Source organism: Acomys russatus, chromosome 8 (genome assembly GCF_903995435.1).
Source record: "Acomys russatus chromosome 8, mAcoRus1.1, whole genome shotgun sequence".
NCBI classification, from domain to species: domain Eukaryota; kingdom Metazoa; phylum Chordata; class Mammalia; order Rodentia; family Muridae; genus Acomys; species Acomys russatus.
In genome coordinates, this window is record NC_067144.1 from 56,740,528 (window position 1) to 56,884,706 (window position 144,179).

General features: G+C 39.1%; 1 protein-coding gene and 1 pseudogene across 1 annotated transcript; one reads left to right on the plus strand and one right to left on the minus strand.

Annotated features, from left to right (window-relative positions):
- Window positions 1-3,480: 3,480 nt before the first annotated feature.
- LOC127193142 (S-adenosylmethionine decarboxylase proenzyme-like) lies at window positions 3,481-4,277 on the minus strand (annotated as a pseudogene).
- A 5,449-nt stretch (window positions 4,278-9,726) lies between these two features.
- Window positions 9,727-118,599, plus strand: Usp25 (ubiquitin specific peptidase 25). The gene is made up of 26 exons (XM_051150149.1): window positions 9,727-10,132; window positions 33,332-33,409; window positions 36,708-36,852; window positions 48,436-48,559; window positions 50,650-50,812; window positions 56,559-56,645; window positions 61,306-61,443; window positions 64,648-64,724; window positions 71,672-71,745; window positions 75,489-75,637; window positions 78,142-78,269; window positions 78,570-78,665; window positions 79,639-79,800; window positions 80,375-80,601; window positions 83,695-83,765; window positions 84,881-85,109; window positions 86,562-86,762; window positions 96,111-96,250; window positions 101,092-101,205; window positions 103,112-103,207; window positions 110,463-110,641; window positions 111,997-112,075; window positions 112,939-113,018; window positions 115,538-115,661; window positions 116,606-116,801; window positions 117,115-118,599. Exons 1-26 carry the CDS (start codon window positions 10,088-10,090, stop codon window positions 117,285-117,287), a joined length of 3,375 nt encoding a protein of 1,124 aa, XP_051006106.1. The 5' UTR covers window positions 9,727-10,087; the 3' UTR covers window positions 117,288-118,599.
- Window positions 118,600-144,179: the final 25,580 nt, after the last annotated feature.

A 144,179-nucleotide genomic window follows, 5' to 3' on the forward strand; every position in this document is an offset into this window, starting at 1 on the left:
TTATTCTAAATGCGAAGCTGAATGGCATTTTTAACTAGTATATAAGGCTTTTATTTCTGCATGGTTGTAGTATTTTCTCTGATTTCTATGACCTTAACATATATTTTAATCTTATGCTATTTACATACAAGTTTTATGCCTTTTCCTTTTACCCAAGGGTCTGCCCAAGAAATAGCCACCCAAGAATTTCTAGGCAAGGTCATTTGGACATGATCTGACTTACTAAACTATTACTGGAATTTCAATAGCACAATTCCTTCTTCGACTGCCAAGTTTTTCAACTGACCTCACGTAACCCTGCGGCTTCTTCTGCCTTCCTGGAATTGGAGTAGTCTGTACCAGCTGACTAGTTTGACTTTCTGCCCATCTACAGCTTTTTAATCGACTGAAAGGAGGTGAAAAAACAAAACAAAACAAAACAATGTCCTACTGACACCTTTCTGGGCTTCAAACTAAACTGACAAAAGAGAGATCAACAAGAGGAACCATATTTAATGAGATATTTGGGAAAGACGGTCCCAACAGTCAGGAGCACAGTCATCTAGTGTGTCTGGTTTAAGCTGAACCAGATGCAAGCTGCTTGTGGAGCACTTAGCGCCAGGATAGGGTAAGGACTTTGGTGGTGAGGTGTGGCCGTAGAATTTATGACAGGATCAGAGAAAGGCATGCAGGATGAAAGAAAGTTGTCTTAAGCCAAACATGGTGCTTTCTTCTTCTTCTTATGAACTAGACAATGAATCAAACTTTTATTTAAGCTTACATTGTGCCAGAGAAATACATTTCAACTGATTAAAAGTCTAGCACAATGAAAGAGAAATTATGGCACTAAAACTGTTTAATATACCATTTGATTTCTAGGCTTTGTTTCACAAAAATCTATGCTAGTTTCAACATTAGAATTCTTAATTCTGTAAGATGGAGGATCAGACCTCAAGCCAGAATCTACTAGGTTATAAAATGCATTTTATAGTGGGGGACGAGGTCCTCTTCTGTCACAGACCTGGGGGGGGGGCGCGGATAGGCTGAAAGAGGGAAGGAAAGGGAATGGGAAGATACATGTGGGGGGACAAAATTGAGATGTAGTCTAAAGAAATTAGTTAAATTAAAAAAAAAAATTTAAAAAGAGCAACAACAGCAAGAAACCAAACCAACCAAACAAACAAACAAGCAAATGCAGTTTAAGCCGGGCGTGGTGGCGCACGCCTTTAATACTAGCACTTGGGAGGCAGAGGTAGGTAGATCCCTATGAGTTGAGGCCAGCCTTGTCTACACAAGTGCGTCCAGGATAGCCAGGATTGTTACACAGAGAAACCCTGTCTCAAAAAACAAAATCCAAAACCAAACCAAACCAAACCAAACCAAAGCAAAACAAAACAAAACAAAACAAAACAAAAATCCCAAAATACAGCTTAAATATGCACTGGCCCTCCAAATAGCAATTCAAAACATTGGGTGCTGTGCTCATTACAGAATCGGACGGATAACACTGACTGAAAGCTTCCCCCAATGACGTAGTCCATCAACAGCATGCATCAAGTAAAAATCTAGACGGGATTCCCTCCACTTGACTTCAAGCCAAGTAGATTCTGTATGCTTAGAAATGCTAAAAAGGTGTTTCGTTATAAATACAGAAGGAACAAAACATCACTGCCCCAGTCCAGAAACTACCAAGAAAATAGAACAAGGGCAATAAATACAAAATTAGTCCATTTTCTTTCTCAGCTGTTTAAGTCCCACAGTATTTGCAAATGCCACTAACCTGCCGACTCCTGAAGGCCCACACTTCTAGTGCCACTAACTGTTTTCAAAACATTGTGCTGTTTTATCTCTTTACACATTCACTCTAGCTGAGTAGCCTGGGTAGCCCTCACTCTGGTTAGCCATTCGTTTGGTCATGTGACCGCCATGGTGACCGGAAGACCATGCAGAAGCAGGTGAAGTCAGAACAGTCACATGCATGACAAGAAACCAGAAAGCAAAAACTACAGCGTTTAAGTCACAGATGGAAACACTGGACTCTCCTTTACATTAACATGTCCTTTGGGAGAGATTGGGGGCAAAGGTGGTTAAAGGTAAAAGTCAAGTGCACTTACCAACGTCAGAACATTTAGGATTACAGTTCTGCTTTGATTTAGTGAACATCCTCCTATCACTACTCAGTAAGTTGGTGAAGGTATCATAGGCACTCCATTAAAGCTAATTAAAGTGCATTGCCTAGTCTATTGTTTCCATGGGGGTCCCCTCACCCACCCGACACAGTTTCTCTGTGTATCCTTGGCTGTCCTGGAACTCTGTCTGTAGACCATGCTGGCCTTGAACTCATAGAGATCCACCTGCCTCTGCCTCCAAGTACTGGCATTAAAGGCTCTCACCACCATGCCCAGTAACGGTTTTTCCTTAATGGATTCTCCCATTAGTCACACCCGGAGAATCAATTCTTTTCATTTGATACATTCAGCTTTGTCATTTATCTTTCACAGAAGTTCATGACAATAAGGAGGACACACTTTTTATGACTTAGAAAATAATTAAGCCAGGGACTATCTCTAAGTCTCCCCCCTGGGGTTCGAGATTCTTATATAACCCCACAGTGACAAGGCATGGTGGTACATGCCTTTAATCCCAGCACTCTGGAGGCAGAGGCAGGGGGATCTCTGTGAGTTCAAGCCCAGCCTGGTCTATAAAGAGAGTCCAGGACATGCAGGACTACAAGGGAATTCCTGTCTTGAAAAACAAAAACAAAAACCAAAAGGCCACAGTGTAGCAGTGTATTGCTGTATCAGGGTTGGGGAGTTGAGAGAAGAGGGGAGGACAGTGTGGTGAGAGGAGAGACCAATCAGAGGACTTTAAATGCAGGAACAACTATTAAAACAGCACAACACCAAACAAGTAACCGGAATGATTTTCTTACAAGGACTCAGTTTGTGGAAGAATGCCATTGTATTAAACACCTGTATGAAGTAAAACTGGTTTTGAGTAACATTAGTAGAAAATATTTTCTAGAAAGAGGAGGTAACTGGATGTAAAAACTCTGGTAGCGATAGAACAGTCTCAGATGGTTTGCTGAGGCCAGCATCTAATGAGGACGAAAGCCTTGTCTGTGGGGGATTTTCGAGGATGCCTGTAGAAATATTACACTGGGCATAAACCAGATTGAATCATTTTCACAAGTGTCATAAAGATTCGTACTGTCAAAGTTCTTTTCTGCGTTCACTTCAATTCCATAGAAAGAGGCGTAGAACACCTAAACACAGAAGACAGCATTCACACAAGATACCCAATTCCTTAATATGATAATGCATATATTTCAAAATGATTCCACCATCATTACACTTATGGCTTTCTGCACCTTCACAGTAGTGGTCATGGAAAACATCTCCCCTCCTCCTGCCCCCCTCCCCCACCCAGAATCAACATCTACAAAGCAGCCACCACCTCCTATGTGTCTTCACTTTTTGTGTGTTTTCTTTTTCATTTTTCTTAACTCTGCTGCTGTTGCTGTTTCTTAGCAAAACTGGTAAAAGCAAAATTGTAATTGTTGAACATAGTGGTGTAACAATCAGTACATTTAAAACCTTCTGGGGTGAAGAGCGCACCGCAGGACGTTTAGAACTGACTAAAGAACAAGTTGGTCATGATTTTGTTCCATTCTTGGAGTAGCCACAAGGCTTGAGTAGTGTGGCGTCAATAACAGATCCTGGTATCAGGTCACGAATTCCACTCTCCCAAGGGACATCCTTTGCAGTAATACCATCTTTCATGGAGAACTGGTTCATAACTGCTGGGTCAAGCTCACGCATCAGAATTTCCAGGGTTTGATCACATTGATTGATGACGTGGCTCTCTGTCCGGCTCCATTTGGAAAAATTGCATTAAGAAACTCTATTTCTTCCTGGAAATTCCAATGGTGAAATACCCTTGGTGATAAGGCGTCATGAAATTCTTAGGAGAATAAAATAAGCTTTGAATTGAGCCAATCCCACTGTAATCCCTAGCAAGCTTCAATAGTGGAAACAGTGCTTGCAATAAGAGGGTGGTTGGTAACCCGTGTCTTCAAAATAAACTGTCTCTTGGAGACAAACATGGTACCCTCACCGAGTACATAAGCTTCCTGCTTGTCAGTCTTTTTCACATGTATGATTGAACATTGCGCATCCTTCAAAAGGGCATCCCACTCAGGTCTTGTGATGATGCGAAGGTTCCCAGTTCTCCTGTCTGCAGAACCAGACCTTGAACATTTTCTTTGTCCCTTTGAAAAATAAATGTGTGCCTTTCATCACTGTAAGACTAGAGAAGAAACAATTACCACAGAAACCAACTAAATTCAGTCTGTCCTCCCTTTGCCACTGCAGATGGTCCAGCTGTGTTACTGAAGTTCAGGTTCCTTTAGTTAGTTAGTTAGTTTGTTTAACTTTTAAAAAATGACAAATAAAAATTTCCCAGGTATTTTTGTGAGCAAAAGTTAAACACGAGTCTGTTGGAAATAGATGCAGATACAGTTCCGTCTCATGTAGCTCTCTCTGTTTTCTCGTTTGAGAGAGTTGAATAAGCTCTAGCCAATGTCCCTGGCCATACTGTGTAAGCAAGCAAGCAAGCATGGTGGTTATAACTTCAGCACTTAAACATGTAACACCAATACTTCAAAAGACAGGGCAGGATGATTTCCAAGGATTCCAGGTCAGACTAGGCTAGGCCACATTGTGCATTCAAGGCCAGTCTTGGCTATAGTAACATCCTGCTTTAAAGTCAAAACCACCAACGCCACCACCAACGATAAATATATAACATGTTGTTTAGTTGTTCATATAACCTTTTTGACTATCACAGGGACAATTGCTTGATCAATTGATTCCCAGTTGGTTGTACTATTTTGGGAGTTTATGGAGCCTGCTTTTTTGATCACTCCTCCCTCAAGGGGCTGCCTCGCCAGGCCACAGGGGGAGAGGGATGAGTCTTGGTTGAACTTGATGAGCTGGGATGGGTGTATGGGAGGGGGACTCTCTTTTTCTTAGGAATAGGAGAGGGGAAGGGGGAAGAGGGGAAGAGGGTGGAGCTGGTAGAAGAGCAGGGATGGGGCTTGGGAGGGATGTAGAGTGAATAAATACATTAATAATAATAATAATAATAATAATAATAATAATAATAATAATAATAAAATTGAGCCAAATGTGGTGGTGCTCACCTGTAATCCCAGCACACTTGGGAGGCAGAGGCAGGTGGATCTGAGGCCAGCCTGGTCTACAAAGCCAGGGCAGCCAGGGCTATATAGAAAAACCACACAGACACACAGACACACAGACACACACACACACACACACACACACACACACACAAAGAAAAGACACAAAGCAAAACAACAAAAAACCAGAATCACTGTGCTGGGCACAGTGACACAGGCCTATAATCTCAGCACTTGGAGAGGCAGAGGCAGGTGGATCTCTGTGATTTCGAGGTCAACCTGGTCTAAAAAAGTGTGTCCAGGACAGCCAAAACTACACAGAGAAGCCCTGTCTCAGAAAACAAACAAGCCGGGCGTGGTGGTGCACGCCTTTAATCCCAGTACTTGGGAGGCAGAGGCAGGCAGATTGCTGTGAGTTTGAGGCCAGCCTGGTCTATAAAGACAGTCCAGGAAAGCCAAGGTGACACAGAGAAAGCCTGTCTCAAAAAACCAAAAAAGAAAAACAAACAAAATCTCAATTTGTGGCCATTTTTAAAAAAATAATTTACTCACATTATATCCTAGTTGTTATCCTCTTGCTCTTATCTTCCTATTTGCATCCTCCCTCCTTCTATTGCCCTATTCCCCTCCCCTAGACCTCTGACTGAAAGGGACTTCCTCCCCCACCATATGACCACAGCCAATCAGGTCTCATCCAGATAACCTGTTTCTGCTTCTTCTGTGTGGCCCGTCCGCTAAGGAGAAGTGATTAAATCAGGGGCTCCAGAGTTCATGTCAGACGCAGTCCCTGCTTTCCCCACAAGTGTGGGGGAATGTGCTGTCCACATGTAAACATGGGGTCTAGGTTTACTGCATGCATTGTCCTTGATTGGTGCAACAGTTTGTGCAGACCCACTTGGGTCCAGATCCGCAGGCCTTGATGGTCTTCTTGTGGGGCTCCTGAACCCCCTGGGTCCTTCTATCCCCCTATTCTTTCATACCAGTCTCAGCAGCACCTGGAGTCCAGCAGCAAGTTCCAGCATCTGTCCTGATTCACCACCATCTGACTCCAGCCTATCATGTCTCCTGTTGTGTTTTGTTATGCAAAATCTAGTAATAGTAACCTATTACCAAGGGATGTACCAATTGCTAGCTAGAGATATTAACAGTGACATGATTTGTCATGTAGACCGATATGGCTAGGACCACAAAACTACCCATAAATAAGCTCCCCAGTGGCTCATTTGATTTAACAACCATAGTGCCTGTGTTAGACAGACACCTCTCTTACATATCCTCATCTATGAGTATTCTACCTCCTAAGGTAGATTTGAGACTTTTACCCTTAAAACTTCAAATTTACATTACAAACAGAGCTCTTCTTTCTTAGGAATGTCTTACAAATCTCATTGCCAACATAATATGGTCTCAGTGTCCAGAAATAGATCTCAAGCCTTGTCTTAAAACAAGAGAAATGTATAGTTAAGATTAGAAGAACAAGCCGGGCGTGGTGGCGCACGCCTTTAATTCCAATACTCAGGAGGCAGAGGCAGGTGTGTGAGCTTGAGGCCATCCTGGTCTACAAAGCGAGTATAGGACAGCCAAGGCTACACAGAGAGACGCTGCCTTGAAAAACCAACAACCAACCAACCAAACAAACAAAAAATAGAACAATTTCTAGTTCACCCATCTGCAAGCAAAATATAACGAAATAACAAACATTGTTAAAAATATTGTTCTTTTCTCAATAGAAAAAGTAAATTAGGGGTTTGTCCTTAGCTTATTTTGTGCTCACATAATAGAGCACCTGAGACTGGTGAATTATTATATTCCAAATAGAATGTGTTGGCTTATAGTCCCAGAGTCTAAGTACTCCAAGATGGAAGGCTCATCCTACACCTACCAAGGACCTTCTCTCTATGGTTGTTCAGACAGAGTTACTCTGTGTAGCCTTGGCTGTTCTGGACGCACTTTGTAGAGCAGGCTGGCCTTGAACTCACAGCGATCCGCCTGCCTCTGCCTCCCGTTGTGCTGGGATTACAGCCATGTGCTACTGTGTCTAGCTCCAAGGACCTTCTTGATGTATCATCCCAGGACAGAAACTGTGTGTGTGTGTGTGTGTGTGTGTGTGTGTGTGTGTGTGTGTGACAGAAAGAGGAATCTTCTTTCATAAAAATTATTCTTATAATAATTCAGTCTTCTAGTAACATTATTAATTCTCGATAGAACTTTTATGTCTTATTTACCTATCATTAGACCCCACTTTTCAATACTATTGTCGTGGACATTAAATTTGTAAGACTTTGGTGAGAAATTTTCAAACTATAGCCCAAACAAAGACTACATTTTTATTTCACTGTCTGCCCTATCTTTTCACCCAAATATCAATAATGCAGAGTAATGCAGTAGTGTAGGAGTTCTTATGTAATGTTCTGTGAACACACAGTTCCACCTACCATGCCTAGTAAAACAGATGTGTAAAGAGCAAAACTGATAGGTACACAAATTTTGAAAATGAGTCAGTTCTTCAAAATGGATTTTTGTACTGATTTATCTTAACTCACAAATTACTATTCTCCATTTGTTCCAATTGCAAGCTTTCTAAAATGAAACACTTCTAAGTTAAACTAAAAATAGTTACCTCAACATCATATACTTGGACATTTGACAGTGTGCTAAAAAAAATTGATGGCTGAGTAAGAAACTTGTGGAAATGAGCTGAAAATGCATGCTCCACGTAGACCGTCATACTTTTGTTTATCTATTAGGCACTAGGGACTAAAAAAAAGAAGACTAAAGAATAGGATTTTGAGGGTCATTGTAGTGCCAAACTAATGAAATTAAAGTTTAATATTGGCAATTAAAAAACCATTATAATAGTTCTTTAACATTAACATTAACTGTTTTTATAATGATGGTCCTGAATATCAAAGATGCTTCTCTCGGCTCTCTCACTACTGAGATACGTCGCCAATCTCAGGCAACATCTATAATTTCAAATGGAAGAACCCGACTTTCTAAAACTGTCAGTTCTCTGGAGAATCACGAAGCCCTTCTTTGAATGAGGAGTTACGAAACTGTGATCTCTCATCTGGGGAAAAGTGGCTCTGAGGTCCATTCTCACAGAGATCCCTGCGCTTGGGGTCTCAGTGTTCTCAGAAACAATGTTTGCTTTGTAATTCTTGCTTTATCCTTAAAAATTCTTTGCTTCTAATCATTTGACAACATTTATTTTCTAACAAGGATGTAGCACCATTAAAGATGAAAAAATAAATAATTTGTCAAACTAACATGGCAAATACAAGGAGTCAAGAAAAAAATCACAAAAGGTGGTTGAAGACATCCGAAAGACTGATTAAATATGATTATAAAGTACAAAGACTTATTGCAAGGTTTTTGGGAGTTACAATGATTCTGTAAAATAGAGTGTTTAATGAATTCTTTGCCAAGCTTGCTTTCCTTGCCATGGATTAAATTATTCCCTGATTTGTATGTGCATTGGATTATTGTATTTGTGACCATGCACTCATTAATCTACCCTTCCCTGGGCTGCACACTTACTCTGTCCCCAGCTTAGTTGGTGCAATCGAAAATGTTTTTATTTCTGGCTTTTTTTCTCATTGCTAGGCTTTTTGTTGTTGTTTCTGTTTTGATTTGTTTTGTTTTTCGAGACCGAGTTTCTCTGTGTAGCCTTGGCTGTCCTGGATTCTCTTTGTAGACAAGCCTGGACTCTAACTCACAGTGATCCACCTGCCTCTGCCTCCTTGAGTGCTGGGATTAAAGATGTGTGCCACCACACCAGGTGCTGTTAGGCTTTTCTTACAGTTAGTTTGTAGTAGACTATTACACACATGGTCATAAATCGTTAATTTGGCAACAGAGATATTAGAATTATGCATCATCAGGGCAGTGATACTTTCATAATGTGGTCTCTCTTATGTCTGTTCATTTATATTCTTTTCAGTAAATAAACGTTAAATCCCTAGAGTCTAGAAGTGACTGGAACACATTCCAGTGCATGAAGTAGACATAGACTGTCAATACTGATGTATTTAACAATTAGTCAAGGAAAGTACAATCCAGAGGACTTCCAACAGCTCTCTGCTCATTTGACTTTTGTTCCTCCACCAGGTTCCTTGCTTGTGAAATTCCTAGAAAGGCACGTGCTACATAGGAAGTAGTTGGAGTTCTGGACCCTGCCGGGTTTGGGGACCTTATAGGGAGGGAAGGACACCGTTTTGTTTGGAGACTTTGAATAAGCGGGCCATCCCGTAGAGCAGCCTAAGGCTCTAGTCTCAGATTGGGGCGTCAGAACGTGAGAGTTTAGCAGGAACCCCGAGGCCAGCACACAGTAACCTGCAGGACAGGCAGTTCTGGCGGCCTTTCCATCGCGGGGGGAGGGGCTTAGAGGGTGGGTGGGGCAGCCCAGGGGGCGGGGCAACAGCAGAGCCCCGTCCGCTGCCGCCGCGGGTCACAAAGTAGGGTTAGGACGGGTGGGGCGGGGCCGGCGGGCGGAGCGGGGGCGGTGACGGCGGCGGGGGCGGAGCGGGAGGCGGAGTCGCGGAGGCTGGAGGACAGCGCCATTCCGGCTGGCCGCTCCCTCCGTCCGCCTGCCACCTTCTCCCGGAGCCGTCAGGCGAAGCCCAGTGCGAACGCGTGACGCGGCCCGGCTTGCTCGCGCTTTCCGTCGCCTGCGCTCCATGGGCCGAGGCACTGTGGACAAGCGGTGCTGAATAGTGGGTGCGGAGAACCTGAGGCGGCGGCGGTGGCGCTCTCCGGCGGCAGCGTCTCGCAGCCTGCCCCCGGGGCCCGCGTTTGCCCGCCGCCATCGCCTTCGCGCCTGGCTGGTTGGGGTGCCATCCTCCAGTGCTGTCCGCGCCGCTGCCCCGAGCCCGGCCGAGCGCTACAGGCGGGGCCATCGCGGGGGCCATGACCGTGGAACAGAATGTGCTGCAGCAGAGCGCGGCGCAGAAGGTGAGGCGCGGGCTTGGTCGCCGCTCCTCGACGGGGCCGCGTGGCCCTCCCGCCCGGCCCGGCCCGGCCACCCCGGTGTGTCGCGCTCGGTCCCGCGGGGCTCCGTGAGGAGCGGGGTGTGTAGTGAGAGGCTTTCGGTTCACTCCGTTCTGCTGATTGCTCTCCTGTAACCGACAGCGCGGGGTTCCCAGAGTGACCCCCCACATTCCTGCGGTGCCTTGCCGGGCTTTGTAATTAAACTTTCTTCTCCTTCGCTTCCTTCTCCAGTTCCCTATCTTCCTCAAGAATGTCACTTGTCACCCCTTTTGGATAGTTTCTCTTTCGGAGGTGGTGTTATTTCAGGCCTGCTGTTCTGCGGGGGGCGGGGGTGGGGTGGGGTGGACGACAAAAATCCCTCCTCAAACGAATTACCTGTCTTCCGGGGCAGGTACATCGACCCAGGGTGAACTCTAGGCAATCCGAGGGTTAGATTGGTTATTTTTTCTTTTTCTCCTGAATATAAAAACTATATCTCATGAAAGGAGACCTTTATGGCTGTATTAAAATATTTTGTCCCCTAAGTTTGACCTTGCTTTCTCGTTCCTTCACCCTTTACTCTTGAATCAGTCTCACTTAGGGAGAGCTTTACATCTTGCTCTTAGAAAAGCACCTTGCTATTCTAGATTTTAAAGAATCTTAAAAGCTCCATCATAGCTTGCTCCATGCCCGGAAATATAGTTGGTCATGACTTGTTTTGTCTACCCTTCCCCCCCCCCCCCCCCTTATTGGTGTGAAAAGCGTTTTGAGCACAAGGGAAACATTGGCTTAGTCGTATTCTAATTGTGGGGCAATTAGGTTTACAGTGAACAGCCAAAGCCTTGTTTGGCTCCTCTGTATGAGCAATGAGTGCCACACCCTGTTGTAGTTTTGAAACACCATGCTTGCAGTCTACCTGTGTTTGTCTTTATAGTAAGGCTTGTTGTACTAAAATAGACCAATACGGGCAAACAGCGGGTTAACTTTTTCGCCCTGAGAATAGTTTTAGAATTTTATATTACGTGAGATAACTAAAGATGCGGGAGCATTTCAGAAGGCAATGATAGTGCATTCTTGTTTTAGGCATTTTTGTTAAAGGTGTTTTTGAAGCCGGTTTTAGTTGATGTTGCTTGTGCATTGAGAAGATTATGGCAGACTCTAATGAATTTGTGGCAAAAGAGTTTAAGGCTGATAATGGAGAAAACGGTGTGCCTCCTAATTCCGTATATTGTATATTGAACACTGTAATCTTCAGGTTGATGTTGAGTTTGTGGTGGAGTTATTAGTGGAAGGTCCTGTGCTCTTAGGAATACTAAGCGATAGACTCCACACTTTGTTGGCACTTGATTTGCGTTTTAAAACTTTGTTATTTCAAAGTCGGTAATGTTATTGGTTTTTTTTTTTTCTTCTCTTAAACTGGAAAATGGCGAGGAATTTATTTAGTTTGCGGGTTTTGTAGTTGTTTTGACTTAACTGCTTCTTTGCGCAGAAATAACTACCCCGATGGATGGCTCAGCGCTCTGTAAAAAACTGTAGAATCAAGAATCAAATTACTGAAAGTGATCTTGGTTATCCAGTCCAATACTCTTGTTTAATGAGCCTCCTCTCCCCAAAGAGAATACTCTCTAGTTCAGAATATTCATGTTATGATGCTGTGTTTAGCATGTGTTAAGTATGTTCGATCACTTCGTTGACATTAGGGAATGTATTTAGAGCAACATCGTGCGTTTTTGTACATCTACCATATTTACTTTTAATGCTGTTGTGGATTGAACCCAGGGCCTCATGCAGGCTAGGGAAGAAATCTACCAACTGAACTACATCTGTAGTTTCTTAAATGTGTTTCTTTCCCTTGTTAGTATGCTGTTTCAGCCAGGTATGGTGGCACAAGCCTTTAATCCCAGTACTAGGGAGGCAGAGGCAGGCAGATCGCTGTGAGTTCTTGGCCAGCCTGGTTTGCAAAGCGAGTCCAGGACAGCCAAAGCTAAAACAGAGAAACACTGTCTGGACAAAACCAAAAACCAAACAAGCCAAGCCAAACCAAACCAAACCAAAAAACCTCCCCAAGCCAAAAACAAAACAAATAAAGGAAAAAAAAAAAAAAAAAAAAAAAAAAAAAAAAAAAAAAAAAAAAAAGCCCAAACCGCTGTTACTTTGTTACTAGTATTAGATCCAGTTCAAGTAATAGGTTTACAAATGTTTGAAACAATCTAATTCAAAGTTTTAAAGTTATGCTAGAAACTAGGAAGTGTATTTCCCCCTAAGAAGTAGGAAGTGAGCTCTATGCTTAAGAAGAAACAAAAGTGAAACTGTTTTCACTTAGAAGCTTCTTCATAGGCTGTAAGGAAAAGGAGCCGGTATCTGGAGCATGCTGCTGTGTAGTCAGAATTTTACCTGGTTTACTCTTCCCTAAAGAGCGTGTACGTCTTGTCGACAAATTTTACATAAAATGGCTATTATTGTAGTTGTTGGAATGATTTTCTATATTTTCAAGACCCCCCCCCCTTTATTGTAAAGAGCGGTAAGATTGCAATTTTTAAAAAGTAATATCACACAAAACCAGTATTTTGTACACCTACTAAGTAAGTTGTGACAACGTAATATGAAGAGAAAAGGGACTGTGTCTTCCCTTCCTGTAGTCTCTGCTGAATTGCTAAAGTTAGCCCAAGCCAGGGAGTTAGGCAATGTGGGAAAACTGCAGAGAGAGCAGATTTTCTTAGGTTGAGATGTTACAGGTGAGGATTTGGCAGGACACAGAGTACAGCTAAACCTGGGGTTATTTTGTTCTTGGAGCTGTGTCTTCTTCCTTTGTGCTTGATATTTACCTAGGTGGAGCATCTTTATATCTTAGAAGGAATTTGATACATAAATTCATGTTTCAAATTCAGGTTCTTTAGGGAGGGATTGGGGACTTCTTCCCAGGAAACAAGGCGAGCATCCCGGTGAGTGAGTTACCTGTACTTTACCTGTATGGTTGTACAGCAGGGCTTGGAATTGTTCTTGCCACTTAATAGGACTCAGGAAATATTTGACAAATTTGTGAGTGACTGATTGTTAGAAGGAAAGCAAGTGCCGTGAATACTTAGATTCCTAAGTAAAAACTGAAGTTCAATTGAGAGACAACGAAAGACTGAAAAAGCATCCAAGCTAGGAAACTAATCTGTAGAAGGAAAAAGACAGGATGTGGCTTAGATCTAATTCCCCCTTCTGTGACCTCGGGCAACTCATTAAATGCCTCTAAGTCTTCTTGGAAAGCTTGAAACTTTGTGTAGACATGAGAAACTTCTTGAGATCTGAGTGTTTAGTGGAGCTAAGCAAGCAATTATTTTAAATGTAATGTGAGGCTACACAGAGGTATAGCTATCCTCTTCAATGTAAAAGATCAAGAAAACAGATTATTCAAAAGGCACTGTTGTTCGTTTACTCCGCATAAAAGAGCAGTCAGAAAAATTGTAATTTTAATTAATAAGGTAAATGTTAATTATCTAGATATGCTCATCACTGAGAAAGCTGGGACCGAAATATGAGAGAGGAGGAGGGGAAGGAAAGAAGATGTTTACAGATATCTATAATGGTTACCACTCATATTTTCTAAACCCAGCAAACCACAATTCAAAACCAATAAAGCAGCTCACCAAAAATATCATCTTGGGCGCTGGAAAGCTAGGTCAGTCTGTAAAAATGTTTGCTACCCAGACATGAGAACCCGTGTTCGACTTTCAGCATCCATGTAGAAGCCAGGCACAGGGGCACCTGTTTGTAACCCAGCACTGGGGAGAGACGAGATGGATCCCTGAGGCTCACTGGCTGCCTCCAGCCACAAGAGTCTCCAAGTCTAGGGTAGAAAGAGATTAAAGGACACATTCACCGCTGCTACTGGCTTTTATCACTACGAGGGCGTGTAGGTGCACGCTATGTGTGTTTGCATGCAGGCACATGTCCTGGCAAGCATTTGAAGGTCAGAGGACAACTTTGAAGTCAGCTTTCTCCATTCACTTTTGCAAGGGGGTTCTGGGAATCCGATTCAGGGCCCCTGGCTTGTTTGGACTTGTTTAGCCGTCTAGCTGGCCCATTGCTTGTTTGATCGTAGTTCAAACAGCTCTTAGGTCTTGGGGCAAAACTGATAGGCATTCAGCAAAAACTGCATTTTGAGTTCTTTATTTCCCCAGCCTAGGAATTTGCTATGGGGACATGTCTGTCTTGTGATGTGGGGCAGCATAGTGAACTGTACCTCACAGTCTGTCACTCAAAAGAAAGTGAGCTGGACTTCACGGAGTGCCTTTTGGATACAAGAATAAGTTATCCGAGATGTTCAGCACTAAGACACACTAAGTAAGTATTAGACTGGGTGCTTTTTTTTTTTTCTGATTGAGGGGCAGAATTAGGTGTTTTGAGCATGCTAAGCTATGATTTGGGGTTGGTCAGTTTTGGCTAGTCTTGGTTTTCACATGGAACCATAGATTTTTTTTTTCCTTTGTTGTGAAAAATCTCCTCCTTTTGCCATCGAAATGTTTTTGAGCTTCAGATGTCTTCCGTATTTCCATATATATTTAAATATTACTTTTCGTAGAGTTACTGGTTTTACTTTGACACAGAGCGGCAATAAAAACATGTTTCCTAATTGAAATAGTAAAAATGTTAAAGATGTTGTTAAAACTAAGTATCACGCATAGACCCGTTTGTAAAATGAAGTCTCACAATCCATTTCATTTCTTAAAAGACCTTCTGATATAAAAGGCCCATTGCTGAAACCTAGGAACCGTTTTCGTTGTCATGCCTCAAGTCAAACATTCGATTTATCTCTTTAATAATTAATTGTCCCTACACTCTAGAAATCCTTATAATGCATATTTTATTATCGGTGTATAAAGTATTTTCATAGTGGATATGTTGCCATATGTGTGCACTCTCAGGACCAGTCTAGGTTATGTAGTGAAAACCTCACTTAAACAATGCCATCAAGTGTTGGAGAGATGGCTCAGCGGTTAAGAACATCGGTTGTTCTTCCAGAGAACCAGAGTTCAATTCCCAGCGCCCACACGGCGGCAGCTCCCAACTATCTGTAACCCCTCTTCCACGGGATCCAATCTTTCACAAATACAGGCAAAATACCAGTGTACATAAAATAAAAATAAATAAACAAGTTGCTTTTAAAATATGCTATCAAAAACAAACAAAAAGCATTTTATGTAGTTTAGTTGGTGGAGAAGTTGGGAAAGAACCAGGCGCAGTGGGACACACCTATAATCCCAACCCCCGGGGAAGCAGAGGCAGTCGGGTCTCTGTGAATTTGAGGCCAGCGTGGTCTCCAAAGAGAGTCCAGGACAGCCACGGCTACACAGAGAAATGATGTCTTGAAAAATAAAAAAAGAAACAAAACGTTTGGAAAGAAGTTGGAGGAAGAATGGTAGTTGTAGCCGAATTGTGGAGAGATATATTAGCCAAGGATATTTGTTATTTTGTTATAGTCATTGTTATAGCTGAGGACAAAGAAGAAGGCTCCTCATTTGAACTGCGAGCCCGCACTGCATCTGTTGTTGCTGTTTTTTTTTTTTTTTTTTCGTTTTGTTTCGTTTTTGGTTTTGTTGTTTTGTTTTGTGTTGGTATTCAGTGGGAAAGGATTGGGTATGTGAAAGGCATTTAGGCGTCAGGGAGGAGTCGGTTTCAGAACTGAGAACTAAGTTTCCATTAAAGCAGGAAGGGTATGTGTAGGGAAGGACCAAGGAAGACTTGATGCTTTTTTAACACCAATGGGGGCGGCGATTACACAATGGAGTGTGTAAATCATAGTGTATATTTCTGTGCCGGCGTACAAGCAGAACCAAACACCTTATTCCCTTAGGGCGGTGCTGTAAAATCCAGTTTGGGCTGGAGCTCTCTGAGCTTTCCACACCCTCTACTGGAAGCTTCTAAGCCAGTCCAGGCGATCTCAGCATGAGGTCCCTCAGGGCTTTCTCGGAAACCCTAAGAAAGTGGAACAGTGGAGCTCTGAGCTCCTGGGAGGATGAACAGTAAGTTAGGAACAGCCTTAAGGCTCCTGCCTTTGGGAGGGAGCTGCAGCTCAGCCGGGTTTGCTTGGAGTCAGCAGACATTCCGCACCACGTGGACTCTGAACTAAAGTTCCGGGTTGCAAGTGAGTGGAGGAGCATCAGCTTCAGGCTAGTGAGAGCATTGCGGAACTAGAGCTGAGTCTGTGCCTTTGGTGGCTGCCCATAGCGGGAGGACAGCAGTGAACCTCAGCTCCTGGAGAGCTGTTGCTGGCCAGGTGAAAACAGCGTACCCCATGGCCAACAGTCTGTTGTGAGATGGGGAGAGCACTCGGGGGTTACCCACCAAGAAGCTCTCTCTGGTCACATGGTCCTGCGCTATGGGTGTGGCTGTAGAACGACCGGGGGGGGGGGGGGGCATTGGCTAGTTGGAACTTACCATTAGTTTATGGCGTGCTTCCTTTAGGGCTGGCTTGGGCAAACCTCATGCTCTCCAGATCTGGAGGGAGGCTGGATGCTTTCTGGGTGCTGTGACTTGTACTGTTTCCTTGACTCGGAGTAGATAGACGTCTGTAAGGTTTTTTTTTTTTTTTTTTTTTTTTTTTTTTGAGACAGGGTTTCTCTGTGTGGCCTTGGCTGTCCTGGACTCATTCTGTAGACCATGCTGGCCTCGAATTTACAGCGATCCACCTGCCTCTGCCTCCTGATGGCTGGGATTAAAGGCGTGCCCCACCACTGCCCAGCTGAGGTCTGTAAGCCTTAGATCCAAAGATGGCATTGATGAACTAGAACCTTTCCCACTTCTTTTATTGTCACCCACTTAAAAAAAAAAATCTTTACTTCCTAGGCACTTTCTCTTTGCATATTTCTTTTTACATGTATCTTAATTCAATGGGCGCACTCGCGCCTGTTTTGATGCACACGTGCCATACATACATGAGAAGGCCCGAGGACAATTTGTAGGCGTGGTCCTCTCTTCTTACTAGTGATGTGGGGAGTGAACTTAAGTTTTATCAAGCTTAGCGACAAGCATCTGTGCCTGCTGAGCCATCTTGTTGGCCCTGTCTGCCAAATTGTTAACTGGGTTATTTACCTTCTTGATTTTGGGTTACAGGAATTCTTTAAATATTGCCCACATTTTCATATATGTGATCAAATTTTTAATATTCTTACCCATTTCTTTGAAATAAAAATATCTAAATATTGATGTTCTATTCTTTTGATTTGTCCTTTTAATTACATTAAATTCTCCCCCAGTTTCCTTCACTCAAGTTTTATTTTAGCTTTGATGTTTAACTATAATCCATTTAAATTTCTTTGTATGTGTGCTCTGTGGTATAAGAAGGTTCATATATGTATTAATTATTATAAAATTTGTATAATTAACATATGCTACAAACAGAAAGGATTTCAAGATTCACATCATAATGATATGTACTTGTTGGAGCATCCTTTCCCTCCATTTATTGATTGATTTATTTAATCAGTTTACAATCTGATCCCAGCCACCTCCCTACTCTCCTCCAGTCCCACCCTCACAGCCTCCCATCCCATTCCCCTATCTCCTTCTCAGAGTAAGGGAGGCCCCAAAGGGTATGAACCTGCTCTGGCACCTCAAGTCATAGCAGTACTAAGTGCATCCTCTCCCAGTGAGTTGGAGACAGCCCCTACTACCATCGCTAGGGGACTCACATGATGATCACGCTGTGTATCTGCTACATATGTGTAGGGTGTCTAGGTCCAGTCTATGCATTCTCTTGGGTTGGTGATTCACTCTCTGGGAGCCCCCATGGGCCCAGGTTAGTTGACTGTAGGTCTGGTGGCGTCCTTGACCTCTGTAGATCCCTTTATCCTTCCTCCCACTCTTCCATAGAGCTCCCTGAGCCCTGGGCATTGTTTGGCTGTGGGTCTCTGCATGTGCAGTTATGCTAGGCTCCTGTCTGCAAGCATTGACATTCACAGAGACAAGGATTGGCTCTCCCCCATGGAGTGGATCTCAAGTTGGACTTGTCATTGGTTTGCTGTTCCCTTGATCGATCGCTGCACTTTTTTTTTTTTTTTTTTTTTTTTTGTAAAGGTGATCGTTAATATTTGAGTTAAGGCAGTAATTTCTTTAGAAAAAATTGACCGTGCATGAGTGAGTTTGTTTTTCACCTTTATCCTTACTCTATATAGTGTCAGAAATACCATCTTTTAAGAAGGTATTTTGAAATAGGCTGGGGAAGTTCTACAGTATTCTTTTTGCTTAAATAATGTTTTTGCCATTCTCGGTGTTTTTGCATTTTCATGTCAAATTCTAATGTTCTTTGTACAGTTGGACCAAAAGCAAGGTAGGAGTTTTGAGTAGGATTATGTTGATTATAGAGCTCAATTCTGAGTGCATAGACTCTTTTAATCCAACAGCATGCTCCATTTTCCCATTAATTTAGATTTTAATTTCTTAATAGCATATGGTCTATCGATCTTGGCATATCGCTTTTTAGACTTAACTTTTTTGATACTCTTCTAGATGGCATTTCTTATTTAGGTTTGCATTTTAATTGTTTTTTTTTTTTGGCAGATAGATTATCATTGATTTTTTTTGCATAACCTATATCCAATGACCTTGCTAAATGATCTCATTAGTTCTAATAAGTTTCTTACTTTATAACTTTCCTGTACCTCCTTTGTTTTATTCTCTCTCTCCCTCCCTCCCTCCATCCCTCCCTCTTGCTCTCACTCTCCCTCTTCTCTCTCTCTCTCTCTCTCTCTCTCTCTCTCTCTCTTCTATTTTTTTCTTGCTGTTGTTTTATTGCACTCTTTGGAGACTCCTGAAAAAAATATTGACTTGGAGTTCTTGCATTGCCCCTCATTAAATATGGGGAACGTTTTTTCTTGTACTAAATGTGATCTTTGCTGCAGTTCTTTTGAAAGGAGGTAGATTTTGCAAGGCTAAAAACATTTTCTTTAATTCCTAGACTGTGGATATTTTGGTAAAACTTTGTCTGTGGTCATACTTTTTCATTTCTCGACATGCCACAGCTTAACCATACCACCATGACTGAACTGTTTGCTTATCTTTTCCAGTGTTTGTAGAGCTTTCTGATTGCTTTTTGTGAAATTCCCATCTCTCCTTTGTTTGTTGCATTTCATTCTGATTTGAAGAGGGTTTTTTTGTTTGTTTGTTTTTTGTTTTTGTTTTTTGTAGTCCAGCTTCTACTTGTGCTAGTTTTCTGTTGTTATAACAAAATAATACCAAGCAAGTTAAAAGGAGAAACATTTACCCCGCCCCTGTAGCCCTTGGTTGGTTGCTCCTGTTGCTTTTGGGCTTGTGTATATCATGGTGGAGTGACTGTCTGAGGCAGCTACTCACATTAGGGTGGCCAGGAAAGAAGGCAAAGAGAGTGGGAGGAGTCAGATCCTTTTTCCTGGGCATCTCAGTCTCCTTCCATGAGCCTGTCTCCCCCCCCCCTTCTCTCTCTCTCCCTCTCCCCACAGTGTGGCTGGCCTAGAACCCTCAAAGATATGCTTGCCTCTGCCTCCCAAGTGCTGGGTTTATAAGCATGTGCCAGGATGCCCCAGCACGGACACTTCCCATTAGCATCCTGAGTCTTTTATTTCTCCTTGTAGTGAACATTCAGAAATTAAAGTTTCTATTTGGCTGTTGTTTTACTCCCTATGAATTACCAAGGAAGAAAATAACAAAATGGCTTAGTTCTTGGATAGGAATTCTGTGAGCCTGCAAAGTGTGTGTGTTTAAAATATTCTTAGAAGCTGTGCAATATGGAAAATGTAGCATTGATAAAACATACCTGTTCTCTGTGTTTACATTTCTTTTTGTTTCCTACTTTGTCATTTCCTTCTTTGAGAGACTGTATATTTTATAGTCCATATTCATCATTGCTACCAAGTTTGTATATTCAAAATAAACTTAATGCTGTCTTCTCATCAGTTCTGAATTTGCATTGGCTGCCCATTTCTCTGCATAAATATACAGTGACCAGTCAGCATCATATCTATACTTTCATATAGTCCTTATTTGTTTTATGCAAAGTGAGAAATAAATAACACTAGAAGCTTGTAGTCTGTGGTGTTGGGAGTCCATACTGCACGTGTGCGATGAGAAACTAAGGGCTCGGGGAGGATCAAAGGAAGAATAGACAATACGTCGGGTTGAAGTCGAATGTTAAAGATACATAGAGAGGTTTCAGCTATTAACGAGAAGTTTTTCATTTTAAAAGAGCAAGGACAAAGGAACATGAAATTACCTGGTGTTTCCCGTTCACTACAAGTAGCAGAATAACAAACAAACAAATGTTTGGACCTTTCCCTTGGTTTCTGGCACAGAAGCCCTGGGAACTCTTGGAATTGCCTTCCCCCCTCCCCCCTTCCCTCTCCCCTCCCCTTAGGAGATGACTCATGGTGTTTGGTGGAAAGTCTGGATAGCTTCAGGATGGGAGCTGCTTCCCAGAAAACTAACCAGTATCACTAGAGCGATGGGGCATTTGATAAATCACTGCAGCCTCCAGCGAAGGGACAGGAGTATGCAGCTGCATTCAGCCAGATCACCTGTTCCTTAGTTAAAACTCATCCTGTGCATGTTTTTAATAAGTGCCGAGGAAGCACTATAAGAGAGTACTTAACATATAGAGTTAAACCTTGCCTTCTTAGATTATTCCCCCCTAGACATTTATTCTCATAACATTAAATTTTATCTTCCTAATTTTTTGAGATTTATTTTCTTAGAAACCCTAACAATATATTGTTAGAATAAAAAATTAAGGACTATTTTCTAGCTCAGGTCCAACCAGGACATAAAGAAAGCACCAAGATTAGCATAAGGAAGATTTAATATAATTGACCAAGAACAGATGCTTGACTTTATTTTATTTTATTCACATTACATCCCAATTCCGAAGAAAAGGGGATACCGTCTTCAACAAGTGGTGCTTATCTAACTTGATGTCTATATGTAGAAAAATGCAAATAGACCCCTATTTATCACCCTGCACAAAACTCAAGTCCAAGTGGATCAACATAAAACCAGACACACTAAATCTGTGAGAAGAAAAAATAAGCCCTGCTTTGTAGACCAAGTTGGCTTCGAACTCACAGAGATCCACCTCCTTCTGCCTCCCTGAGTGGTGGGACTACAGGTGTGCGCCACTCCTCTGACTGGCTGAGGGTTGACTCCTAAGAGACAACCTTAGGAAGAGTTAGGACATGGGAGACAGGCCTCACGGAATGGTCGTATAACGCCATCTGGTCAGGAGCAGGACACTTGCCTGGTTTAGAGTAAGCTGAAGATCAGCATGGGCAGCTTAGTGAGCTCCCCATCTCAAACATTGACACCAAGGGGCTGCAGAGACAACTCACTACTTAAGATACCTGCTGCCAGCCGGGCATGGTGGCGCACGCCTTTAATCCCAGCACTTGGGAGGCAGAGGCGGGCGGATCGCTGTGAGTTCGAGGCCAGCCTGGTCTACAAAGTGAGTCCAGGATGGCCAAGGCTACACAGAGAAACCCTGTCTCGAAAAACCAAAATAAATAAATAAATAAATAAATAAAGATACCTGCTGCCCTCCACAGGACCTGGCCTCCATTCTCAACAACCCCATGGCAGCTCAGAATTTCAGTTCCAGGGCATTCAGCACCTTTTTCTGTCCTATGTAGTATCAAATACATGCATGCAGACAAAATACTGATGCATGTAAAACAAATGATTATAAATAAAAAAATTTAAAACTATCTGAAGATGTAATTTAGTGGTAGAACACTTGTCTGCTATGTGTCAGGCCCTGGATTCAGTTCCTAGTATAGCTTGCACACCGCCCCCACACATAAAACAAAACAAAAGGACGTTGGAAGAGTGGAAAAGTCCTTTTTGTAGGAACCTCAAGCATTTCAGATTTCCTTTGTGCAGGAGAGGTTGTGATAACAGCTCACTGGGTAGGGGAGACATATGCTGAGTCCCTTCTGGGGCATTCCCAGGCAAAGATATTTCTGGTCCATACAGTATCCATTTTATACTTAATAGGGCAGAAAGCTGGATTTGCTTTAAGGGATTGTTTGGTGACACTGTAACTGTGAAGAATTGTGAGGCACTTCAGCTTGTAAATTCTCTTTCGAACCCTGGATTGGTCCGTGTTCATTGCAGCTTGACAGCATTCTACAGCCACCTAGGAAGAGAGTCTCAGCGAGGAGCTGTCTGCATCACGTTGACCTGTGGGTGTGTCTCTGGGGGAAACATCTTGATTACTTTGGCATGGGAAAGACCCACACACTGTGGGTGACACTACTCCCTGGGTTTGGGACTTGGTGTGTGTATGAGTGGACACAGTGAGCCAGGTGGAAGCAATGCGTGCATCCATCTGCCCTCTCTGCTTTTCACTGCAGTGATGACCACCTACCTGCCTCAGGTGCCTGCTGGTTTAACTTGCCCACTGCTTTTGAACAGGGTGTTTTCCCCCAAGCAACAGGAAACAAAGCTACGACAAGGGTGTTTCATTAAAAATTGTATTATTGTTTTTGTGTGCCCATGTGTGTGAGGGCCAGAAGATTAATGCAGAGTCATCAGTTTCTACTGAATTTTCTGAGGCAGGTCCCATACCTGGATTCGCAGTTCTGTGGTTGCTCTAGGCTACCCCAGAGATCCTCCTGACTTCACCTTTCCAGTACTTAGGTTTTAGGCCCAGAACTGAAGACATATTTAGTGGTAGTACACTCGGCTGTAAGGTCTTGGGTTCAATCATAGTAACCCTGTCTCCCATTGCCCCCCACAAAAAACGTTTTTGCGTGGTTACTGGATACCCAAGCTCAAGTCTTTAGGCTTAGTTGGAAAGGTTAGGCCCCGAGCCATATCCTCAGGTCCTAAAGCATGTTTATTTCATTAGTATAAAGGGCATTAATTAATTAATTAATTATGAAAATGTAATATAGATAGAGAAATGAGATGGGTGCTAGTGGCTCATGCCTTTAATCCCAGCACTGGGAAGGTAGAGGCAGGCAGCTCTCCAGTTCAAGGCCATACTGGTCTACTGAGCCACGAATTCCAGGACAACCAGGGCTACACAGAGAAACCCTGTCTCAAAAAAACCAAAAAACCCAAACAAATAACAAACAGACACAAAAAGAAATTAGAGATGCCTAGCATTTTAAATGGATAAGAGAAGTATATTTGTATCAAGAACAAGCTAAACGGTTATTTTACTTAAACCACGGATATGGAAGTGGAAATATATGACTTGATTCTCCAAATTTTGTTTACCTCCATGTTTTCTAGAATGTAGGTACTCTAAACTCAGAGCATGTTCTAAAAGGCGTTGCCAGTTTGGTTTTTTTTGAGCTGTTATGTATGATGTTCCCATAGAAACCATGTTTGTTCGTGTAGAGTTCTGATTTGGCCCCAAAATGTGCTTTGTTTTTAAAGGAACTTCGGTTGTAGTGCTGTGTAATCACATTCTCTGGGAGAACTGCGTTGACAGTTTCTACCTATAACTATTTTATCTGCTGTTTAATAGGGGTGGAGAATTCAGGAAATGCTGTGGGCATGTTGCTGAAAGGACTGAGGGACTGGGTGACAGGTGTGGATAAGAATTCTTGGGTGAGAAGGATGGAAACTTATATTTGTATAGGACTAGGTGTCCTTCTTACTCTTGGCTAGTGACTTCCTATAGATCAAGTCATCTGTTTTCTTGTTTGTTTCCCCCTGAGTTACACAACTGCTATCTTAACATTGTTTTTGGGTTTTTATTTTTTAAGCACTATCTATCATATATTTTTTTTTAAAGCAAGAGAGTGAAATGCAGAGCTGCTGGTATTTCTAAGGTTAAATAACATGGTAAAAGACAGCCAAGTCGGCTGTCCGATTTCTGTGTAGAGGCCGAAGTGTTGCAAAGCCCCAAACAGAAATGCTTCACTTGGTGGTTGCAGGAAATATGTCATTGCCTGAACCACTCTGCAGATCACTCTGGGGATTATTTCTTAAAGTGAATAAAATGATCGCCAGACCAGAAGAATGGCAGACAAAATCAGTTTAGTTAATAAATTACCTAAACCTTGCTTGGTTTGAAAGCACGTGGAAAAAAAAATCTACCTTGCAAATGGCCGTATTAAAGAAAGATTTATTTTAAGGATAAGATAAATAAGCTGTGGATGTGCAGCCCAGGGTCTTCTTGTTTTACCTCTATGGTCTCCACCGCCTGTAATTTGGAATGAGTTAATTTATTTTTATTAAATATATGCTTTGAAAAGTTTTCTCTGCCTCAGCTTAGCCTTTTAGCACTTTGAGCATGATTGGCAGTACCTATGTCATAGAGTGAAATGAATGCAGTTCTAGAGAGAGCAGAGGATGGTGGTGAGAGCTCTCTTACCATGTGAGCTTGGTACCTGGGTTCTGGAATCTGTGAGTTAGAAAATTTGCTCAGTATTTCCGTAGTCCCTCTTTCCTGTGGAGGAGTTCAAGCCCTGAGACCGTGATTTCCTCTTTGCAAACCTGCTATATTAATCCTAAATAATATTCTTATTTAATTTAAATAAATAAATATGTTATAAATTGAAGAAAATAAATTTAATTAACCTGTGCTAATATTAACCCTTCCATATTAACATTAGTTAACACTGATTGAGCCCCTGTGTGCCGCACACTGCTAGGCACCACGAGCACAGTAACGGTCTAAAGAACCCTTCCCTTACTTGGCCTTATTAACTGGTGATTCACTTTTCTATGTTATATTAGAATTTATGCAAACCCAAAGAAAAATTGTAACTTACATAGATGGCAAGTGTACAAAAATCTTCGCATGAGAAAAGAGAATAACACTCTGTAGACTCCTGATGACAGGGGAGAGGGAAAGAGAGCGTGCAGGATAAGGCTGGAGATCACAAACCACTCGCATTTTAAAGGGGAGCTAAAAGCTGGGAAGAGGACTCACACACACACATTCCCTGGTGAAATCATAGAATATTTTATTTGAAGGGAAATAAAGCTTCAGGAAATGAGGATGTTCCTTCCTTTTTTTGCTTCCTATATGGCCAATGAGAGAAAGGTTTGAACTTAAAACACGAAGGTGTAGTGTGCAGAAAGTGGCGTGCCAACTGGGTGCTTCTGTAGATTTGACAGAATGCAGGCCCCTCCCACCTACCCTTCCTTTGGCTTTCTACAAATTAACCAGAGTCCACACTGCTGTCAGCTCTTGTCCCCTCTTCTGCCTCCTTTCCCTACTCTCTTCTTTCCCCTCTTTATTTTTCTTTCCTTCTTTTTTTCTTCTTTTTCCCCTCTTTAAAAAAAAAAAAAAACATTTCAGGGACTAAACATGAGCCTTTATTTAAGTGGCAGGAAGCAGGAGGAGTGGGTGGCACCAATCCCAAGGCTGCCATTGCTTCATGAGCTTGTTTGTACAAGACGGTGATGGACGAACTTGCCCAGATAGTGGCCTATCGTCTTTGGCTTGATTTCTACCTGGCTGTGTGTACAGGCTCACCACACTGCTTACCATCTCTGGCAGGAGGATCATGTACTTGAGGGGGTGGTCTTTACTACTTCAGGCTTTCACATGGGATGCTGCTCCTTCTGTGCCTTTCTCAGGTGCTTGAGTAGAGTGCTGCTTCCACCACGGGCTTTACTTCAGGCGCCATCTCTGCCTTTTGCGATATAACTGCATCATTTGCTCATAGGACAGGTCCAGTAGCTGGTCCCCTCCATGCTGTGGTTGGTGACTTTTGTAAAAGGTCTGTTTCCTCTGCTCCACTTCAGCCCTCTTGCCTGCAGCTCAGAAAAGAAAGTCAGTCGACCTCCCTCCCCACCCCGCCCCACCCCACCCTGCCCCACCCTGCCTTGCCTTGACTCCCTTTCCCTCCCTTTTCCTCCCTCCTTCCCTCCCTCCTTTCTTATTTGAGACAGGCTCTCCTTAATCCTGATGCAGCCCTTGCTGGCCTTCAGCCTGAAATTCTCCCACCTTAGCCTGCAGAGTGCTAGGACCACAAACCTGTGTGGTCCTAACCATCTTTAGTCATATGATACCTTTTTCATTCTCACGGAATTATTAAAAATCTTTTCTTTTATTTAAGCCACCTTTGACAGCTTTAAGTAATCATTCATGCTGCCTAGCCATCTTCAGTCATATGGCACTTTTTTTAGTCTCACAGAATAATTCACAGTCTTTGCTTTTATTTAAGCCACCCTTGAGAGCTTTAAGTAAGCCTTGGAGGGTTCTGGGGAAGTCCCCCTTGCCTGACAGAGGCCACGTTCCACATTTGAAGTTCTTTCAGTGAAGTAGTACTTATCATGAGAGACACATTATGGGAGTTTGCTGTTATCAAGAAGATGCAGTCTACATTTGAAGAGGAAATAGATCCATAGTTCCTCACCCGACAGGAGTAGTAAGAGAAGAAATAATCCTTTGGTGATAGGTAGTTTAGAGAGGCCTGCCACTTAGGGCCTAGGCCAGCCTTTGAGGTTTGAGTCTTTTATTTTTAGAAAATCTGAAGACTTTTTTCTAGAGGACATTTCAAATTTTGCTGCCCTCAGCTACTTTTGAAGGGACAGAGATCTTTGAGTTCCTTTTATTTATTTATTGACCCAATGGCTGACTTAAGAGTCGCTTAACTGTTAGTCTGTGGTTTTTTTCCTACATGGTAGTCAGTGTTGCTTTTCCACCCTTATCATTATCTGAGTATTTTGTGTTAGCACAACTGGGGTTTTGCACAGAGTTTTACTTTTTCCCATCATTGTTAATGACTGAGTCGAGAGAATCTGGAAAAGACAGGAGCTGTGGAACTTCAAAGCTGTTTTTATTCCCGTTACTGCATGTGCTAAGCTCTTGAAGACATCTCAGGGAGCGTCAGTGAGAATAACTTCTTGGGAACAGAGCACATGCTAAGATCATGAAGTGGAAACATTTAGAAAACAGTATTTTGTATAACAAGGGCACAATAAACAATTTATTCCCCCCCCCTACTCTTGCTGCTGGCGATCCCCAGTTTTGCATTCTAGGCAGTTATACTGATGTTCAGTATGGTGTCTTTAAGTTACCAAGTCTGGGCCTGGGGACTGGGCTGGTAGACTCTAAGTCCAGAGGGCTAGGGCTTATAGAACTAGGCTTTAGAACCAGAGACTTTTTACTTTAAACATGCAGATTGGAGTCTTGCAGTTCTAGTTTAACCACTGATGACGTCCAAATTTGAGCACCAGCTGCTTCTTTTTCAGCCCCAGAGAATGGAAAGACCAGCCACCAGAAGACAGGGTAGTGTGGTAGCTCCTGGTTGGGCTGTGCACAGTGGGACCTCAGTTCCTGAGTTACAGCGCGGAGGCCTCTTGTGTTGGGACGTTTGGATCCTGGCTGAGAGCAGCATTACAGCTCTCAGGCTTAGGGTGTTGGGATTTTGGCTCCTAAGGCTTCCGTCTCCTTGGAAGCCCTCCAGTGAGTAGAGCCTTCACTGCAGTTTGTCTTTGGCTCTTTTGCTCACTTACTTTCTTTCTTTCTTTTTTTTTTTTTCTTTTTAACACATTTTTATTGAAAAATAAAATAAGTCACATTACATCTCATTTTCTATCCCATCCCATGCATCCTCCCATTCCTCCCTCCCGCCCACTTTCATCCCAATCCCCCTTCCCTATGACTGTGACTGAGAGGGACCGTCTCCCCCTGAATATGGTGCTAGGGTATCAGGTCTCTTCTTGGTAGTCTGCTATCCTTTCTCCGAGTGCCATTGGGCCTCCCCAACAAAGGGACATGGCCAAATATGGGGCACCAGAGATCCTGTGAAAGTCAGTCCCTAGTCTCCATTTAACTGTGGAGAATGTTCTGTCCCTTGGCTAGATCTGGGTAGGGGTTTGATCTATCTGGTGCTATCTCAGAAAACTGAGAATGTGCACCTCACTTACTTTCTTTCCCCGGCTGCTTTCTGGAGCTGTGCACCTGACCTGTGACTGCTGCCACCTTGTGTTAGCAGTTTGGCTTACTTGACAAAGAAAAAGATAAAAACTGTTATGAAGGCTCTTGCCGGCCGAGAAGCCTTGTTCAGTGGTCTCAAGTCTGGTAGCACCAGAGACGGACTCACCCAAAAAGTGATCCACACAGGCCATGTGTAGCGAGGTGTTCCCACCACTCACGATACTGTTCTCCATGCGAGTGAAAGGTGAATGCTCCTGTTAATCAGGCCTTCTGTTTATGGTCCCTTTCTGGTTGGAGGGAAAATGGCTGCAGGGTCAGCCAGAGTCATCAGGCTGGTTTTTCTGAGAGTGCTGCTTTCTGAGGCTGGTGTAAGATTGGACTGATCCGTAACTGGAGCAGGTCTGCAGCAGTGGCTGTATTGGTCCCTGCAGCTGTTGAAATGTCATCAGAATAATTGTAAAATGTGTAGAAAAGCTAAGCTCTGGTGAGTTCATCTATCTGGTTGCCAGGAACGAGAGCTTCTTGGCTGATGCTTCTTGAGGTTTCTAACCATAGGGAGGCTCCTGCTATTCTGGTCTACTGTCCCTGGTTTTATTCATTGAAAGAGCATCAGATGGCTATTTATGATATAGACCTAAGTAAAGCTCAACACAGAGCTAGAAATCCTCACTTCCTTGTCTTTCAAGTGCTGCATCTTGCAGTTTTAGAAGGATGTCAGTGTGCAGTGAAAATAACGAGGAGGAGGTTGTGTGCATTGGCATCTTTGCTTACTGATTTCTGTGGCCTTCACAAACCACTGAATCTGTTGAATTCTGTTTGCTCTTTGGCCCAGGAATGGGAACACCACGTAGTACCTGCCGTGATTCTCTCGAAAGCACCTAAGAAATCCATACAAAGAGGCCCTTGGACCTCAGTAATGGCTGCAGGAGTAGGGGCTTGGGGTGGATCTACTTTGCATGTGAACTTGCTATGGAAGGAGAGGTCTGTGTACAGTGTGCTTCGTGGGAGTGAGACTGTGTCAAGCCACAGGTGTGATAAGTGGGAGGTGTCTTAGTCACTTTTCTTGCTGTGTCAATAAAATATAGAGAAGGAAGACATTTATTTTGGCTTACAGCTTTCAGAGGTACAGTTCGTCCTGCAGAGGAGGGATGGTAGCAGGAGTAGCAGTTGACTTGTCACATCCGGTCCACAGTCAGAAAGCAGAGAAACCATTGTGCCTCAGCCTCCTTTTTCTTTTTCAAATTCCAACTAGGACCGCAGCCCATGGAATGGTGCTGTGCCTTGAGGGTGAGTCTTTCCAGTTCAATTAACTGAATCTGGTAAATCTCTCACACACATCCCAGATTTTGTTTCCATGGTGATTCTAAGTCCAGTCAGGCTGATGGAAAAGATTAACTGTCACAGGAAGGTGCAAACCTTAGCAGACAAACTGGGATCATAATTCCAACAGCAACGTCAGCTATAGAGACACAGGCACAGGAGATGAGAGCATGGCTTGTGGGTCTAAGCGGAGGGCAACTCTGTCAGTCAGGTTGCTTCTCTGGGAATGTTCTCTGTTGCTCAGCGCATTCCATCTCTCCTAACTTTTTGTCAATTTAGCTAAGAAAATTGTCCCTAGCTTTTCTCCCACCTACCTCCCCTTTCCTCGTTTGCTACCACCTTGTTCCCTCTCTTCATTTTCAGTCCAAATTTGTGAAAACATAAATGATAGAAGAATAGGGCTTTTTTTGGGTAATGTATCAGACTGACTGTTCATTAAAAAAAAATGAAGCACTGAACATACATGGCAGAATTCTAAAGGCTCTGCTTCCCTCCACGCATTTCCCAGTGAACTCTGTATTAGCCAACTATTTCCGTAAAAATCACCTTAGTATTCAGCTGCTCACCAAGATATTGTCATCTGCTCACTGATGTACTGGTCAGCCGAGTGGTTCTTTTGAACCTCTGCTTCATTTTGGGGGGAAATTTGTGGAGCTATATCAGTTCCAACCATGTAAGTCCACCCTGTTTCTGCTTGCCTGCTACTGTTGATTGTGCTGTTGATGAGTGTCTATCTTCGCTGCCACAGGGAAATAGGTCTTTAGAGAAGGGCGCAGAGTCTGCGATAATGTGTTTGGGTGTTATTTGGTATGCTCCCGTGCTAGCCCAGTTATTTTATAGCCATGCATTCATCGTTGAGATACAAGGTTGTGTGCTTTATTCATACTGCTTCTGGGTTCACTTTGCATAAAATCATGGGAGGCACACTGGTCTAGGAACCGGTCTTTGGTGGAATGCTGATCTTCATATTATTCCATGCATATTGGCTCATCTTGTTACCATTAACGTTTCACAACGGCTTTCTTGGTTCAAGGATGTTTGGATTCCTTATCTTATTCCATGATTGTGAAGAATAGCCATGAATATTTCTACAAATAACTAATTTTCTTGGATTATTCAGTATTTTTTTTCTGACTGAATAATTTGCCATTCTGAAAACTAATGTAAATAAAAGTTGAGGTTGCAGGCGCAGGACCTTGCAAATAGGCCTGTGACATTTTCTTAGCATGCTTTGTTCACTAAACTGTTATATTACAGAAAATTTTCTGTGTGCTATTTTCATATAGCCTTAATTTATAATCTTGGCTATTGATTCCACTAGCAGTTTTAATGCTGTTTTTCTCAGTACAAATCAATAGAAGAGTTGATAGGTTTAAAGAGAATATGTTTTTTTTTTTTTATTTCAACCTGTTGATTGTCAGTTTGATTCTTTCATTGAGCTGTTGGGGTTTTCTTTGCCCTTTACATACTTTCCTTTTGTATTTTAATATTTATTATATTATTAGATAATTTTATCATCTTAGTTTCTTAATACAATTTTTATGGAAATAAATTTTTTAGGTCACATGGGGATCTTCTCTTGCCTAACCAGTGTCCGTCTGTCCTAATGCTTCTTCTTTTTGTTGCTTTTTCTCTTTTCTTTAAAAGAGTTAATGCATCTTTAATTTCACTTTTCAAATGGCTTTTGCCTACCGGAAAATTATTTTTCCAACTTTTATTAAGTTGAGTGCTTGAAATCATATCCTGCACTGTGAGACCTTTAACAGAAGAAGTCTTAAAGAAGTTTTTAAAGAAGGCAGGCTCTTTGTCCTTGGTTGGGTTTTCTAGAGCTTTTATGGGATGTTGGATGTGGGGACAATAATGGAAAGAACTTTTGTGGCTGCTTTTTTAAAAAATTTAACCATTGTTTTGGGCGTCTTATACTTTGTCACTTAAACATTTCAGGTGTATTTTCTATGGAAAAAGATGTTTCCCTACTATAACGCACTCAGGAATGTGACATTAATAAAGTGTCATCCATTGAGCAGATTCCATTGCTTCTTGTGTCAACTCCACTGACGCTCTGCAGGGCATGCAGCAGTGTTGGCCATCTGCAGGGCATGCAGCAGTGTCGGCCATCTGCAGGGCATGCAGCAGTGTTGGCCATCTGCAGGGCATGCAGCAGTGTCAGCCATCTGCAGGGCATGCAGCAGTGTCGGCCATCTGCAGGGCATGCAGCAGTGTCGGCCATCTGCAGGGCATGCAGCAGTGTCAGCCATCTGCAGGGCATGCAGCAGTGTCGGCCATCTGCAGAGCATGCAGCAGTGTCGGCCATCTGCAGAGCATGCAGCAGTGTCGGCCATTTGCCAAGCATGCAGCAGTATTAGCCATCTACAGGGCATGCAGCAGTGTTGGCCATCTGCAGGGCATGCAGCAGTGTTGGCCATCTGCAGGGCATGCAGCAGTGTCGGCCATCTGCAGGGCATGCAGCAGTGTCGGCCATCTGCAGGGCATGCAGCAGCGTCGGCCATTTGCAGGGCATGCTGTAGTGTCGGCCATCTGCAGGGCATGCAGTATTGTTAGCCAGCCTCCATTGTTGCATTGTGTGGCAGTACTTGTGGATTTTCCTTCTGGCAGAGATTCAGTCTTTGTCTTTGATAATATAGATTTTTTTTCGTTTTGTTCAAGACAAGGTTTCTCTGTGTCATCCTGGGGTTATCCTGAAACTCAGAGGTCCTCCTACCTCTGCCTCCCAAGTTATGGGACTAAAGGCATACACCACCACCATGCTGGGTGAGAAAGGCATCTTAACAACTAACAGAACAATTCTTTTCCTCTGTATTCCTTGTTTGAGGTGTTTGGTCACTCATCATAATGGGATGTAGGTTTTGAAGCTGTTGTCATCCTGTCATAGGTTGCAGTGTGTCAGAATGAAATACAGTCAATATGAACGTTGATTTCTTTGTTAACGTGGGGAGTATCAGGTTTCCCTCTACTGAGCTACTTTTTCTCTTTATACTTTGCAATTTGAAACTTTTTAAACACTCCTCTTCTCCACAAGTTTTCACCTAGTAGGTTAGGCATCCTCAAAGATTCCCGTCTAAATCACTACTGAGTAAAGGATAAACCATTTTGAAGTAATAATTCAAATAATGTAGGAGGCCTACATTATTTTAGGGGGTAAGCTTGTTTTCTGTCTTATATTTTTTTATACTTTATTTCATAGTGCTATTCTACAACTTGAGGGAACCATGTTTTAAGTAATAACCTAAAAACCATGTACAGGGATTTTTCATATAAGATTATTGAAAGCTTTGGTAGTTGCGTCCTGGTGTTCTGCTTAGTTTAGGGATTCCGTAGAAGAGTAGACTGTGGAGGGAAGGGAAGGAAATGGATCAAAGCAGTCCACCTGAGGACCTTTCTGACAGATATTTTTCTTTCTATTCACTGGCTCCTTGGAACTTAGATGTATCTACTGGCTTATTACATAGCCTGTAAAGTGCACATCTCCTGACTGGATGGACCAGAATTATTTCCAGACTTAAGCCACGGACAAATGGTTCTGTTTCTTGCTGAGACATCATCTGACGGGATGAAAACTGATAACTCAGCAAGGCTGCTTGGGAAACAACGTAGAATTTGAGGTGTAGAGATATGAAAGTACAGGCACGGTGGCACTCAATCTTTAATCCCAGCACTGCAGAGGTAGAAACAGGTAGACGTCTGTGAGTTCAAGCCAGACAGATCCATATGAGTTTTAAGTTAGCCAATGCTATATAGTAATACTCTGTCATAAAAAAAAAAAAAAAAAAAAAGACTGGGAGAAATATGAGAGTAGTGTAAGGGCTCGCCCTCCCATGTGTGATGTGTGGGGTCTTTCTTTGTTCCAAATGAGTGTCACCTTTATTCTGTATCTTTCAAGCTCTACATTTGTTTCTCTTCCTTTTTTCTCTGTAAAATAAAATAGCCTTAAAATATTTCCATTGTTCCTAATGTAATAATTATGATTTTTTTCTGCCCTCTAGCACCAGCAGACATTTTTGAATCAGCTGAGAGAAATAACTGGCATTAATGATGCCGAGATACTGCAGCAAGCCCTGAAGGTATGGCCTTTTCTTATAGCTTACATTTGTGGCATATTTTTGTCTCTGTTGTGTACTGTATAAGAAAGCTGAGCCTCTTAGTTAAACCACATAGTATTAGTAGAGATAGCGGAAATCAATATGGTGTAAAGTGAGAGTCTCCTTTCATGTGCTGCAGTTCTAAACAGGTAAATTTCATATCATCTTGGAGTGATGTGTAACCTTTCTATATCAGATACTATTTTTGAAGAATAGTAGGGCTCAGTCCCAGTGTTAATGAATTTTGTTATTTGGCCATGTTTTAATATATGAATGGGGCTCAGTGTTGGCATCAGCGTAAGACGTGAAAGAGGAACACGTAGAGTCCAAAGCTTTTCCTTATGGGAATAAGAAATATGCACTCCTTTCAGTTACCACGTTGATCATGATAACTTCATTCAGGTAATCATTCCTCCAGGATATTCAACCTCAGATTGCAGTAGCATGTGTAGTAAAGCCAATGTGTCATTTTGGTCTGTTCCCTACGGAGGTGCTAGACGAGTCAGATCCCATGGAGAGTTCACAGTGAAAATGATTAAGCGAGTGAAGTATATGCTTGAATTAGACCTGTATTTTGAATTCATTTGTGTGTTGTTTTTCTTTCATCGCTGTAGTCACACGTATAGCCCCAAACCTTTGTAACTTAACCAATGCAAAAGAAGTTAAAATGGTCCCTGATTCTGAGCCAGAGGGTCTTTAATTTCTAGAGTTTGTTTGTTTGATGGGTGTAACAAAAATCGTCAATGATCGCGATAACCAGTGCTTACTGAGTGCCAGGCAGTGTGGACCAGGCAACTTTTACTTCTTAATGTGGGTTAGTTAATTTAATCTTGTATTTGCAAGAGATAAGTACCCCCATTCCCCCCTTTGAAGGTGAGGAAACTGGGATGTTAAAAAACCCATCCCAGGTCACACACACCATGCGTGCAAGAGCTGGAATGGAAGCTGCAGCAGCCGTTGGCAGGCGCCTGGATAAGGCCATGGCTGCTGCTTTGTTGGGAGCTTTGCGTTCTCATATTTGCCAGGAGGACACTGATGAAACGTCGTTGTTGAGGGTACCAATCCAGAGCTGTACAAGTTGCCACTAGAAGAAGCGCAAGGGCAGCGCCTCACGTGTTAGGAGTTTGACATTTAGATGATTGCCAGTCTTCCTTCCATTCTGTGACTAACCCACTCCAAGTCTATTTTCAGAAAACATCTTCCCCAGGAGCTCACAAAGGATGAGACTGTAGCCCATCACTTTGCTATTGTAGATTTGGAGGAAACCTCTTCCCTTTTTCAAATTTGAGAAATATAGATCAAATCAAGTCTTGTCCATATTCCTTAGTATGAGTCCAGGAAGCTTTGGGAACCAGAGTCACGGACATTATTGTCTGTATTTGAAAATACTGTTAAGTTACTTTTCTTTCTCCTGTGGCCAAATGCTAACAAAAGCAACTTAGGAGGGCTGGAGTGACAGCTGAGCGGTAGAGCTGTGGAGCACTGGCTGCTCTTGCGCTGGAGCGGCAGCTCAGAGGTGACGCACTGGCTGTTCTCCCAGAGGGCCGGATTTTGGTTCTCAGCACTCACATCAGTTGGCTTGCAGTCATTTGTAGCTCCAGCTCTTGCGGCTCACATTCCCCTCTGCATGCATTGCTCCTGTTACGTGTGCATAAACACACACACACACACACACACACACACACACAGACACACAGACACGCACACTTATTTCCAGACAGCCAATTAGAGGAGGAAGGGTTTGTTCTGGCTCACAGTGCAAGAGGACTGTCTCACAGCAGGGAAGTCATGGTGGCAGGAGCTTGCGGGTCCAGACTCACAGGAAGCAGAGTTGGCGACAGTGGGCCTGAGTGCTATCTGTGTAAGTCCTTCACCATCCAGAGGTTCCTTAGTTCACCGAGCTGCACTCCCTAGAAAGTCACCCAATTCCCACACAAATGCTACCATCAGCTGGGAACTTTTATCCAAACACAGGAGCCCATGAAGAGCATTTTATATCCGAACCATAGCAAGAATCTGTACTTAGCCATACAACGTAAACAACCACCACGTTGTGAAACTCCTGCTGTGTCTGTGTTTTCATTATATGGTGCAGGGCATTCAAAACACTTACCGCATGTCTTGACACATAGCAAGTGCTTTCTCAGTGTCAGCTGTCACTACCGCACTTCACGTTTATGAGTAACGTACTTATCTAACAGTGGCCTGTTGTAAACTTGTGTCTTGATGAGTCACTTAAGAGTCTCGTAGTGGGTGTAAAGGAAGCTGACTTTAAAGCAGTCTTGTCGCCTTCCCTTAACTACCTGCTAGAGTGAGATCTGAGGCAGGTTTCGGATTTTTCATTCTTTTGGTTGTTGATACTTTTGCAATTATCTTGATGCCTGTATCATGCCTTGCTTTTAATAGATTAGCAATGATATAAGACTCTGTTGCTATAGTTTTATTTTTAATGCATAGTCAGCGCAGGCTTTTTCAAGTGAATATTATATGGTGTCCAAAATGCTCTACCTGCTTCCTGCTTAACCCTTCAGGCGTCTTTCACTCTGGCTTCTGATACAGAGCTGACTTGAATATTGTCTGAGTTTATTGTGTTCTCTCAGTTAGCTGCTCTGAGCTACTATTACATATGCCTTATCATTGGCCTCTTAGGGAATTGAAAGATAAAGCTGAGCAAGTCCTCTGCCTTCTGTTACTTCTAAGTAAACATTCGCATATTTTGGTCAGGTGCGTTTTTGATGTGTACTGGTGTGTGTGTGTGTGTGTGTGTGTGTGTGTGTGTGTAGAGTTGTCATCTCATGGCAGTGAATATAGTATTTTTGCCTAGTTCTCATGCCTCTCCATATTATCACACACCAGTACCTCCCATGTCCTAAGAATTCTTGACATTTTGTTTGTTCTGAGGTGTACATCCAATACCCATGTTAGAGGAGCTATATTTTAAATATTCACTTTTTATTCTTACAACAAAATGCAAAGGAAAAAAATCTAGATTACTCATTTGTTTACAATTAGAAGTTTATGATTGATTGGACAGAAAGTAATAGAAAACTATGAAAATGGAGAATTGATTAAAGCATTTGTATTAGATGTTTTGATAATGAATATCAAATAATGAATATAGTTTTAAGAAATGAATTAGAGTTGATAGGTAGTAAAAATTTTACTATTCCTTATCAAAATGATTTTGGCTATAAAATATAGTGAAAAAATTGCATACATTTTGTTTGATTGCATGCCATTACTCCAAAACCACTGGATGTTTCTTTCTTGATGTTTGAAGGATAGTAATGGAAACTTGGAATTAGCAGTGGCCTTCCTCACTGCAAAGAATGCCAAGACCCCGCCTCAGGAGGAGACGTCCTACTATCAGACAGCGCTTCCAGGCAACGAGAGGTACATCAGTGTGGGAAGCCAAGCAGATGCAAGTAAGTTCTCCTTAATGTTTTATACACGATTAAGGTTTTTCTTGGTAATGTATCAGCTTTACTCATTAAGCAGAGGTGAAGCGTGAGATCAAAAATGAATGGATATAAATATGCACTAGACACTTACTTATCTTCTAGACAGTCTTATTTAAGTTAGAGATCCTTTTATGATCATATAGAATTCATGCCTTTGGAATATAAAACAACTGTGGGGATCATATACCCAAAAAGTGTAGAATTTTAAGTAGGCAGTCATTTGTGTATTCCAACTTTCAGGAGATGCTGAATATTGCACTGAGGTACAAGCTTATAAGTTTAGTATATTATAAAACTTTCCTCCCTCACTCCACATTGAAAATATTTAAGGAGAAGCTTATTATCATTTAATCAAAATAAAGAGACACACTAAAAACTTGGGAGAGATGTGGGAGATGCCATACCCTCTCAGTTGCGTCTGATGACAATCATGAGAGCCCTACACTTTCCCTTGGACACTCAAGTCAAGATATGTGAGAGACTTTGCCCAAGGCCGTGGCTTACACTTATCTTGTGAGTATTTTCATGAAGCGCTCAAGGGCCTTTCAGTCTATGCTACTCTCTCCAGTAACCTTACCATGGTCTGTTAACTGACATAAGAGAATTGCGAAAGTGTGTGCCAGGCCATGGTTTTAGTCTTCGGCTCCCCCAAATACAAAAACAGAATACATAAAATGTAAGCCTTCATTTTATGTGTTAGAGATTGAGACAGGAGATCACTAAGGTGTTTGAGGAGCATTTCCGGTTTCATCCCAAGGCTGTGACAATTATGAGAGAAGCAGAGAGAGTCCACTTCCCTTCCGCTTTCCATGTCGGTAGCAGGTGATGGGAGGAGTGCTGCATGCACGAGGCCAACCCCCTTGCTTATGTCAAATTCAGGGTAAACTGAGGCTTTGCCTCAAATTCATCTCTAGTCTCAGTTTCTCCTGTTTTCTCACCTTACTTTACACTGGCAAGAATACAGAATGAGTTGAAGTTCCCAGCACTGCGTGCCACTTACTCCTCCAGCGTTTGCACTGGCTGTTCTTTCAGTCACAAACTGTCTCTAATCTTTCCCTTTCCAGTCTGTTATTTTGATCTTAAGAGTTAGCTCAGCAGCTGTTTGTTGGAGAACGTTTTCCCTGTCCTCTTGCGTGGAAGAAGTGTTTCCCAGCATCCAGGGTGTGCTTCTAAGCACTGTCATTTGGAAATCATTTGGTTGAACACAGATGCTAGTACATTTTGCATAGAAAAACAATCTTTTTTAAAGACTAACGAAAAAGAATAAAATTGAGAAACTTGTTGATGTTGGAAGAAGCTGGGAGAAAGGGAAAGGGCCTAATTACAGGCAGAGTGTGTGTAGGGGAACAGCATCCAGGTCGATGGTGGAGAAAGGAACAAATTACATAGTTTTTTAAAAAAGAAAAAGAAATGGAAGGAAAAAAAACCATGTAGTTTCGAATGAAGGCAATAGTTAAAAAGGGCAAACTGGCAAATAGTCTCGTTTCCTGCTCTGGTTGGAGACGATTTTCGAAGGTCACTAGCAAGCCCTTGCTGTTAATGATACATTCATGACATGAAGATCAATGGCCGGAGGAAAAACTGGACTTGCGAGACTGTCCTAATGGAAGGCTGACTTGCTGTACAAAAGGACAAAATGCTACTTAAGCCAAGTGACGGCACCAGTCCAGGACTTTTGGTAAGGACCAGTGAAAATGCTGTGGGACACCCAATAACAACTTGAGTAGGTTTCAGCAGAGAGAGTACAGAAGGCAGATGTCTTGTGATAACTAAACCCCTCCCCCCCCCCGTATATCTATAGCTCTAGAAAAATGTGTGTAACTTTACTTTTACTTGGAGTGAACAGTAGATAATCGAAGTTCTGCATGTACCTCAGCTGATTGTCATTGTTAGTGCCTTGTTTGTGCTGTGGTTTTGTGATAGAGTGAGTGTATTGTGTTAAACTGGAGGCTCACTAGGGTGGTGCGTCCATCATGTAGACTAGTGATTATTGAGCTATAGCCCTGTTGAAATTTAATGGGGTGGTGCTTGTACAGTGTCCCTGTAGGTCACACTGGAGTATCATCACTCTTAGCAGCAATACTTGTATTCTGTTTTGTAAAGTTAGTGGAAGCACAGCTGTTGTTAGGACATAGTCTTGATTCAGTAAGCTTCGTGAGATTGTGAGCTGAGTAAGCAAAGAGACACACAGGAGATTATTGACTGCAGTTATGGCTGAGAAATGAAGGGTTTGTGCATTTCTATTTTCAGTTTTTATGGAGTGTAAGTAAGCTTGGGCACAGAAGGAATGATGTGAGATCCTTGGTACAAATGAGTGTTTAAGTGCAGACTTGCTCACAATACTGAGTGCTGAAGCAATAACAGCAGGGGTCTCAGAGTGAGGGATTTCTCAAGGGGCTGATGGGGATGGAAGTGTTTCACTTTCCAGTGCTTTCTTAATTTTACTTGAAGCACATTGGTGTTTGAAACTCTACTATCATTTGTTTCAAGTATGGCAACATTTTATTTTTAGTAAATCACTACTTTTCTTTTTCTTCTCCCTCAGCCAAGGCTTGAGGGTAAATGAAGTTACGTTCCCAGCCTGTCCCCTGCTGGCCTCTGTGCTGGCAATACTCTTTATTCTGTACTGGAAAAGTCATATGCTAAGTACACATGATACTGCCTTGATTGATGTAGGCTGGCATATAACTGTCTGTACCCAAAGCCTCTCTTAGGGAAGAAGCCACGATGGTTTCTGAAAGTTCCCTTGGCACTGCGGCTGAATCTTTAATCATGCATCTTCTGACAATCAAAGGCAATGGGAAATTACATCTCCTGATTTGAAGAGCATTTATATTTGGGCCCTTTCCTGTAATATTGAAGAATTAATTATCCTCACAATACTTTTAATATTAGTGAAGAATTGGTTACCTTTTCAATACTTTTAAAAGAGCAGAACCATTTCATCCTTCTAATTTCATGTTTTAGTTTTCAGAGGAAACCTTACAATTTCAAGGAAATTTGCACTCTCAACTTCAGAGCTACTGTACTGGGTAACCTTTGGTAACATTTGCTGTTATAATTTAACACTGTGCCATATTTTGAGAAGAGGCTTAAATTATTTGCAATATAATTAGCAGAAGTTCTAGACCTTTTCATAGCTTACATAATCCTGACCCATCTTAGATAGCACATTTTCAAAACAATGCCTCCTACTCCTAGCTTCAGTTCGGAATACAACTATATGAGATCGTGCAGTAATATCCTTTGCTGCAGAATATGCTTCACACATATGGAGGCCCGAGTTTGAATTTCCCAAATCCACATGCAAAGCTTCTGTGTAATTCCGGGGCTCTTGGGGGCAGGACAATGCGTCCACCAGCTCTTACTGGCTTCCAGCCTAGAGCTAAGGTTAGTGATAGACCCTATCTCAGGGAATATTATGGGATGTAATTGGTCAGGATACCTGACATATGCCTCTGGCCTTCTGCACACACGTCAGCCCCCACCACATGCACAACTAAATTGGACTAGCTTACAGTGCATGGTATCGGCTATCCTAAGTGTACTTAAGAGTCAAAGGGACATTATGATTTTTTTGGGTCTTGGCACACATTTTCTTAGCCATGACTATACAAAGGGTTTGGCCCAGTATTAAATTTAATAGTAATATTTTTATACCACGACTATTAAATTGTTTTAAACTTTTTTAAAACAGGACAAAAACAGTATATGTCCTCCAGAGCAAGATGCACTGCAGTTGAGCACTCAAAATATGGATCAAAACATAAGAGGGATTTGGGTAGGTAATCATAATGTAGAAAGTAATATGGCATTACTAATCTTTAGAGAAACTGGTATTGCACACTGAAAGGAGTACTAACTAAGTAGTATACTCCTCAAACATTTGAATTGCAGTAGGTGCCCTCCATCCATACAACCTGCATTGCATTCAAAATGAGGGAAAGCACTAGGTTCCTCCTAGAATCAGGAAACTGTTGATTGCTTGGCCAGGGTGATCTGTATACTACTTCTGTTCTCACCGCTAAGGATTTTATCAATGGAATCTTACCTTTTTCCATTCCTCACAGTATTAAAACAAAAACAAACAAACAAACAAAAAAACCTTATGTAGGAAAAAAATCAATTCAGAGGAAGTTACAACTCTGTCTAGAACTTTCTATTGCATCAAACTATTTTGGCCCTTCGCTAGCTGCCAAATTCGAGCTTAGAGCGAGATGAGGATGGTGTGAGGATGTGTAGCTGATTAGAAGCACGAAGGTGGCCTGGGGAACGACCTGGATAATTTTCCAAATTTATTTCATTCTTTTTCAAGTGGGGCTTATATTTCCGAGGCTGCCCTGAAAGTCTCCCTCTGCTTCTCCGCTGAAACGCTCCTTAGTTGTAAGAGAATGGCAGCCGTGAGCTATCACTGTCCGGTAGTTGTTGCCTAACGTGGAATATTAGCTTTAGTTTTTCACCATCCAAGTTGAAAGGCACAGAAAATTAGTTTTTGAATGACTCCCCAAATCCTTTCCCTTTTCTTCCTTACAGATGCTACCATTATGAATTTAGTAGCTGTTATTAAAATCACATGTATATTTGGAACAGCTAAGGCTGTCCAGTATAGTTGTCAGTAATAAAATTTAAATTTTAAAAATGTTGAAATATACAATATCTCATAATAGTGTAGGAAGACTTGTTCATACAGCACAGTCTTAGAGACTGAGCTCAGCAGTCAGAATAGTGGGACCGTTACATGAAAGCTAGTGAGTCAGAGTGGGGAAGAATTGGAGAGTGGAGAAAGCACGTTACATACATATGTCTATTTATATCAAAGTATTTTTAAAATTTATCTCCTCTGTTCTCTTTGTAGAAAATGGGAACATATACATTGTTATTATTGTTACTACATTTACCCCACTTTAAAAGTTGTTTCATATTTGGGTATGAAATTTCTTTCTTTATTTCTTTTTTTTTTTTTTGTACATAAATACTGAGTTTTCAGTACTTTTAGGGACGTTTATAAGCCATGGAGAGAAACGGTCTCTGTTTTCTTACGGAGCATAGTGAAGAATAGTAATGCCCATTCTCAGAGGCTCACAAAGAACACACGAGCTGAGCCAAGATGGTGGCATGGGTGCGGTCGTGCTTGGGAACAGGAATTGCTATTTTAGGTTCTGTCCTCAGAGAATGCTTTTCGGGTGAAGTCACATTTAAACAGATACCTGAGGGAAGGGAGGAAGGGAGTCCCAGGGCTGTGTGAGAGGAATGAATCCCAGGCCCAGCCTGAGGCGGGATTGCATGTGGCTCCTGAGATGAGCATCGAGGCCGGAAGCTGCTGAGGCTGGACTGGGGAGGTTCCGCGGGGCTCGCCGACGATCTGTGTTCTCATGGGCCATCCTTCCTTAGAGTGTCCCCATCCTCCGGGTGCCTAGGTTGGCTTTCTCCTAAAACAAGCCGGCGCAGTGTGTGGTTCTGGTTTGCATCCCAACTTGTTCCTTCAACTCTCCTCACGCTCATTTTTTCGTCTTCCCTCTCAGAACTGGGGCTTAATCCCAGGGCTTTAGCACGTGTGAGGCAAGACCTTTAACACTGAGTGAATCACCCCGGTCTCCTCACATTCCCGTTCAATATTTCATCTCTCAATTCCCCGCACCGAGTTCTTCCTGCTCCCGCCTTATGTCTAGGTGACAAATATAAAGTCCATTTATTAAGCAAAACACAGCATTCCCCTGGACTTAGCTTCATGTAGACAGTGAGATAATGAAAACTTTATTTCACCTTTTCAAAATAAAATATTTACACTGTCATTCAACTAGATTTCGGGATAAATGACACAAGTGCAAACAAACTCGTGGTTTAAAATGTATTTTTATGATGAGAATTATAAACCATGCAAACATTCAAAGTGTGTGTAAAATCCGATAGGGTGTACGTATTTGGGAGTTAGAGAAATATATAATTCGTGGAAATTCCTTGAAGAACAAACATATCATGTGCTGTGTTTCTGACATTAGGAAATTACTTTAATTTGGGAGATCTTAAAAATGTGGGTAGCTGCTCCAGTGGTCGTGTGCTTTACTGAAGTTGTACCCAGCTAGCAGGTCTAAGTGCCTTTGAGTTGTCCTCACAGCGATACAGTTAGCAATGGAGTTTGCAGTATTTTTCCAAAATCTTACCATGGCACCGATATGAACATTGAACGTACTGGTATTTGGATGGGATTTTTACAGAGGCTATTTTGATTTTAGATTTACTCCTGCCAGTTACCAATTGTTTCTAGCCAAATTAATTCTTAGCTCTTTTTTTTCTAAACGTACAGAAAATGCTAGTTTTTCATTATACAACTGATAGCTCCACCTGTTTAATGTATTTGTTGTCCTACTAACCCCTGAAAAGGAAATTCAGTGAGCTACAAGGCTGGATTTCTCAGGCAGTTTTTCAGTATATGCCAGAATTGCAAAGAAGGAGGCTTCGATGCCAGTGAAGGAATAGGTTTGTAGGCAAGAGTAAAGGCAAGCAGACAAAAAGAGTAAATAAGCTTTTTTCCCTCCGGCTTCTTTATATAGGTGTGGCTCAAATTAAAGGTGAATCTTCCCACCTCAAAAGATCTAGATAATAGTGGGCCTTCCCACATCAAATGACTTAATTAAGAAGAAAAAAAATCCTCACAGGTGTCCCCAGCCACTTTAGTTTTAATTAAATCCACATGGGATCAAATTGACAACCAAGAATGGCCATCAAACGGAAAACCAACTATGCATGAATTACAAAAAAAAGTCACATTTAACCACTATTAAAATTACGTCTTCCTTACTAATACCTTAAGTAAAATAATACTTGAAATCTGAGTGGGTCACAAAGTTCTTTTTTCATGATGGCCACACTGTTCTAAGTACATGGGAGAAGAAAAACAGCTTTATGGAGTAATGGGAACACTACGAACAAAACTGTAATTATGGTGGCTTTACAAATGAGACCTTTTCCTTTACTGGAAGAAAATGTTTCAGTCAAGGGCCGATAGTATCTGATCTCAGCTAACCTTTTCCATCATTAAATTGTACTGTTGCCCAACACCGGGAGAGGCAGGCTCCAATTCCCATCTGGCTTACAGTTGTTCCTCTCTGTCCAACTCCTGGAGGATTAGAGACGTGCAGAGAGACAAAGGGGCAGAAACCACTGGATGTGGTTATTCTAGCCACAGGTAGCTGTAGCCTTTTATCCCAGTGGAAGAAGCAAGCATCTTTTGTCTGAATGCTGCCGGGGCAAGGCAGATGATACGTCTGTGTGTCTAGACAGGAATCAGAAAGCAGGAAGTAGTGGGTTGGGCCCCAGAGGGGAGGAGTCCGTCCAGCCCAACCTGCTGCTTTGTTGCCGTGTTCTGGCCTCTTCACCGAGATGGCTGGCATGTAGGGCCTGTGGCAATATTTCCTGACATTCGTCTGGTGATCATGCTTTTTTTTTTTTTTTTTTTTTTTTGTCAACTCAGTTGTAAAAATCAATTACAAATATCCCAATCCCATCTACCCAAAAGTATTGTAGAACAAGTGTGTATTTAATAACATGGCACACTTTTGATCTCAGAACTCCTGTAAACTCACAGACTTATGGTGGACTCCAAGTGCCTTTGTTGATATAAAATATTTTCTGTGTTAGAACTTAAAATTCAGAGAAGCTTACAAAATTAATAAAATAGCAACCTATTTGGTTTATATAAACATTTTGCATAAAGCATGTTTCTAAAACTAATTAGCAAAAAGGTACATGTTCTACTCTGCTGCAAATGTCTCACATCTATGGTATTGTAAAGAGCTGGGGTCTTAATCTGTGTTGCTGGGGTTGCATCTGTTGGAGTAAGTTGCCTTGCTTCTGTTATGTGAAAAACATCTGGCTTTATGCAGATGTTCATTTAGAAAAGGGAGGAGTGTTTTAACTGCCTATTCAAATAATGACTGTTCTGTTTACTGTACCCAAGTTCAGTGGTTCTCAGTTTGATACCGGTGAGTTGCAGTGTGATCCTAGTCACACACTCTCAGTGTTTATTATCAATTGCCTTCCAGATAGTGGTGTCAGATATTAAAATCTCCCAGTATCTTGCTGTTTGAACAGATCTGTTACCCATACATGATTCTGTCATACTGTGTGGATAATTGTAGTTCCATCTATATTATGAATGAATACTGTGCCAAAATATCAAATCTGTTAGTAGCTTATGAACTAGCTTTCAGAAAAGCCTTTAGATTATGAGGAACTATCAGGATCATAGTAACTGAAGCATATTTTTTCAAAAGTTTGAGCTTGGATGAAGTTATCTATCAGTCATTAACAACAGTTACTCTGCAGTGCATGGTAAGTGAAATTTGGGTATTCATGCTTTGTACTATGTCATTTGTTCTTTTAACTAAAAATGGTATTCTATGAAAATACTAATTTTGCGACTCTAGCACTGGCAGGCATTTTACAGCATGCTTTACCATACAAACTTTGTACATTTTAATTGGTCATTGACAATTTAAAAGCCTCATCAATCCAGATTCAATGTTTAGTAAAATTATTATTTTTTGATCAAAGTTATACTTCTTCAGGGGAACTGAATTTCTTAGAAAGTTGATTGTGTTTATTTCTGAGTAATAGAAGGGATTGCATCTTGGTACCAGTGCCGTGCTCTCTGCTGAGATGTGCTGTCTTTGCTCCCATGGTTCTGCATCAGCAGGGCAAATATCAGGAGCAGCCGATGGAGCACATGTCCATAGCACCGTGATTAGCGCCGTTCCCTACAGGAGGTCCCACTGCGTCTTGAAAGAGTCTGTAGGGTTGAACGGACCACACTTGAAGAACTGATTGTGGGGGAAAACAACCCCATAGGATTTAAGAATGAAAGTCAGACTTGGAGCCTGTATACCCTTCTCTACCCTGTTACACTGTTAAATTTCTCAGCCCTGTGGGATAGGTCAAACTATGCCATCCTTGCTAATTGTTGTTACCTGAATTCCCGTTCATTGGTCATGAAAGAGTATAAGTATAATTAATTACTCTAAACAGGCTTCTAGTCAGTCATGAAACATCAAACATGCTAGGTACTTTCATAGAATAAATTTAATTTATATTAATTTAAAAGTGTATATGTTGGTTTTTTGAGACAGGGTTTCTCTGGATAGTCTCACCTGTCCTGGACTGACTTTGTAGAGCAGGCTGACCTTGAACTCACAGCAATCTGCCTGCCTCTGCCTCCGGAGTGCTGAGATTAAAGGAGTGCACCACCACGCCCAGCTTTATATAGAAGGAATTTAATCCAAGGTGTTAAATGATTAAAAAAAAAAAATTGCAGGAAATTGAGGGAAGAAGTGTTGAGTTCAGTTGCCTGCAGTGACCACCAATCACTTGTAATCCCTCTCCCACAGAAAGAAGATAGGTTGAAAGCCCGTTCTGATCAAGAATGTACTGCTTTCCATAGTGTTGGCTTAGTGGATAGAATGCTAGCTAAGTAACCTCCACTTGGCTCCGCCCGGATACTGGAATGCAAGAGGGTGTCGGCTTTGCTCTCTGAATGACCTTCTTGCAGCCAGACACTGGACACTAGATGATACATAGAGCATAGATACATAGATGTCCACTGAGGATGCTGGGAAAAACGGACGCAGTAGGAGCACAGCTACGCCTCTGACTGCCTTCAAAGGCTCCTGCTAGTGATGGTATTGATGCGACCTTAAGTTTACTCATAATCTTCTGTGCAAGTGAATACGGAAGATAGGTTTGTTTGTTTGTTTTGTGAGGGAAATATTATAAAGTATCAGAGACTATAATCCAAGCACTAACTGATCCTGTTTCTAGAGCTTTTGTGAGATTTTTCAAGTTTATTTCCTCTCAATCATTGTCCAGGGTCTAGCCATTTTAATTACTAAGATGGCTCTTGGTTTGTGATGCATTTCATACCAGCTAATGTCAGCCTCTTCTCCATTACTGAATCTGGACTGGGTAGGTCTACCCTCTTATAGCTCTACCTTTCTTATAGTTCTGCCTCCTTATAGCTCTACCTTCTTATAGCTCCAGCCTCCTTATAGATCCAACCCTCCTTATATTCCTGCCCTCCGTATAGCTCTCCTCTCCTTATAGCTCTGCCCTTCTTATAGCTTTACCCTCATATAGCTCTACCCTCTTATAGCTCTGTGCTCCTTGTAGCTCTGCCCTCTCTATAGCTCCACCCTCCTTTGCTGTGCCTTGAGGATAGTGAGCTTGTGTGATCAGTCATGGGAATTGCACTTAATGGCATGTGAGGTCTTTCATCATTTTAGCTACTAGACTTCGTGACGGTGTATTATATGTTTGACCTACTTTTCCAGATGTGATTAAATACTTTGGATCAAAACTTACTGTATTTTATGAGGGTTTATTGTACTTGTAAGGTCATTAAAAACCCTTTCTATAGCAACTATTTCTAATATTTTTAAAGTTCTTGTATAATATGCTTGGAGAAAAAGAGGCAGAACAGTAAAAATAGGTTTTTGCAATCATCGGTGTGCATTAGAGTTTCAATAAATGTATCTAATTCTATAATTCAATGATAGGATTAAGGCAGCCTTTTCTCATTTACTTCTCTTTGTATCTTTGTCAGGTAATATTTTAAACACATGTTTAAAGGCACATGAATATAAATTATGTCCACAATACGAAATTCCAATTACACATTACTACACATTATTTTTATCATTAGACTGATTTCTATCGTTGCTTAAGTTGTAATGATAGTGTTCATAATAATATTCTGTCAAGGAAATTGGCCAGGACACATAGCTGACCTGCACTGAACAAACTGTACTGATGTTGATAAAAGTTGCGGCTTTTATTCATTGGACACAGGACTAGAAGTTGTAGTGTCCAACGTCTCTTTTAAGAAATGGGACAATATGTTTACTTGCATACCTCTGTGTAAGTGAAAATCTTGTTTCAGTGAAAAGAATGGCATATGTCTTAAATTAATCACACAGTACAGAGGAGTAAACAACAAAGAGAGACAGTTCCTTGCATCTCCTTCTCTTACATCTTTCATTAGAACTAACAACTGTTGACAGTATGGCTTATTCTGCCAGACTGTAGAAAACACACACTTGCAGGCATGACATCACAAACACATACACACACACGCATGCACGTGCACACACAAGAAGCCTCTATGCTGTTGTCAGTTAGTGTAATATATACCTTAATCAGGGGGCACCAATGTGAACCGTTGGCAGGGCTTATTTTGTTTTTATTGAGAAGCATACGCCCAGAAGTCTCTCTGCTTGTTAGCTTTTACTAAGAGATTGCACGCTAAGTAAGTAAATACCAAGATTTCTCTTCTCTGTGCTACTTTCTGGATTGTATAGAAGAAACCAAGTTACTGAAAATAGTAAATGGTAGTAGTCAAGTTTGGGTTTTTAAAGATATATTCCTTCTTACAAAATAGAGAATTAACTTGGTTCTAAGAGTTTGGCTTGGCAAGGTTTATTGTGCACACAATCTCTGTGATAGGAGTTCATTTTCATGTGTTTGGCTGAATTTTGAGAAAGATATTCTGTTTTTCAGATGTGATTGATCTCACTGGAGATGACAAAGATGATCTTCAGAGAGCGATTGCTTTGAGTTTGGCAGAATCCAACAGGACGTTCAGAGAGACTGGGATAACCGACGAAGAGCAGGCCATCAGCAGGTGAGAGCGGTGTGTGCAAAGCCTGAGTGTGTGAACCCTTCTGTAGTCCAGAAAGACAGACTTTAATTCTAAGAGCAATAAGACATAATCCATTCTGAACAAATCATTAATACATTTCTGTACATTCTTACAATTTATATATTCAAACTTCAGTTGGTTCTAAAACTTTAAATAGTTTTTGTGTGATTTTGTGACATTAATTTCTTTAATTTTTGTTGTTGCCTTTTATATTTTTCTTTTGAATCTAGTATATAGTTCACCTTTAGAAGTGTATCAAATGAGTTTTTTGTTTTATTTTTTATAATGAGCCAATGGTAAGTGTTTTAGACATATAGTATATAATTATTTAACATAGTGATACTTTTTAGTGCTTTAGCATTTATGTAGGTAAGTTTATGTGTGCTGTGTGTGGAGGCTAGAGGTTAGCTTTGAGTGTGGTTCCTTAGAAGCCGTCTTCCTTGGTTTTTGGGACAGTCTGTCACTGGGACCTTGGGCTCAGCAATGTGATATGGGAGAGATGTTATAAACTAAAAGGTAGACTTGCTTCAAATTTTTAAAAATGCACATATACTATATCAATTTATATTGACATATGAATATAAAAATATTTAGACGTTTATATCCCTGATTAGCCTTATCTGTAATTCTGTGTCATGTGTTTTCTTGATGTTTTGATTGTGAGCTTAGTTTTTTTTTCTGAAAATTACTAAATATTTATTGGGTTTATATTTAAATTGTCACCTTACAAATGTATACTGTTAGATTATGATTTTTTTCTTCAGTTGTAATTCCTGCTGCTTATTAACTTGTTCCTTTCTCTCTTTCTTTTTTTAATTTTTAATTTTTAATTTTTTGGCTTTTTGTGACAGGCTTTCTCCATGTAGCCTCGGCTGTCCTGGACTTGATTTGTAGACCAGGCTAGCATTGATCTCACAGAGATCCTCCTGTTTCTGCCTCCCAAATGCTGGGACTAAAGTCATGTGTCACCACACCCAGCCCTACTGGTTTATTTCTTTAAAAATTAAAAAACAGTGTCTTATTGTGTATCCAATGATGACTTGAACTCATGGTCCTCCTGGCTTCACTTGTAAGTGTGTACATTAAGGAGGGCAGGTTTATTTTACACAAACACACAGGCAGACAGACAGATGGACACACACACACACACATGGGCATGAAAACTATGGCACTGACCATGTTAAAACTAGTTTTTAACAGCATAGCCATCTCTCCTGCCTGTGTCTTTAGTTATTGTTTCTAATTAAAACAATATATACTAACTTAAGTTACACACTGGCTAACATTGGAGATAGTTCCAAGAAAGGTCTGACTAGGCAGTTTCATCAGAATGTGATTACGAAAACCTAGATGTTATACCATTGGTTAACAGCTCCATATGGCCCCTTGACTTAGTCAAGAGACAAACATGAAAAGTGTGAGGCTTCTGGAAGCATACTATGACATTCATTTTTACAGTATGCTTTGTAATACAGTATGAATACTATAAAATAATGGCAAGTAGTGGCATTATGAATATATAAGTGCAGTGACATGGTAGCTGAGTGCTTTGAACTGTGCATAATTGTAAGTACTGTAGTTTTAAGAACTGCAAGTGTATCATCACATATGTATGCCTAGTATTACAACACAGTTGCTGTAAGGCACTAAAATATCATCTTCATTGTACCCTCTTAGGACCACTATTGCATATGAAGTCTAATCTTCACATGATTGGCACTGTGTGGCTCCTGGACCTGTGTGTGTGTGTGTGTGTGTGTGTATGTGTGTGTGTGTTATGTATGTTTGTGTAGCTAAGAATTGTCATTATTTTGCTAATCTGATTGAGGCTTTATGTTTCTTAGGAAACAATTTTTACTTCACTCGATCTGTTGCTTATTCCCACTGCCACGCTCTTAATGGCATCAAATGGCTACTCAAATAATGTCAGCATCACATATTACATATTACTTCTCTGAACATGTTAGAGCTGTGTAACAAAATCCTTAAAGTTCACCCATCATATGTTGCTGCTTAGAGTGTCCTATAATAGTGTAAAATCTTTTTCAACACTGTGTTTTCATTTCTTAAAGAGTTCTTGAAGCCAGCATAGCAGAAAATAAAGCCTGTTTGAAGAGAACACCTACAGAAGTGTGGAGGGATTCTCGAAACCCTTACGATAGAAAACGACAAGATAAGGCTCCAGTGGGGCTGAAGAACGTCGGCAACACGTGCTGGTTTAGCGCGGTTATTCAGGTAAGGGCCGAGCTTCAGCTCTCAGTCTGCGGGCCCGAGGAGCAACGGCGGGCCCTGCTGCTTCTTGCACGCTTTAAGTAGAAGTTCAGCAGGATTTTCAGACACATGGCATAAAGTAGCTTGATTTCTGAGCCCTTCTTGTCTTTAATGCCCAATGTGACTGTTTGTTTCCCATTCTTTGTCTTAGACTGGTTCTTGCTACATAGCCCAGAGTAGCCAAGAGCTTAAGATCTCCTACCTCAGCTTCTGAGTGCTGCAGTTATAGGTGTGAGATATCACATCTGGCTAAATAAAGATTTCACCGTTTCAAGACAATCTTTTTAAAAAATAAATTTAATTATTAAACAAGCTCTAAATATGTAGCCCAGGCTGGCCTCTCCCTCCTGAGTACTGAGGTTACTGTCATATAGCATAATAACTGAAACTCTCCATTTATGTTAGATTTATTTCTCCTGCTTTCTTGCCATTAGGAATTGCTGCGATTTTATTGATTTCTGAACAGGTAGAAGATAATTTTGTGGGCATTTCTCTGAAAATTTGGAGAATAATTGTAACTAAAATAGAAAATTAGAATTAATTTTTTTGTGATAAGATCAGATTTATTTATATTTAGGGGAAATAATCATAGTATTACATTCATAATTACAAGTTGACTCTTTAAGGAAACATTTTGTTTGAGGCTGATGCTGATGTTCAAATTCATCACAGTACATATGTAAGAATGCTAAAGAAGAAAATATTGATAAATCAAGATTAACAGATTTTGTTTTTGGCCTTAGCAAATTCTTGTGGAATGTTTTATTAGCTTTCTCCAAAACAGGAGCTGCTTGTAAACACACATACCCTTTATCTTCTCAACTAGGAATGATTTTTTATGTAATATATTTAGTGTGATCTCTGTTCTTTAGCTTTTTATATAATGGCAGTCATCATAATTCTTTATCATTCCCTGTTGGTATGGACAACCGAATTTCAAATTTTAAATAAAAAATTCTCTACATGTGTTGTTTAGTTTCCTACAACAGCTAAAATGTAGCTTGTTGTTTACTATTCCTAACAAGGATTTAAAAATCGTTGAACATATGTGTCATTTGTTTTTATGCTCAAACAGACTATTTTGTAGTTTTCTGAGTGTCTGTTTGTTACAATGGCTTCAGCTTGCCCACAGTGTTAGAAACTAGTTCACACCTTCTGTTTTCTGCCAGCTTGTTGTCATTGCTAAGTGACGAATCTGTGATGTTAACTCTTTTTTCCTATGAAGTTAGTATAGGTTTCAAGCCACCCGTCTTTGCTTGTAGCACCTGCGCCATATAAATAGAATTTCCTTCTTCCCCATTCTAATGATAGACACTAAAAAGTAAAATGGCTCACTACATTGTTTTCTAACACCTTAACAGTCTAGGGAAAACTCTGGACTGCTATGAATACGTAGTGCTTCTTTGACAGTAGACTTCATTATGAATTTTTTTATCCGCTTATGTGCCCGAAGCAATAAATAACATTTACTTGATCCTTTGGAGTCCTGTAGGCAGTTGTCTTGGCATCACTCTTGGAGATTGTCTCTCTTCTCCTGTAGAGTGTGAGATTCTCGTCATGGCATAGCTTAGACATTCTGACCTGTGAAAAACAGATGGAAAGCTGAGATCTGAGTGCTCCTGAAAATGTCAGCCTGCCACTTATACAGCGCCATGTGTACAACAGTGCTTCTCCTCTGTCAGGCACTCTTAAGTCCGGCAAACAAACAATAGTCAAAGGCAATTCACATTTGAAGTGATAAATTAACAGAGACAAGGAAACTACATTTTATGTTAATGAGTTCTTTTATTCTCTCAGCTCAGATGTGACAGAGAAACCATCACCTATCCTAAGTCCACTAGCAGACCATGGTTGTTTTTGTTTTTTTGTTTGTTTTGTTTTGGGGTGTGTGTGTGTGTGTGTGTGTGTGTGTGTGTGTGTGTGTGTGTGTGTGTGTGTGTAACATAACGGGGAAATTTGACTTACTCTTCCTTAATAGAAAGTAGTAATTTTATTAGTTTTCAATTTTTATTTAATTCTACTTCCATGACAGCAAAAATAGGTACTGAAGAACATTTGACTTCTCTAGGAGAAACCTCAAAACCCAGGACAGATGGCCCCTTCTTGTTAGAAGTGTGGGTTATCACAACCTTATAAAACTGACTTTTAGGAAAAATATAAAACTTTATACTGTGGAAATCTGGGTAGAAAATGTCACAAGTTCACTTGGACTTGTATTTTAAATGTATCTTAAATGTTCACCATGATTTTTTCCCCCTCATAAGCCATTTTTATTATAATTTATTCAGATTACATCCTCATGGTTGTCCCCTTCACTTGTATCTTCCCATTCCCACCCTCCCTCCCTCTTCTGCCCTATTCCCCTCTCCTAGACCTCTGGCAGAAGGGGACCTCCCCCCCCATGTGACCACAGCCTATCAGGTATTACCAGATAGCCTGCTTCCCTTTGTTCTGTGTGGCCTCCCCACCAAGGCCACCAAACTGGGGTCACCAGAGGTCATGTCAGAGGCAGTTCCCGCTCTCCCCACAACTCTGGAGAGTGAGCTGTCCATTGGCTAGACCTAAACAGGGGGTCTAGGTTCACTGCATTGTCCTTGATTGGAGCAACAATTTGTGCAGGCGACCCCAGGTACAGATCCGCCAGCCTTGATAGTCTCCTTGTGGGGCTCCATCCTCTCCCCCATTTTCCCATACCACTCTCACCTGGAATCCAGCAGTGAGTCCCAGCATCTGGCCCAAACTTCCTCCCACTCAGAGGACATACATGTTGGGCTACTAACCTACTCAGGTATCAAAAACAAAGACATATTGAAATTTTGTAGGCAAATGGATGAAACTAGAGATGATCATCCATAGTGAGGTAACCCAGACCCAGAAAGACATGCATGGTCCATGTCATCATTATTTTTAGGAGTTATTTATTACTATGTTTAGCAATCTGAATATTTTCATTTTTCTTTTCTGACATGGCTTATTCTCAGGTGTGAGGGGAGATGTACCTACTTACTTGGAAAGGAACTTTTCACTTAAAGTTGCCTCCGTTAGCATCCAATCTAAGCTTTTAATGGAATTTGCAAATTGGGTTGGAATTTCTTCATGGTGACAGAAGTGCTGCTGGCACTTTCCATTCCAGGACCCCTCAGGGTCCGACAGAGCGCGCTTACCTTGCAGAATTACGTGAGACAAGATGGAGGTGCATGTGTCAGTCACTTCGGCAATCGGCAAACAGCAGCAGCTGCTTCTGCATGGACAGGCACTTGAACGTGCTGGGAAAATGAACTGGCCATCTAGAATTCCTTACTTAGTAAATATTTATGAAATCAAGAAAACAGCTTCTCTATTTGCATTGGAAGTATAGTTGTGGGATTCTCCTCCTCCTTTTGCAGTGTTCTCGTAGAAGATTCTTTCAGACTTCCTCCTTAAGCTCTATTCCCTTTCTGCAATTCTTGTCCCAAGCATTTTTCCTCAACTGCTGTATTGAAGAGGTGACTCTCTGGCCACCAGATCTCAGGTCAGCATCTTGTCATCACCACATTAGGGTGTGGCAGCTCAGCTCATCTTTTCAGTAGTGAAGTGCTCTAGAGAGTCCTTTCTGTGCATCACCGTCTGCAGTTGTGTTTATAGAGAGCTCTGTGATGTTTGGCAGCTTCCCTTTCTGATGTTTCACAGATTGAGAAGCTCTGCTTTCCCCTATTCCTTTTCCTTGTTTCATTTCATTACTCTTGCTGCTGTGTTCAAAATCTTTTGATTACTTAAGCTCTGGTTTTAAAAAGCTGCCTTGCTGCTTAGGTTCTGACCTGAGCCTTTATTCCCATCTTTTCTGATTCCTACTCCTCCTATCAGCCTTTTTATCTCATATAAGAAGAGATTGTATATTTTAAATGTCCTTGTCCTTTGTCTTCTGGTGTCATTCATGCCATGTGTATTTAATAAGTATGTATTAAATGTATGAATAAATGAGCTGGGGACAGTGCTGAGCTCCTGTTGTCCCCTCTGTCCCAGTGGCTGAGTCAGAGAATTACTAGAGGTAAGTAGTTGGAGACACCCTGAGTAGCATGCAAGATCCCTTCTTAAAGGAACAAAATAACAAGAATGGGAAACAAGTTATTTTATGTGCTTATAATGTTTAATTAAAAAAATCTTCACTGACAGCTGGGCAGTGGTGGCCCATGCCACTAGTTCTAGCAAGGGAGAGCTAGAGACAGGCGGAGATCATGGGTTCAAGGTCAGCCTGATCTACAATTTGAGTTCCAAGTCACCAGTGCTACACAGATAATCCTATTTCAAAAAACCAAACCAACCAACCAACCAAAAACCCTGGGCGTTGTGCCACAGACCTTTAACCCAGCACTCGAAGGCAGAGGTATATGGATGTCTCTGAATTCAAACCAAGCCTGTCTCCTTCCAGCCAGGGTTATGCAGCACAACTCTGCCATAAAACAAAAACAAAGAAACAAGAAACAAAGGAAAGAGGAAGGAGGTGGTTATAAGTCATTCCAGGCACTGTTTCTATAGTTTCTATAGAAACTGCTTTTTACCAATCATATTTAGCTTTCTAGTCCTTCTATTTGTCCTGTTCCTGGTTTTGTTTGTTTGCTTGTTTGTTTTTGTTCATTTTAATTTTGTTTGTATGTTTTATAGACAACTGGTGAGCCAGGTTTACCAAAATTTATCTACTTAAAAAATTTTGTTATCATTGATTGGGATGCCGCCTTTATGTTCTATAAAGTAATCAAAATTATATTTTATAAAACGTAAACATTATTGCTGCTCATGTTGGTTTATATACTGTCAAAATGTGACTCAAGAAAGAAGCACAGTTACACTGTAAAACTTGTAGCGTATCTACGTGTATGTAGAATATAAGGAGAAAAAAAAAAAAGAATGTAAGGAGAATCACAGAGATGTTTGGATGAATTTGTATCTACTAAGTATGTGTTCTAGTATGTACTATTGTATTTTGTTTTCAACAAATGTTATGGTGATAATGAGGATTACAAAGTACCTTTTAGTAAACACTCCTATGGCTGCAGATTGAGCTTAGTGGTAGAGAAAGTCCAAGGTCCTGGTTCTATTCCAGCAGCGAAAAGCCCAACAAAAACCCCATACCAGAAAGCCTTTCACAAGTGTCCCTCTTGTTAATTGATTTTGCACTATTCTATTTTTACAGTTATATATTTGTCTCTTAGGATCTGTTTTATTGGCTCTCAAGAGAATATGTAACATTTTGTGTCATTATCACCTGATATCTAGTGATTAAGTTGACTTGTTCTCAAATTTTCTAGGTACACAATTTGAAATAGAACATATCTAAAAAGTTCTTCACTGTATTTTATCTATTTTATTTTAGGAAAATTTCATGTTAATGACTTAGTAATGACATAAACAGCTTTGAATAAATATTACACTGTGTGCTTTAAAGAAGTTGTTCTTGTATAATTTTGTGGTTTCCATGGTAGGATAAATGTTAGTTAGCAAGAATGATCTGTTGAGGCTGGATGCAGCAGAGTGGCCAGGGCACTTGCCTGTCACACACAAGGCCTTGAGTATATAAACAGACATTTCTTAGGGAGAAAATAGACATTCTTGTGCTAATTGCAACAGTTTTATGTAAGTAGCATAATTGTCAAGAGTAAGCCTTGATAACAGGGATAGTCACAATTCCATTAATAGAATACTCTCTTAGGTATCTTAAATTGTTCTTTTTCAGTCATTATTCAATCTTTTGGAATTTAGAAGATTAGTTCTGAATTACAAGCCTCCATCAAATGCTCAAGATTTACCCCGAAACCAAAAGGTAAAATTATAACAGATTTTAAAAGCCAAGTGTTAATGGTCTTCATGCTTTTTCTCTTATTTCGGGAGCTCTTAGCTCTTTATTAAACCTGAAACTGTTCCAGTTTTAATGTTATGTCATTAATCTCTATTACAGTGACTTCCTCTCCTTTTTTGTATAGATCACAAATGTGACATTTCTTCCTCTGCAGATCACAACAGCACACGAGTTCCTTGTGGTCAGTTTAGGATCCCTCACCCATTCATAGGCTACAGTTTAGGATTAATTGACTCCTCCAAACTACTGTCAGTGGCAGCAGCTGTTTTCATTTGCTCATCCAAAAGCATCATTTTCAACTGAGTTATGTGTTGTTTGCCAGGGCAAACCTAGGCCTCCTGTGCCTGGAGTTAGTGTTGGGTTGAAGTGCAGACTCCAGGGTCTGGTTGCTTAGGTTTTAGTTATGGCCCTAAAGCAAGTCACATTTCTCTCTGGGATTTTCTTCTCTGTCCTGTAGACAATAACAGTAATTGTTTCCTAGAGATGCTGAGGAGATTACATGATAAATATGTAAAGCTCTTAAAAGTGTCTCCTAACCAGGTGCTATGGCACACACCTTTAAGCCCAGGGAGGCAGATCTCTGTGAGTTTGAGTCCAGCCTGGTCTACAAAGTCAGTTCAGGACAGCTGAGGCTATACAGAGAAACCCTGTCTCGAAAAACCAAAACCAAACCAAAACATGTTTTTTACCAGTATTGTCATCTCTTTTTTAGAGAAAGTTTTAATTTTTTAAACTTTAATTTTAATAAAAATTGGGCTAATTACATGCATACATTCCTCCTTAGTGGATAAAACCATCGTGTAGAAAAATGACATACTTTGGTGCACATACCAAGTAATCTCCTTTAAAGACATGGACTGCAGACAAAGGACTTGACGTTTTAAGCTTCAGTGATGAGCTGAACTTTGTGTGACCCATTGTTACAGTGGTAAATTATTGAGTTACATTTTCCTTTTAGTGTTGAATTTTTAAAACCACCTTTTCTGCAAACCCATGCAACATTTATAATGCATACCAGAGGAAATAAAACTTACAACACAGCTAAAGAACAACTGCTTTTAAAGGGGAATCAGGGTGACCTGACAGCTCCGCAGTGCTAGAGAAATTAAGCAAACCTTTTCAAGTGTAACAGTTTTTACAGGGAAGTTTGGGACCCCTTCCTCTCATATCACACATTAGTACTGTCAGTTCTCCCTTCTCATGTCTCAGTAGAAGGCATGTATAATTTACATGCCTTTAGTTAGAATTACTTCCAAGTGTATAGTTATGTGTGTTGTGTTTACCTTTTATTCTTTTCATTTTATTATTTTATAGAGCTTCAATCTCATTTTTCAGTTTGCATAAAACCAAAAGGGTTTTGTAACATTATTTAAAAAGTAGTCATTATCAGTGTTTATATATCAGAGTTACTTGTGAGGTTCTAAGTGTACTTACTACATGCTAGAGGAGTGTGTAATGAACACACGCTAGAGGAGTGTGTAATGAGTGCATCCCTGAGGTTTGTGTAATGAGAACATGCTAGTGGAGTGTGTAGTGAGAACATGCTAGTGGAGTGTGTAATGATAACATGCTAGCGGAGTGTGTAATGAGAACATGCTAGTGGAGTGTGCAATGAGAACATGCTAGCACAGTGTGTAATGAGAACATGCTAGTGGAGTGTGTAATGAGAACATGCTAGCACAGTGTGTAATGAGAACATGCTAGCGGAGTGTGTAATGAGAACATGCTAGTGGAGTGTGTAGTGAGAACATGCTAACATGCTAGCAGAGTGTGTAATGAGAATATGCTAGCGGAGTGCTTAAGAGCCCATGCTAGAGAAGTTTGTTTCTATAGTGGAAGGAGTGTTACCATTTTCATTTTCCGAAAAACTCTTATGCAAAAGAATATTGTGAAAATTCACCTAAGACTTGAGAAATGCAGGTTGTTAATATGGCATGGCAACAGCAGGAAACACTATAGTTTGATGCCTTTAAAGGCAGTGTTGCAGTTATGGGTAGTTGGCAGGCATGGATTCATGCTAAATTCACTTGAGATAATGAAAGATAGTTTCTGTTTTAAAGAGTATAATATAACATTTGCATTTTTAAATAGTAAATGTACAATAAAATTATCACATTTACTATTATATTGAATTTGAAAACTAATGTGTTAAAATACAGAATACATCTGGGATATTTTTAAACATATTACAGAGATGTCAAGTGCACACACTGCTAAGAATATCTTTTTAAACAAAGCTTCCAAAAATATTGTGTACATTTTAAATGACTTAAAAGTCAGTTTGTATTTTAATAGAGTTGAGACAGGGTTTAGATAGAGTTTAGATAGGATTATATACTGTTATTTTAACTATTGATAAGTTTAGTGTATAGAAAATTTGTTATCTTTAAAATATTGACAGATCACTGTGTCCCATATACATATATTCTTTGAGCTTAAAATATCTCCAGGTCCTCAAGGTTTTAATAAAAGAAATGAAAGTGTGTCTCCACAAGAATTTTCACACCGTTTTTTGTAGCAGCTGAAGAGACTGTGGGATAAAAATGCTTTATTTAACCTGCAATGCAGTAGTACACAAGCATTAATTGTAACAAATTACTAGTGTGCACCACCATGTAGAGGAAGAACTGAGAGGGTGGACTGAGCGCACAGAACCTGACAAAAGCAAATACCTGGAGGATGACTCCATTTGGAGAAACATGCAGAAAATGCAGCATGGCTGACGTTAGCTGAGGTGACTTGGGGATGAGCACATTCTGGGTGGTGACTAAGCAGCTTGGCTACCTTGATGGTGATGATGTGTATGTGAAACTTGGGGAAGTGGGTTTTTTTTTTAAGTGGTGTGTGTATTGGGCCTTAGTTATACCACTACAAGTCTGTTCACGAAGTAAATAAAAATAGTGTTCAAATATTTTTTATGTGTGCTGATTTTTTTCATAATTTAGCCAAGTAGAGTAGTCACTCTGCTTCATTGTATAATGTTAGGTCTTTTGATAGTTTTTTTTAGCTGCAGGTACCGACTGAGACAAATATTTCATAATATTTTACTTTCCAAATAATCTTGGCAGAATTTCTTTTCCTTAAAATACGTTGCTTCCATCCTTGTACTTGATAAGGAGTGTCCTTTCCCATGTCTGTGTGCTAATAAAGAAATGGATGGCAGGGAACAGGCTATTCTGGGAAGTTATTGTGTAGTTTAAAACTTTCATTTTTATAATTTTAAACGTTAATTAGATAAGGTAGTTGGTGAAAGAGTTAAAAGTAAGACAGGGAACGGATTAATTTTTCATGTATATGATTGTCTTTACTCTTATTTCTGCTGAAAGAACATATTATATATAAGTACGTGTTATTTGAAGTTCTTTATGGCTTAGAAGTTTTATTTCAGGATTAGTGTTTGTGAGAATGCTTCAGTGGTATGTGTACTTTGGGGTTAAACAAATCTTTGAAGTCCTACTTGTTTCTCAAGACTTCCATCTTAGTGCATTGAGAGACCAATTACTTCTATGTAGGTTATATTACTCTGAACACGAGTTATATAAAATTGTCTATATTGATGCTGCTATAGTGATGGCAATTATGGAAATTAAAAACCTTCCCGTATTTAAGTTGATAAATGCTAAAATTGATATTGTAAAAACTATTTTAAGAACTGATTTTCTGCTGTGAAGCATTTCACTACATTACATACATTTCATAATTTTTACTTTTTTTGTTGTTGTTTTAGAATAGTGACAAATCTCTTTTTCTAGAAGGTTGGGTATAACCAGCCAGTAAGAACTGAAAACCTGCTTTGTGTGACAGAAAGGAGAAAATATAGTTAAATCATTGAGAAGTGTGTCATCCTAGTGAGAAGAAAATTAAGATTTCATGTTAGGGCTTGACCTGACTAATGATTTTGCTAATATCATACTTATTAAACATTTAAATTGAAAAATTATAGCAATTACATTAAGTTTGAATTAACTTTTATAATGTATAAAGTAAATGTATGAAATTTTATTAATAAATAGAAAGTAGTATATACAAATAGGTTTTAGTGTTTATTAGGCCATTAAGAAAAAAATTAGACAGAACCCTAATATTGGTTCAATAATTTGGGGGCATTGTATGACAAGTGGCAGTTGGCGGTCCACATTCAAGCCCTCATTCCCGTCGATGTAGAGCTTGGAGGCGCTGTTGACTTGAGGGTCTAGAGAGTGCCTAGAGGTCCTTTGTTTAAGTGGGCTTCATGGAGTACAGAGCTCAGATGGTGCCTGGCGTGCGCTGAGCGCCCACAGAACCCTGGCTCTTCTTGCTGCCCTTGTCAGCACCAGCTGCACCCTGATGAATGGAGATTATAATGAACGGACTTAAATGAGGTGGATATTCTTGGCTGGATGGTGATGTAATTTGCTATGAATATGCGCTATGAATTTATGCAGAAATTTTGAGGCTAGCTTAAGTCTTGTGTTGTAGCTCTTAACTCATTGGAGTCTTGTAGTGAACACTCTTTTTCAATGTGACAGTGACAGATTTGTTCTAATAGGTGGCAGTTCTCTTCTGGCTCCTGTTGAAGTATCTGTTGAACAGTGAATAGTTCACTGATTTTATTGGGTTACCTTTCCCCCCCTTCTCTCTGCAGGAACATCGGAATTTGCCTTTTATGAGGGAACTGAGGTATCTGTTTGCACTTCTTGTTGGTACCAAGAGGAAATATGTTGATCCATCTAGAGCAGTTGAGATTCTGAAGGATGCTTTCAAATCAAACGACTCACAGCAGGTAGCCTCCCGTCCCTTGTAAATGATATTTCCACTTAATCTTATAGATGCTTATGCCATTTTTCCAAGTGTTTTTGTTGATTTAGGGTGGCATGACTAAATTATGACTTGCAGCCCTTGAAATCATTATGTTATTTGTAAACAAAGCAAAAAGTGACCAAACTGGAGGTATTACAGTAAATGCAGTTGTTATTCATGGAATGATGGAGGTTGGTAAGGAAAAACCAGGAACAAAAGAGTATTTATATAATTTAAAAATTTACATTTTATGTGTATGGCAGTTTGTCTTGCATGTACTCTGTGTACTGTGTGAGTACCTGGAGTGGCTGGAGGTTAGGAGGACACTGGATCACCTGAACTGGGTTATTGATGGTGTAGAGCCACCATGTAAGGCAGGAATTGAATCTGCGTCCTCTGGAAGGATTGTCAGTTCTTTTACCTTCTGAGCCATCTCTCCAGCCTCTACAAGTAATAATTTAAAGAAACTTGTGTTAATCCAAATGCCAATGTGATTTTCATGCCCCTGCTTCTGCTGATGGAGAGGAAGTCTCCTTAGTTATCTCTAAAGACTTTTTGAAAAATACTGCTGTAGTTATTTTTCTTGCTGCTAATGGTGTTATCATCGTATCCTTTTATTAACATTAGATAAAAGCAATATAAGGGAGGATTTCTTCTTAAAAAAAAAAAAGCAGTGTCTAAAAACCAGCATTGCCACTTGAGCAGACAGACAGACTGAGAGCACAGGTAGGAGCACACATGGTTGTGGGAGATCATGACTACCAGACAGGAGGGCAGCACTGAAGTGAGGCAGATGGATAACACACACGGAGGAGGTCCACAGCCGTGCTAGTGCACAGCGAGCTTCATGTTACTTGGATTCACGAAATGGAAACTTAGAGCAAGATTCAGGGGAAAAATGTGTTTCTGTCTTAAGGATTTTCTTTTAAAAATTTTTACCTTAATTAGAAAATATATAGACACAAAGTACACTTAGCAGCATTTTCTATTGTGATATTTTCCTCTTTAAAATTTTTTTCCCCAAACAGCCAGGGCTTCTAGTGCTTTCCATCCACGTTGCTTCCTAATTTATTCTTTCTCATTGCAGCAATACTAGCACGAGCTAAAATCAATAAAATTATATTCCTCAGATGATCCCAAACTGCCAATTTTAGAACACTGCTTCTGGTTCCAAATCTGTTTTGCTCCTTTCCTCACTTGTTAACTTGTTTCTATGCCCTTCTCTGTGTGAAAGGGTGGCTCTCTTCTTGCATTGCTGTTTGTTTACACTAAACTTTGCACAAGCTCACCTCAACTCTCTGACAAACTTTCTCCTGTATGCCTTCTGCATTTACTTTTTTCCTGCTTTCTACAGACGCCATCGATCTTTTCATATCTTTCCACTTTAAGCTGGGGCTGCTGTGGGCCTGTTCCCTTGCAGTGGAAGTCCTCATGGACAAGGCCTTGGTGCTTTGCCACTCTGTGCTTCCGGATGCTCTATGGAACACCTTTCCTTGGTGTGGATCAACTAATTTCATCGTTGTTCCATCTGTTTCTCTAGAGGTCTTTAAAGGTAGATGCACACCAGTGACTTTGGGACAGGTGTGGCTTTTGTCATTACACCTTAGCGAGTTGGAGAAATGCCCACCCAAGTGTTATGATTAGTTTTAAAGTACCTTGTACTTGTGTCTTACACTCATCCAGAAAGTGTCGTGTTTGGAAAGAGGAAGCAATCGTATGGGAGAGTCTTTGGCGTGTGGAAGTACTGTCCACTTTAGTCATTCTTCGGTTTAGAAGTGTGTTATTACAGCGAAGACCTCACTTGTTCATCCTAATGAACTTTGGGAAAAGAAAAATGGTTGTATAATTGTACATTTTAGATAGATTACATAAAAAATGGGGAAAGGTTATCTCCAAGATGTATGATAAGTAGAAAATGTTGATTCTTTTTAACTACAGTCTCAAGATGAGGAAAATTGTTTAAGAATGTGAACCCTTCCAAATTAATTTAAATCTTGTTGCTCAGGAACAATAGAAAATTACCAATAGACTCAGGTCAGGAGCTTAAAATTGAGATGCTGGCAGAGCCATCTCTGACAGGAGGAGCATCCTTGTGGGCTCCCATCATTTTCTGGTATTCTTTGGTCCTTGAAGGCTAATTTTGACTTCTGTCTGTCTTCATATGTGCTTACAGCCTTCTCTTGTTCTGTGCCCAATGGGTATGGCCATTATTGGTGTTGGAGCTCACTTTTATCTAAGCTGAATTCACCATGAGATTATTAATAATTTCTACAAAGACCCAGACTCAGTTAAAGTTACATTTTGAGGTTCTCTGTGAGTTTAACAACTTGCCGCTATTTTCCCCTAAGGTGGTTCAACTAGACGGTGGTGCTGAGATTAGCCCTGCTTTACTGAGTGCACTAGGCATGCGCACTCTTCCTAGCCCGAAGTGTCAACACTTTAGAGATGAATTGAGTGATCAAGGAACTAGGTGGAAAAGTGTGTAATTACTTTTTTCTTGAGGCTGCTTTGGTAAGTAAAGGCAAATTACTTGTGTGGATTCATCTCTCTAGTCTTGATAGCAAGATCTGGGTTTTCTCTCCATTTTAAAGCCATTCCTCTGTCTTGCAAGTCCCAGTGTATAAGGAGTGGCAGTTGTTCTGTGGGCCAGTGATCATGCCAACTTTCCTGTGTTAGGGCATCAGCAAGCAAAGCGAGGGCAGAGGTGATGTTTGTTCACTTCTGAATGTACAATTAGTGTGAGGTGCAGAGGATTGTAGACTCGTGAGTGGGCTCACTAACTGCCAAGTACACGCAGGTATGGACTGAAAAGGATGTATGAGTTAAGGAAACGTTTGTCAAGAAGCACTTGTCTTTCAAAGATAATTTTGTGTAAAACGGAGAGTCTTGGGGAAAGGAAGCCTTCCATTTCATGGATTTATTGCAGAGTAGGGAGGGGGTAATTATTTTTATAAACCCATTTGTTACATTTGAGTGTGTGTGTTTCCTAAAGTGAAATCTTATGATTATAATACTTTTAAAAAAACATGGACTTCATGTCCTGGTTAAATTCTGAAAATCTGTTGCATTTTGTGGGAAATGTTCACAATATTTTTGTGAGTAATGACTGGCTGTAAGCTTTATTTTGCAGCCTTTGGCATCTGTATTAGTAGGATCAAATACCAACCAACCTTTTTTCTTTCCACAGCAAGATGTGAGTGAGTTTACACACAAGTTATTAGATTGGTTAGAAGATGCCTTCCAAATGAAAGCTGAAGAGGAAACGTAAGTTGCTGTGACGTTTAATGATGGGGTTTTAGGAAGTCACTAAGTGGCAGTTATTTTCTCCTCTTGCTGCAGGACAATCATGCAACCAAGAGAGACTTTTGGAAATCTCAGTGTTTTCTGTGTTATTAAAAGCTGTTTTGGAAGTTGTGGTAACAAATTTCAGGTAGCTATCCGTTTCTACTATCAGATCTGAAAAGAGAAAAATCTAAAAGTCGACTCCTGAAAGTACTGACTTTGTAGCCACGTGTTTTTCCTGCATTCAGCTTTTCATGAGGAAGACATGCATAGCTGGGCATAAATTTTTAAAAAATGCTACTTTGTATTGAGTAAACATGAGTACTTCCTTTCCTGTGATCCCGAGGATTGGGTGAACAATTCCTCCTCTGTATTCTCTGTGCTCATTAGGTGCAAGTACAAAGCCTTGCCTGCTTCATGTATGTATATGGGAACTGGGGAGAGCCAGCCTTGCGTGTGGGTTCTCAGGTGCCATGTACCTACATCTTAAAACGAGGCTCTCTCATCAGTTTGAAGTTTGCTGAGCCTCCTGCAGCCACTCTCCTTATGTCAAATATTTATTCCCTTATGGTTCTTTTCTTTTCTTTTTTATTTAATGTTTTTTTATTTTTTTTATTAATTTATTCTTGTTACATCTCAATGTTTACCCCATCCCTTGTATCCTCCCATTCTTCCCTCCCCCCCATTTTCCCATTCTTCCCCTCCCCTATGACTGTTCCTGAGGGGGATTACCTCCCCCTGTATATGCTCATAGGGTATCAAGTCTCTTCTTGGCAACCTGCTTTCTTTCTTTTTTTCTGGGTTTTTTTGTTTTTTGTTTTTGAGACTAGGTGTCCCTGTGTAGCCTTGGCTGTCCTGGAACCACTTTGTAGACCAGGCTGGCCTCGAAAATGTAGAGCTTGCCTGACTCTTTTTCCCTGAGTGCTGGGATTGAAAACAGGCGCCATCACACCCCGATTTCTTTTTTACCTTTTGGTTTTATGATTTGCTGTTCTTATTTGATGTGTAAGAATGCTCTTCCTGCATGTATGTGCACCACATACGTTTCTGTTGCCTGTGGGAGCAGAAGAAGGTATCAGACTCTGTGGAATTAGAGTTCTAGGTGATTTTCAGTTACCATGTGCATTTTAGGAACTACGCCCAGTTCCCTGCAAGAGCAGAAAGCACTGTTACCTGCTGAGCCATCGCTCTAGCTCAACATTTATGTGTTTTCTTGGCACACTGGTGAGCCATCCACACTGCTGCTAAAAATCTGTCACGAAGCTTGCAGCATGCCATAAGCAATATATAGAAAATAGGTGGAGGTCCTAGGCTCAACTTATTACCTTCCTTTCGATGTTTTTCTAAATATCTTCTTTCTGTTTATTTTTTCTATTTTAAATTATGTTCAGCCTTACTGTTTGGTAAAGGCTATGACAACATGGTTTGCAGTGAATTTAAATAGTTTGAGACATTTATCTTTTAAGGCAAAATTCTGGAGAGTTATACCCAGAATTCAAAAACCAAAGCATATGTGATCCACTTAGATTATTTTGCCTATGTACACAAATCAATCAGTAATAAAAATACAGCCTCAGCCTTTTAGTGTCTGTGGGCTCCACACTAACCTCACGTACAGCCATGTTCTTTTACGTAAATATCTGTAGTTCCCTCAGCTGAACATGCTCCAGGTTTCGATCTCAGGGGAGTATCAGGACACGCCCACAGCTAGCACCAGTGTCATTTTGACCTTTTGACTTTGCAGTGCCAATCTCACAATTTAATGCAGTTCTAGCTTAATTCGTTGCCAGAATAATGGCAGGAATTTGAGATGAGACACAAGCTGAGAAAGCTTTAGTTCTGTAGAATGCCAGCCAGTCATCGGGAGTTGCTTCTAGGCCACTGTGAACTGAAAGAGAGCTGAGGGCGACTGACAAAGGATTTAATCACAGTACAGAGCCCAAGTTGAATCAGAAAAGCTTCTTATTCCAGTAGACTGTGATTAACTGGGCAGTGTGCTAAGAGTTAAATATAGTGGCGTACCTAGCACTGAGATCAGGGCCTTCAGCATTCTGCTGTAGATGTGGTGTGAGCATTGAGGATTAGCACACCTGAGAGTTCCTAGGGAGTTCTTAGGGCATCATTTTATACAGTGGGCTAGCCTCTGATAAGCTGCTCTTATCCAGTGTTTACTGTGACTCATGCTCTGGCAGGAAACTAAGTATCCCCAGTGGGTCACACACAGAAAGATGCCTTAAATGCAGGAGGGGACTTACTAAAATGAAAAGTGCTTCAGTGGGAGAAGAGAGGGGATAAGAACAGCATGGAGTGAAAAGGTAAAATTCATTACATAAATACATTACATTATCAAAAACTGAAATTAAAATGAAGATGTTAAATATTTACATGCCTAATAAAAATAAAACATATAGTTGATTAAAACAAAAAAAGCAAAACTCATTTAGCACCAAGTTTGTAGTGGCTGAGGGAATAAAATTAAATAATGTTAAGCTGTCCCAGTTATAGAAATGCATTTAAAAGGGGCTTCCTTTTGGGCTTGTTTAGAAGTTTAAGACACTGGCCACCCTGTCATCAGGTGTCCCTTTCTGTCCATCCAAACTCTTCAGGTGCATTTTCCTTCAGAGATCATTTGTTGCCCATCAGCACTCAACTAAATATATTTTAAATAACCCCTTTCTGATTGAGGATGTCTCTAGCAATGTATTTTGCTGTATAATTGCTTAGGGCTTTAACCCTGCCTCCAAGGCTGGTTTCCGTTTCACCTTAGCTACTAAAACTAAACTAAAACTTCCTATTAGACTTCAGCACTGAATCTGCTCTTGATGTTTCTGAGGCCCAGGAACTAGCATCCACTGATGAAAACACATTTGCAATACAGTTCTGGACCTACTGTGGGGGAAGCCCAAGTCTTGAATATATTTCTTGGTGCCTTATCTATTTTTTCTAAATGAGTTATTTATCTTTATGAGTGTTTTGATTGAATGTGTGTGTACTATGTATGTGCACAGTGTCTGCAGCGGCCAAAAGATATTGCTGAAACCCTGGGAGGTGAGGTACAGGTTCTTGCTCGCTGCCACAGGATGCTTGGAAATGCACCTGGGTCCTCTATAGGAACAGAAAAGCATTCTTAAACACTGATCCATCTCCCACCACTTGATGCTACACGTTTTTGGGTGTCATATACCTTTTGAGTTCAGTTGCATGCACATATACATCATATGTGTGTTTGTGTATGTCTTACCGATCCCCTGACTTTTTAGGACGGTGTGATGATTAGCTTTAAAGGTCAACAAGAAACAGCTTAGACCCCTGAGGGGAGCATCTGGACTGAGGAATCCTGTAGGTCAGGTTGTGCTCTGAGCAGGTCTGTGGGAAGACCTACCCTGGATGTGAGCAGTACCACGCCATAGACTGAGCCCTAACTTGTGTGTCAGTGGAAAAAGCTGGCTGATGTAAACAGGCAGCAGGTGTGCATTCGTTTTTCTCTGGTCCTGACTGTGGACCTGGTGGGAGCAGCTGTCTGAAGCTCCAGCCCTGAAATGATGGGTTCTTACTTGGAATTATAAGGCAAGTAAACTTTCCTCTCATAAGCCGCTTTTTGGTTGAGATGCTTTATTACATCAACAGAAATGCAAACAAAATAAAAGACCGGAGTTGAATGTTAGTGTTTTGCTAGCCTTGGCCTCATATAGAGCAACACTTGCTAGCGGGATCTAAGTGCACTGTCTTCCTGTTCATTTACTCTCTGCCGTTTACGTTTGCTGTCATTCCAACCCATTCCTCTGGTGACAGTGAGGAGTAGTGAACCCTGAGTTAAGAGATCCAGATTGTTCTTTACTTCTTTATTGTCCCTGTGTCCACTTACCTCTTTGAATAGGTAGACTGATCCAGCCACACTGTAGTCTTCCCTACTGTGGGGTCACTTTATGACTCCTGAGAGTTTGTTTCTTTTGGGGGAAACCTCTTGGCTTACCTTTGTTGTTGTTGTTGTGTTTTGTTTTGTTTGTTTGTTTGTTTCTTTTTGCCTTTGAGATTATAAATCTAATAGAGTTGAGCAGTCACTTTTCTTCCATCTGATAAGCATTGTTCTTGGAGGTTCTCTTAGTCCTGTGATGTTTCTGGTTTTCCTCGCAGGTAGACATCACGGAGCATATCCTAAAGCACACCACCCAGTCACCTTTTATCCCTCCCCTTCCACCTTTCACACTCCAGCTTACTGACGTTGTCCTTTTTCCTATTGACTTTTTATTACATTTCTTCGATCTTACTCATGCTTTCGAAACTAGCAGCCATGTTTACCTTTTTCCTAAAATATTTTTCCTTCCCTATTTTATTTAAATTTCAAGTTTTACTGGAAATATATCCTCGTTTACTTCTTAGTAGCTTTTAGTTCTTTCTGGTTGTGATGTTAGGTTGATTTGAGCCACCACCTTGTTGTGCTCATCTCAAAGAACATTCTGTTCTTCCAGTAAAGCCAGATTATAAGTATATGCAGGGTATGATCCTGTTCCTCTTTTGGTGGGAAACCAGCCCATTCCTCCAAAGTTTTACATGCATTTTCTTTGTGCCAGAGGCCCCACACAGTAGGGGAACACTGGGCAGAGCTTTCTCGGGTGTGCCCTAGACCATCATGTTCTTTGTTACACCCCACTCTCACCCCCAAGGGTATGCCTAATGTTTTCCGCAGTGATGTTTCTTTGTCTTTGTCTTTGATAGTGGACTTGATTTCCTCTACCTTCATGCTCTCCATTTCTTTTCAGTTGTGTTTCTCCTCTTTCAACAGTGGACTCCTGAGGTTCTGTAACTGAGGTCTGGAGGGAAGAGCATCTGGGAGGATGCAAACAAGACCATAGTAGACAGTTTCTGAAATGCCCCTGCCTGATGCCTTCGTGAGGCTATGGTTCTTCAGTGTAGAAGATTCCAGAATTCACACACATGGCTTGAAAACAAGGAATAAGAGTTCAGACTTAGTATAGCCATTCACACCTAGTTGCTTCTGCAAAGTCATGAAGTCAAAAGTCAACAGACAGGCCATAACTCTAAGAGTTAATTTGTGTGATTAGAAAAGAGAGCAGCCTCCAGTGTTGATTTTCCACAGGGAATGTGGATTTATATTAGTCAGTATATCCAAAGTGTCAGAGTATTCACTATGTCAAATCACTCTCCAGAAACTTTGATTATCATAGTTTAGAAAAAATTTTATTATAAAGATGTTAAGAGATTAAGTCTGTGGCTGTGTAAACACCTTGATTTTATTGTCTGATAAAAGTGACCTACTGGGGCTATATAATCGTGAGTGACAACAGCCCTCAAACTAGTAGCTTATACTATTTCCTCACATAGTCCTGGTGTATGTAAGTAAGAGTCTCGGTTCTCTGCCTGCTCAGGGCTGCAGCCTATCAGAAACCTCTGCTAGACATAAACTCACAGTCAGCACACAGTATCAACCTGGTAGTGAAAATTACCATTAACTCTCAAGGTTTCTGCCCAGGAAGGTCACTTATCATTTGTGCTTTTATTGCATTGGTGAGAGCAAGTTATATAACTTGCCTTATTGTAGAGTGAGTGGGAACACTTCACACCCTTAGGGTGGCTGCTATAAAAACGATACCAAGTAATGTAAAGTCAGGGCCTTTGTGCAGGGTTGATATAGGAAACAGTATAGCAGATAAAGAACATAGTGTGGTAGTTTTCCAAAAGATAGAATAACCACATGATCTGATGTTATCTTGTGGGCATGTGTGCTGGTGAGGTGAAAACAGGTCTGAAGCGGCATTTGTGTACTCATGGTCATAAAAGTTGTATAGCCAGTGGCCAAATGTTTGTTGGCAATGAGTAATCCAACCATAGTGTATTATTCAGCTTCTAATAAAAGGAAATTTGATTCTTCATGGATAGACCTAGAAGTCATTAGGTGAAATTAATTAATCATAGAAAAGACAAATACTAGGGCATTTATGTATGAGACATCAAGTTGTCAAACTCAAAGTAACAGAGGCACATGCAAGATGGCATTGCTGAAAGGCCAAAGTGAGCCTTACATGTGTGTAAGGACCTTGTAACTTGTGTAACACACTGAGCAAGACACTGACGTTTGTCTCGCTCTTTAAAAATGTAACTTCACAAGTTGGATTTTATTAATTTAAACACAAAATTAATAAGAAAATTCATATATATGTGTGTATATATATATATATGTATATATCTATGAATACAGTGACATTTTGTGCAGACCAGGATAAACAGTACCTTTCAGAGGTGCATAATATAAGTCTGAAAAAGATAATATAAAAACTGTTCATCTTCCTCATTTCCTTCAAACAAAAAGGAACTATCTCGTGTGGGCAGCGTGGCACCTTTTGCAGATGGCTGTACAAGCTATCTGACCCTAGGAAAGGATGCCTACTTTGTGAGCTTCTGCTTCGGAGCTGGGGCATTTGGTCCCTACACTGGAGGCACTGCTGCTGTGGATTCCATGCACTTTTCAATGTATTTGGGGGAAATGACTTACGTTTTCTAGAAATCTATTTGGACTAAACCCTTGTTTATCTTCCCAATAAGGCCTGTATTATATAGGCTTAAGGGTATGAGACAGAAATATGCACAGTGACCATAGGAAGAGCAAGTGCCTTGTGAGTGGGGCTGGCTTCGCTCCTGAGTTGGTCCCTTGCAGTAACTCATTCTCCCTCATATCCTTCCTGCCAGCTCAATTACTGTAATTACCTCCAGCTGACAGGTGAAGAAATTGAAGAATAAATTGAAGTGCTTTGCCCAAGGTGACACAATAAATAACAGAGCTGTGTGTGTGATAGCTATGCGAATGCTATCATCTCATATAGTGTTGCTTTTAATGGTTTCTTTTATGTTTCCTCAATTATTTATCGATATGAAAGTTATAAGCATATTTATCTCTTCTCAACATGCTGTAGGGATGAAGAGAAGCCAAAGAACCCGATGGTGGAGTTGTTCTACGGCAGGTTCCTCGCTGTGGGAGTGCTTGAAGGTGAAGTCAACTGTTTGCTTTCATTATGCATCAAGATGTGTTCTCTGGGTTTGTCAGTCTGGACTGTGTTTGTTGGTGGTCTTCAGTTGCAGCTGGGTCTGCTTTTCTAGTAGCTCCTGTTGCCTTCTTCCTACTAATCCACTGTACAGAGAGCACAGACCTGACTAACATGTTCACACTGCACTTCCTTTCCTCTCATCACTTCTTGCAGTGAGTGGGGCTTTGTGATATTCAGAACTTCAGAATGTGAGTTACGGAGAGCTGATGTGACGCTAAAAGTTTATGATTTTCTATCATATCACATTCTGGATTTTAGTATTAGAGAGGTTCAACCTAGGGAATTAGCTCAGTGGTAGATCGCAAGTGTACGTGTTTCCATTGAGCCCCTGAGGAAAAGGGAGGAACAGGGGAATGAGGGGAGATAACTCAATCAACCATCAGCAGATATTCCATAATTAGGAAACAGTTATGGCCTCAGACAGTTCACACACAGAACTCTCAGCCTGTACTGGAGATGAATGACCATCTTGGTATGATATTTGCTTTTTGAAATTTGAATTTAGCAACTTGTCATAGTTTTTCAGCGTGATGTCAATATCCTTACACATGTTCAAGAAATGAAAGTATTTTCCTTTTGAATATCAACTAACCTCATTGTCTGCTACATACTTTTTTTTCTTTTTTCTTTCTTTTTGGATTTTTTAAGACAGGGTTTCTCTGGGTAGCTTTGAACCTGATTTGTAGCCAGGCTGGACTTAAACTCACAGCAATCCACCTGCCCCTGACTTTCTGAGTGCTGGCTACGCACTTTTAAAAAGTAGGCCCTCTTAAATTTCTGTTTGATTTTTCTAACAAAGGAGAGAAGTCAGGCTCATTAAATGTAAGGTTTTGTTTGCTTGTTTGTTTGTTTTTTTAATATTTGATTCTGAGTTATAAACTTATGAGAAAAATCTCAAAATGTCACAGGGAATTTTCACATTCCTCAAAGTAGAACATTTATGAAATTGTTTCTCTGTAATGGCCTGAATAAGGCAGATACAAGCAGCATATTAGGCATTTAAAAGGTAAACGTGAGGTAAGTACCTTATGAGTGAACTATTTTGGCAGTACATTACCTCAGGTTGTTTAATTTGCCACTCTGACTTATCTGAAGTAGGATTGTGTAGATCAGGAATTAGGTGTAAGCAGGTTTGGATTTGAGCACATTTCTGCTGAGCTGTGTTTGTTATAGGGAAAATAACTTTAGAGCACTTGGCTACCATGTTTTTGTTTCTCACCCTCCTATGCTTGCTTTATAGCTGTGGTTCCTTGCGGCCAGCGTGCTGTTACTTTATTAATGTCCATGCAAAGCATCGCCAACATGTGCAGAACTTCTGCTCCACTGACCTAACTGTTGCTCCTCTCAGGACTTTTCTCTTCACACTCCCTTTCCTCCTGGTGTTCACCGAGATCGCTCTTACAAATACCTCCATCTATTTGCTTTTCCCCCTAGTTCCTCAGCCACCAGCTCCCTGCCTATCCTTGACTCCTGTACAACCCTTCACCTTTCCTCTTGGCATACCAAGTACCTGAGTCCTCTGAGGAAAGCTTACACATGAGGATAGCAAGAAGGGATCACGTCTTTTTGTGAGGATAGTTCAGAAATCTGAATGCCGGGGTGGAGGAGGGACTTCAGGACTGAACGCCCTGCACTTGCACTTTTAACCTCGCCTGGAAAACCACAGTTTTCTCTCCCATTTCAAAGACTATTTTCATCTTCCTACTCATTTCAAGCCTGGCTTTTTTATTGTTGTTTGTTTGTTTCTTTGTTTGTTTGTTGTTTGTTCTTCTCATTCTTAGAGAAACACCTAATATTCCTGGAATTGTCATGAAGCCTGTGAAGTCTACTCAATATTTGAATTTAAGTCCAACATCTTAATTTTTTAGGAGAACCTCCTTCTGTGTATGAGCTGAAGATTTCATTATTTCTATCTACTCACATCTTCACCATAATCTTTTCATCCTTCTCTTTAGAAAATAAATATGGAAGGGCCATCCCTCTATGCTCTTAGAATCTGTGACTTCTGCATTTCTTTAGACTTATTCCATTCCCTCCTCTTTCCGGGTCCTTAACTTCTTTCTCTCCCTTGTCATGCACCTCAGTATTTCCACATGTTCTGCTACTTCACAGCACAAATATTACAAAGAACACATTTGATAATCTGTTTGGCTAAGCACTCTTTCCTACTCACAGTTAAACTCTTTGAGGCGAGGAGGTGGTTTCACTTGCTTAATCTATATTTTCTACACACTTTGCTTTTGTTGCTGGCTTCACAATTCTGAAAAAGGTAGAGGTTATTGATTCCCTACCTAGAAGCAAATCCACTGAATGCAGTTCAGTTCTTAAGCTGAATAATTTGATAATTTTAGACATTAGCATTGGCTCTTCCTTCTCTTTATCTTGCCTCTTCCCTAAAAACAAATTCCTCTATCTTCTGGGAGACTCTATTTGCTTGGCCTTTGTTCTGACTATGTGGTGGCTTAAAAGGTGTGTGTGTGTGTCTTTCTAATTTTATGTGAAGGTAGGTTCCCCAGGACTTGTTACAGGCTCCCTTCCTTTTCTATAGTTCTGCAGGCAGTCTTATTCTCCACCATAACATTATTAGTAAGTAAGGGGTTTGGAAATACTTCTATCCAGCTCTTGAAAGGGAAATCTCTTGGCCACTTTTGAATCAACAGTTTTTACCGCTCAAGAGCACAGAGAGAAAGTTGTTTTAGACTTATGCATCCATTCATTGTCCATGGGAGGATATGGGACTCTCTAACCTTCATCTTCCTTGGGCTGTCTGCATCCTGCCAGCCACTAAGCCCTGTTCATGCTTCATTTTATATATCAGTTCAAGTGTATGTGCATTTCCACCAAAGCAAGCCACAGGGGCTTCCGATTCTGTAGCTTATGGAAATGCCTGTTCTGTTTCTATTTTGCTGAACACAAAGAAAGGAAATTCAAGGAAGGATTCAAAGGTGATGTAAATCTTGGCCCCCACCTAACTACATTACACCCCAAGATGTTATCTTCTTTTGGTTCCTAAAACATGCCAAGTTTGAGAGTCTTAACATCATGACTATGCTGTTTCTTGGCCAAGAATATGCCACAACCCAGCAATCAAGCCTCTTTAACTTTACTCACTGTTCAAGTCTCAGTTTAAATGTCAATTTCCTGTGGGAGTCTTTCTTGCCCTACTCTCTATCCCTAACACTAGGTTAGCTCTTCTGTCATCCCTTATTGTACATTTATTCAATATTTGTTTATAATAATTGTCCTCCTGAATCATTAGCTTATGACAAGAAATGGGTGCCTCTGATGTCTTCCAATAAAGCTGAATTATGGTCACACACACACATATCAGTTTATGTGTACATATATACGTACATCCAGTGTTGCTGGAAAATCTTATTCTAAGAGCTCAAATACATGTGAGTTATAATTACTGTCTATGACGAGGTGTGAATGAGCGCACAAGCATGTATGTATATGCCAGTAGAAAAGCTCTACTAACCCGTTATCGTGTGTGTGTGTGTGTGTGTGTGTGTGTGTGTGTGTGTGTGTGTGAAAGCTCTGCTCACCCATTATTCTCTGGAGTGCAGCCATTGGTTCTCTGTCAGGTTTGGGAAAGAATACATATATATCATATATAAAATTCCTTTTATACCTGAAAAGTCAAATTTAAGAACATTAATTAACTTCTCCAACCATCTTATAGGAAAAAAATTTGAAAACACTGAAATGTTTGGTCAGTATCCACTTCAGGTCAACGGGTTCAAAGACCTGCATGAGTGCCTGGAAGCTGCGATGATTGAAGGAGAGATTGAATCCTTACATTCAGATAATTCGGGAAAGTCAGGCCAGGAGGTAAGTTCAGCATTTTCATTATCCTCTGCCTTCCCGTGCTCTTTTAAGTGGCCTGATGCAAATGTAACGTCTTACTTACATAGCTGCAAATGGTGGAGAAAATACTCAAAATGATGTTTGCATTTAATTACGGTAATTTAGACATTATTTGTGAAACATGTACAAGATATATAATATGTAATTTAGGTTAGATTATAATTTTAAAATTCTTGTCTTCTCTGTTTTTCCTTGTTGTCTATCTTGGTGGCATTGTTTTATGTTTTGTGTTTTCCCGTTAAGGTTCTAGTCATCAGCAGCATGGTAGTTGAGTTACAAAAGAAAAATACTGGTCAGTTTTTACTTAAGCAAATGCTAGTTTATAAATTCGTTCTTGGGATATGTCTGGTGGAAATGTCAATTTCCTGTGGGAGTCTTCCTTGCCCTACTCTCTATCCCTAACACTAGGTTAGCTCTTCTGTCATCCCTTATTGTACATTTATTCATTGTTTTTATAACAATTGTCCTCCTGAATTATTAGCTTATGACAAGCTAAATGTAAATCATGTTCCTAGAGAGCAGACATGCCAATTCTTATGAGATTGATAATTGATTGCGAAAGATAAAATGGTAGATCCTACTTTAAAACACTCCCCAATCTCTTTATCTACATTGCTGATTTAATTTCCAAACCCAACAGTTTCCTTCTCTCCTTTTTACCCTGCAAGACAGGGTTTGTCTGTGCAACAGTCCTGGCTATCACTTTGTAAAGTAGGCTGGCCTCGAACTCACAGAGATCCACTTGCCTCTGCCTCCCGAGTGCTGGGATTACAGGTGTGTGCCATCATGCCCAGCTCCTTCTCTCCTTAGTACTTTCCGTGTGCCCATCCATCTGTATCCACCTGTTGGCGAAGGTAGACACTGCAGTAGAAAACAGGACACATCATTTACTTTCAAATCAGTCACTGTGAAGCAATTGCTGATTGATATCTGGGCATAAACTCCACTTTTGAGAACGTATGGATCTTCATCTGTGTGATTTCCTGTTACATTCTTAGTGGGTAAGATAGTGACTGCTAATCCAATAACAATTTATTTACAGTGTCTCAGACAGAACAAAACAATTTGTAGTTACAGAACTGGTGCTCATAAAGTACAAAATGATGCTGAATTGTTGGTGCATGGTTTTAATCCCATCACCAGAAAGGTTGAGGCAGGAAGATCACAGTTGGTGACTTTTACAAAACATATTCGTGCTTGTGGAGGGATAAAAAGCAACAAATCACCATGTGCTTAGTAGCTTCACTTGGAGAAAAGTAGCAACATCAAGATTCTAGACCAGACCATTTCCCTAAATCTGCAGTGTTTATTCCTGTATTAGAGTTCATATTTAAGTTTGTGCGCACTTACTGAGGGGTGCCTGGTGCTATTTTGTGACACTGGAATCTGTGACACTTGTAAAGTAGGTTCTGGTACTTCCTTTAATAGTCTCTTGTTGCAGGGCTTATACATGTAAATACTTTAAAATATTTGTTTATTATTTTACACCTTTGTATTTGTTGCTTTATGAGTATAAATATTCATTTATTTTTAACAAGCAGTATGCTTTTGTAAAACTTGAAGTTGTTACATGAAAACAAACTTTTTTCAACTTTATTGAATTTCATGCTTCCTTAAACAGTGGCCAAGTTTTTTCTGTTGTTGTTGTTGTTGTTGTTGTTGTTGTTCTGTGTGTCTGTGTGAGGGTAAGCTGAAAGCAATAAGAAATTTAACTCATTAAACACTAACTTGTATCTGAATGTTTTGGCTTTTTGTTTTGTTTTGCTTCGTTTGTTTTTTCAAGACAGAATTTCTCTGTGTATCCTTGGCTGTCCTGGACTCACTTTGTAAACTAGGCTGACCTTGAACTCAGAGCAGTCTGCCTGCCTCTGCTTCCCAAGTGCTGAGATTAAAGGTGGTATTTGAATGTTTTTACAAGTATAAACTTTGCTAATAAGAAATCTTTTCCAGAAATTAGAATAATGTGTAGTTGTAAAATTCAAGGTAAAAATAGGAATGAAAAAAGAAAAATCACGAAAAAGGTAGAAAGACAATTTCCTATGTAGGGTGACAACAGTAAACATTTGTGCCAGACAAGTACTTTTTCCCTTTGAGTCCAATCATGGCTGTGACATTCTGGTTGACATCAGTAAGCCCCACTCAGCGTGAGACCGCAGAGCTCCTGAGTCTTACTGGAAAACCAGCATCTTCCTTTTCTAGTTAGATTTTGAACATAAACAATTGTGGGAGAAGAGCAGAATGCAGATACGGTTTCCCTCTGTCCTCTTATGTGTCACACTCACTCCTGGGATGGTCAAAGGCTGTAGAAACTTCTCAGAAAGAAGTTCAGCTGTGAGGAAACCACTGGACTCACGCCTCTGTGGTGTCAGAATAGTGACGTCAGCACCAGTATCACAGCGTCTTCCTTAATGGTGCAAGGGGGGAAACCTAACAGAGAGTGACTCTGAGTGTCTCTTGTTCTCTTTCAGCATTGGTTTACTGAACTGCCACCCGTGTTAACATTTGAACTGTCAAGATTTGAATTTAATCAGGCATTGGGAAGACCAGAAAAAATCCACAATAAATTAGAATTTCCCCAAGTTTTATATCTGGACAGGTAAGATTTGTTCAAGGAATGGTACTTTTGCAACTCTTCAGTTGCAAAATTCAGTAAAATTGTTAGTTCCTTCAAGCTAAGGTTTACAGATGATCGATATGTCTGTCTTACTGTTGTTAGGGAAGTGAGTTTATTTTCTCTTATGAATATATAGTTATAAATGTTAAAATATTTTTGTGTTTTATATCTGGTATCTCATAAAATTTCAATTGACCTTTTGTACTGATGATTAGATTTAACAACATATTTATTTTTAGGATATTTGGAAATATTAATGATTGTCAATTCTTTCCTTGGTAGGTATATGCACAGAAACAGAGAAATAACAAGAATTAAACGTGAAGAGATCAAGAGACTTAAAGATTACCTCACAGTATTACAACAAAGATTAGAGAGGTATTTTAACTTTTATGAAATTATGACAGGAAAGCATGTGTTTGGTGACTACCTAGATTTTTAATTTTAAATATGCTATGGGTAAGATAATTATTTTAGAAACTTCATTGCATAGTTAATAGGCCTTGGTTATTTTAGAAGTTGAGGCTAAATATGCGATTATCAACAGCTTGTTCCCCTGGTGTTTTAATGGAACTAAGGCGTCTAACATAGGCATGGGGTTAACTTGCATGGAAAGGAATGGCAGTCGAGTGAGAAGATGCAAACTCTCACCTGCCAAGAGCCACACAGTGATTCACTCAGGAGTCAGCGGGGCAGTGGGTGGCGGTCAAGCAGCTCGTGCAGGTGTGACTGAAGCGTGGCCTATTGAGTGCCATAAGGGAGGGTCCGTGTACGGAGGTGTTCTTACAAACCACGTCAAAGCCGATTTCATATGAGACCTCATGGAATGTGGAACATGGGTGCCATGCAGGCTGGATAAGTCTACAGAGTGAGATGTGTCTGGAGTCACCCCAGTTGGTGACATTTATAACGTACAGTGTTCAGTGTGAACATACCATATTTCCAGTGAGTATTAAAAGTTTCCAGTACACGTGTAAAAAGTGCTCAGGAGGTGAAAGGTGGTAAAAATGACTACCTAGATCCCAAGGCCAGTGCAGGATGCAGAGATGAGAACGTCCGGTCCACAGATGGTTCTCTGAGTTGTCTTCCCACTGATGCACAGTTTAGATGCATCTTAGGGGCAAGCCGTACACATGATTTTCAATTTTGATCAGCTTCTCTGTCCTTCCTGTCAGTTTCCCTTTCCATTGATGCTCCTTCTGAGGACATTTAGTGCATTTCTTGAACGTATATTCAGTTTCACCTTTTTTGAGTGTCATTGCTGATTTATTTGTTTATGTATTGTCTAGTTTTATAAAACAACCAAATATGCTGACAATATACATACACCATTTGTATATTTTACTCACAGATATTTAAGCTATGGTTCTGGTCCCAAAAGATTCCCATTGGTAGATGTCCTTCAGTATGCATTGGAGTTTGCCTCCAGTAAACCTGTTTGCACATCTCCTGTTGATGATATTGATGCTAGTTCGTCAACTAGTGGCTCCATACCATCACAGTCTTTACCAAGGTAATGTTACCCCATACAGGCTGCTCTGTTGCCTGTATCCTGAAATGCATTCAAGCAGGGTTTTATAAGCTGTACATGTGATTAACTTCAAGAAACCTTTTTTTAAAAAGGAGATTCTCTTAGAAAATTGTTCTTTATTATTTCAGTAGGTCTGTGGTTATCTATTGGAATCCTCTCTATATTTTTATCTACTCAGAATTATACTTTGCAATGTTTTGCTCTGTAGCTTTTGAACAGCTTATGATATTTCAAATAATACTTTTAGAGTAGAGTTTGTTTCTGGTAATGTAAGTTCGTATTAGCAGGTAATCTGTAGTAAGAGCATGCATTAGATCTTTAATTTAAAAGTAATAAAGAAGGCATGCTTACTTTAAAGCCACAGTTCCATCCTTGTAAGAGTTTAGTCCTGTGTACTCAGTGTCTCACCAAGATAGTAGGTCAGTTTGTGGATTTCTTAGGATCAATTTCTCTTGAAATTATGAGAGACTCTGACGCTATCTGTGTATGTGGCCCAGTATTTCCCCGGTGCTTCCATTTGGAAGTTTAACCTGTGGTGTATGCTTTGAAAACACAGCACAACAGAGCAGCAGGGAACCCCTGCCTCAGAACTGCCCAGCTCATCACCTGCATCAGGTGCCTCCCTGTCACTGCGATCAGTGATACACAAACCGTTCACTCAGTCTCGGATACCTCCGGATCTGCCCATGCATCCAGCACCAAGGCACATTACAGAAGAAGAACTGTCTGTGCTGGAGGGCTGTTTACACCGCTGGAGAACAGAAATAGAAAATGACACACGAGGTAAGAATCTCGCACAGTGCCCCTGCTGTCATTTCAGATGATGTATGCTGATAGGAAAAAAAATCTCTTGTGGATTTCATGTACAAACACTAGTATTTTTTTAAAAAATCTTTTCTGAAAACATTTTATGTGAGATGAATTGGTCTAGCTCTCTGGTTTGTTTGTTTGTTTGTTTGTTTTGTTTGTTTTTTAATGCTGTTTGTGTCAGATTCACAGGGACCAAAAGGGTTTCCCCAGATTACTTAGCTGATTAATGTAACAGATGGTCTGATTTGCCCATGTAATGTTCTAAATTTATGTCAAACTGGTATTCACAGCTACTTCCGTGATGAAATGCCCTAGAGCCACAGAACTGGTACTTATCAGTTTTGACTTCATCTGTTGTTTTCATAATGAAGAGGGGATAACTTTTTCTTTGGATGTAAACATTTAAAGTGTGAACGTTTATTTTTGTTCGCTTAAAAAAGCATTGTACTTGAGATTGAACCTGGAGGGCTATTCACGCTAGAGATGCTGAGCCCCATCTCCAGCCTTGTTCAGTGTGGTCTAACAGATTTGTGGATCTGATCCATGGACCCATTGCCAGTGTATGTGAGATTTTCAGGAGCTATGTAGGAAGATAAGAAAAATAAGAATTTTATGTGTGAGAGTGTATATGGACAGGCCTACATACTGCTGAATACTCTCTTTCTTGAAAGACTTTAATTTTGAACTCCTTTCTTTTCCTGTTAACGTGAACTTTTTATTTAAACAAAATTATATTTCATGATAGAGTATATTTTAGTTCTTTTTACATGTCAAAATATACCATCCTAACTCTAAACCTCAGCAAGAAATAATATAGAAATTGTTATTTTATATTAAAAGAATGGAGTTACATTAAACAGCACTAGTTGTAGTACTTAAATAGCCTTATTGACTTCTTATGTGTGAATAAGGAACAGTCATTGCTTATTAATACAGTAAATAATTATGTTGTTAGCATTACTAACTAGAGAGTTTTTGTTAATATTACACACATATAAAATAACTTTTAATTAGGCATAGTGTTTATTGAATGCTGTGTTGTGTTGGATAAACTCTTTCTGGACATAGCAAACTGTTTTTTATAAGCTCCCATTGAGAAGGGTGGGCACTAATAAACTTTTGACAGTAAGGTATTGTGTCAAAAAAGAAAAGAAATGAAAAAAAATGAAATATTAAAACAGACACATGGAGGTTAGTGAAGGAGGAGTGAAATTGGTCACTTTAGTTCACAGTAGCATGAATAGCTAAATAAAGCATCTATTCAAATAGACAAACCATGGGCCACTGCTTGGAAGAGGAAGAAAGGATGATGAATTCATCATCTGGTCATTTTTGATAGAGGAGCTTGGAGGAGGAACATGTCATAAGATTTTGTGCATATTGTATTGCGAGTCAGGAATGATTAACGGGCTTGGGATACTTGTTTTCTGTCTTTGGTTCCTATTGATACAACATACTAGCATTGATTTTTTTTTTTTTTTAATCCATCATGTAGTATTCCAACTTACAGGAACAATGTACTTAATACCCATGTATTAACTGCAAAAAATGTTCGACCATTATATAAATATATATGTGTATACATCACATACATATTATTCTTCAATAAATAGAGTATTTTTTTAATATACCATTTCTCAGCTAAGTTATATATGTTTTAAAATAGCTCTGCCCTGAATGTATTTTATTCACTCTGGAATAGTCTAGGAGGTCGTAAACAACATTTCAATGTCTTGATGATTTGATTTTCCTTAATTTTGAGTGTGTAAAATGTTTGTAGTTTTAAAAATGTCTTATTTAGTTCATTATCCTTATTGCAAACATTTTTGAACAGTTTAATATGTACCACAGGCCAAGCACTGAAAATATTATGTATATATACATACATAATATATAATATATCATATATTTTATATATGTATACTTATCTCCTTTAAAAACTTGCGAAGCAAGTCATTTACCCATTTTTATATTAAGCTATTTTTCTAAATCTTATTGCCTAAGAGCAAGCATACTCAACTAGACAATCTTCTTGCTTATAGTGCATGCTATAGATACTGTTTTCCTAGTTTGTCATTTGGCATTTATGCTGATTTTTGTTTTGCTTTGCTGTCATCTTTAATTTTTTTTGTATGGGGGCGTGTTTTGCTTCCATGTACGCTGGTGTATCACTTGTGTGCAGTGCCTACGGAGGCCAGTAGCAGGCATCAGACCCGCCCTGGGGTTAGAGTTAGTAAGGCAACACTGTGTGCGTGTTCTGGGAACTGAACCCAGGTCCTCTGGAAGAGCAACCAGTGCTCTTAACTGCTGAACCATCTCTGGAGCCCATTGTTTTGTTTTTATGATGTTGATTAAGTTTTAGATGTTTGTAGGTGGTTGCTCTTACATTGTTCCTTTATGGTTTCATAATTCTCTTTCAGGCTAAAGTACATCTTCCCAGAGTTTGTAGTTACATTTTGTAGTAGTCTTTTTGGTTTCTTCTTGATTCTCTTCAACTGATTGACAGTGTGCTATTATTTTATTATATTTTAATGTATTGACACAGTTACTTTCATTATTCAGATTTTAAAAATATGAAATAATGTAGTTGGGAACACTCAGTCTTTTATAGATTTTTTTAACTGCAAGTAGAAGTAATGGGTAATGGAAGTTCTGTAATTATTTTCTATTTCTCTTAGCTATTTTAGTGTTCCAGTCACGTATCGCTACACAAATACATAGTGGATTTTCCATAAATTCTCTAGTCCTATCTCTGTACATATGGGGTGGTGAGCATTAGCATTCCTAGAGAGCTTTCCATAGAGATGTGAATGCAGCTTGATTTCCTTGTCTCTGCATATTTCCTAGGGGAGCTGGTTTTTGGTTTTGTTTTTTTAATTTTTAACTACCATTGTGCTGAGCATCTCACTTCACACAGACTCCAATGGTAGCATCTTACAGAATAGTTTAGGAAACTTTTCTTCTTCGCTAGTGTGATTATAATAAAACCTTGGCCACACTCTTATTAGTCTCAGTAGAAATCCAGGTGACATTTATCATCCATTAAGTCACATCTTGTGTCCGTAGATCTGCAGGAAAGCATATCCAGAATCCATCGAACAATTGAACTTATGTACTCTGACAAATCCATGATCCAAGTAAGTGAAAGCTGAGCTGATAACCGTTGTTGGAACTGTTGACATGCACTCTGATTCATCTTCACTTTGTTTTTAAGGAATTACTTGTAATTGCTTGTACTTTTGTGTGTGTATCTGTACCCTTGAGGGCAAAGGTGTTGGCTAGCTGTAGAGCTGGAGGTACAGGCAGTGGTGCGCCACTGGACATGTTGCGGAGAATAAACTCAGGTCCACTGGAAGAGCAACAAGTGTGCTTGATAGTTGAGCTATACTTCCATCCTCTCACCTTTATCCCATTAAATCTTATGATAATTCTTGTTACATGTTTTGTCATCCAACTTGGATAAGTTTTAATATAATAAGCCACATATTTGGTGTTACAGTATAAACTAATGGGAGAATTTTTCTGACAAAATTTTTATAATAGATTTCCTTCATGCTGTACCTAGCTTACTCTTTTTTAAAGTTTTACAGTAAAATTTACAATTTTCCAAACATCTTAATTAAAAAAAAAATGTCACCAGAGAGAAAATATATGACCATTTAAAGATGCATAGTTTTGGGGGAAATCAGTTACATTTTAACTTCTTTCTGGGAGTGGTAGCACATGCCTTTACTCCCAGCACCCAGGATGCTGAGGCAGGTAGATATATGTGGATTCCAGGCCAACGAGGGTTCTATATCAAGAAACTGTTTCCAAACAGCAACGAAACATGAAAACTTAGTCTGGATATTGCATTGATTATGCAGTCTGGTGTTTTAGCTGTCAGAGTTGAAAGACTGAGGGAAACTGTCTGTATTAATCATTTACTATAGCTGCTTTGTTCAGTAGAAATTAGCACTAGGTCAGCCACTAACAGGCAGAGTATACTTTCCGTTTTGAAATTTTTTCCCTTACACATTTTGTGTATATTTCAGTTTGTTTAATTTCCCTATGTTTTCCCCTAGATACTTTTGCATGTTTTATTTGTTTGCTGTTTTCCTAAGAAGCATTAATCCCAGCACCTTTATTCTACTTAGAAAATGTGCCCCCAGGTTTCCTGAGACAGTTGTTAGGTGTTCTTGGAAGACGCTATTATAGACTGTATAGTTGCAGCTCAGTTCTTGTTTTGTTTTGTTTTGTTTTTCTTTCATAGGTCCCTTATCGCCTCCATGCTGTTTTAGTTCACGAAGGCCAGGCTAATGCCGGTCACTACTGGGCTTACATCTTTGACCATCGTGAAAGCAGGTGGATGAAGTACAATGATATTACCGTCACCAAGTCAACGTGGGAAGAGCTAGTACGGGACTCTTTCGGTGGCTATAGGAATGCCAGCGCATACTGCTTAATGTATATCAATGACAAAGCACAGTTCTTAATACAAGGTAAGGTGACGCTCCGTTGTCGTTACTATTTAGAAATTACTTTTTATTTTCTACATATGACTGTTTTACCTGCATGTATAAAAGTGCATTGTATAAGAGCCTGGTGCCCACCCATCAGAATATAGGAGTGGATCCCCTAGAACTAGAGTTACAAAATGTTATTGTGAGCCACAAGGTGGATATTGGAAACTGAACCCAAGTCTTTAAGAGCAGCAAATGCTCCTAACTGCTGAGCCATGTCTCCAGCCCCAGGGTAAGGCTGTTTTTGAAGATGAATTTTTCTGTAACTATTTATTTGGCTGTGTGATGAACTCACTCAGAGAATGGGGAATTTGATGAATTATTCGTTGGTGACTGACATGAGAAACTAGAATGAAGAAGTAATACAACTTAGGCTAGATTTCAGTGAGACCTGTGCTGAGGCAGTCATATTGTACTCACAGTGAAATGTCAAATGTAAATCTGAATGTGTTTCTTGATAGTGAGAGCTCTTTAGTTACTACATCTACATATTGGCTGACATTTGATTCCTTAGCCTAGCACAGAGGGCTTTTGTTTTCTGGCCTTTAACATTGTCGCCATTTTCACTTATCATCATTGTCCACTTTGAACTTTGTACATTTTACTGACATTTGCACTTCATGTCATCTTCTCTTCAAAGTTTTTTTTGTAACCTTCCAAAAACATTAGTTTATATGTTCTCGAAATGTATTTCTTCTATTAGACAGATGTGTGTTTAGCTAGTCTTGCACACTTCAATCTGTTTGTCTCAAAGCCACAGTCCCTGTGAAAATGTGCTGTAGTCCATTTATTTCTATTATTCTAATAGGGACTTTGCATAAAGAAAACGTGCAGTAAAGGCTTGTTGAAGCGATACAGCCAGCTTTCCTCTGTATCTAGCCATGCAATAAGCTTCACTAGGCTGTCCATTTAGAGCTAAAGTGTAAGTTGCCTATTTAAGTACTAGTTCCATATTGTTTCAGAACAGCTTGCAGCATTGATAACCTTCATAGTTTATGTGTTTTTATACTGTAGTTAACCCCCTTAACATTAAAAAAAAACAGTTTTAGTTCTACTTTGAGCTTAACGAAGTTAGGGGTTACTTCTTACTTTTGTGAAAAGGTTACGTCCTGCATAATCAGAAGTTGGGTGTTTTCTTTTCATAGCAGGAGTGATGTTAGAGTCGCAAGGCATTTTAATTCTTTATTGTGTGTCATCTCTTCAGACTCAAGGCATCTGTGAGAATCCTATAGAGTCGGTTTTCAAGCAATCTTGTAATTGTTTGAGCACTTTTAGACACTTAAGAAAATTTAGCTAATATCTGCTATAATCACTATCTATAATAGCTAATAGTATATGGTTTAAATTCCACTTGAAATACATTCTATTTTGAGTTTTGCGTTTTTCCCTTAATTCTTAATTTTATAGTAGTTTTTGAAATATGATTTGCAGAGGAGTTTAATAAAGAGACTGGGCAGGCCCTTGTTGGAATAGAAACATTACCACCAGACTTGAGAGATTTTGTTGAGGAAGACAACCAGAGATTTGAGAAGGAACTAGAGGAATGGGATGCACAAGTCGCCCAGAGATCATTGCAAGAAAAGCTTCTAGCTGCTCAGAAGCTGAAGGAGGCGGACTCTTCTGCAGCTACAGGTTTGTCCATTTTCATTAAGTTGGATTTTATTATCAATCACATTTATTAGTATTGTGTTTTAGTGTAGTATGTGCTCTGTTCACTCTTATGCTTAGTAGTGTACTATACCTAACGTAAATAAAAAGATAAAGTGTTAGTCAAAACTAAATACTGAAAACTATCTTCCAAGCTAAAAATGATATATAGGCCATTGACACTGGCACTCAGCAGAAAGCAAAGCATGAAGTTTAACTACAGTCAAGTATAAAGAAGCAATAGAACTTAGGAAAGGTCGAGCACTCGCCATGACCCCAGGTCACAGATTCCTTCCTCCTTGACAGACAGCACTGCACTCGCATAGACCCTTCTCAAGTTAATTGCTATGGTTCCTCAGCCTGATTTGAGTCAGGCACTTACCTTTGGGCAGGAGGTGGGAATAACTGTGATTAGAAAAGATGCAAATTGGCTTACTGGGTCTATTAGGAAAGAGCTCTCAGAAAACAATGCTAGTATACCCATAGTTATTGCATAATCCTGGAGTAGCAACATTATCATTAATTCAGTTCCTTTTTTGTCAATTGTGATTACAAAACAGATTTGGGAATATAGCTAGGCAGTAGGAGCATGTGCTTAATAGCCAATTTAAAAAAAAGATAGAACCATTTTAGTTAAAACTATCTTCCGAACTAAAAATTGTATGTAGTCCAATAAAACTGGCAAGTGTGTAAAAAGTTTAAATAATAGAAAATCTGATTATTAAACATAACCTGGCAAAACCATTAATTTCAAAGTAAATATTATAATACATTTAACACATTGAGATTTTTTAGGAATATCAAAGCTAACATGTTTTTTAATCTGATTTATTGCAAATTTGTCTTGGGACCATGCATTTCTTGCTGTAAAATATTCATTTCTCTGAGTTGGGGAAGTGAGAAGATAGAAAGTGAACCCTGATGGTTTCCACAAAGTATGGAGAAGGGCGAGCAACTCACGTCTTTCTGCCTCTGTTCCCTGTTCCCTAGCTCACTCCCCTTGCTACAGTCTGCACATGTTACTCTTTTAAAGAAGTCATTTGGGGGTTTATAAGCTCAATGTCATCTTTCTCAGAGATATTTCAATGTAGGTTTTGAAATGTAGTTGCTCTGGGTTTTAACTTTAACATTTTGAACATGAAACGGAATTGCTTTCTCATTCAGAAGTGCGTACTTCCCATTTGTAGCTTTGTGACTGATGCAGGCATGCCTAAGCATGCGCAGATTTGTAACTTCTTTTGACATAAGCTGAACAGTTAATTTGTTAATACTGAACAAGCGAATAATTCAGATTTCCTAAAGAACAAGATAAAATATAAATAAAAAGTCCAGCATTTGATATGTGAGTGCTCTGTGTCGTATGATCGGCTTGGCCATATGATGCCATTAGTGGCAAGGGTACCATTGTGCAGGACTGTGCATTCTTCAGGGCATCAGTGGCTTCTTCCTCACAGGATATGTGAGCTCTGTGGATTTACAACATCATCACTTCAGCAGCTACCAAGAGATTCTTTGTTCAAATCAATCTTTCCTTCCTTCCTTCCTGCCTTCCTGCCTTCCTTCCTTCCTTCCTTCCTTCCTTCCTCCCTTCCTTCCTTCCTTTCTTTTTCTTTTCCTTTCTTCCTCCTTCTTGTAGTATTCCTTTTGTAACTTAATCTCATCCTTGGTCTTCTGTGTACATCATTCTAACCACTTCCTAGAACTTGGCCGACTTGGTATTTCTTCAGTCTGTTCACATGTCATTTTTCTTACTAGTAGGCGATGGAGTCTGCACGATTTATCTACGGGATAATAGATCTAAGCGTCCAGGCACACTGACTTGCCGTTCATTACTGGCCTCCAGCTCTGTTCTTGATTAACCTACATGCTGCAATACCGAAACGTTCCTCTTTATATTGTCTTTTTAAAAACAAGACTCTAAATTTAAGGCTAGCATTTTATTTCAAAGTCAAAACGAATTCACATTCTCTACCAATACTGCAGCTGCCCTTTCCTTGTGCGTTGTCTTCCTAGTGCACGCTCATTCTCTTCCATGAAAAGGCCGTGTCCTTGAGCTCCATGTCCTGTGTCTGTGACCAGTACTTCCTAACAAAACCTTGTGTGTTGAAATTTAAAAACTTCTGTGTGAATTATTGGATCTATATTCTCATGTTTCTTGTTTAATGAGTAAATAAACTTGATAAAAGTATAGATCAATATTTTTGATGGGAGCCAAAGTAACAAAAATAAAGAACATAAACATTCAGTTCACATACATCTCTTTACTTGATTGTGCTGTTTTAAGAAGCAGCGATACTGTGCTAACAAGCATTGCTTCCCCTGTAAGAAGCTGGCCATGGTGGTGCTCGCCTTTAATCCCGGCACTTGGGAGGAGAGGCAGGTGGATCTCTGTGAGTTCGAGGCCAGCGTGGTCTACAAAGTGAGTCTAGAACAGTCACAGCTAACACAGAAAAACCCTGTCTGGAAAAACCAAAAAGGAAAGAAAGAAAACAAAAAGAAGTGTGTATTTTGTCGGTGTAGAAGCATATGTGCTGCCTTTATAAATGTGAGGAATGAGACTGGAAAGTTTACACACACACACACACACACACACACACACATACACAGAGTCATGTTTCTCTTTAGAGACAAGGTTTCTCTCCAGTCCAGTCAGATCTGGAATTCATAGCAATAATTTTCTCTCATCTTCTCAGTGCTAGAATTTCAGGAATTAGCTCAAATCTACTATAGCTAATTTAATATTACGTAGACTTATACTCTGTTGCAGAAGGGGTTCACATATAACTGAGTATGGTTAATATTTCATGTCAATTGTTTCTCTCGTTATTAGAAGAGATCATTTAAGCCTTTTGCTACCTTCTTGGTTTTTTTTCATAGTTTTCAGTGTAAGTATTGTGTTTAATTTGTTACGGTATTTGTAGAATCTTAAGAAGACCTGGTATGTCAGTCCCTTGGGTGCGTCTTAGGGTGATGAATGAATAGTATGGTTGATGCAGTAAATGCTGTTCAAATAATCTAACAGGATGATTTACCCTTTCCTCCTCCTAGTTAGCTCTTCTAAATAACAGTTCAACAGAGGAACCAACTCAAGATCTATATCTATCTAGTGATATTTCAATAAAGACTATTTGAATGTACAATATTAATAAATTACTATTTGTTGTTCTAAATCTAGCCCTGTTGTTTTTGCGGTACTAATAATTGCCCAGAGAAATGAAAAGAATTGACAAGTGATGGGAAAGTGTGAATTAGTGTGTCTCATGGTCCATTCATAGTCCTACCACTGCAAAGGTGAACCAACCCCAGCGCTCAGCTTTAGACTTCTGGCCAAGAGGTCTTTATATCTGAAGTAGTTCCAGGGAGGATCTAGAGAATGCATTTTTTTAAATCTCCAAAGAGTTCTGGGGTGCACCTCTTAAGCAACATAGCTATACCCTTTGTCATCTAACCCAGGCTTCTGAAGGAGAAAAAAATAGTTCCTAAATTAATATTTCAAGTTTTTAATCTTTATCCCAAAGAGTGTCTGATTCCTCACAACATGGGTAGCATACTCAAATTTAAAACAAAATAGAGCCAGAAACAAAATTACAGGTAGAAAATAATGCAAAAGTGTGAAGAAAAATGGGTCCCATGGTTTCATAAATTTATGTAAAGGTGACAGGAAAAAGCCATCTGTGTCTTTTCTATAAACTCAAGCTTACAGGTTCAAAGTAAGGGAAGTAGAATGAGGCTTGGTAGGAAGTGAATATCCCCAGTATTGTCAAGTTCGCAAATTGCAGGGTTAGTTGTTATCTTTTTAAATATCTATCTCATTAGTTTAATGAATACTATATAGTAAATGTCCTTTGAATACTTTCTAAATTGAGTTTTTCCCCATGGAAATTTCAATAGTGCCTTTCCTGGTATACATCTTAGTGAAGGACAAGGGCAATTTTTTAAAAAATTACTCTTTCATAAGTTCTGACATGAGTATAATGTATTTATATTATATTCAGCTCACCTCCCAAATCCCTCTTCTCCTAACACCTTGTTTTTTGTTTTCATAATCCACTGTGTCCAGCTAGTACTATCCATAGGTGAGTGAGCATTGAGCTCCACCCATTAGAGACAGCACAGCATACCATGGCCTGACAACTTTAAAATATAACCAAGTAATGTCTCTTAAAGAAGTACGTTTTAAAGTGTGCCAGGAGGCCTTCCATTCTGCATTAACTTGAAGTTTAACTCGTGTTTGAAGCCTTTATATTAACATCATCTAGACTGGGACTAGAGAGCCAAAAAATGTTAAGACCCAAAAGTCACACCATCATTTGCCCACAGTCAGCCTAGCATCGCACCTTCAAGGCTTTGTTTAGGGATGGTTGCTTTTAAATCCATTCATAGAATGGATAAGATGCATTCTAGTAATTCTCTATCTCCTCCTATATGCATGTGGTAAATAAGATTCATAGGAAGGCAAGGTGATAAATACTTTTGATAATATGTAAGATATTAATCTATGCTATAGTTTTTAATAATGAATTAAAATCAGATTATTATGCTATAATCAGAAGCCAGTTGGTGACTTAGTTGACATTCTCTTTAAGACATTAACAATTTAATAACCAAAAAAATACAAGAATCCTCCTTGATCCCCCTTCATCACTGTGAAGACATACCAAAGGCACTAGCTCAGAACACTCTCAGAATGCAGGACACAGAACTATTCTATTGTACAACACGTAGACTGTGTTTGCAAAATTTCCTATGTAGAAGCTATATATTTGAGAATCTCTGAGCTATTCATATAGGAAACATGACTTAAGAAACAGTTTACTCTCATAGAATATCAGTCAGCCATAGCCAGAGTCTCGTGTTTGGAGTTATAGGTGTGAATTCTGTCACCTTATCTTTACTGAAACCCATTATCTGAGATGAAGCATCTTAATGGAAGAACGACTTGAATTTCTGGCTTCATTCCTTCCTTCCTTCTTTCCTTACTTCTGGCTTACTACTGTGGCTTGCTAGAACGTGATGGTGCAGAACACACAGGAGAACAAGGCTATGTCCTTCTACTGATCAGAAAAGAGACCAAGACAAAAGGGCTCCTCAAAGTATGCTTTTTAAAGGTCTGCCCGATAGGGCCTCTTGCTGTAGTAGGACCACACCATGGACTACCTCCCCAAATCACTGTCATCTTGTAAGCACATCTCCAATATATGGGCTGTTAGGGAACCTAACATCATCATCCCCTTCCTCCTCCCTCTTCCTCTTCCTCCTTCTCCTCCTCCTCCTCCTTCTCCTCCTCCTCCTCCTCCTCCTCCTCCTCCTCCTCCTCCTCCTCTTCTTCTTCTTCTTCTTCTTCTTCTTCTTCTTCTTCTTCTTCATTTCTTGAAATAATGGTGCTTACCTTTGGGTAGTATATATTTTCCTCAATTTTTTTATTTGTTCTGAAAACACATTTATTATTTTTTGGCTTTCTGTTTTGTTGAATGCTTTCTGCATTGACTTGTCCTATGACTGCTTTCCTAGGACTGCTATCTGCTCTCTTCTTTCACTGTAACCCTAACCCTCATAGCTCTCACATGTAGGGGACTTTCTTAAAATAGTGACATTGCTAACAGTATTTATGACTTTGGCCATTTTTTAAGTTCCTTTTAATATCCCAAAGTCTTTATGAATCCTTTCAAGATCATTTCAATCTATTTTTACTACCAAGGTTTTTTTATAACCCTTCTTAGGTTGTACTTAATTTTGACTTGCTTATTAGTATGATTTGTATCAGGATTCTTTTATGAATCTTTTATTGATCCTGCAAATGGTTTCCATAAACTATTTTTTCTGCCTGGACTCTTCTTGTTTCTAAAATAATCCTGCCTACAAGTTTTCAAAGACACATCAGCTGGCATATACTCCAAAAAGTCTTTAATAGTCAATACTGTCAACATCATAATAGTGCTTACCTTTGGGTTTTGAAAGGAGGTTTTCCTTTTTCCTCAGTATTTTTTTTTTCTGAAACCACATCCCCTCCCCCCTCCTACTTTGTGCATCAAGTAATTCTCTCATATCTTTTTTAGGACTGGTTAACTAGTCTCTTCTTTCACTCTACCCTACTCCTATGTGTATCTTGGGCTCACAGTTGATTCATAGAAGGTTATTAATATCATTACATTTAATGTACTATAGTATAATAGACTTTAGACTTATCTTAATTTCCCAAGAAATTATTTATTTCAGTTAGTTAAAATCGTTTAATATTACCCTTAAGTTTTTGGAATCACATTTTTATGTAGAAGATAATCTTGGCCCTCATGAGCTGTAGTGGATTTGACTTTATTAATCAAATAAAGTTATTGTTACTATTAGGCACTTGCTGTTCACAGTCTTGGACTGATAGATAGGCCAGTGTCTGACCAGATTATTTTCTTTTCCCTTACTCTGTTAAGCTCATTACTCCATCAGCCATTATTCTTGCCATATGGTGAAAAAAAGCTATGGGAAATCCATGAAAACATTTTCTGTATAAATTTCTGTAACGCCTAAGCATAAAGGTTGAGATACTTGGAGGAAACTATGCAGAAAGAGGTACACCCTGTCATTGGAAATGGCCTTGGCTTCTCTCTACCCTCTCGGTAGTGGGTGTGAACAAGTTACTGTTTTCTCCTCAGTACAGACAATGAACATATTAGCCTCAATCAGGAAATAGTTACACATGTAGGGAACTAATTTCCTTTAACTTCACTTTTGCCTCTCTACTATTTTGTCCTTATAGTAAAAAATCACCTCTATCTTCATAGTTACCCATATCAAAGCTCGGAATTACCCTCAGGTTCAGGCCTGACTCTCAATGCACCTTCCAGAATACATCATTGCATCTCATCACCACTGTCTGCCTTCGTTGCTGTCCTTTATCCAGAGTGCAGCCATCTCATTCAATATCTCTCAGATAATGCCTAGCACCTGACCTCAATTCTACTTTCACTGACCTCAATTCTCCCTTATTCTGTAATCCATCATTTAAAATGTAACTAATATAATTTTCTGTTTGTGCTAGAGATAGACTGAGATTTTTGCATACCAGGAAAGCTTTGTACAGCCCTCGATTCTTTTCTGACACACTTACATGTTGCTATTGTATTAAAGCATCTCCTACCTCGTGGTCAACTAAGAACATTTATAGCATTCAAGACTGTCAACACTTTGTTCACCACATCTTCCTGGGTGCCTTTGCTGTGTAGTGTGCTGTCTATAATCTAGCCCACTCTAATTAATTGGCTCTTTGTGTTTTCTTTGGTGGAAAAAAACCTCACTAACCTTCCAGTCTTAGACTTCACCTTATCCTGAATCCCACAAACTAAATTGCTTATAACAGTCTCATTTCCTTTCAAGACTTTATTGTTATGTTTGGTTGCTTTTCTACTGCTGTGGCAAAACTCCTAGGCCAAGACAACCTAGAAAAAAAGCCTTTAATTTGGAGGCTCATGTTTCCTGGGCACTGGAGTCCATGACTGTCAGGGCAGGGAGCATGGCAGCAGCAGGCTGGCACGCATAGTGCTGGAGCAGCAGCTGAGAACTTATATCTGATCCAACAGCATAAGGTGGGGGAGGGAGAGGGGGAAAGAGAGAGACACACAGAGACACAGAGAGAGGGAGAGAGAGAGAGAGAGAGAGAGAAGAGAAGAGGAGAGGAGAGGAGAGGAGAGGAGAGGAGAGAGAAATGAGATAGTGTGTGCTTTTGAAACCTCAGTCTGTATCCAGTGACACACCTCCAGGAGACCATGCCCCCAAACGTTTTCTAACAGTTCCACCAACTTGGGCTGAAACATTCAAATATATAAACCTATGGAGGTCACTTTCATTCAAACCACCCCATGATACAGTGGTAAAACCCTTCACTTTCTAATTAGCGACTTTGTCCGTAATTGATTTTAAGAGAGGACATTATTTTTTTTTTTTTTTTCTATTCCTGGAGTCCTAGTGCCTGGCCTCATAGGTGGTTAATTAAAATTTATTGGTGAAATGAATGTCCATGCATATTTTTGAAATTATAGTACTATGTTTTGAATGATAAAAGTAAAATGTTAAGGGAAGGCTGCCTGCAGCTCTGTTTTGTCTCCTGGGGTAGTTAAGCAAGGACTCACTAATTCCAATGTGGAGAACTTAGCTTGTCATTTTTCATGTCCATCCTTCAATGTATTAAGTTATGGTCCTATTTGCGCCAGGCCTCAGAGAATTAGCAGTGCAGAAGGGAAGCAGCATGCCTGCTCATGATATCTGTACAGGTGGCAGGGGACATGAGCTTTAAGTAAAGTAATAATTAAGCTACAATTGTGGTGAAATCGTCCTGAAAAGGCAGGCCTGATGTTCCTGTGGAGTAGGGGTTCTCCTCTGCCAGATTTCTCTTTGAGGAGGAGCAGTTTGCCTCTATGGAGACTCCACTGTCATATTTTGGGAGGAGACAGGGGTGTTACATCAAGGTGGGATATGATGGGTCCACACACAGACTTATTCAAGTGAAAATCTAAATAATGCTGGGACCTAGGAACTGTGCTCTAGAACTGACACCTAAGCAAATAAACACATTTACAAAAAGAGTGAGAACATAAAGACAGAGGAAAGAGTGTGCAAAGCTATGATGGGAGGGAGCTTCTCTTTTAGTGTCCACAGGAGTGGCAGTGTACAGCCTTTGAGCAGAGGATGCAAGATGCCATTGGAGGAAAAAGCTGAAACATAATTATGTAAATCTTTTGTAGGTCACTGGTAGTCGGAGTATTGTTGAATCTATGATCTCGAAATAAAAGACAGGTAGAGCTGGAAGTACTTTTAGTACTTTACCTGCATGGTATTTGAAGGCAAAGACTCATATTGGCACCAGTGTGCCAGCTTGTCATTGTTTGAAAGTACTCTGCTTACAAGAAGAAGGATCAAAATGGAGGTGTAGGGCTTCACTCAGGGTTTGAGATGAAAAGCAAAGAACCTGTACTCCTTGGGGAAACCCGTACCAAAACTGCTATGGCAACCCAATTCCCCTTTCAGGTAAAACCTGAATGAATCTTTAAAAGAGACTTTGGTATTTTTCATTTAGAAAAAAAAAATGTCCTTAAATAAAATATAGTGGGTGTATATTATTTAGTAATTGAGTGCTCTTGCTCTTGGTTTTGGTTTTGGTTTGGTTTTTTTTTTTCCAATTTTGGGTACTGTTGCTAAGTTCTTGGGGGGAAGTGCAGTGTATTGAAGGACACGTTTCACAGCACAGGACTGAGCTCGTTGATCAGAATTAGAAACAAGCTCGCCGTCCGTGTGCAGTGTCCTGTGGTTTATGTCAGATACTCAACTGTCTCTCTTCTCCTGAAGCACCAGCAGCCGGAGCCGAGTATCTAGAGCAGCCCTCACGAGGTGACTTCTCAAAGCACTGGAAGGAGGAGACTCTGCAAGTGATTGCTGAGGCGGCGCATGCGCACGAAGATAAAGGTCCAGAGACAGTTCTGCAGTCGGTAAGCGCTTTCCTCCTGGCTCTCGGAACATGCCCATGTACAGCGTTCCCACAGTGTCACAGGGAAGCACCCCGTGGAGGAGTCAGGGCACACTGTGGCTGTGCCCTGAACATGATCTGGAAGCGTGGGCTGTCATTTCCTCAGCTTATGATTTTAAATAAAATTCTCTCTTAAGTTTCTGTTTTTCTGTCAGCCAACTAAGTCTGACCCAAAGATCACAGACTGAATTGTTCCATCGACTTGGAATTTAAAGAAAAGCATAAAGTTCAACACTGTTTCTCCTGTTCCCCTCTCTCCCTGGGTCTGTGAATTGTCAATTACTAGAATAATTGGGACATTAAGAGACAGTTGTCAGTGTTCCGTGCGAGGCATTTAGCGATATAAGTGAGAGAATTATTAGAAAATAAATACGACGTGCAGTTGCGCCTGTCCTGGGTAGAGACTGTCACTATCATCTTACTGTAGTATATTTTACAGTTTGTTTTATAAGAAAAAATTGGGCAGAGGTGTGGGGTGAAGTCAGCGAGTATGAAGCAGTGAGTTCGGAAAATATATCAGGAGTTTTGTACTACAAAACCATGTTTCCATAGCCCTCCGCCTTTAGTGCGGACTATAATCAGCCCGCGCAGGTCTGGGGAGCTTCTTTAGGATGTGCGGATTGTCTTCTAGGGAAGTAAAGATAAGAGGGTACTTTGGAAATTTACCTGCCATAATGTTGTGCTTTGCAAGTGAATTCAGTCTCCACATTAGCCTGCTAATTTAAGACCTCCATTCACCAAAATTTCCAGCAAGTAACATTCTATAAGCTATGTTGTAATGAACTAAATAGTAACCAGAAATTCTGTTACTTCTAGCTTGAAACTATTGTAGTCTTCTTAATATGAAAAGTAATTTAGATGTGTTCATGTCTATAAATTCTGGAAATGTCTTGGAATCAGTAAATGAATTTTAGACTATCTTCTAACTCTAAAGCTTTTCTTGAAAAATACTTTGTTTCATGAGTCTGAAAACTGCTCTTGAGGGTGGTGGGACCAGGAGAACATGCGGAATAAGGATGGACAATAGGTACAGGGAGAGTACTTTTACATTATAAAACTTTTACTTGAGGTCTGAGCTGGGCTCAGAAAGCCAAAACTATAATTTAGTGTAATGTGGAGTTGTATTTCATTTTATTTCATCTAGCTATGAATAGTTCAACCCCCATGGTCATCACATAAATTTACATGACTTAGATTTGTTGGTGTAGGTATCATCTTACAAATTAGCCGTGTACTGCCTCTTACCTTCTTGAGAAGGGAAGAGAGGAGAGAGAGACTGTGATGGGAATGCTAAGGGATGTCCTTGTCTCCTGAAATAACATCCTCACTTCTGCTACAGAGTTGTAAGCTTTGCTGAGTGGCTTGTGGCTCCTAGTGTCAGAATCACTGCATAGGAGTCTGGCAGTCACTTCTTGTTATAGTGTCACATTTATACCTAGCATATATTTAAGAAACTGCAGTGAAAGTTTTCAGACTTCAGATAGGTATTTCTGTGACTTTTGTGCATGGATTTCACTTCTTACTAGAAATACAATCTTGAGTAAGCTTTTTACTTGAGCTTCAGTTTTCTTTCTTTCTGCAAAATTGAAGTGACCCTGAGGTTAATGCAGATGATTTTCTCTATTTTTGGTTTTCGTTTTTTCCTTTTGATAGCAGATGTCAGGGAGCTGGTTCCTTCCTGTCAGCCCTAGGCCTCTCACAAATACACAGCACTTTAAGGTCAACAGTAGAGTCAGGACTCCCAGTAAAACTTAATCACAGAAGCTACCCACAGTCTCCAGATGTCTGGGCAGCTTGCTTTTCTAGAGAATATCGTTAATTTCTAATTGAACATTTTAGAATATTTCAGAGTATAAAAATCAGATCGCTAAAAAGAAACATTACGCCTGGTTTTAGTTGCTGGGCAGTGGATGGTCACTGTTAACTTTGCTGTTTTTCTTTCTTTTCACTTTTAAGTAAAGTTAGAGATGTGTTGTAGAGTTGAATTAGTGGAGTATGTAGTTTTATGTTGTAATAGGGTACGTGTTTTTCCACCTGGCTCAAACTCCCAGAATAATAACTCATGAGACTCAAAATATATTTACAAATAGCTCAGCCATATAGCTAGAATCTTCTGTGATTAGCACATAACTTAAAATAACCCATTTATACTAATCTACATTCTGCCATGTGGTTGATTACCACTGCTCAGGTACCATGCATCAATCCTCCTCAAATTTTCCTGGATGAATTACTATACCTGGCTCTATCCCAGAATCCTTTCTGCCTGCAGGATGTCCCACCTTCTAGCCTAAATTCCTATAGGCCTTAGGTTTTTAAATTTGCAGGCCATGCAAGCATACAATACACAAGATATTCTCTCTATAGTATGTCTTGCCTTTCTTTTATTCTTCTAGGCATACAAGACATCTTCTCATGTTACCAACTCAATAAAAAAAAACTGCTGAAAGTCCTTCCACTCAATAATTGAATCTTTACATAATTATCCAATTCCATTGGATAGATAGATAGATGATAGATAGATAGATAGATAGATAGATTGCTCTGTAAATGTAAGAACTTTAGACACTTTATATCTGGAATATAAATAAACATACATACAAACACACACAAACATTTTTATAAGAAAAAAAATGTTTCTACCTATTTACATGTTTTCTTAGAAGAGATGTCTTGAATTTATGCATTAGAATAAACAGGGTTATCTAAGTGCCCTGCTGTCATAAAAGTGACACCTGATGTTTAAAAAAAAAACTCCAAAGCAAAAATATACTTATTAACTCTACAGTCCTTTCAGTTTTACTGAAAGAAAGAAAACGGGAATTTGAAAAAGTTTACTCTGGATTGTATTTCTATTCAGACGTAAAATCTGTAGCTCTGTGACTTTCTCACTCCCTTCTATGAGAACATTTTTATAAAAAACCATACTCCAAGTAATTTTTAAAGCTATTTTAATTATTTCTATCATGGTAACTGAGTACCGTCCTAATTTTGTAGCTTTTGTTTAATTTTTGTTAATTGTTCACTGTGTTTGAAATAATACAAAAATTATTTTACTTTAGTGCACCCTCAGCTACTTTATATGAAAAACATTCTGAATGATTTTGGGTTGTTTTGTGCAGTTTCATCCAGCATTTCTCAGTATCAACATTATGCTTTTAAAACTTAACAGTAGCAAAAGGCTTGTTTTTGTTAACTCAAGTCCCCCGTACCCCTGGGGGCCATGTAGCTATTTTCTTGAAGTTTATATTTTCTGATTTTTAAAAAGATTCGTGTCATTTCTAATTATATGCGTGTGAGTCTCTGTATGTGGGTTTGTGCACATGTGAGTGCAAGTGCCCACTGAGTCCAGGAAAAGGACATTGGGTCCCTTTGAACTGGAGGTAACGGTTATTGCGAGATGCTTGATACAAGAGTGCTGAGAACTGAACTCAGTTTCTCTGCAAGCCAGTGTGTGCTCTTTATTACTGAGTCGTTCCCCAGCCCCCTTCTCTGTCTTTAAATAATACCATTTTACATAGGTTTTCTATTAAGAAACTCATTGCTGAAGTCCCACCATGGAATCATATCTTACTGGCTCACTTTCACTTTTGTGAGTGGAGCCCTGGCATCAGCTCTCAAATGCCACAAGCATTACCAATTCATGGCTGCAAGAAAACTCATCTCTATAAAATATGTGTGATATTAAGATTGATTTAAAATCATGCCAGTATACATTGTTTAAAGTAATTTAGTAAAAATAAAGCAATAATTTTGGCAATATCTGCCATTTATAACACCTTCTAAAATACAAGATACTTAAATATTCACTCACGGTCACAGCAACAGTGTAGGGTAGGTATTTCCTTTAGAGATGATAAAAGTTATAGAGCCTGAATGTGTTGTAGAAATATGAGACCTGATAGGCTGTGGCCATATGGTGGGGGAGGCGTTACCCTTCTGTCACAGACCTAGGGGAGGGTAATAGGGTGAAAGAGGGAGGGAGGGAGGAACGGGAGGATACAAGTGAAGGCACAACAATTGAGATGTAATCTGAATAAATTTAAAAACTTAAAAAAATAAAGAAAGAAATAACACTTTAAAAAGTAACATTTCTTTTAAAAGAAATGCTATTCTTGACGATTACTTGTGTTTTTATTGTTAAAGTCTATTTGAACATGCAGCTCTATAATGGAAGAAAATGTTTACAACATTGAAATTCACTTCTATCTCAAATAGACATAAAAACTGGTCATTGTTCTTATTCGTGTTTCATATTAGAACTTATGTTTGTTTACTTTTGCTTAAAGTTCTGGTGTAAATTACAATGACTGAAGCAAGCTGCCTGAATACTTTTCAGCACTTTGACATCTGCTGATTGGGAAATAGAGGATGTACAAGTTATGAATCTGTTATTAAACAGGACTGTGTGAAAGCTTTACCCTTGCAAACAGCTGAGTTTAGTGTACGTCATAATACTATTTTCAAAGAAATAGCAAAATAGGCTTTTTTGAGTAACTAGACTGCTTGCTTTAAATACTACTGCTAAATGAAACTGGTCTTTATTATTTTTAAGTACTTTAAGTCTAAAATGCTTTATGAAAAGCTACCTTAAGTATTTGGAATGCAAAGAAAAGGCTATAGTTTTATATTACAATTTGATAAATAAATCTGCCTCTAGTGGTTAGTTTTAAGTTGTTTCATTTTATACTTAGTAAATATAGAGATTATAGATATTATAAAGGTGATTATAAGCCTCTACATGTAGATATTGCTTTCATTGTTATCTTTTCTAATCTGCATACCAATCATTTTCTTCTGCAGAAACTTGAAAATACCACAAGCCATCCACCTTCTAACCAGCAAGTTGTAGAGGTGGAGATTCCTCACATAGGAAAATTTATGATAGAGTCAAAGGCGGGAGGGTATGATGACGAGGTACCTTGGCTGCTTTACTCTGCACGATTTGCACTCACTCTTTGCTAATATGTACAGGCACTTACGGTTTGTTGCTGCATAACACACAGCTTTGCTTCCCATGCTGTGAAGTCTTGTCGGTTACTAACAGAACTTGGGAGTGAAATGTGAATCGAAAGAGGTAAACTTAGAGAAGAGATGAAGAGAATGATTTCCACATCAGACTACTCTCAGGCTGATAGACTATAGTAGGATTAACTTAATTGTATAATATACATTTTACGTTTAAAAATAGCTGATATTTTCTAACCTGTATTATTTATATAATTCATTTTATACTTTGCTCATCATTGCCTACCATCAGAAAGCCCAACAGCAATTCCAAGATGAGCAATAGATATTTTTGCTGCTGTAGACTCAGCCTATAACTGAGAACCTAGCAGTCCTTTCCTTTCCATGGGTATCTCCGTTTTCCTATTTCTTACTTTTGCAGCTACTTAGTTGTTCTGACAACCTTAAGGCATTTTGTTTCTCGTGATAAAGTCTCTTTAATCCAGTCGAAAATGAGATATTTTAGTCCATCAAATTATTACCATTCCTTTTCTGTATTTTCCTCTTCAAACTCTCTAAAATGCTTCCTTTCTGTATTTGAGAGAGGAAAAATTAGTGGAGATGGGGAAAGCTAGGGTGGTTTAAGGGCATAGAGATATGTTGGGTACCATAACTTTTTAGTATTTGTATGTAGATAAGAATTGAATGTGTGTTAAATATTTTTCCAAGTATCTTTGATTCCCGCAAAACGTCTTCCCGAGTTTTAATTGTGATTATATAAAACCATCAAAGTTACAAGGGTGATAAGAGCATAACTAAACCAATTCGTATTTCTGCCAATATCAGAAAGTGTGTCAATTGAAAGACTAGATTTAAGAAAGAGGAACTGACCAGAGGGTTTGCATAAGCAAGCACTGGGTGCTGGAAACATTGCAACCCTCCATGTATAATCCAGAGTCAAACTATGAGTAATAGTTTCAGTGAATCAGAGGAAATGACCATAGGCCCTCACTCTCAGGAAGGCAGCTCCATAGCACCTAATTTCAAATGCAAACAGCCAAGAATGAGCCATTTTTAAAACAGGGCTTAAGTATTGTATACAGCATGAATAGTACTAAATTAAATTGTTCCGTGTTTGCTCTTGGAAATTATTCAAACCAATACATTTTAATAAAAAATACTAGTTTATTATGAAGTACCAGGTTGCTTGTTTTTGGTGTGAGCTAATTTTGGAATTTCTGAAGGAATTGTGATTCCTCGCTTAAACACTGCCTTTGGTGGGAAAGCTTCTGTTACCTGCAGAGCTGTGTGTTTTGATCTTCCTTGTTGGTGTTGTTGCCTAACAGTGCATGTGCCTTGTGGCTCTTTAAGATGAGTTATACGGACAGAAAACTTTACTTACACACATGCAGGCGGCATGGTTGTGTGACGGTCCCTTGCCTGCCGCAGGATCAGGAGTCAAATGGCCTTCTTCAGAAACTCAGTGGTCCTCCTACAAATGTACAAATGTCTATTCACTTATTTCCTAAGAGTTGCTCTTTCTTTTCTTGGAGAAGTGTTAATTTTCTAATTTGTCCAGAAGGGGGTGCCTTCTTACAACTGTTCACTTTGAGAGACTGCTTTTCTGCATACCTCACAGACTGAGCCATCCTGTAAGCCAGCTGCCACTGCACAGATGCCTGAATGGCTCCTTCACTTGTCCATCAGAGAGCATGCTCTCTTATAAATGCACCATTTGATTCCTAAACAGTACATAACAAAGGGCTTTTGAGTTGCATGTCAATAACTCATTTTACTTTGTGTAAAAGTTTTTGGTTTTCTTTCTGTGTTTTACTGTTAACCATTCAGAAACTCTTACTTTTAATTTCTGTGGCAGATCATGATGACACCCAGTATGCAAGGTATTATCATGGCGATAGGTAAATCCAGGAGTGTGTATGACAGGTGTGGCCCTGAAGCAGGGTTCTTTAAGGTACATTTTCAACTTTCTAAAATGTAGTGTCTTACAGAATCTGATCTCTCTAAATTAAGTTCCGTTTTCCTATCTGAATCATGACACCCTGGTGCTCTGGGAGCTGCTTGTGTGTAAGAATCCAAGGTTGTGTTTCTGTTTTAATGCAGATAATTCAAGATAATCAGAACATTTTACATGAGTTAATACATTACTATGTATCTTTTTATTGCCAACAATTTAATCAGGAAGTGAAGAGTATTGGAGATCAGTCCCAGGGACTGTACAATTGCTTCTGGTGATAGCTGATTTTTCTCTTAGAGTTCGGTCCATGGGTCAGTATTGCAATATGCTTCCTTTAATTTCCCTGTTGGACATTAAACCACTTCTTTGATTGTTCCGGAAAATTATTTGTTTATTACCTTTGTTTTTTCTTATTCACTTCTTTTTCCTTTATTCTGAATTTGTAATATTCTAGTCAACAGAAGACCATTGAGTTGATTCTCTGTCACCATTTCACACCTTCCCCACATATATGCGAGTCTTCCAGAGCTTCTACTGTGAAAACGAAAACACCATTTCTGATGTGTTACTTTTTGAGATTTAGCAAAAGATCGTGTGTGTGTGTGTGTGTGCGTGTGTGTGTGTGTGTGTTTCCTTCTTACGGCTTGTAAAACAGTGTCAGTATTAAGAATATCAAGGTCTACTTTTTTGACATTAAAATTCTAAAATGCTCACTTTATTTTCTATACGTTATAATCACCTGTTCTGTTCTTCAAAAGTCAGACCTTCCTGTCAATATTTTTTCAGCCCAGTGTGTAGAACAAACATAGTGTACTAATTTGCCTTCTCAATAAGAATGCTTGAATTTTCTGGAATTAATCGATTTTACTGATATTCCGTAGACTTTTTGAATATCCAACTTGAAGTGTTAAGAGTCAAACTTTCTGACAAACTGGTCCAAGGGCAAATTGATCATTCTCTTAAGATCTGATGCAAAAAGTTAAAAAAAAAAAAGACATAAAGGCCACTAGGAAAAGAAGAGAACAGGCATTTAGATAGATTCTGCTTTGTAGTAATGTTACTGTCTGTGCTTTATGTCTGGCTTAAGCTACAGATATTATTTCCATCCCTTCCCCCGTTCCTTCATTTCTCTTTAATTGCACACACACACACACACACACACACACACACACACACACACACACACACACTTTTTTCTTCTTTGGCATAGTTTTCTGTATTTGTCATCAGTTCCTCTCTCTACCAGTTGCTCAAGTAGTCTCTTACTCTCGTTTTACCAACTTTAAATTTTAATTTTATGTGTCTGAGTATTTTGTTTTCATATCTGTCTTTGCACCCTTTTCATCCAGCACCCACAGATGCCATAAGGGCATCGGATTCACCTGAAACAGGAGTTAAAGATGGTTGTGATCGCTCATGGGTGCTGGAAATGGAATCCAGGTCCTCTGGTAGAAGAGCCAGTGCTTTCAACCACTGAGCCATCTCCAGCCCTGCTGTTACTAATTTTATATTCTCAAAGAAATCTTTGTATAGCTTCAACCTTCACCCAGGTTGAGCTTCCTTAAATTACGCACAGATCGATGCTTTGAACTCTGTGTTGTTACCTTGGACATTCACATTATGTGTTTTCTGTACTTCATCTCTTTATTTCTCCCAACCCTTGAATATCAGGGTTTGGTGTACAATGAAAGAAAAAACAAGTTATAAAAAAGAATGAAGAGCAATTGACTGTGAGACAAAGATTGCTTACACAGATCGCTAGCTATATTGCACCTTTTAGTACATGGTGAATATAAATATTACACTTAACAGTCTTTGATGCCTCCCAGATTAGTACAGAAAAATGGCAGTTTGAAGACTCACTCGTCTCTATTTCCACGTGAAACCTATGGGCTGTATCAGCATTTAGAAATCTTTCTGCTAGCATCTCCTTCCCATCCGTGCTCCAACCCACAAGTCCTGAATACTCCACACTAGTTCTGAGTCCACAGGTCTCCTGTGAGGATAGTTGAATCATACCAGGATGAAAGCTTAGTATTGGCATACTATTGCTGCTCCCACCTTCCTGGATTTTTTAAATTATATACAGCACATTTCATTCTATTCACTGTCTAATTTGTAATAGCTTCAGAGGAAAGATGTTTTTCTCCATGTCTTGAACATTACCAGGAAAGCCTTCTTCAGTTGACTTTATAGAACTTTTTGATTGTGAGAGATGAATTTTTAACTCTGGGCCTGATTAAGTACTCCCAACTCTGGCTTAAAGCTTTATCATCAGATCAGTCCTTATGCTGCTTACTATTAGAATGCATGCGCATGTGTGGGCATGCACCCATCATGGAGCCGTCTGGACGTTAGAGCACACCACTGTGAAATCTGTTCTCTCCTTCTGCTTTGTGTGGGCTCTGTGGGTAGAACTGAGGATGCTAGGCTTGCAACACAAGGGCCCTTAGCTGGGAAGACATTTCACCACACTGTTAAACCAGCTTTAAATGATATGTTTGATAATGATTATCTTATGAACTATAGGAAATTATCCTACGGGAGTGTCATCTTACAAGAAATAGAAGTAAAGACCGCAAGTTAGGTTTGAGTAAGTGAGCTGATGATGAGATTTAACCTTGACATAGAGAGTCCCAGAGACACTCCAAGAAGGGAATCTACTGTATATTTTATGGAGTATGACAGGGTTAATAGGCAGGCCAATGGGGCTAAAGTATTCCATCAAGTTCCTTCACAAGTTGACTACATTTGGTAGAATTGGTTTCAATTTTAAGTAGAAAATCCTTAAGTGAAATAGTTTAAGGAGAAGACACCCCCCCCAAAAAAAAGTCAATTTAAAGTTGCTCTAATAAGAAAAATTAAAATCCAAGAGATAAAAATTAAGGACAATTGTAAAGGACAGGTTGCCATAAGCATGCTGGAGGCAAAGATGCCACACTGTGACTATTACTCTGGGAATAGCTTTTTGTTTCCTTTGAAAATCATAGATTTTTTTTCAAATTGTTATCTGTACTTATTAGAGTAGTATCCTTAGGGTTTTATGAGGTAAGTGGACTTCTGCATTATAGGTGTTGTTATTGAGAGGAGTGCCATTGCTTCACAGTAACTATCCTACATTGATGCTCTGTAGTCGCTTCCTTTCACACCTTAGTACTTACTACTGCTGCTGCACCTTTCTTTACTCTGTTTATGGAAGGTGTGTTTTAACTTATAAAACTGCTTAAAGTTGCAGTGGTAGTAGGTTACAGCCCAGTACATCACCACAGAAGAAACAGCTGTATATGTAATCTCCAATCAGGCCAAGAAGAACTCCTGAGAGCTCCTGCGTCACCTCTGTGCTCTTCCCTGTAGTCCCCTTTACCAAATGCAGCCATTTCCTTATGTTGTTAGTGTGGTGTCGGACCCTTTATACGTGAAACACTTTCCTTCTGGTTCTTTTCAGTGTGTCTGTGTTTACAACATGTTTAGAATTCTATGTCTTCAAATGCACTTGTAGTTTGCAGTATACCATGTAGACACAATGGTACCCCCTATCCTTTCCATTCTTTTCTTGATTAAGATAACAAATTATAAAGCATGGCCCTAAACCCAGTGGGTATAGTTAGTGCAATCATGGATTGACTTTCTTCCTGAACGAATCTTGGTTTCTAGTGGAGAAGCAAACATTAATTAAATTGCAGTTAGTATGAAGAAAACAGTGAATAAGGAAGGATTACATAAAATAAATGACAGAGCTGGTATCTAGAAGTCTTCTTAGAGAAAGTGACATTTAAACAAGTAATACATGCATAATTGTAGTCTATAAATAATCTTCTCTGCCAGCTGGTTCCTCTTTCTCCTTCTGGAGATAGGTATGTTTACTTAAGGTTACTCATTGATTTATAATTTTCCCATTCCTAACCTTATTCACTATATTAAAAACTTAAAGTAGGGTTATTCTTTCTGTTTGCTCATCTTGTTTCTCTCTGTAGTTATTTTCTCATGTATGGTGAGGAGTTAGCCAAGTTATACTTCCTACATTTATCACATTATGTTTTCTTTGCTTTCTATTGGACTTTAATACTGTATTTAAACATTTTATTAGAGCATACCACAGCTGGAAATGATGTGTCCAGCTGTCACACACTGGGGAGCCCACGGCACCAGAAGCTCAGCATTGCTACAATTCACTCTGGCTCTAGGTTAAGAAGTTGGTTTACATTCTCTCTGATCAGGTGCCTCGTTTTAAATCCAGGTTATCTTACTTAATTCTGGAGCCCTGGACAATATATTAAAATATCTAATACAGTGCTTTCATTGAGACATCTTAAAATTAAATACATAATCTATTTGGGAGGAACTCATTAGATAGGATCTATAAATAATCATTCAATTGAAGTTGTTGGTTGTTATAATCTTGTGGTTGGCAGTTGTTGCTGATGTTTGGGTCCCTTCCAGGTGTGAACAGTATTTTATCATTGACTGCTTGGCATTAATATAGGAGAGCAGAATTATGAAGCCAAAATACTTGCAAATTTTAAGTGCTGTTAAATGGCTGTCATATTCCTTCACTTTTATTGGTTCAGCTTATTGAAAGTTGCCTGAGAAGAGAGCATTACAGAGTTCAATTCCTAATTAAGATGTATTTTACTTTTGCTGAGCATCAGTATCTTTGCTGAAATGTTTTGATAGCTAGTATTTGTGATAACGAACTGTCTTTGTTCATTTTTGTATTGTGTGAATTTTCGTTTGTTCATATTAAGTGAGATACAATAATTCATTCATCAATAGTTTGCCAGTTTTGTGGTTATTTGTAGCTTTTTTCATAGATCTAAGAAGTCTATATGACTGCTTCTAAAATTACCAAAATCATTAATTCTTATGTTTTCAACCTTGATTTAAATTATAGAATTTTAAGTTTCTTCAAATAGAAAAACGTCTAAAACTTACAAAAAGTTGTATAACCCATCTTTTATTTTATACTGACTTAAATTGCCTTCTTTATCATATAATAATTCCCCACAGTATGGGACTGTTTGTGTCTCCGTAGTCTACTGGTGTGTTTTCTAAGCAGTGAACATATTGCCTCATGCGCCATTAGTATACTTGACATCATATAGAGAAAAAATTCTTGCTAGTTTTTATTTTTTATAAATAAAATATTTGATGAAACATTTTCAATTTTTATGATTTTTAGAATCAACTGCTACTTATTCCCTGAATCCTTAGAGAATCTGAGTGGTACTTGCATTATGTTCGCGTGTTGTAAGTGAAGTTGAAATTAGAAGTTATGTTGTGACAGTTGGATTATTTTATAAGAGTAACCAGATATGACTTTGGAATGTTATCTTTTGTTATGAGTTTTAATAAAGTTTCATAATTTTGCTTGATAATTATATTTTACATTATTCTTAGATGCATAAATATCTTATTACAAAATAGCACTTGCAAGTTATGATGAACATATATGTTATATATATTTATGTTATTAAGATCCTATGCTTTTTAATATTTCCAGTGTAGTCTCTTAATTATGTCATTAAACTGTTCCCCAGTAAATATCAAATAAACTTATATTATGGAAGGAATGAGATATTTACTGGATTGTAGATATTAAGACTTTTAAAAGTCAACCACGTTTTATTACCTAATGTCCACTATTATACTTCATACCATAAATATGTAATATTCTTACAGTCTCTTAATTATCTAAAAATAGTTCTCATTATAGGCAGCCAAAAATAATGAAAACTATAATTAGGCACATGATACAGAAGTAATTGGAGGCAGTTTATCATGTTGCCCTTCCTCAGGCAGATGTTGTGTACAGCTCTTCTGGATGAAGCAGCCTCACAGAGCTGCCCCTTTCCGAGAAAGTCAGGATGGAAAGCATCCTGATTGGATTGACCTCGGAAAATTAGGAGACCCACTGAGCAAATCTAGGGGATAGGCACATACAATATAAGGGCGCATGTTTTATTTTTTCTAATGTTTAATACATATTGGTTGTTAAATACATGTGGATCTCCTAAAAAAAACTGAAAAATAGTTTTAAAAGAGATCACTGTGAAAAGTGAATGTGTACAATTTAAATACACAGTAACCCTGACTGTCTTAGTTTCTTTTTATGAGGACTTTTAAGCACAGCAGTAAGATTTGGCATTTATATCTGGAAGGGAAGTCATTTTCTCTCCTTAGGAAAAATATTTTCTAATCATTGGCATTACTACAGCAAAGGAATGTCTTCTCTTTGACATGTGGATGGGACTGACTAACCTTTTAAGTATTATGTAGCATAAATATTTCAAAAAACACTTTATTTACTTTTCCTCTAAATTATACCAACATAGATTATAGGATAACTTGAAGAAGTTATGCACTAACATAAAGTGAAGGGAGGAAACTAATAAACCCTTTTAATTCAATGAATTTTTGTAATGTGTTTTGCATGTAGCCCAAAGCATTTTATGACTAGCAGAGAAAGATTTAAATACAAAAATAAAAGAAAAGAATACTTTGAAAGTGTTACTTTTAATCATGTGAATTTTGTATGACTAATATAGCACTATTTGACATATAAGTCTACACATATTCATAGTTATGTGTCATCTCCATAGGGCTGTTGTGCTAAAAGGTGTATTAATATTTTGTGTTACTAGTTTTCAATTTTGAGGCATTTTATGGTTAAACAAGTGATACTCCAGCATGTATCATCATTATTACTGTAATAATAAAATTCAAATACTGTCGTAGCAGCCATAGTCCTTTGAGGTGACTAGGAACCAAGGCCCTTACTGTGAGTGATGACGAAGTATTTGTAGCAGTGTGACTGCCTTTAAGAGCCTTGCTCTCATGTAGAGGTCTGGGTATTCGAGGACTATTTAACTGTTCTGGAAATCTGGTATATAATGCAATGCTACAAATCCATCCCAGTGGATAACGACACAGCTCCTCTAGGCTGAGGCCTCAAGACAGACTTGACTTGACTCTAGCACAAAAGCTTTCACATCCTAAGACATATACACTGTGTATACATTTCGGTGCATGGAAACATAAAGGGCATTTGTAAGATCACACGATAGGGAAGGTCCTATACAGAGGACCTCGGCCATTTGGAAAATCCCTTTAAAGGATGGAGTATGAGAGTCTTAAATGGACCAGCTTGCTTACCCATTAAAAGGCAAAACTGAGCATTTAAATAATTACAATTAGAATGGTGAAAAACTTTGTTATAATTAATCAAAATCTTTGCTCTTGTTTCATTTTCTAGGCAATTAAGTTAGAGTATTCAAGGCTGGTTAAGTTGGCCCAAGAAGATACCCCGCCAGAAACAGATTACCGCTTACATCACATCCTGGTCTACTTTATCCAGAACCAAGCGCCAAAGACAATCATTGAGAAGACATTACTTGAACAGTTTGGAGACAGAAATTTGAGTTTTGATGAAAGGTAATATAAAAACAAAAAGCATCAGCTTCCTGGGCTTATACTTACTGTTCTAGGTTTGGTTTGGTTTTGCTAATCAAGTGTAAGTTTTAAGTGCGTACAAAACCCAACAAGAATAGCACAAAACTCATCTTCTAGTCATTGGAGTATTTGCTTTGCCATTTCTCTACAATTTCTAGCTGTGTCCTTTTAAAGTTTAGGCTAAAAGTAATTTGGATGATTTAGATTATGAATAAAGACATCACTCATCTATGGAAGGAAAATGTGATTTTTTAAAAAACATCTATACTGTGGGGATTTTAGGTTAGATAATTCTGTTGTCAGGCCTCTATGTGGTTTGTCAGATAGAGCAGCACCTCTAACTGACCTCTGACTGGCGAGAAGCCAGCCCCTCACTAGAAGCTCCTATATATTCCTATATGCTCCATATATTCCCAGGAGCCACTGGATCCGAGAAGGTGACCTTGCCTCTCTGTGACAGTCTATGGAGAGGAATGTCGGCCGTGTATACAGAGAATAGGCATTGAAATTCTTTTGATATAAAGAAAGACATAAAACAGTTAACTTTGTTCACCCACAACTATTTTTTTCATCAAAATGTCCTGTGAAACTCCTGTTAATTTTTTTTATTAGTTTAAATTTCATTTTTAAAAAGACTCCATGTATAAAATTTCAAGTTACTAAAAGATATTTTTTCTTATTTTATTTTTGTATAACCTGTATGGTTTTTTGTTTGTTTGTTTGTTTAACTTGTTTTATTTTTTTATAACCTGTATAACCATTGGCCTTTGGAACTCATGGTCAGGAGACCAGGTTGGCCTCAAACTCACAGAGATCTTCCTGACTCTGACTACTGAGTGTTGTATCACGGCGGATGAGTCCTGATATGCTGTGGTCATATGATGGGGGAGGTGGTCCCTTCAGTCAGAGGTCTAGAGGAGAGGAATAGGGAGGAAGTGGAGGGGCGGGAAAGTACAAGTGAGCAGATAACAAGTGGGATGCAATCTAAATAAATCTTTAAAAATATATTTAAAAAATAAAAAAGAAATAAAGATGAGCACCACCATATCTAGCTCATTTAATTCTTTAAAAATTTGTATTTGTGTTTGTGTTCATTCTGGGTCACAGGGTCAGGGTGGGGAGACATGCCTGCCTTGGTATATGTAGGAAGGTCAGAGGACCACTCCAGGCACTTGTGAGATCTGATGATTGACTCTAGTCAGGTTAATCAAACTGCTGAGCCAGCTCACTGGCATTGTGCTTTTATGTGTTTGACAGTTTAGTTTTGTGCTACATACTTTTGTGGTTTTTTTACGGACATTGCTTTCGATTTGGAAATATGTTCTTTATATTGTCAGGTGTCAAAACATAATGAAAGTTGCCCAAGCCAAACTGGAAATGATCAAACCAGAAGAAATAAATGAGGAAGAATATGAGGTAGTGTGCTCTGGGGAATACTGGCCCCTAGTTGACGCATTCTGTCTGTCATCGATTTCAGCATATGGGAGACTGTGTTTTTATGGATAATAAATGAAATTGGCAGTTTTAAGTTAATGACAACTTAATGCTTTGATAACTAATTTTAAGATGAGTTTGGTATAGGTGCTTATAAACCGAAAATCTTTTGATTTCTTTCTCCTCTTCATTTTCTCATCATAATGTAGCCAGAAAAGCTTTATAATTTTTGGCAGAACTGTCTTTTAGTTTAACACTATTAAATTTCTTATTTTTTGAACTAAGTTTTATTTTAAAAGAACAACTTTTTGGTTTGCTCTGAGTATCCATGCCCTACTATTGTTTGTATGGGGAGAGGAGATTTTTTTTCACTGTACGTCAGATAGAAAACTTGGCAACACATTTAAAATCCCCTCATATTTAATAACATTAAATAAGTGAACTATGACTTCTTTATTTTCTTAAAATTCTATATCAATTCAGATTTTTGAACACTGGATAGAACTGTATCAGTAGACTATTTCAGTCTGTAGTATTGTAATATTTTTTACTAAATTTATACTGAAGAATGTTTTATGGTAAGATAAAGTAACCATTTTGATCACCCTGCCATTTTATTATTTTATATCTTGTATTCTTAATCTCCTACTAATATTTTTGTTAATTTTTTATCCATAACTAAATGCCTGATAATTTTTATATTTGTTATACTAAAAAGTAGTATGTGCTACCTGTTATTTTAATATTAAATTCTTTATTTCTCTTTATTCACCTGAGTATAAAATTTATTGCTATATACTCTTACCATAGTTTTACTCTTTTAATTTTTAATATTTTATATACAGGAATGGCATGCAGATTATAAGAAATTCAAGGAAACAACTATGTATCTCATAATTGGACTAGAAAATTTCCAGAGAGAAAGGTAAGAAAGACTGGAAAAAATGTTTGTTTGTTCTTGTCAGTAATTCTACTCAGTGATTGTCATCCAACACAAATTATGTAGTATACATTTTAATGGATATTTTAGCCTGAAAAATTTTATATTACAGAATATTGCAAATTTAATACAACGGACTATAATTGAAAGTTTTGCATGAAATCCACCCATAAAATATTGGGAGCAAAGAGCTGGTGGCCCAGCACATCAAACTAGTTACATTTCCTAAAATCTACCTGGGACATCATGGTGATTATTTTCTCCCTCATATAACTTCAACTTACATCAGAGGCAATTCTCATGTCTTCTTCTGAAGCCCCAGGTACCATAAAAAGAGCATCTGCGATAGGACGGTATTGAGCAATAATGTCCTCCCCTGGTATGCACAAAGCTTAAGATTTAATCCCATTGCACTCTCAAAAACAAGTTTGTCTGTAGAAACTTCTAAATAATACACAAATTTAATACTGAAGATAATTTGTAATAGTTTCGATTTATTTAACAATAAACTTGTTATTCCTACTCTTTCTTTTTTTAATTGAGTACAGATTTTTAATACAATATACTGTGATTATGAGTTCTTCTCCCTCACATCCTCCACACTTTCCCACCTACCCAAATACACACCTTTTCTTTTTTGTATACAATACATAAAAAAAAAAAATCTAAAAATAATAAGGTAATATAAGAACAAATCAGTATTTTAATTGTTATTAGGGAAACATATTTTTTTTCAAGACAAGGTTTCTCTGTGTAGCCTTGGCTGTCCTGGACTTGCTTTGAACACCAGGCTGGCCTCGAACTCACAGACCACCAGCTGCCTCTGTTTCCCTGAGTGCTAGGATTAAAGTCATGTGCCACCAATGCCTGGCTAAGAAAACACTTTTATGTACTTGTCATTTTTGTTATTTGCTAGTTTATATTAGTTTCCTTCTATATTATTTAATTTCTACCTTAGTATTAATTTGCTTAACCTAGTGATTTTTTAAAAGATACCACTTTATTTTCAATGCACTGTCTTATTGCAGCGAAGCAAAATGACTAGTGACTTATTTGTTTGTGTTAATAAACTATAGAAAATTCCCACTAAACTAATGGTGTGGTTTTAATAACAAGTAGGCACTTATTTTTAGAATGTAGCTGTTCAACCTGGCATTACTAACCAGGACTGGTAACTTAAATTTCTATAACTTTGTATTCAGTATCTTAGTAGTACTGGCCACGTTCCTTGAGGCACTTAACCAGTGCCCACTCTACTCACTAGAGTTCTTGCTGAGTGCCTACAACTTCTCTAGCCATCTAGCCATAGGTTCTTAGCCCAAAAGTGCTGCCATTTATGAGTGTCGTCTTGTACAAGGGTACTTAACTCCTATCAGGAAGTGGATAGTTACTCCCATAATGTTTGTGCCACTATTGCATTAGCAGGCTTGCCTTGCCAAGCCAGTCATAGCTGTACAGCAACTATAGTTTCAACATATGGCTTCGTCATCTAGTTTGAAAGCATAACCAAAGACAGTGTAGCCTCTAATGTTTGGGGGATCTGTGGAAACCTCAGTGGCCAACAATTCCCAAAGAAATAACCCATTCAAGGCACTTGGCATTTTATTTATTCTCTTTTGGTTTCTAATAGAGGCATTGTTGCCCTGGTATAGGGTAACTATATTTTAATATGAGACAGAGAGAGAGAGAGAGAGAGAGAGAGAGAGAGAGAGAGAGAGAGAGAGAGAGAGAGAGAAAGAGAGAGGGATTGCATGTATGTACATATGTACGTATATATGTATGCACACAGTATGTATGTAAGTATGTATGCATACATGTATGTAAGCTGGTGTAGCATGCCTTTTTATATTTTTTACAAAGGGTCTTTGGTGTTATTTATCCCACATCATACTTGCTCCTCCATTCCACCCTCACTCTCTCATCCCAGTTTAACCCTTCCTAAGTTTTCAAGTTGGAAGTATGCCTTCCACTTTCCATCCATCATCGCCTTTGGGCATTTTTCTTTTATGTTTTTCTCAGTGGCCATAAATTTGTCTACATATACAAAAACCCAACTGACATATTTATAGCATGGGGCAAGTGACAGTTAAGTATAAAGTAAGCGAAATAATCTTTTCATAAGAAATTATTGTAAAAAAAAGAAATTATTGAATTAAACTCATTGATTGTTGGCTTTCACAGAAATCTTAAATTTTGTTCATAAGTGGAAAACATCAAAACTCCAATATACTAAAGACAACAGAAGGGACTATTAAATATTTCAACTGAAGCCTTTCTCCCATTTACTTTATTTCCTATTTTTCTTTATTTTTTTAACTTTGTGATATAACTCTCCTGTCTTCGTGTTTTGCTATTGTTAAAAAAGTGTTTGTGCATATGATGCATTGATTTTTCTTTATGTCATAGAGGACAGATATTTAAGTGTATAGTTAATTTTTATTTATTTTTTGTAATTGTAGATTGTTTTATGATGATGAAATACTAATATGTGTGTTTATTTTAAGTTATATAGACTCCTTGATGTTCCTTGTCTGTGCTTATCAGAATAACAAAGAGCTCTTGTCCAAGGGTCCATACAGAGGGCATGATGGAGAGCTTATCTCTCATTACAGGAGAGAATGCTTACTGGTGAGTATGAATGCTTGTGTTTGCATTGTCCTTATGTTGGACACACTTTCAGCTTTACACATAAAATATTGACTGTAAACACATGGCAAAAATAATGATATCTGCATAAAAATATTTTTAAATGAGAGAAGAGTACTTTCCTTATATTTCTAGGTTTTATCATTAGATTGCCACTCCCTTTTTGCTGTATAAGGAGGGCTGAATCATGACTAATACTATAAACATCAAACAATTAGTTTCCTGAGAGTTATAAATCATGCTGGAATTAGCTTGCAAAATAACATTGATCATGATGCCTTTTCTTTGCTCAAATATTTCACAGTCTGTCTAAAATATTATTATTGTTGTTAATTATTGCATATTTTAAAGGTACTTTGAAAATCTTTTGATCCACTTTACATATGTAGAGAGCCTGATGCACAGCGAATCATCTACCCTTCTCATATAAATCATAAATTCCCCTAAAATTTATTTGATTACATTGAACTTACTATTCGCTGCCGGCATCACTTCCATCCATACTGTAAATCACAAAGTACTAATTGTTTCTCCTGTTTAAAAAAATGAGGAAAGCTGCTTGGGGTTTTATATATACTATGTGTGAGAGAAGAATTTTTAAGTAGGTTGTTAGATGAAATGTTAGAAATTAGAACTGTTCAGTTTACATTAATTTTAATGTGAAGAATTACAGCAGTTTTGAATGAGATTATTGGGAGCTTGGGGTTTTGTTTTATTTTTCTGCTGTCTTTGTCCATAGCTTTTCCCAAGAGTTTTTGTGTGTATGTGTTTGTGGTATTATATAGTTGGGGCTCTTATACTTGACTGCTATTTGTTCTAATACTGTTTGAACACATGTATCATGTTGTCTTCAGTATGACCATGCGCCGGAACTCTTTTCTTAACTATAAGACGAAGCCAAATGTGTTCTCTTTCATTCCATTAAGAAATTAAATGAGCAAGCGGCAGAGATGTTTGAATCTGGAGAGGACGGAGAGGTGAACAATGGCTTGATTATTATGAATGAGTTCATCGTTCCGTTTTTGCCCTTGTTGCTGGTGGATGAAATGGAAGAGAAAGATATTCTTGCTGTGGAAGATATGAGGAATCGTTGGTGTTCATACCTAGGGCAAGAAATGGAACGTAAGTGTCAACAGTGCTGTTAGGCACACGGGGTGGGACCAAGCAGCAGAAGATGCTGTTTTGTGTTGGCATTGTTTATAGTCTGTAGCACTTCCGCCTTTGCATGGTAGTCAGCTTCCTCCTTTACAAGCTAAGGTGTGCATTTTTTTGTTGCCATGTACTTAAAAACAAAAAGAAACAAACAAAAAAACATTGTCCCCAAAATGAAGTAATTTCATGTATTTCAAAGGGAATCCTCTCGTACAACAAGCCTATTGTAGGTAGTCCTTTAATTTCTTTGAGTTTAGATAAATCTAATTATTTGTATTTGCAGCAAACCTACAAGAAAAGCTGACGGACTTTCTGCCAAAACTACTTGACTGTTCTACAGAGCTTAAAGGTTTCCATGAGCCACCAAAGTTACCATCCTATTCTGCACATGAACTCTGTGAGCGATTCGCCCGAATCATGCTGTCCCTCAGTCGTACCCCTGCTGACGGGAGATAAGCAGAGTTCCCACACTCACCACAGAAGCTCCTTTCTCCCCCTGCCTTCCTGCCGCGGGGTTTGCTTGCTGCTGCTAGAGTTTTTATCTTTTATTTTAATAACTGCAAAGGACAAAACGACTATGCCGACCTTAGCCAGACTGCAAACAATAAACCTGAGAGAATCGCATGGCGCTCACACTTTGTTTTATCCGGAACCGATGTACAATTACAAATCAATTGATTTTGTGTGTGTTTGTGTGTGGCAAAACTGTACTTTTGCCGCCTTCTATCGCAGTATTGCCTCTCAGTTTTCTCTATCAACAGCTTTCCATTGAGTCTGGAATTTCCAAGACTAAGCCATTAAGTGTTTAGCACGGTGTATGATACATAATATTTGGTAGCTTGTAAATGAAATCAAAGAATAAAGTTTTATTTATGGCTACCTATGTGTTTGTAAGCAGGTATATTGTGTAATGGTGTATACTGCAGTTACATAAATGAATTTAGTCATGGGTTGACAATGAGTGATTCACAGAATAATAGCCCTTTTGTGTTACTATAATGGAACCATATCGGAATTGTACTAAGTATTTACCACTTTCATGTATTTGTATCAGCTGAGTTCTTGGACCTAAACATGTTGTGTTCAGTCAGATTTCACTGAAATGACTGACTGGGTTTTAAGTCAAGCTGCACTGAAACTTTTAACCTTTTCTTCGATTAAATGTCTGTTCCTTTATGTATGTGTAAATAACATAACAAGGTGATTATTTCAAGAGAAACCTGAAAATGTACTTGAATAAGGGCTATTGTGAAATTTAAAAAGAAAAAATGTGCACATATACACACATACATGCACATACATGTATTCTTCATAATGGAGGGCAATGTTTTTCATTATATAATTATTCTATTTTTGTAAATGATATACTACTTTAATTGAAAATGTCCTCTACTAATCAATGCTGTGAAATGAAACTGATACTGTTCAACTAGGAATCAGAAGAATCCTAACTTTTTATTTGCCTCTGTTTTTTTCAAAAAAAGGTAAAAGATGTAGACTATTTTATAGACGGAACTGCTGTTTTAAGATCAATGAAGTGATATTGTGAAAGAAAATCTAGATTAATGCTTTAAAGGTAATCATGTTACCACCCATATATTTTTGAATTTATAAAAAATTCTTTATAATTGATACTTTGTTAGCATAGTAAAATATATCATTATGCTGTGTGTTTTTGTTTGTTGTAGCGTCGCCAAACTAACACTTTCTACAAGTGCCTCTCACAAAAGACCCAACAGAGCACTGGTTCTCAACCTTCCTAATGCTGCAACCCTTTAGTACTATTGCTCTTGCTGTGGTGAACTCCAACCATAAAATTACATTGTAGCTACTGCATAACTATACTTTGCTGCTGCTATGAATTATAATGTAAACCTGATAGGCAGGATGTCTGAAATGTGACCCCTCTAGGGGTCATGACCCACACAGGTTGAAACCACTGCACTGGCGGAAGTGAAAACGATCACTTCTGTGATAATCTTGCATAGGGAATTTTGTGTGGGGAGGCAGCAAGGTCGAAGCATTGGACCCTACCTGTCAAGATTAGGTGTTGCACATTGTGGACATCACAGTGTTTGGGTTTAGAGTTCTTACCTTTCTAGACTTTTAAAAGGCTAGAACTTCACATATGTTGTTACAGTGTTGTTAGTTATCTCACATCTTCTGTTATCCTAACGAAATAGTCAACTTCTTTATATCCATGTGTGTAGTTGCCTGCTAAAGTACAAAGCAGTCAGATACCATGGAGAAATGATTCTGTCAAGGAGCACATCCAAGCACTAGGGTGGTATTATGTGTAATACTTAGTTTGTACTTGGAAACAAGTTCATGAGCCTGTGAGACAGTTCAATGTATAAAGGGATTTGCCACCAAGCCTAGCAATCTGAGTTCAGCCTGGGGACCCACATGGTCAGTCAAGAGCACTGACTCCCACAGGTTGTACTCTGAACACACACAGAGGTGCTTGCACTAAAAAAATAATAAATGAAGAATAATTTTAAGAACACATTTATTCATTCCTAGGATTGAATCAGAAATAATTTAGATACATAAATGAACTTTACCCACTCGTGGACAATAAGTATGTTTTCCTGGGGCCACTTAATCCATTCTTAAGGTTTAGGTCACTGAAGTTTGCTTGTTATTTGTTGAGTTAAGTATAACTTGTAGCTTGTGATTTAAGAGTCGAGCCTCATAGAACTGCTGTCCACAGTATTGTTAAGTAAATGCCCTTTCAAATGGCAGTGACCCAATTTCCCCCAGAGCATGTATATTGGTTTTCTGGGGCCATGAAACAAAGCACTACAGAAGTATATATTTGCTCATAGTTCTGGAAACTACAAGTTAAAGCTTAAGGAGCTGGCGAGGTGATGTTTGTCTCCTTTGTACCAGTGCACACATTCTCTTCCCCAGCATGGCCTTTTCTTTGCAGACACACATTTCAAGCTTCTCTACTTATTCTGGGTATGAACCATCTTCATGACTTGATGCAACTTCATTCATCTCCGTGAAGGCTTCATTTCCAAATACACACCAAAGGCTGGAGCTTTAATGCGGCATGTGGCAACCCGCATTTCTGTTCCTATCATAGGAAGTGGCTGGGTTTCCTTCCTTTCTTGAAGCAAGGATGAGGTTCTTAGTGTTTTCCTTGAGGCTACATTTCATTTTCTTACTACTTTCACTTCATCTTAGGAACCATAGTAGCATCTAAGTCAAAGAAAGCCGATTTGGCACTCAGCAGTTCACTGTTTTCACTAGCACGTTTTTGTTGAACGAATGGAAACGGCATGTGTTGGTGGTTTAAGTGTATTTTATTAGGTACATCTCACACTATACCTTTGGTACACTTAAAATAAGGGTGACATTCTTATCTTTCCAAGTCCCTAATCCACCCCTAGCTGGTATTTTACCATGTTTGGATAATAAAAGCACAGATATGTTGCAGTGACTTTTGTTTTTGAGTGTTGATGAGGGAGGGGGTCATTCGTTGTACAAATTGCAGTAGCCATCTAATTTACAAATTTCTTCGCAACTTTCCCCAAGCCAGTTGCGCTCTCTCTCTCTCTCTCTCTCTCTCTCTCTCTCTCTCTCTCTCTCTCTCTCTCTCTCTCTCTCTCTCTCTCTCTCCTGTTAGCTTTAGAGTGACTGATAATAAAAATATAAAATTAAAAACTTAAGAGTCAGATTACCAGGATGTAGGAGAACCTTCTAGGTAGCTTAGTATTCTGGAAAGTGATATAAATCAAATCAGACCCAAATATATGAATGCATTTACACATCTGTTTTAAGATATGGCCATGACTTTAAAGATAGCCTTACTCCTCTGCAGAAGCAATGCCAGAGGCCCACTGTTTTACCCCAGAGCAGTGTCAGGCCTTCGGGTTTGTCTTTACCAAATAGTAAGGAAGTCTTCTCTAATTGCCTCCAGCTTCTCGAATAGCGTGAACTTGTGCATCTGGTCTTGTCATATTTAGGTTTTGAGACAGGCTCAAGTACTGTGTGTAGACCAGGATACCCCTGCAGTCTCAGATGCTCTTGCCTTGCCTCCTTATCTTTGTGTTCTTAAAATGCTTCTTCGGTGAGAACTGGCTTGCCGTGTGGAACTAGATAGGTGCTTTTCTAGGTTCCTTGTTGTTTCTCTAATTTCAGTCCTCCTCCGAGAGTCTGGTTATTTAGGGACTGTGGATGACTTCGGTTTTTGTATCACTGCCTTTCAAGGGGACAACAGGGCTCGGAAGTGGTGTATTTTACCTAGATGGAGAGCATGCCCTTTTTCCCATGTGTTCCTCCTGAAGATGAGCTGCATGGAGAGGTTTTCCCAGTCCTTAATCTATTGCACCTTCCCATCAATTTTTTTTTCTTTCAGTTTGTGGGTGTTGGTTACTGTTGTCCTGCTTTTCCAGGCCTGCAAATTCCTGAAACAGCTCCTCCATTTACTCTTTTCCTCCCTATATTCTTTTTAATTCACAAGTCTGATTTTTCTTTACTGAAAACTCCTGTTTTCACCTTGTATTTTTCTATTGTCTGTCTTACCAGATCTGACAAGGGCTGACGAGGTCAGACAAGATAGGCATGATCATGGTGGTAAAGCTGTAGATATTTCTGGATATTTCGAAGGGATTTTAATCATTATACATCCAAACCAAGGTGCATTGTTTCACCCACATGATTCTCTAGTATGCCTTAGAGAAAGATATAAATCTAGAAATGCAGAATTTAAAAAATTCTGTCAACCTCCACTAACGCCAAGTGTTGTCGAGGCAGCTTTTGAATATCTCCTCACTACTGTCACCCACTGTCCTTAGCTTTGCTTTCGGACTACTGGGTTGATTGAAGGGCAGCCTCCTGTCCTGGCGCTGGCCCCTGCAATCCGTCTTCCCCACTGCTAACTTGGATCTTCCTGTGGAGCTTGGTTCTTGTGTCTGCTTTCCATTGCAGGACTGGACTCCTCTAGAGGGAAGTGATGCTTTTTATATCTCAAGTGCTTGCAACTGAATTGAGGTCTGTTCATTTTTTCATTGTGTTCAATAGGCAAGTCATTGAATGTATAGTTTGTTTGTCATGACTACTTTAAAAGGATATCCTTTAGTCACACTGGCCATATGTCAGACGCTTGGTAGTCTCAGGTGACTCTTGGCTACTACATAATTTCTACACTGTTCCCATTTGAATGATGTTGCCCCAGCTCCTTATGTGGATGTATTGTTTTAGGAATGATACTCCTTTGTCAGTCTTATTCAAAAGTGCCAATCAGAATGCATTAGGCTTAAGTATTTATTTCTATCTTGATTCTACCACAAACTGATTTTATTGTCTGTTTTTCAGATAGCACCTCTAGCCACATGTGTGATCAAGGAATGTCAGACTAGACATGGGGCAGCTGTAAGTACAGCAACAGGAGGAGGTAATCCTGAGAGAGGAATGCAGAATATTTCCCATCGTCCTGAGAGTAGGGAAATGAAAAGGGAAGAACAAATGTTTTCAGAACCATAGAACTTAAACAAGTTAACTTGACACTGATTTCAGTCCTGCTAGGAAACGTACAACTGGACTGTTAACGGTAATTCTGAAGGATACATGTTTTGGATAGTTCTGAAATTCCTGAAAGAAGTTTAAAACTACAGTCAAATATGCCATTAGGTCAACAATGATAGAATCAATAGTCAAGAAAAGGAAATAGCTCTTGGTTCTCCCATCTTCTAACTTCCCTCTACCACTTATTGGCAAAATGTGACATGAAGGGAGCATTAAAAGGTGTTGAGGACATGTAGCTTTCAGCATCCAGAGCTGGAGTTAAGATACAACAGGTAAAGAGCACTACACCATTGAAGATCCTCTTCATAGAAAGTGACTCATAAACTCGTATTCAGGGACTTGTGCATTATCTTTGGGTCTTAAAGTGTACTGGCTGTGATTAAAGCCCTCTATGTGGTGTGTGTGTGTGTGTGTGTGTGTGTGTGTGTGTGTGTGTGTGTGTGTTCACATTCTGTTGCATATTTAGTACATAGGTTCTGTTAAGAGCCACAGTAGAACAACAATATATGCATACTCAGGAATGTAAGCACACATACATACATACATACATACATACATACATACATACATACACACAGTGCCAACATGTTCCACACAGTCTTTTCATGAGTATAGAACAACACCAAGATCTGAGACAAAAGTAATCACCCAACATCCCCTGTCTATTCAAACTTGACATCTTCCTATGGAAATGTGAACACGTGTATTATATACAGCCACACACAAAGAATTCTTACTAGAGATTGTAAAATCAGCTCCATGCTTGGTGAGCTGGTTTAGGGATAGGGAAGTTTAGAGCACCTTCCAGACTAAGAATAAAGTGAAAACCAGGGAAGAGGGTAATAAGCAAGGAATCAATAAAGGGTAGTAAAATAGACCTTGCAAGAGCAGACTGCCTGGTGGAGTAGGACAAGAGCATGGGACCAGCGACCTGAAGTGTCAGGCTGGTTGTGCCTCCGATCAATTTGAGAACTGCCTTCTGCCCAGAATGATGACACCTTGGGCAGCAAAGCTGACTGAATATCTCCTCAGGCCAACCGGAGGGAGATGTAACCACGTCTTATGATTGCTGGTTTTAACTTGGTCATGAGTTAAGGTTGCTTTACACAGGAAGAAGTATTCACATTTGTTACCATCAGTTTAGCCTCAAACTGGCTGATTTTTAACAGCTTGAGCACAATCAAACAAATAAACTAACAAAACAGTCCAAAGCCCCCATCTGCTTTGTTCCTTGATTTTTGTTGAAATGGTAGCAGGGGCAAGCACTTCAAGGACTGCTTGCTGAAAGGTTCGTGCTCAAAAGGCTTAAGCTGCCTCTGAGAATCTGTCTCTAGCAGTCTCCAAGCTCCTTGCCTTCCCCAGCATGAAACCATGAAAATTTTGTAATAGATGCAGATATATTTCCGAAGAAATACTTAGAAGATCTGTGTTTTACTGCTCTACTTTACCTGGTTATACAGCGTGTGCTGCCGTATGGTGATGGGCATACGATGCAGGCTGCTATGTGTGGCTGAGTTTTGTGCGTTTGTTCATTTCTAAATGTGTGACTTTTCTCAAGATCCCAACATATAGGCTGCACCAGTGCTCTTGTCCTGTTTTACACTGTTATCCATAGCTCCTGGGGGACATTTCTTACAGGCATTAAATAACACAGAACACTATTGGTATTTAATGTTTTCAAATGATGCACACATTTTTTTTTTCATGCTTAGACAGTGTTTGCATATATTAGGAGCTCACTACTCTTTTTTTCTTTTAATTGCTCATGCTTATTTGCAGTACATTTTAGGAATCATTAATCCTTCATTATACATGTAAGTGGTCTTTAAAACAGTCATTGTCAGCTTATTTATTGTCCCTTTTTTATCTGCTTCCATTTTCACGTAATCAAGTCTGTTGATCTCTCTTATGTTTCGTGCCTTTGGAATAATGTTGAGAATGATTTTTCCCTGGGCAGAATTGTAAAAGTACCATTATATCTCCTGATATTTTATAATTTCATTTTGTGTCTATCTTTAATGCATTTGACAATTAAATTTCTTTAAGCATTTCCTCCTATGTTAATTGTCATGGTGAAATTCATAAAGTGATTCTTATATTTGATATTGATAAACATACCAGTTCCATTTGTCTTCTTGTCTGCTTAGCTACAATCACTATTTGAATTTCTATTCTTTTATGTTTTAACATTGCTATAAAATATTATGATCTTATGCTTTCATGTCTAATGGTCAGATGTCATTGTCTATAAACTCTCCTTTGATACCCATTTTCCTTTGGGGGGAAAGAGGAGGGACTACTCTGTAGAGAAGTTTGACATGATTTCATTTTTAAACATAGGCCCAACCAGCCCTGTGATGGTAATCATAGCCTGGGGCAATAGGACATGGGACACACAGAGAAGCTCCAGTGCGTCACTCTCCTTTAGGTAAGTCTTCTTACATGTGGTGTAATGTCTTTGTGGCTTATCAAAAGAGGGGGGAAAGCAGGCAGGAATGAGGGAAAAAACAAAAGAGAGAAGGAAATAAATTACAAAAAAATGAATTAAGGGAACAAGAAAGAAAGAAACGACAGAGGAAAGAAGAGATGGAGAGAGGGAGGGGAAGGGAAAGAAGATTTCTAGTTGTAAATTCTATTTTTAACTCCTGGCATAGATAAGCATCTTCCTTTTGGCTTAGAAACTTTTTCTATTAACTTTAGGTCTGTTAATATTTACCATTTTAGCAATAAAACTAAAAGTGTTAGTAAAAATCTTTAATCTAAAAATGTGAGCATTTGTGTTAGCACAAATAACCTATTTTAAGTGAGCAGTAGCTATTTACCTGCCTGTTCTATTTAATCAAAGGCTGAGATATTATGAAAATATAGTACTAATTATAATTGCCACCCATTCATATAGTAATTTTGAAAATTATTCTGTTCTTGCCTTTCCAGACCAACACATAAAATTAACTGAGAAATTGGATAAGCAAGGACTAATACGTTGCTTATTTTAAAAATTGATGAAAGTTGTTTTTCATGCTAGTCATATGATTTCCTGAAATATTAGATACTTTCTTAGAAAACTTCCTACAGATAACATTTTGGAACCTTTGGACTCCTTTGATTAACCAGGAAAGTTTTACCAAGTAAGCCTTTGCTGGGCCTATGGTTCTCCCAGATGAGCTCCGACCATGTGTCTGGCAGCCTCCTGCACCCTGTGCCTCCTTGCTCTCAGTCAGATATCGCTGCCTTGAACTATCCACTGTGTAATTGAGAAGAGTTGTTTGTGTAATTGCATCGTTCTATGTTTAAGTTTGTGGCAGGAAGGCTGCTTAGAATTCTGTTCCATGATGGCTAAATCATAGAAATTTTTTAGATGATAGTGCAAAAGCAAGGGCTCAGAGTACAATTAATTTCCACACAAAATTGAACAGGAAAGACATTTTTTAATAAGATACTGTTTTTGCTTGGTGGATCAGTTTATGGCCCCTGTGTCCATCTCTCCACTCTTCCATCCAGTTCTCAGCGCTCTGCCCAGAGTCTGATTTGAGTCCTGGTATCTGTCCTGAACCCCTCTGGGTGGAGTCTCTCAGAGGACATCTCTGTTTGGCTAATATCCACTTATAAGTGAATACATACCCTGTGTGTGTTTCTGTGTCTGGGTTTCCTCACTCATAATGATCTTTTCTAGTTCCGTCTATTTGCCTGAAAAGTTCATGATTTCCTTGTTTTTTAATGGCTGAATGGTATTCCATTGTGTAAATGCACGGAGAATCTAGTCCCCTTACTCAAATATAGCCGATGGACAGCTAATTCTCCACGTGCCAGGGGAGAAAGAGGACTGCTTATGAGCCTCTGACATGCACTGTGGTGTCCAGGATTTGACCACCGTTCATTGGCAGGGCGGCCTTGCAGGCACACAGAGGAAAGGGATGCAGGCTATCCTTATGAGACTTGATAGGCTGTGGTCAGATGATGTGGGAGGAGGGATGCCCTGTCAGAGGTCTAGGGAATATGTCAGAAGAAGGATGGAGGAGGATAGGAACGGGTAGATAAGAGTGAGGGGATAACAATCAGGCTGTAATGTGAAGAAATTATAATACAGAAAAATTGATGTTAGGAAGCTAAATATTTGAGAAATTATTGGACTCACTGTGAGGCATTGGCAATGATAATTTTTAACCAATTATGACATTAAGTAGAGATAATTTCCTATCATGACAGAAAATAAGAACATCTTATTAACAGGTAAGGACATTTGAAAGAGATTATTGACTTTTTTGATACATTTTTTTCTACTCAGCTTTTGAATTCATGACAATTCCTCAATAGGATCACAAATATGGAAAACATCAATTCAAAGGGAAACTTTCACTGGGCTAGTACTCGTGTCTGAGAACAGTACTTACTGTCCCATGACACAGTTGTACTTCTTCCTGCTGAGAGAACTAAATGGTAGAGTATGAGAAATATAGTCAAAATCACAATATAATGCATTTTATTTAATTGATGCTGAATATTTACTCAAATTTCAAATGTTGGATTTTATAAGAACAATTTTCTTCTGGTAAATAATATGCATAACCATTTCCCAAAAATGTATACAACTAGCCTCTCCTCAAATTTATATACATAGTAGTCCACTTAAGACCAGCCCTGTTAGAATTTACTGAATATAATGTGCTCTTAATTTATAAATGGGCTTCCCTCAGTATATAAAAAATATAAACATGTATGTTATACATACAGAATAAAAATATTAAAAGGTAAAATGAAAAAAAAAATAGAAAAAGAAAGTGCTCTATCCTGTAAGATACAGATGTGAAGCCATGATAATTAGTGTGATGGTGTAAAAGACCTGAATTTTTAAAATTTTGGCAAACACTGTTCAAAAAATATCCAAGCTATGAGAACAGCAAATCACTAATACTTCCTTGGATGTTTCCATTAAAATATTCAGTGATGTTGTGGTCTTCTAAGGTGTAAAAAAGAAAACATCTGATCTGTTAAAAATCAAACAAGCAGAAGGCCACTCATTTTGAAGAAGTTGGCAACAATCCCTTCCTCAGACATGTGTAGTGGAGAGGACCAAATCCAGGTCCACCAGCATCTGAATATACAGGACGGCAGATTTCAACAGACAGGACACAAACAAATTCACTCTAGACCTTGGCCAGAGTAGCATTGGACATCATAATACTGCAGCAGTCAGCCCCAAAGGTAGTTGGCCCATCTGTTTGTTTTGTAGTAAGGAAATAAGAAAGTAATACTTCCTAATTATTTTGTTTTATCATTTCAACATGGAAAATATTAATATTATTAGAAAAACTTTTACTTGGAGATAATGGTGGATTATATTTCCTGTTTTGATTGTGCTGGTCCTAATTATTGAATCTGTTGGGTTTTACTGATATGGCTGAAATTTAAGTGGCATAAATATAGAAGGGTACTGTGAACTTATTATGGGACTGATACTTTTAAGCTAGTTATAGTTCTACAGAGGCAGGTTGAGCTAATTGTAAATAATTGGGTAAATCACTGTTCCAGTACTTTTATGATAACATTAATTTTTCTACAGAATGAAAGATTTATCCATGTATGAAAGTGTGCCCATTGATAATTAATGACAAATTTGCTTAAAATAAATTGACCCCTATTTCTTATTTACATTTCTCATTTATAGATAAAAATTAGGTTAACAGAGGTTGTTCAGCAGACACAACAGCCTTTTATTTAGCGCTTGTTCATGTGCACTGAGGAGCTAAGTAAAAGCAGAAGTAGGTTCTGGAATGGTAAACACCTAATCATTTTGTTAGAACAGGCTAAACAGTTTCTATCTAGAAAATACAGCCTCCGCTTCTGTCTAGCTCAGTTAGTCAGTGAGGTCTGGGCATCATTGTTCTGTCATACTAATGCCAACATCTCAATATTTTGTTCTCCAACTGATGTGTAAATTAGGTAATGCATTAAAGAGGCATTAGTTTTTATTTGTATATGTGTGCAGGTACATGCCTATTACAGAAGATGGCGTCAGATTCCCTGGAGCTAGGTGCAGGTAGTTGTGAAGCAAATGGGAACTCAGTGTGTGGCTTCTCGAAGAACAGCAGGCGTCATGATCTGTCAAAGCCTCTCTCCAGCTACAGGAAAGGCAAAATGTCCCTAGAGGTGGAGATGTGGCTCAGCAGAAATGTTTGGGTCTGTGAATGAAGCAGTGAACACAATCCCCAGCACTACACAACAGCAAACAAAACACTCCCCATAGATCATAACCTGCGATATCTGCAGGCATACAAGGACCCCGCTCAGTTAACAGAAATGTGAGAGATAGAGTTGGGTAAGATCATTACGCCATGTTCTCTGGGATGTTCCCAGGTTGTCGCTTAGAGCGAGCAGAGAAGATACACTGGTTGCATAAACACGTCTCTCAGTAAATAGAGAATGCTTTCTCATAAACCATAAAAGACAAGTATACAGTGCCAAATGCAGTCAGCTACAGTGTTTTGAGAGACTTTGTAAGTCATAGAAGACATAAAGTACCAAAGGAAATAAATGGCAAGGCAGAAAAAAATGCATATCTAATTTGAAACACATTTAAATCTCCAAAAAATGCCTGATAATTAGAAAAAAAATAAAGTATATTCAAACAGGCAGTGTTTCACAAAAACAGAAATACCCGAATGATGATGACCCTAGAAAGAGCCAGCTTCCTTGGCAACCAGGAGAACTCAGGCCATAGGGAGAAACAATAAGCACATGAAGATTGACAGCAAGCTTTGTTGTCCCTGCCAAATGCTGGGGAAGGATGTAGTGTTGGGAAAGTTCACCTTACATAGGTGAATGTCTAAATCAATGCAACAACTCTGTAAGCAAAATACCTAAGGTTGATAGTACATTATTTAGGAATTTCTATGTATTCTTCTATATGAAATATATTTAATATATTTGGGGGCACACACATGCCTCAGTTTATATGTACAACACATTCTTAGAGATAATGTTCAAATCTGGACACAACCTAAATCTGTCAGCAGTAAACTGAAGAATTATACCATATGCATGCAATGAACTGTTGTGCACCAGTGAAAGCACACAAACGTATATCATGAGAATAAATCATCAATGAATGAAGCCAGACAAAATTGTACCCACCGTAGCTTCATTTATTAAATGCTCCAAACCCCAAGCCAAAGCCGAATTACAAGAAGGCACTCACAGATGGTTAATCTAAATTTAAATGGATGGGGAAGAGATGACCAACTATTTCAGGAAATGGTTCTATTTAAGGGTGCTGTGTGATTTGAAAGAGATATGTAGAGTCCTTTGGGATTGCCTCCAGTATGTGGATTCATTGCAAACGTTTGGTGAGCATGCTTGCAAATGGCATTGGCCAGTTTGAGGAATTAGATGAGAAAAGTGTTAGCTCTGGGATGCACCAAATTAATTGGGATGGATGCAACTTAAGATGATGGAACAGAGACAAGGAGGGGCGATAAGATGCCTCACCTCTTCACCACTAACTACAGGTTACCCAATATCGAACTGTAAGCCCTGAAACATATATGCAAGTAACATTACACAGACTGAATAGGTTATATTGAGGAATATATATGTAGGCACATATACATGTGCATGTAATATCAATTAATGAAAAAACAGGTCATGAATTTGAAAGTGAGCAAGGCGGTGGATTTTTATGGGTAGAAAAGGAAAGAGAGAAATGATATGCATATTTTAATCTCAAAAAGAAAAAGCAAAGTAAGAGGCCTGTCTTCGAAGGAAATCCACAGAATACAGAGGAGCAAATGAAGTAGGTAAAAATCTGAAGTCTCACTTTAAGAGACATTGTTTTTTTTTGTTTTTGTTTTTGTTTTTTTTTTTCAGAAGTAGGACATGGTCACCCTTGAGTAAGAACACTGAGATGAGAGACGCTGGTGACCTGGATGGTGACAATGGAGTATAACAAAGTGGCTTCAGCCATTCAGGGGTTGTGAGAGAGTTAGTAACAATAGGATTGCTGACCACACGGCAAGAAAACAAGATGCTTCATGTGCTAGATAAATGTTATAATGGGTCTAGTGCCTCATCTGCCTTTTCAATGTCAGAAGAAAGGCTTGACTGTGTTCTAATAAACAGTGCTAAAAGGACCACTAAAATATTCTAGTCTCCACATTAAAAAACAGATTGAAAAAAGGGGCAGAAGTGGGAGGAATATATTTCTGATAATATTCTGTTGGTATTTGTCATCTTTTTGTAGTTTTTAAATTTTTCTTAAGTAAACATCAGCTCATACTTTTCCTATTTTTCATCTGACATCCTTTTTTTTCTACAAACTGGGTATTGGGGCACATAAAATGAAAACATAAAGCCAAAGGCCCATGAAAAGGTACTATTGGAAAGCAAATGTGGAGAAAGAAGATATTAAGTGACACTTTCCTCATTCCTGAGTTCTTCCAAGTGGAGGGAGTGATTTGCCACCATCAACCAAATAACGGGAGATGTGGCCTTCAGGCTAGAATTGGTGTTCCGGATGAGGGCCAATTATCTCAGGTGAGACCTTTCTGAAAAATAATGTGGCTCCAGGTTGGTGGTGATGGCAGAAACCTGGACATGGAGAGCTTAGGTTCTTTGTGGGACAAACAACCCATATGAACAAAGGTTGAAAATAAAAACTGAATAAGTTTTACTCATGAGAAATGTAGTGTTGCCTTTGGTTTTTAAATAAATAAGCCATAACCAACAGGTAAATATAGACATTTGTGAAAACCAGCATAAAGAATCCATGCAGATGCCAATGCGTAAAAGCTAGCCCTATACTGTGATGCAGACAGCACAGTGAAGGAAATCCATAGACAGAAACAGCAGAGTAGATATCATGTTTATCAAACTGATGGATCTTACAAGGCCATAGCCGAAACTTCAGATCTTCTCCTAATGCTATGCTGCATTTGAGTTGGTGAAGCGTCCTCCAGACTCGGTGACGAGAGTACTTGTAGCTGAGCTGTTTCAAGGTTAGATTTGGCCAGAAGGTCAATTAAAAGTGGCATATGGACCTCTCATGTTCAACTATATCCCAGGTCCAGGGGTACATGGAAAAAAATGTCGAGCCAATTTCTCTTAATACAGGACCAACATGCTTCAGAATTTTCTTCTGTGCTCATTCAGCTTTGATCGTAACAGTTGCCCATCTTTCTCTACTCAATCCCAACTTTCCCTTTTTCGCCTACAGGTGCTCATTGAGGTTGCTTCTTCTTCGGGGGTAGCCTGTGCTACATATTATGTTCATCCTGGCAGGGTCTTGTAATTAATTTCCTCATGTGTATTGTTGATATAGTACCAAATTAACCATAGAAACATTTTTCTCTCATTGTTTAAGTCTCCAGATAAACAAACTGATTACCAGTTTTTTAAAAAATGTTATACAGAGTTTATTAAATGAGCATGGGGGAGAAGGGAAAAAGGGAAGGGGTGCCCCAGAGAGAGAGAGAAAAAGAGACAGACAGACAGACAGAGACAGAGAGACAGAGAGAGACAGAGAAGAGAGGGAGAGGGGGTGAAGGAGAGAGAGCGAGAGAGCTCGATTACCAATTTTATTCGTCTCGACTTTTAAAATTTATGTAGCTGTGATCAATACTACTTGAGAATAAACAAATTGGAAAGGAGATGGTTAAACTAGAGGCTTGATTAAAATGTAGATTAATAGGTTTGCCAAATTTCTCTATACCATTGTCAGTGTGTTTGTTGGTCATTCCTTAAATTTCTAACAACTGGGAGAACATTTATAGTTTGAGGAAAGAATAGTCACGCTGAGACATCTTGACTGTAGTCTTCTAAATTCCCAGTAGGTGGTGGTGTAACACTGCATTCAAGAATTGAAAAATTAAAAACGCTCTGCTTTTAGTCTCAAAAGCAGTTTTGTTTATGTAATCAAACCTATGAATATTTTAATCCATGTATATTTATTTAATTTACATTTTTAAGTGTCTGTTCTTTGTTCCTTTATTCTCAAGAGTTATAAAAACTACTTAGTGGAACAAGATAATCAAGAGAGTTGACAAAGCCCATTTTCCATGATCTTCTTGAACCCATGTATCTCAGCTGTAGTTAAAAAGACTTATGCCTATCCTGGAAATCAAACAGCAAGGCCGAACCTGCCCTCCTCACCATTGCGCCCCTGTTTTGCTCACAGCCTGAGAGTGCAGCAGTCAGATTGCTCTTTCCTAGGAAAGGTAGCTCTCTATGCATCAGTCTGTGTAGTAACTTGAACTGCCGTCTCCTCGTGACACTGCATTTTATTCTAAAGTCTGTCGGCCTCCATTGTGCAATAATAACACTATTTCATTTAAAAATTATATCAGTTCTCGCCTTTTCCTCCCAACAAAAATCAAATATCTTTATTCCCCCTCCTTCAAATTCATAGCCTCTTTTCTTTTCATTAATTGTTGTTACATGCATGCATACATGCATACATGCATATTACACACACACACACATTCCTAAATATATAAATACAAACTTCCAGGCTGTATAACATTACTTCAGTCTTTGATACCCAGTTGGTGTGCCCTTCCCTGGGCACCCTTCGCTGCTCTCTGCTGGCAGTGCTGTGTGGAGGGCAGAAAACTCCGGGGCTCACCCTGTCCATGTCAGTTGTCTATTGCTACTGTCTTCATGCCATCTCAGAGCTAAAATCCATTGTCCCTGGCTAGTTGGTTAATAGTACTACCTTCAGCACCTTTTAAAGACTTATTCCAACATTTTTGAAGATATATGGGCTTACCTTAGTATATGGAAATGGAGGTACTTCACTATGAAAGAAAGAAAATGTCGGTTGTGCAAAGCTACCAAGAGTGTGATAATTTGTGCAAAGCTACAGAAAACCAGTGACTCAGATAGATAATGCTTAAGATAATCTGAACAGGGTTTTGAGTGTGTAAAGTGACTACAGGACAAAACCAGCCAATGCCCATGGGACCTCCACTCCTATTATCCTGGAAAGGGTTGAGGGTGGCACATCACCATGCCTGGCATTTTTGGCATGATGGGATAGTGTGAATAGTAGTCTACCATGAAAAACTCAGAGAGGAGTACTACTTGAAATGCCTTTCTAGTCTTTGGTGGGAGGTTGCATAGTCCTTTTTTTAACATACATACCAATAAGAGACTACATTCAACGTACCTTCAAATATTATAGCCAATTATTGTTTATGTGTTTTCTACAGGATTCTTAGACATTTTAGGGTATGTACAGAATGGTATTGGATGCAATGGCCATATGATCTGAGCTGAAGAACTGGCTAACCCTCTGAGGAGAAGGGGTTTTGAGTGGAAGGAGTAAAGGATAAAGGAAGGCTCCCAGCAGCCCATTATTTCCTAGCAGACTAGTCTAACAGTGCCTGCTTCCCGGATCTCTGGAGGAGTTCTCCTTTGGGCCCTCCTGAGCTTTGCTCTCCAGGTCTCCTGTTAACTCCACATGACCTGAATACATTTTCATTTGTGCCTAGGCTGGACATCAGACAGGGCTGTTGCTCTCAAATAAGTAACCATACATCTAAGAAGTTATGAAACTAAACTCTGATTTTTTTTTTTTGTTTGTTTTTTGAGATAAAGTTTCTCTATGTAGCCTTGGCTCTCCTAGACTCGCTTTGTAGACCAGGCTGGCCTCAAACTCACAGCAATCCTGCCTCTGCCCCCCAAGTGCTGAGATTAAAGGCATGCACCACCATACATGGCCTAAACTCTGAAATCTTGAACGAATTCTGAACCGGACAATAGAAAGAACATACATTTAAATAGAAATGGATGTGAAAGAGTTAGTTTTAAATATGTGAGAGTGCTCTTTAACACCTTTAAATATTACCAGGATTCTTTTGACCTCTATGGTTGAAATGATAGGGCATGGATTTCAAAAGTAAAGGTGCTTTGAACTAATATTCTAATGTAGAGAAACATACTCCTTAAAAATACAGTTAGTTGACAGGTTAGGGATGTAGCCAGTGGAAGAAGAGCACCAGCTGTCATGTGTAAGACCCTGGGTCTGATCTCCAAAACTGAGGAAGTTAATGTCAATCAACTTGCCATTTTTACTGATCTATATCTGTATGAATATTTTAGCAATATTTTCACTAAGGGAAATTGCTTTCAAAATGTGATAAATTTATTAGTTTAATAATACATATTAGATGGCACATTTGTGTTATTAAATAAAGATACTTAAGATAATGCCTACTTAAAGTTGTGGGACAACACGTTTGCTTAAATTTATTTTTATCAAATGCTAAATTTTTAAAAATGTGTAATGTATTTTCTTACTCACATATTACATGTAATACTGTGACACATATCCATCATATGTTTTACCATTTAAATTAGTGTAAATGTAAATCATCTCAACTATCTATGTTAGGATTTATTCTTGTGAAAGATGGGGAGGAAGGATTGGAGGAGCAAGAGGCTTCAAGGACACCGCAAGAACAGAGCCCACAGAAGCAACGGATCAAGACTCAGGTGGGATCTCAGAGATCATGGTCTGACCTAGGTCCTCCTACTATTTGTTCTGTCTGTGTAGCTTGGTGTTGTAAGTGTTTTTGTTTCCTCAGATGAGAGGATGAGAGAAGAGCCATTCCCAAGCCCTTGTAGCTCTTTTTGAACTCTCCCTGGCTGGTTGAACTCAGTTGTTCTGGCCTAAAATGCTCCCTAAGCTGACTAATTAAAGCTGGCTTTTCTTGGCTTCTGACTGAATTTTTCTACCTGGCCTCAAACTAATTCTGGCAATATTTTTGAATATCCTGGCTTCTTATTCTTTGTGTCATCCTGCCTTCATCTGTGTCTAGTTTTTTTCTCTCTGTAGCCTGTCTTTGTAACACTGTCCCAGTAAGAAACGCTTAAGTTTCTCCCTGAGCTCTTAAGTAGCTTCTCTTTCCTGTCTGTTCTCATGAGAATTGGGTGTATCCTATCTCTGACTCTTTCTGTCAAATCTTTCTCTGATTGATCTCTTTGTCCACCTCTCAAGTAGATGCCACTTTCAAACATGGCTTCTTCCTTCTGTAAAATAATCATGCCTTCATTATTTGGAATTAAAGATATGTACTAAGAGAGTATCTGTATTCCAGCCAGGTCATACTGTAATCCAGAGTTTGTCTTCATTCAAAATGGATTATATAGACCTAGAAGGTCTTTGAATGTGATCCTTTGCCACAGCAGCCAAGTTGCTGAATTAAAATTCCACTACAAGAGTCCATGTGGGATTCCATTGGGATCTGTGGGAGCTGCCTCTGGCTCTTTTGCCTGCCTGCATTTGCCATCTTTTTCCTTCTCTTGGGTTGCTTTGTCTAGTGTTGATGTGAGACTATGTGCCTGGTCTTACCCGGAATTGATGTGAGACTATGTGTCTGGTCTTATTTTAGTTATTCCGTATTAGGTTGATGTCAATGGAAGGACTGCTCTTTTCTTAGAGGAGGGGGTGGAACTGGGGAAAAGGGAAGGGGGGGGGTGAAGGATAGACTGAGGGGAAGGGAGGGAAGAGAAACTGCAGTCAGGATGTAATGTATAAGAGAAGAATGGATAAAAAATAAAAATAATGTCTTTTTCTCTGTCCAGCTGTCTGGAGTACACTGCTCAGTGCAGCCATGTTGCACCTGCTATATTCAGCTTGATGTTTCTTCTTCCTCTGGGACTCTAACTTGCTGCCTGTTGGTCAGTCTACCTGCCTTCCTATGCTCCCCAGCCTCATTACCACAATTCTAATCTCAACTTCCATTAGAAGAGACCACAGTATTTCAAAGTAATGCTTTATATTTTCTACATTATTGTAGTTTATACATGACACTTGAAATGATAAGCTTTGTACTTATTAAACCCACAGTGGCTTGAAGGCATGTATTGTTCAAGAGCCAATCAGTAGAAAGAGACCATTGACATAATTTTAAAAAGAAAGTTAAGGGTAAACTTCTAAGTACAGTCTATACACATAACACATCAATGGAGAAAAGAGCACTAAAGGATATTAAATCATGGATGTAGTGAAGAGCCATCATCTCTAGCCTGAGGCTCAGCAGCTGAGGACAGTGTAGTCTGATACCTCTTCCTTTGTGGAGCATCAGAGCTGTAGCCTGTTATGACCATGGTCTGTTGGGTGGTGGAGAAGTTCTCCAAGACACATTGCCAGCAGAGATTGCTAGGAGACCACTTTCTCTGGTGTTTGGTAACTGTTACTTTTTACAGTTTTCTGGGATGGAATCCTGGAACGTTGGATTCTAAAGTGTCAGTGATGTTGCCCATGAGAAACCCTGAAACATAGCAGAACTCATGGGCAGGTCTCTAGTGAGCATTCTCTCATAGCCAAGGTGCTGTGTGCTGCAGCACAAAGCAGAGACAAACACACTGGAAGTGATCCCCTTCTCCCTGAGTTGGCCCCTGGGGTGACCTGCCTACCCAGAGAAATATTCCCAAGGTTCATCTCCAGTGTCCCAAGCGGAGCAATGGAGGATGGGCTTGGATCTGGTAGGCACTCAGTTTACAATTGGCAAAAGGCAAGTGGGATTACTTTTCCCTGTGCAAGAAAGGGGTTTAGCAAGACATAGAATCTACTAATTCTTGAATCCCGCACTATCATTTGGTGGGCAGCCAATTTTACACATTGCTTCATAAAGTCTTTAAACTGTATAAAGTAGAAATAGATAATGTGTCACTTTTGTAACGTGCATTTGAAATATTTAGTTACCTTTAGAAAGCAGAGACATGTCATAATTCTCATGTTCAGCCTGTGAAAATGCTCTGTTGGAGCATAATTTTCTTACAAAATAAACCACCAAGCCACAAACCGACCCTTCCCTGAAGGAAAAATCTGTGGTTTCTCAAAAATTGAGTTCAGATTGCAAAGGGATGGTAAGGACCAAGATGATTTTCGTGTGTTGCTGAATCATCTAAGACATGGAATTGTACTCACCCGGCCCGATTGCATAAGAAAAAAAAAAGGCCACCAGTTACGGTTGCGTGTGTAATACATTGTAAAGTAACATATGAAAGTTATTCCAGAACAATTTCTGTTTGCTCTACTTTTCCTAATGCCATTTAATACCCATAAATTTTCCTCATCTGTTTGGGAAGAGAAGTCTTCAGAGCCCTTGAAATGACTGAATCTGGCCAGACAAATGCACTTGGTAAGTCGCTATGATTAGAGAGATTTACATAAAAGAATGACTGTCGATGTCAGTGAGAGAGAAAGGAACTGTTTCCTACCTCCATCTTGATATTAGTGTAACTTCACACAGCTGTTCATTTGTAGGCATTTTTGCACAAATCCTGTGCTGTGGATAGTGCCCTCATAATATTCTGAATTCTTACTGTTATGGGTATGTTTCGGGGTGGCCTCACAAACGATCAGGGAAGAATTAATTGGAAGCAATACTTGCCCCACGTTGTATTACTCAGAATCTAACAAGTCATAAAAATAATATGAATATACTATCCAAGTAGGTGAATTGCTGTTAAATTTCTGGAGCTTATGTAAGATTTCAGCCATATCTCATATTTTATTTTAAAAGGTTCAGCACTTTCTATATATTATTACTGAGTGTTGCAATCGTGCATAACAAATTTGTAGTTTAAGCAGAAGGGGAAAGGCAGTGTCACCAAAGCTGAGGCATTCACATGCCTTGTTTTTCCTCTAAACTTCACCAAATAAACCAGTGACTATTTCTTTAAGTTTCTGTTGTATAGTTCTTATCTGAATGCCATAGATATTTATTCTAAAATCCCATATCTATAAATAAAATAACCATTAGCTTCACTTTGTTTATAATTGATTTTCCATTCCCTGTATTTTTGTGATTTGATAGTTTTGGAATAATTATAATTTGTGTTCTTTATCTCAATTCTATGTAGTCTAGCAAAATGAAGTTTGATTTCCTGTGCTTTGGGTAATTTTTCTTTTTTTTTTATGGTAGAGGGTTTTATTTCTTTTCTCAGATAAAATTCTTCAGGAACATGGTAAGACATTAGAACTTGACCATTAAGAAAAAAACCACTTTCTTCCTTTGTTCATATTAATAGTAAAATTGAAATCTCGCTTCCTATTAAGACCCATTCTTGAGATCTATACACCTTCGAACAAAACCTACAGAAGGAGAAGTTGGTAACTTTATATTATTTGTATTTGTTAACATTTAAAAATTAATCATCCAGATTTTCTTTGTTTTACAAAACAGCAATATCTGAATCTCATCATGAAAGGACAAAGAATACACCGTAGAAAACACCACATGGCTCAAGGTCCACCGGGGTCAGCCATGTCTATCTGACCCTCTGTAGTCTCTTCTTGGGAGAAGGAAATTTCCCAAGTCATGCCATTGTCCCCTCAATAAAAAAATGACTTAGAAAGAGAGGTAAGAAACAATGTTTGTAGCGAAAGGTATTGTAGGGCTGTCAAACTCATTTACATAATTTGAGTTTGTTTTTAGAGGAACCAGATCTGAAGGAAGCCCAAGAGTCTTTGAATAAGTTAAACAGTTCAGGGTAGACAGAAAACTACTCAAGTTTCCATTTTGATTGATTACTTTCCCTCACCCGTAGGCTCCATAAGTAATAGGAATAATTGTGCTTGGCAGTATTTGAGTAATACTGACTTGTGAGCATTTAGGTATGAACATATAGTAATTGCAATTATAATGATTATGAGATATATTTGTAGAAGTTAAAAGGGTGGAAAAGAAAAATATATATTTGTGAGCAATGAATGTTATCTATAATTTAGTTGAAAATAAGGTATGTGGACAAAATCAAATGAATATTTTATTGCCCTTGTAGTTTTGTTTCATTTTAGTTTCTAAAAAGCTGTTCTTAATTGTTTCTGTCAACTTCTTTATGCTTTCTGATGTAGTGACTATTTTATAAACATTTTTATAAAATATTAGTTTTAATTTATTAGATACCCTTTAAATCTAGTAACTTCATTACACTGACAAACCAACATTTATATTATATCTAGCACATTCAAATTATTAAATTCCTTATCCACAATTCAACATCTGTACTGTATTAGTGTTTGCATCTGTTGGTTGTTTTTTCTAGTTCAGGTCGATATTTTTCTACTTCTTCTTAATGTTAGTGGTTGTATTTTGGGCACTTCTATACACTTTATTAGAAGAGTGGACATTAGACACTTAGATATATCTGGTTAGCAGGCCACCTCTAATGCTGAAGAGAACCCTGGAACTTGTCATTTGCAAGAGGTGAGAGTTGAAATCTGGGCTCTCTACCGTGTAGGCGAAGGGAGTGTTTGGGAAGGGGATACCTCATTTCTGAAGGAAGGGTGAGGGAACTTACATTATCTTGCTCCACTATTTTTAATTTTTTATGGCTAGAAGGCTTTCCTGTTACTTCCTTATATCCAGCACTAACATAGACTGTCAGAGGGGCAGTGGTGAGATTTCTAACCCTCTAGTAGGCCTTTTTGGTGAAGCATGGCGAATGGGGTTTCCTTCCTTCTTTCCTTCTTTCCTCTTTTCCCCATTTTCTCCCTCCTTCATTTCCATCTTTCTATTGGATCTTATCTTCATCACTGTGTAAAATGAGGAGTTCCTCTGCAGCCTTGTCACACGTGCATATCAGGAAGTTTTTCATTCTTTATCATCCTTTCTTGTTCTTTATTTACTCTCCTGCTGGCCTCTCTTTCAACTTTCATGTCTTATTTATTGGTTTCATTGCAACAGAACTGGGGAGAAAAATCAGACTGTGGACCACACGGATACAACAGCATTCAATAAAGCATGGCACAGGTGGACTTTCCAGTTCCCGTTGACATTCCTTGGCTTAGTGCAGCAGAAGTCAGTTATAGAGGACTGCCTCTACTGCTCAGCCAGGTGAGAACTGCCATAGACTCTTGTCCTGAGAGGGAGGGGGAACTGTGCTACTGTGGATTAGGGAAGTTATCTCCAATCGTTTGGAAAGAAAAAAAAAAGCAGCTTTGGCTAAAGCATTATATTGACATTAGTAAACATTTCCAAATTGCATCTTCAGTTTGAGTCTGGAGTGTAGGAGGAAAAGCAAAAGCAATAAGCTCACTACAATGTCATTGCTTGGGCTTTTGGGTTCACCATTCTTTCTAATCTTTCTCTACCCTCTGATACCTGGTGTGTGTGTGTATGTGTGTGTGTGTGTGTGTGTGTGTGTGTGTGTGTGTATGTGTGTATATGTGTGTGTGTATGTGTGTATGTGTGTGTATGTGTGTGTATGTGTGTGTATGTGTGTGTATGTGTGTGTGTATGTGTGTATGTGTATGTATGTGTGTGTGTGTGTGTGTGTGTGTGTGTGTGTGTGTGTGTGTGTGTGTGTATGGTGGGAGAAAGGGAAGGTGCCTCTCTTCCATTTCTCCAAACTAAGAATGAAGTTTTGGTAGATAAGAAGGAAAACATGGAATTTATAGGAAAATCTACAGAAGTAGAGATCATTGTGTTAACAGAAGCCACACTCAGACAAATGCTTCATGCTTTCTTTTGTACAAATCTAGATTTATATGCATATGTATATTGCTATAGTTTATGAAACTAAAAATGGGACCTCAGCAAGGACAGAAAGACAATATGGATGGGAATAGAGAAATAGAATATACATGATATGAAATCAGATGTGTAAGGTGTATAAGTGTAAGGAAGAGGACCAGGAAGAGAAGTTTGGGAACAGGAAAGGGCAATGGGGGAAAAGGATGAATAAGAACAAAATACCAATGTTATACGTGTAAGAAAATGCCGTAAAGAAGTAAGTTGCACATATGGTAACTCTAAGCAGTAAAAAGCAACAATAAAAGTAACAAAAAGAGATTGATTGAGCGTAATGAAGAAAAGGAGAAAGCAAAGGAGAATAAAAGCAGACTGGTACAACATGCAAGACCTTGAGGCTATGTAGATCAAAGTGGGTGAGTCTGGCTCTGTGGGGAACTGCATGTTGTCACTTATGCCCATCATGTATTTCCAAAAGAATTTCCTAGCCTTGGCCACATTGTCCCCACATGTATATTTTACTCTTTTACCCTCTCACAGATGAAGGAACATGAGTGCCCAACTTTGAGGGGAGTAATTGATTGAATCAGTAGAAGTGGCTCATTGAACTTTTCTCCAGCAACTTTAAGCAGAGCACGCTCCACAGTGTGGGCCTGTGTGTACCGTGGGTATGTGCTAAGCAAGCGCCACTGGAGGGATTATTTTCTCTTTACCCCTGTTGCCAAGTTGACATTTTTTTCATTACAGTATCGAGTGTGAGAAATGCAAGGCTTTGTGTTACCAGAAATTCCATTTAAGACAGAACTTTGTGACTTTGCCAGAATTGTAAGCACCAAGATTTCATTTCACACCACCGGCTTGCAACCTCAAGTTATTCTGATCCAGGCAAATCAAGTTGTTTTACAAAGAAGTAGTTCTTGGGAAAAAAATCTTGATGTTCCAGTTTTCCAAAGTCCTAGTGATGGGCTCTCAATCTGCAACCTTATTATGTAATGATCATATCTGGCTTTCGTTTTCTCATTCTTTAAGTTTCTTCAGCTCCACGAGATCGTGCCTAGGTTGCATATTTAAAGCCAAGATAAAATTTTGATCAGCTAAGAGTTATCTCAAAAAACTTGGTCCCCACATGCAACCTGGGATCAGTGTTGAAATGTGCTCTGCATGTTTAATCAGGAAGCCTTCTTCAATCGTGCGCTGAGTTTATGGTTTGACTATGTGCTCATTTGCCCCAGTTTAATGAAAGAGGAACACCTTGGGAACTCAAGCAGTCAGCATTTTCCTGAGAGGTTTGCATTAAGACACGTCATGAATACTCTTCCCAGAGTGTATTTATAAGTCAAGATCTGACTAGAAAGGCTCAAAAGTATTGATAGCATTCCAACAACATCATAGGAAACCCCACTTATCTTTGCACACATTAGCCATCAGTTTGTAGAAACATCCATGAAGAATGATGGATGTCTCCCTTGACCATTTACTGCATGTTATGCTTGAGGAAGGAAGCATGTCTTTATCAAGTATTTATATTTGGGGAAACTTAAAGATATTATTTGACTTTCACTGCACTTTAGAGTATCATGTGTGTAGTGGACGTTCAGTTAACATTTGTGGTTTGACCAGATTCTCTAATATTCTAAAGAAATAATAATTACTTTCAGTGATTATAGTCCCCATATTTTGGGCAAGACCCACACTGGTCACAGACCCCTGGCAGATAAAGCAGTTCTTGTACCTGTGTTCTATTTGGCAGTGATCTAATAAAGTCATGGGGCACTAACTTGAATTTCTAAACTAAATATCACCATCTTTATTTTTTCTTTGTTTGTATTCTTTGCCACTCACCCAGTTAATAATCTGATCATTATTAATTTATTTCCAAAATATTTCATCAATAGTGGTTTAGTCTCTTCAACACTGATTTTTGAATAAGAGTATTTCACAAGGAACCCAGAACTATTGACTTGTTTAGTAATAATAGATGTTTCTGGATCTGGGTACAGGAAGAGAGTGTGATGATAATACAGTGAGTAAATATATAACATCAGTCTTTGGGGGAACAGACTCAGCCTTCTCCAGAATGATAGCAATAGGACATTAGAGCACAAGGGTTATATGTCATGTGTGTCCTATGCATCCATCAGCCTTTCAGAGTAGAAGCCACACATTGGAGATGTGGTTCAGAGATTAAGAGCACTGGCTGTTCATCCAAAGGTCTTGCGTTCAAGTCCCAGGAACCACATGGTGGTTCATAATCATCTGTAATGAGATTTGGTGCCCTCTACTGGCCTGCACAGAATACTGTATAAATAAGGTTAAAAAATAAAAAGAATTCCCAGAGTAGAAACCACTATTTAAATCACATAATTCTGTGAATTAGTTAGGATACTTCAGTCCTGGTAGTAAACTGAATTAGTGTAGAATTTTCTAGACAGAGTTTTATTTCTTGATTCATACTAGTCATAGTGAATGTTCCATTGAAGAATTCCTGCTCTGTCATTCAGGTAGGAACATCCTTCCCAGCTTCTATAGTTGACCTGTAGGGTTTTGTTTGTCTCTTGGCATAATAGCAGAAGGGTGAATAATAGAGTGCATGTCAAAGTTTGGGAGCCAAACTACAGATTCAGTGTGCATTATTTCTGCTTAGATTAGTGCCTAAAACTCAGATACATGTCTTCACATGTCAATTAAGGTGGAAGGATTATTAATTTTACTAAAAGAAAAACTGGGCTTAAATAAATAAGGACCTCTATTCATCTTATGATAGCATAATTCATTCAGCTCCTAGAGTTGGTACCTGAGGAACACACACACACACACACACACACACACACACACACACACACACACACAGAGGCATAAGCACACCAAGAAAATAGATAAGTTGAAAGTATCTACATAGTATTTATGAGATGTTTATCAGGGATGTTCTTTACTATCACTGACTTTAAGTATTCTATTTTGGAATTGGCAGCCCATGTAAAAACACATGTATTCATTTGGAAATTTATTGAGCAACCATAGATAGCCTTGTGCTTGAAAATGATTGGGATATTGTCTAATACTAACCAATACTTAACTTCAGAATTAAACTTAACTGTGACATTTTCTTAAATGAGATATTTGAACTCTTTGGCACAGGAGACAACTTCTTGAACAGAACAACAGCTCAGGTTCTAAGGTCAACAATTACTAAATGGGACCTTATGAAACTGAGGAGCTTCTGTAAGGCAAAGGACACTGTCAATAGAATGGAACAGCAACCTACAAATTGGGCAAAGATCTTCAACAACCCTATATCCACAGAGGCCTAATATCCAAAATATATAAAGAACTCAAG

Coding starts and splice junctions, on each gene's coding strand:
- Usp25 (XM_051150149.1), top strand. CDS start 10,088: ATGACCGTGGAACAGAATGTGCTGCAGCAGAGCGCGGCGCAGAAG. Junction 33,410..36,707: donor TACTGCAGCAAGCCCTGAAG/GTATGGCCTTTT, acceptor TGATGTTTGAAG/GATAGTAATGGAAACTTGGA. Junction 50,813..56,558: donor GGTTTAGCGCGGTTATTCAG/GTAAGGGCCGAG, acceptor GTTCTTTTTCAG/TCATTATTCAATCTTTTGGA.